This window comes from Ziziphus jujuba, chromosome 6 (genome assembly GCF_031755915.1).
Source record: "Ziziphus jujuba cultivar Dongzao chromosome 6, ASM3175591v1".
NCBI classification, from domain to species: domain Eukaryota; kingdom Viridiplantae; phylum Streptophyta; class Magnoliopsida; order Rosales; family Rhamnaceae; genus Ziziphus; species Ziziphus jujuba.
In genome coordinates this window covers 5,295,563-5,432,798 of record NC_083384.1, presented here as the reverse complement: position 1 = coordinate 5,432,798, position 137,236 = coordinate 5,295,563, and the positions used below count along the sequence as shown (strand labels likewise).

General features: G+C 34.4%; 21 protein-coding genes, 1 long non-coding RNA gene and 1 other non-coding gene across 29 annotated transcripts in view; 12 read left to right on the top strand and 11 right to left on the bottom strand.

The window, feature by feature from the left end:
• Positions 1–1,606, bottom strand: part of LOC107431106 (uncharacterized) — a 3,473-nt gene extending 1,867 nt beyond the window's left edge. The window contains exons 1-3 of one of the 2 annotated variants that reach the window (XM_016041988.4): positions 1,460–1,606; positions 344–600; positions 44–107 (exon numbers count right to left, since the gene is read on the bottom strand). In XM_016041988.4, the coding sequence (XP_015897474.1) occupies positions 44–107; positions 344–449 (170 nt within the window). In that variant the 5' untranslated portion in view covers positions 450–600; positions 1,460–1,606. The remainder of the gene's footprint in view (positions 1–43; positions 108–343; positions 601–1,459) is intronic. The other variant, XM_025079007.3, reaches the window with a different exon arrangement.
• A 172-nt stretch (positions 1,607–1,778) lies between these two features.
• Positions 1,779–7,168, top strand: LOC107431126 (uncharacterized). Of its 3 annotated transcripts, none has more exons than XR_003057824.3 (3): positions 1,779–2,647; positions 4,821–4,917; positions 5,750–7,168. It is a non-coding gene; the product is annotated as an uncharacterized LOC107431126 (long non-coding RNA). The 3 variants fall into 3 exon arrangements; XR_003057825.3 differs by having other exon boundaries at positions 4,818–4,917; XR_003057822.3 differs by having other exon boundaries at positions 1,779–4,917.
• A 5,159-nt stretch (positions 7,169–12,327) lies between these two features.
• Positions 12,328–14,158, bottom strand: LOC107431108 (dof zinc finger protein DOF5.1). Of its 2 annotated transcripts, none has more exons than XM_016041992.4 (2): positions 13,809–14,158; positions 12,328–13,597 (listed from the first exon to the last, which is right to left on the bottom strand). In XM_016041992.4, the coding sequence occupies exons 1-2, from the start codon at positions 13,857–13,859 to the stop codon at positions 12,605–12,607; spliced, it is 1,044 nt and encodes a 347-aa protein (XP_015897478.1). In that variant the 5' UTR covers positions 13,860–14,158; the 3' UTR covers positions 12,328–12,604. The 2 variants fall into 2 exon arrangements, with proteins under 2 accessions (XP_015897478.1, XP_015897477.1); XM_016041991.4 differs by having other exon boundaries at positions 12,328–13,642; positions 13,809–14,125.
• A 1,696-nt stretch (positions 14,159–15,854) lies between these two features.
• LOC107431112 (uncharacterized) lies at positions 15,855–18,619 on the top strand. Its single transcript, XM_016041996.4, has 5 exons — positions 15,855–16,532; positions 17,462–17,519; positions 17,625–17,742; positions 17,864–17,981; positions 18,294–18,619. The coding sequence occupies exons 1-5, from the start codon at positions 16,002–16,004 to the stop codon at positions 18,345–18,347; spliced, it is 879 nt and encodes a 292-aa protein (XP_015897482.2). The 5' UTR covers positions 15,855–16,001; the 3' UTR covers positions 18,348–18,619.
• A 330-nt stretch (positions 18,620–18,949) lies between these two features.
• Positions 18,950–21,922, bottom strand: LOC107431109 (uncharacterized). The gene is made up of 4 exons (XM_060818015.1): positions 21,870–21,922; positions 20,911–21,103; positions 20,163–20,342; positions 18,950–19,845 (listed from the first exon to the last, which is right to left on the bottom strand). The coding sequence occupies exons 2-4, from the start codon at positions 21,064–21,066 to the stop codon at positions 19,153–19,155; spliced, it is 1,029 nt and encodes a 342-aa protein (XP_060673998.1). The 5' UTR covers positions 21,067–21,103; positions 21,870–21,922; the 3' UTR covers positions 18,950–19,152.
• Positions 21,923–23,164: 1,242 nt separating this feature from the next.
• LOC107431113 (uncharacterized) lies at positions 23,165–24,151 on the top strand. The gene has a single exon (XM_016041997.3). It carries the CDS (start codon positions 23,484–23,486, stop codon positions 24,087–24,089), a length of 606 nt encoding a protein of 201 aa, XP_015897483.3. The 5' UTR covers positions 23,165–23,483; the 3' UTR covers positions 24,090–24,151.
• Positions 24,152–25,754: 1,603 nt separating this feature from the next.
• LOC107431102 (pentatricopeptide repeat-containing protein At1g77360, mitochondrial) lies at positions 25,755–27,734 on the bottom strand. Its single transcript, XM_016041984.4, has one exon. It carries the CDS (start codon positions 27,627–27,629, stop codon positions 26,175–26,177), a length of 1,455 nt encoding a protein of 484 aa, XP_015897470.3. The 5' UTR covers positions 27,630–27,734; the 3' UTR covers positions 25,755–26,174.
• Positions 27,735–27,897: 163 nt separating this feature from the next.
• On the top strand, positions 27,898–30,364 carry LOC107431121 (uncharacterized). The gene is made up of 5 exons (XM_048463832.2): positions 27,898–28,411; positions 28,556–28,633; positions 29,120–29,201; positions 29,515–29,657; positions 30,013–30,364. Exons 1-5 carry the CDS (start codon positions 27,905–27,907, stop codon positions 30,214–30,216), a joined length of 1,014 nt encoding a protein of 337 aa, XP_048319789.2. The 5' UTR covers positions 27,898–27,904; the 3' UTR covers positions 30,217–30,364.
• Positions 30,365–30,587: 223 nt separating this feature from the next.
• On the bottom strand, positions 30,588–36,451 carry LOC107431122 (rop guanine nucleotide exchange factor 14). Of its 2 annotated transcripts, XM_048463830.2 has the most exons (8): positions 36,213–36,451; positions 34,938–35,038; positions 32,512–32,898; positions 32,195–32,349; positions 32,000–32,074; positions 31,620–31,892; positions 31,170–31,517; positions 30,588–31,074 (listed from the first exon to the last, which is right to left on the bottom strand). In XM_048463830.2, the coding sequence occupies exons 2-8, from the start codon at positions 35,011–35,013 to the stop codon at positions 30,685–30,687; spliced, it is 1,704 nt and encodes a 567-aa protein (XP_048319787.1). In that variant the 5' UTR covers positions 35,014–35,038; positions 36,213–36,451; the 3' UTR covers positions 30,588–30,684. The 2 variants fall into 2 exon arrangements, with proteins under 2 accessions (XP_048319787.1, XP_024934768.3); XM_025079000.3 differs by lacking the exons at positions 34,938–35,038; positions 36,213–36,451 and adding an exon at positions 32,983–33,107.
• A 3,561-nt stretch (positions 36,452–40,012) lies between these two features.
• LOC107431127 (uncharacterized) lies at positions 40,013–44,096 on the top strand. The gene is made up of 7 exons (XM_016042010.4): positions 40,013–40,587; positions 41,183–41,337; positions 41,695–41,943; positions 42,066–42,200; positions 42,687–42,854; positions 43,292–43,453; positions 43,614–44,096. The coding sequence occupies exons 1-7, from the start codon at positions 40,239–40,241 to the stop codon at positions 43,953–43,955; spliced, it is 1,560 nt and encodes a 519-aa protein (XP_015897496.1). The 5' UTR covers positions 40,013–40,238; the 3' UTR covers positions 43,956–44,096.
• Positions 44,097–44,669: 573 nt separating this feature from the next.
• LOC107431116 (heat shock 70 kDa protein 1) lies at positions 44,670–47,754 on the top strand. Its single transcript, XM_016041999.4, has 2 exons — positions 44,670–45,138; positions 45,790–47,754. The coding sequence occupies exons 1-2, from the start codon at positions 44,925–44,927 to the stop codon at positions 47,514–47,516; spliced, it is 1,941 nt and encodes a 646-aa protein (XP_015897485.1). The 5' UTR covers positions 44,670–44,924; the 3' UTR covers positions 47,517–47,754.
• Positions 47,755–49,065: 1,311 nt separating this feature from the next.
• LOC107407681 (uncharacterized) lies at positions 49,066–51,645 on the top strand. Its single transcript, XM_048463774.2, has one exon. It carries the CDS (start codon positions 49,894–49,896, stop codon positions 51,403–51,405), a length of 1,512 nt encoding a protein of 503 aa, XP_048319731.1. The 5' UTR covers positions 49,066–49,893; the 3' UTR covers positions 51,406–51,645.
• A 5,953-nt stretch (positions 51,646–57,598) lies between these two features.
• Positions 57,599–58,336, top strand: LOC107431123 (RING-H2 finger protein ATL33). The gene has a single exon (XM_016042008.4). The coding sequence runs from the start codon at positions 57,724–57,726 to the stop codon at positions 58,282–58,284; it is 561 nt and encodes a 186-aa protein (XP_015897494.2). The 5' UTR covers positions 57,599–57,723; the 3' UTR covers positions 58,285–58,336.
• Positions 58,337–59,708: 1,372 nt separating this feature from the next.
• LOC107431125 (beta-glucuronosyltransferase GlcAT14C) lies at positions 59,709–62,000 on the bottom strand. Its single transcript, XM_048463775.2, has 4 exons — positions 61,207–62,000; positions 60,721–60,796; positions 60,495–60,610; positions 59,709–60,247 (listed from the first exon to the last, which is right to left on the bottom strand). Exons 1-4 carry the CDS (start codon positions 61,760–61,762, stop codon positions 59,733–59,735), a joined length of 1,263 nt encoding a protein of 420 aa, XP_048319732.1. The 5' UTR covers positions 61,763–62,000; the 3' UTR covers positions 59,709–59,732.
• A 3,930-nt stretch (positions 62,001–65,930) lies between these two features.
• LOC107431115 (AP-4 complex subunit epsilon) lies at positions 65,931–72,405 on the top strand. The gene is made up of 10 exons (XM_016041998.4): positions 65,931–67,178; positions 67,266–67,481; positions 67,570–67,680; positions 67,760–67,957; positions 68,081–68,212; positions 69,199–69,255; positions 69,355–69,471; positions 70,011–70,088; positions 70,590–70,733; positions 70,913–72,405. Exons 1-10 carry the CDS (start codon positions 66,390–66,392, stop codon positions 72,002–72,004), a joined length of 2,934 nt encoding a protein of 977 aa, XP_015897484.3. The 5' UTR covers positions 65,931–66,389; the 3' UTR covers positions 72,005–72,405.
• Positions 72,406–73,006: 601 nt separating this feature from the next.
• Positions 73,007–77,932, top strand: LOC107431101 (UNC93-like protein 3). Its single transcript, XM_016041983.4, has 10 exons — positions 73,007–73,440; positions 73,777–73,940; positions 74,876–74,939; positions 75,043–75,156; positions 75,288–75,332; positions 75,682–75,932; positions 76,090–76,180; positions 76,724–76,836; positions 76,952–77,075; positions 77,399–77,932. The coding sequence occupies exons 1-10, from the start codon at positions 73,273–73,275 to the stop codon at positions 77,588–77,590; spliced, it is 1,326 nt and encodes a 441-aa protein (XP_015897469.3). The 5' UTR covers positions 73,007–73,272; the 3' UTR covers positions 77,591–77,932.
• A 172-nt stretch (positions 77,933–78,104) lies between these two features.
• TRNAK-UUU (transfer RNA lysine (anticodon UUU)) lies at positions 78,105–78,177 on the bottom strand. The gene has a single exon. It is a non-coding gene; the product is annotated as a tRNA-Lys (tRNA).
• Positions 78,178–78,295: 118 nt separating this feature from the next.
• On the top strand, positions 78,296–79,064 carry LOC107431099 (uncharacterized). The gene has a single exon (XM_016041981.4). It carries the CDS (start codon positions 78,512–78,514, stop codon positions 78,986–78,988), a length of 477 nt encoding a protein of 158 aa, XP_015897467.3. The 5' UTR covers positions 78,296–78,511; the 3' UTR covers positions 78,989–79,064.
• A 136-nt stretch (positions 79,065–79,200) lies between these two features.
• On the bottom strand, positions 79,201–82,496 carry LOC107431100 (short-chain dehydrogenase TIC 32 B, chloroplastic). The gene is made up of 8 exons (XM_016041982.4): positions 82,109–82,496; positions 80,930–81,161; positions 80,752–80,831; positions 80,465–80,618; positions 80,289–80,367; positions 80,117–80,201; positions 79,813–79,859; positions 79,201–79,690 (listed from the first exon to the last, which is right to left on the bottom strand). The coding sequence occupies exons 1-8, from the start codon at positions 82,224–82,226 to the stop codon at positions 79,514–79,516; spliced, it is 972 nt and encodes a 323-aa protein (XP_015897468.1). The 5' UTR covers positions 82,227–82,496; the 3' UTR covers positions 79,201–79,513.
• Positions 82,497–93,184: 10,688 nt separating this feature from the next.
• LOC107431107 (vesicle transport protein GOT1) lies at positions 93,185–96,497 on the bottom strand. Its single transcript, XM_016041989.4, has 7 exons — positions 96,300–96,497; positions 95,871–95,916; positions 95,332–95,423; positions 95,091–95,171; positions 94,846–94,943; positions 94,678–94,759; positions 93,185–93,412 (listed from the first exon to the last, which is right to left on the bottom strand). Exons 2-7 carry the CDS (start codon positions 95,899–95,901, stop codon positions 93,374–93,376), a joined length of 423 nt encoding a protein of 140 aa, XP_015897475.2. The 5' UTR covers positions 95,902–95,916; positions 96,300–96,497; the 3' UTR covers positions 93,185–93,373.
• Positions 96,498–96,934: 437 nt separating this feature from the next.
• LOC107431118 (ADP-ribosylation factor GTPase-activating protein AGD7-like) lies at positions 96,935–100,893 on the top strand. 2 transcript variants are annotated; one of them, XM_016042003.4, is made up of 4 exons: positions 96,935–98,092; positions 98,205–98,294; positions 99,358–99,841; positions 100,582–100,893. In XM_016042003.4, the coding sequence occupies exons 1-3, from the start codon at positions 97,280–97,282 to the stop codon at positions 99,838–99,840; spliced, it is 1,386 nt and encodes a 461-aa protein (XP_015897489.3). In that variant the 5' UTR covers positions 96,935–97,279; the 3' UTR covers position 99,841; positions 100,582–100,893. The 2 variants fall into 2 exon arrangements, with proteins under 2 accessions (XP_015897489.3, XP_015897488.3); XM_016042002.4 differs by having other exon boundaries at positions 96,938–98,092; positions 100,578–100,893.
• LOC107431117 (cation/H(+) antiporter 20) lies at positions 100,836–105,705 on the bottom strand. The gene is made up of 4 exons (XM_016042000.4): positions 105,254–105,705; positions 103,813–104,838; positions 101,926–102,849; positions 100,836–101,792 (listed from the first exon to the last, which is right to left on the bottom strand). The coding sequence occupies exons 1-4, from the start codon at positions 105,431–105,433 to the stop codon at positions 101,394–101,396; spliced, it is 2,529 nt and encodes an 842-aa protein (XP_015897486.2). The 5' UTR covers positions 105,434–105,705; the 3' UTR covers positions 100,836–101,393.
• Positions 105,706–129,798: 24,093 nt separating this feature from the next.
• LOC107431110 (cation/H(+) antiporter 20) lies at positions 129,799–134,142 on the bottom strand. Its single transcript, XM_048463737.2, has 4 exons — positions 133,720–134,142; positions 132,355–133,380; positions 130,628–131,551; positions 129,799–130,490 (listed from the first exon to the last, which is right to left on the bottom strand). The coding sequence occupies exons 1-4, from the start codon at positions 133,897–133,899 to the stop codon at positions 130,092–130,094; spliced, it is 2,529 nt and encodes an 842-aa protein (XP_048319694.2). The 5' UTR covers positions 133,900–134,142; the 3' UTR covers positions 129,799–130,091.
• Between the last annotated feature and the right edge of the window lie 3,094 nt (positions 134,143–137,236).

Below are 137,236 nucleotides of genomic sequence, written 5' to 3'. Positions count from 1 at the left end.
TTACCCATTCATAAAATAAAATGAAGAAACACTACTAACTTACCCATGGAGTAACACTTCTGATGATGATGAATCAGAAGCATCTTCAAAATCCACAGAGACTAGGCCTACATAATCATATTTTCAGCCAATTTACATACACACTAGAGAGCACAACTTTACAGGCAGAATTCTAATCTAAGAAAAATGCGAAGCAACAAAAAAGAACAATCATTTGAATATTAAGAAACAAAAGACATAAAAAGACAATTGAAACACATATAAATTCAAAAACCAGATTAGAATCTTTGACTAACAAAGGAATAAGAAAAACAAAGAAAGAGTGAAAGGGAAAGCAGCATACGAGAGAGGAGAGTGCGCTTGCCGACGTTAGAGGATCCAATGAACAAGATGCTCGGCTTCTTCTCCAGAGATTTTTCATCATCATAAGAGGGATCCTGTCCCTGCATATTTCCTGGAAGTCTAAACCACCTAGTGAGCTTTGATGATGGATGGTAATGGCAACGATTATGAACTACCTTGCTTAGGGTTCTCAAGATTGGGAAACAACCCACCAATTATGTGGTGCCACTACCTTGTGCTCACCGCTCTTTTAATCTCCTATAAAGTCAAGACAGAAGCGTTTAGGATTGTATTTATATCCTGCCATAAAATTTGTTTATGATCCATATAACCAAAGAAGACACAAAAAGTAAAAAGATAATAATTATAACTTTGACACTTTACTATTTAAAAACAATTAGGATATTTGATGGATATGCAGAATATTCATACTGAGACAGATAAAGATCGAAGCTATTGATTCATGAACAATGAATTTAGCAGTACAATTTGCATTCACAAACAATTTTTTAAAAACTTGAAAGCATGCTCTGGTGCAAGACAGGCTAAATAGCCACAGAGTGGTGTAACAAAAACATTATTACAAGGAAGCACAAGCTTCAAAAGGAAAACAGGGTTAACTGCACTAATGCAATATATACTATATTTTTAATATTTTTATTAAGTAACAATCTTGATTTATGTTTATACAAAAACACATGAATATTTAGGATTGTTATACAGATGTTGTATATTGGTTTAATAGGGCACGTTTTTGAGGTATTAGAAACTTAATTCAAGAATCCCATGATCAAAATTCTATAACAAAGAACTCCAATCTCAATCAGAATTTCAAACATAAATAAAATCTTTCGCAAACTGTTCTTTAAATGTTGAAATAAAACTATAAAAGCTGTATACAAAATTCATAAGATAAGAGGGGCATGCTTGCAAGTTCTAAAACTAAAACTGGTAGGAATTTTAAAAAATAGTAACGAGATTTGAACTTAAAAAATAAAAAATAAAAAAGAACAATTACTACATGCACTTCAAAGGACATAATTAACAAACATACTTATTTGATAATCACCAAAAGGAAAATTAAAAATACCAAAATAAAAGAATATATGAAAAATACCTCAAAAATGAAAAAAAGATTGAATCAAAAACCGAAAAGAGAAAAGCAAGAGACTTGTCATGAGTCTCTCTGAGGGCCGGAGGAGGCTGACTCTCTTTCCCTACTGTGTTTCTGAGAGAGGAAGGGGAGGCTAGGTTAAAATACGAATATACCCCTGCCCTTTATGATGCAAGATTAGGGGTAATTGCGTCAATCAACATTTGACAGTAAATCTAAACATACAAATCAAATATCCAATGTTAGATCCCCACGGCCGCACACCTTTACCATTTATGGAACACGTTAGGGGTGTCAGGTACAAGACCACGTGCGCACACTCCACGTCATTGGATGGTACGGTTTTTTCGTAAATAAAATGGAAATCCAAGGCCGGAAGTTAAAATCCAGCAAAGGTCACCACATTTTATTTTATTTTTTATTTTTTTATTTTTTCCCTCCACCTCTCAAAAGGGATTCGATGAGGAATCGCGGAGCCCGGCCCCCAGCTTTTTCAAAACGAAGGAAATGAAGAGCCCACCTGTAGTCGTTTGTCTATCGGTCGGTCGGCTGGCCACGCGTCCGCATTTTATTGGCTAAGTGGAGTTTAAATTACCACAATGTCACTCCCGGCTGATACAAACCCACACACTCGTTTATCATTCGCAATCGTAGGGTTCGGTTTTTTCCTCTTCAAAACCAGAAAAAGAAAATAAAATTAAACCCAAAAAAAAAAAAAAAAAAATGGAAGCAAAGAAAGGAAAAAAGTAAAAACTTTTCCTTCTCTCTCTCTCTCTCTCTCTCTAGATTCTCTCTCATCGAAGAGATTGTTGTTATTAGCTTTAGTTGGATTGATTATTTGATATTGTAATCTGGTGGTGGTGGTGGCGTTTGATATGGTTTATCGGTGGTCTCTAATTCGCTTGGTGCAGGTCGGGAACTTGTTCGCCTTTTTTTTTTTTTTTTTTTGGGGGGGACTTCATTTTTTTTTTTTTTTTCCCCTTCTTCTTCTTCTTCCTCTTCCAATTAGGTAGTTTCAGTGTTATCTTGGTGATTGGTTGTTTTTTTTGGGAGAGAAGAGGAAAAAAACAAAAACAAAAAAAAAGGCGAAATGGGTCCCGCCTTGCATCAACTGAATCGGAGACCGCGGTGAAAAACGGCGTTTCTTTTATGGATCTTGCGTTTTCCTGTTTGTCGGAGCTCAGATCTCAGGTTGGAGATTTATGTATTTCTGGATTATATAGATAATATGTCTATGTATACATATATTTGTCTGTGAATTAGTGTTTTGTGTTAGCTTCTTTTTTTGTTTTTTGGCATTTTGGATCTATTTATTTTTTGTTTAATCTTTTGAAACGATGAAAGATTGATTGCAAAGGACAATTGATTTACGAATCCGAGCTATTGATTTTTGAGCTATGATGTTCAATGGGATTAATTTGTATATTTTGAGAATTAAAGTCTGCTTTTTTTTTTTTTCCTTTTTTTTGTGGATTTGCCACTGAATTCGAATTATTAGATTTCAAGGTTTTTCATTTCCGTGGAAATGATTCTTGTTTATGCGAACGAAAGCAATGAAATAATTTGATTGAATCACTTTTTTTTTTTTTTTCCAAGATCTGTATAGCTGGTTGTTTGAATTTGTGGATATAATTGGATTGACTTAGATGGATGCGAGGGTCAAAAAGTGCAAGCGAGCTATTCAGATCTGATTGATTGAGGCTCTTTATACGTATGCTCTGCTTGATTTTGCAGTAGTATGTACTTTAGTCATGCATAAAGGGACCGCAAATCTAAAGGGATTGTTATGTAAATATGTGTATATATGGAAAATTTAGATTCAAAATCTTTAGCTTTTGTTAATTTTATGATACCTCTCTTTAATTTAATCTGAATGCAATCTCTTCTTTTAGTCAACCACAAAGTTGACCAATAGAATATTCATTAGACAACCACTTTTTTTAAGTCGTCTATTACCCTTATATATGTTAAAAATTAATCATTTTAGAAGAAAAAATAAATGCCTATGTTATTTAGTCTTTTTTATTTTTTATTATTTTTAAATTAAGTAGGATAGATTGTCATTTTCAAAAAAATTGAACCCCTCAGTTAGATGGAGTCAAAAAAAGAGGTCTGCCTAATCGTTTAAATACCTAAGAAGTCTTTGTGTACTTCTCCCCATATATATATACTGATAATAAAAGAAAAAGAAGGAAAAGAAAAAAACTTGAATCTGGAAGCTATAGCTTTGCTACATTTTTATTTTTATATTTTTAACACTTTTGGTATGCTTGAAAACATGTTTTTAATCAGTAAATGTCTTGAGCATGCATAAAATCTATGTAAATAGAGTTGCTAAATACATTTTACTGTTCAAAAAGATGAACGACGAAGATCTTTATTTTCTATTTTTTTAATTTTGTTATTGGTGCATAGTATCTTACCACATTATTTTGCTCTCATAATCCAATTTTATGATTGCTTTTATTTTTAATTTTCTGTTTGGCCTAGGTATACTTTTCACTACAGTTTTGGTAGTTGTGTGGGTTTCACTTTTTCTTCCTTTACTGTCCTCTCCATCATTGTTTTTACTTTAGTTAGATCTTTTTTTCCTTTTTATTTGTCTTTGGATCCATAGTGTCCCACTAACAAAGTATGCTCTGCTTTACTTGGTTTGAGTCACTGACATCACTAATTATTCCTGTGTGGAGATAGTGGTTATTTATGGTACTGGAATTCTCCACCTAAGGGTCCATTTAGTGATGCCAATGGAACATCATGTCTTTGGAATATGTTCAGATCCCTCATCCTGGGGGCAAAAAAAGGAAAAGAAAAGAACAGAAATACTGTTTTGTCGGTATAGTAACATTATTACGGTACAATTAATTGCTCAATTATATATATATATATATATATATTTTTTTCCCGGGTGGGCGAGGTCTGAGGGGAGGGATGTTGTTGAGGGAGATGAGGATTACCAAGGGGATTAAACTTGTTGACAAGAATAAGCACCCAACAAGCTTGAAACTGGGAATCATATCTGGAAGGTTGTCCTTAGAATCTCAAACTGTAAAGAGTTTTATAGATATGAAGCAAAGGAGAGGAACATGTACGTGATGTTTCTTTTTGTATTAGAGGTGGAAGATAGAATAAATGAAGCCAATACTTTGTGTGGAAAAGAAATGAGACTTCTCTTCTTTGATTGATGATTTTGACCCTAGAAATGGATATTATGTGTTGATGATGGACAAGTGATGGCTATCTTTTATTGCAACTAAAATACATTACATCTTAGGCATGATGTATACCCAAACTTAATTATTACCAGTTTTTAATAACTGATTTCAAATTACTATTTGATCCATTGGATATGTTTTGATAGCAGCCTGGCAGATGCTGTTCACTGTGCTTTTTTAGGGGACGTAGGGGTATACAAAATGGTGCTTCTGCTTATAAGCTTCTTTTGCAAAGCAATGTAGGAGGTACTTCTCGTATCTAATATGGCTTTTGCATTTGAAATTTATTGAATTTAAGGTTTGTCCACATCGCAAACTAATATAAGTATATTTTCAAGATCCATGGTACAAATATGATAGTTTTTGAGATTGCAATACTACCAACCTTCCTAAAATCCCATATGATCAAGGGAAATGGGAATGGGCAATATGTGAAGGTGCACTCTCCATGCATAGCCACATTGAATCCAACTTATGGTTTCCATATCTAGTATTTTCTTGGCAGTGGGAAAGGGAAGTTATTAATTGTCTGTTTGAGGTTGGCTGAGTAGAAATTCTGTAGACTTGGAAGTCTTTGAATTGGTTCTATGAGTATTGAGGCTTAAAAGTGGTAATTAGAATAAAAATTTCAATTCCTGATTATATTTTCCTTCCCTTGAATGGCTTTATAATCATATATAATCTTTGCATCCCTGTGAAATAATATATATGTTTCTTGGTCGAAGTTAATGTTTTAGTTTCATAGGGGAATTTCAAAAATATTCTGAAAAGCCGTAAATAGAGTCGACAGTTTCTGACTTTTTTTAACCGAACAAAGATAACTGTTTCTGACTTTATAACCTGGCCCTTTGTTTATTTATTTATTTTATTATTATTATTATTATTATTTTTTTTTTGCAACTTTATAACCTGGCCTTTCTGGAGTATATTTGTCTTGTGATTTCCTAGCAGGGGTGGACTCGTCATTTACCTTCGGTGATGTGTCATGTATTGTGTTGTTTGCTACTCTTGCTTTCTTATGTGTAGCTTCTCTTGTCTCTTAATTGTTGCTTGTGTTTTGCCTTTTGCCGTGGCACAGGGCATCTTTTGTCTCTCATGCTTTGGATTGCATTGTCTCGGTCGCATTGTGTTGACTGCCTTTGTGGTGTGCTGAGTTTTCACCTTCAGTTTTCTTCAGCTGCTTTTACAATTGTTACATCTTCGGTGATGATCTGATGTGGAGCTTGTTATGGTTCTTTCTTTCATCTCCATCAACTTTGCTTTTTCCCTTGTCGACTGTCTGCAGGCCTTCATTTGGAGCTTTAGTCTGTCACTGGCTGTTTCTTCTTGATCTTTCCAGCTTAAACAGTGAGTCGGTCAATTTTGCTTTGGGTGCAATGCAAGGCCTGTATGCCATTCTCTGCCCAGATAATTTTGATAATTTGCTTCCTCAAAAACCAAATCTTATTCCAATGTCTTTGCCCTTTGAAAATTGGCATATATAACTTATGCTTGCCATTAGTTATTTAGCCATGTTGCTCACTTATGCTTGCCATTAGTTATTTAGCCATGTTGCTCCTTAGGAGCCGCCGCTATTGTGGTATGATTGCTTGCTGGTGTTCAGACTCCACTCTTGTGGTGGCTGGTTGCTTGTCTATCATTTAATTGACAGGCTTTTAGATGTTGCTGTATGATTGGACGAGCCTGATTTTTGTTTCTACAGCTTTGATTCCACTTCTATATTTCCTATGGATGTGTTCAGCTCTGGAGGTCAGTTCTCTGAATATCTTCCTCATCTCCTGTTTCGTTAAATGTATTGCTAGAAAGATTTGGAACATATTTTAAGCTGCTGAAGTAGTTTTTATTCGATTTCTCTTTTCCTCATTTATGGTATATGCTGATTCATTTCTATAAATTAATATAGCAAAGGCCTTTCCTTTGAGATTATGTTAATGATTGGGATCAGGTCTTGTAAAAGGTGTTCTGAAATTAATACAAGGAACACCAGCATGCTTACGAGTCTATTCCACTTTTTGTTCCGAGTAAGCCTTGTCCTTGGAAGAGCCAGTTTATGGCAAGAATGAATCCACAAGCTGCTGAGAATCTTAGGAGATAGAAAGGTGACTATGGATTTGTACTTCTATGTATAGACGATTACTTGAATGGGAAGCACAAGTTTGTATTGGGTACAAGTTCTCGATGGACTTTTTAGTGACTAAATGTCCCTAAATGAACTTTTGTCGCTAAAAAGCATCTTTTCGTTGTACATGGTCTAATTTTTAGTTGGAAACTTCTGATGCAATTGAATGGGCCCGCTCCTTCAAAATTGGGAAATGGGTAAATTATGTTTAAAGGGGCCAACCCATGGCCCAACTTGTTGATATGCCCAACTATAAATCGTGTTCGAATGGGCTAGGAATGTATTGAAGGTGCCGAATAGTTCAACAGGGATCATCATTTTTCATATCAAACTATTTATTTAAAATTCTTTCTGTTTTAATGCGAAAACAATTTGGAAGGATGTTGTTTCTATTCAGTCATTTAAAATTAGAATTATAACTCCTTTGCAGATTTAAGTTTCTTGCTTTATTTTCTTTTTCTGTTTTCCAAAAGGGAAATTTGACATATTTAAGAGCTAAATTGAATAGAAGAAATGCAATTTTGCATGAAAAGCCTGTACCAACTCTGATAAACTTTTGCTTGATAATTAATAGCATGTCTAACCCACGAGTGGCATTCAAGGAAGTAAATTAGTCCCATGAAGTTACGAAGGCGAAACTGGTTCATAGAGTTGGGCAACCTCTAAGATTAGGGGAATTCAAGTTTAATGTGGATGGAGCCTTATTAGATATTCAAAAAACTTTGGGAGTTGGGATCGTTGTTTGTGATGATAAAGGAAATTTGATGGTAGCTCAGGTGAAACCATTCTATTTTCTTTGCAGTCCATTAACTATTGAGTTGCTTGTTATTAAAGAAGTTTTACATTTTTGTTTGCAATCTGCCTTTGATGTGAGTTAAATTGTGAGTGATTAAGGTTTTTCTAGGTTTTAATTGTTCTTTTAGTTGAGGATATTAAGGATTTGTTATCCTCTTGTGAAGGGTTAGGTGTTGTTTGGCTCATAGAAAAACAAATTGAGTTGCTTGTGAATTTGCTAGACATGCGTTATCCTTATATTCTTATGAGTTTTGAATAGAGGTTGGTCTTAATTGGTTGTCAAAAATTTTATAGGACGAAGTAAACAATTATTTTGTTTCTTAATGAAAGAAAGTTTTGGCTCAATTTTTTTTTTTATTTAAAAAAAAAATTAGCTTTTTACTACTTTCTTCTTTTTTTTGTTTTTTTTGTTTTTTTGTTTTTTTTTTTTTTGTTTTGCTAGCCTGGCTGTTGCCCCCAGGCACCCCAACCCACCCCATAGACCGGAACCTGGCACTCACAGGCCAAGGTTGTGGATCTCTGCCACTGGAGCTCCACTGCGAGTCCTAAAATTAGCTTTTTACTTGTCTTCCAAGATTTCATTTGAGTTTTATACTAGTCCCTTACAAATAATGTTGAATCTAAATAATCATCTCCACAAATCGTAAGTTAAACACCTATTATTTTTATTTTTATTTTGTTTTGGCTTTCTTTTAAACACCAATTATTGAAATAAGGTTAATTGCTAGAAAGTACACAATTTTTATTCTATTTTTTTGTCACCAAGAGACTAAACAAAGTAACATTGTTTACAGAAGTGGAATTCTTTAATTGGATCTAACAAATTCAAGGTAAGGTAGTGAAAACGACCTAGTAGTAAGGGATTTCCTAAATGTCATCCGGGTGGGTCCAGTTGGCCGGGGGGGTCAACAATTATTTTTTGCAATAAATTTGACTGAAAAAAATCGAGCCGGCCATATATGCATGATGATTGAGCACATATGGGAGAACGTGAACAACAGCTTGGAATCTTTCTCTGCTTTCTTTCTCTCCATGCCTCTTCATGTAAATTAATTTCTTTATATATATATAAAATTTATTAAAAAGAAAAAAAAGAATGTGTAATATATATATAAAACAAGCAAGGACGTTCGAAAAGTGAAAGCTGCAGGTACTGGGCTTACCCGTTCCGTTGATAGAGAATAGATCTTGTGGGTACTAATCAATATCAATACCAAGGAATGGATTGGCTTGCATGGATTTCCGAGCCTCTTCTTCTTTCCTAACAAGAATTTTTGTGTGTTTTTGTGTATACAAGAGCTAGCTAGCTACCGTATAGCTCATATTCCGAAATACTATTGACTATTTTTGGGATCTAACATATAACTCCCATTCATTCTGTACTTGTAACGGCGACCGACTCATATATCCATATCTGATATTTCTCTCTTTCCAATCTCCATGACCTGTTTGTTTGAATGCTTTATTCGTTTTCTTTGGCAACCAACGTTTTCCTTGGTCCTTGCAAAAAGCAAACTCTACCATATAGATTCCTTTCTTTCAACCATGACCAATCCCATCTGGAAAACACACATACATCATTAATTTCTATTACATTATTACTATATTTCTATATATTATATATATATCATTGGTACATGTGCCTGTTACAACTACTACTTGTGTTTTAGCTAGCTAGCTTCACATACATATATAATTTGACTCGTTAATTTTCTCGTCAGCTTTTTGAAAATAATATCGCTAACTTAATTAATTATCTCGATGTGGTCATGTGTTTGTTTGGTATATTAATATATATAGTTTTCAATTAGGAAGAATATATATGTACTACTTTATCAAGAATTAAACATAATAAATTCATTGAAACTGGAATGAGTAAAGCTTTTAGTTTATTATAATATATTGTTGGTTTGGTGATTAAGTTCTAACGTCTATTATGCTAACAAGTTTACATAACTCATTTTTACCCTAATTACATGATATGTATGTGTAAGGTCATGCTTATATAACATCATTGTGCGAGTTTTACTGTCAAGATTTTATTTGTTTATTTTTTAAATCGTATTAAAGATTGAGCTGTGAAAATATATTTTTTTAATTATTGGATTTTGATAAAGTTTATTTTTTTTAAATATGATTTTAATTTATATCATTATATTCATATTTAATCACTAATTAAATTTCAAATTTTAATTTTTAATATAATACACAAATTAATAAAGAAAAATATCATGTTAAAACTATCACATCGTTTTAATTTGCATCTAACTCTTTATGTGTGTTTACACCTAGATAAGACATTTGCATTTATGTAAAATAATTTTGTGCTACTTTATATCATTATATATAAATATACATGTTTCTAAGTTTGGAATAAAATATAAAATATAAATTTCATATTTTATCGACAAAAGAACTCTTTGGTTTTTTTAAGATAACAAGTAAACTCCTTAAGCAACAGAAAACAGAAAACATAAACTAGAAAATCAGGTACATTTTACATTTAAAGGCACTACCTTTTTTTTATGTTTTTTTATTAATTATCAATTGAAAACATAAAGTCGTATATTTATATAGACTGTAGTTTTACCATATTTACACCTCCCTTTGAAGATAAAAAAATATTGATGAATTCAAACAAAACTAGAAAAAGATTTATGATTTCTATTCTATAAATTGGAACATAATAAATAAATTAAATTTTATTTAAAAAAAAAAAAAAAAAAAGGGGGTCCTCTGATCTGAAGGCTGTAGCGAAGACTCAAGTAGCAAATGAGAGGAGCGAAACTCGGCATGACATAAAAAAGTTATAACGCACTTTGAAGCGCGTGTAAAGCACAATCGAATCAAGGGGAGCGGGGACAAAGACTGGTCCCCAGAACTGACAAAATACTACTTTGTCGCCTAGCGAAACGTGATAGGGAAACGCGCTCACGCGCTTCAAAAGCGTAAAAGGGTCAGACAAATATATGATATTGTTGTGCGTTCTTGGTCTCGAAGTAGTGAAAGAAAGAATGAAAGAAAGAAAATCTCTAAGAGGTTGTGCCCTTCGCCTCTGAGAAATCGAAGTTCGAGAAGTCTCTCCTCAGACCTGACCTTACCAAAAAAGAAAACAAATATATATATATATATATTAAAAATAAAAATTATTTATATATATATGTATATATATAAAAAGAGTTTCCAAAGCAGAAGAAGACCATTCTCTGACTTTATAGAATAGAATTTGTGTGTGGGATTGAGTGGCAATATTTGGCGTCTTTTGAGACACTCGTCCTTCTCTCTTTCTCTCTCTACCTATCCATCAATATCACGAAATTAACGCTGCTCTATCTAATCAATGAGTTCTCATTTTGGTCTCACACACACAACAATAAGTACATTCACATATTATTACTAAATCATTCCTCCCTCTCTCTCTCTCTCTCTCTCTCTCTCCTAATCTTACCTAACCAATGAGTGTTTCCATCATCGCAATTATTGGGATATATTGTGTACATATATTATATCTTTCAATATAATATATGCTTTCTCTCCTGCATGATACTATGTGATGCTTATTATTCTAATTAGAAACCAAACATTTGCATAGTACTGCTCATTTGCTTATAAGCACTTCAATTTTGGTGAATTTGGAAATTACTACAAACTCTTTGGTGGATGTTCATGTTTGTGGGGAATTATGTAGATATAAATGATTTGGTTAAACGGTACATCGAAGTTAGCAATGACATGCATGAGCTAGCACAATATGAAAGGTCAATGTGTATTAACCTAGTCTTGCCAAAATTTTTGGCTTTTAATTAAAGACAAACTTCAACTTTTATCGATACCTAGCAATGAAATTGCTTACTTTGAATGAGAGAGGCCCAAAGAATGAAAGAGGGACAATATAAATCTAAGACTAGTTGAACTGAAGTATGTATTCGAATTGAATTGCAAAGAATTATCTATTAAACATTCTGGTAGTTCAAATAATTATCTAACATAAACATAGGTTAGTTAGTAAATTGCTTTATGAAGCAGTATTAATTAATTCTTAAGAGTCTAGTTAATTAAAAGGACTAAAACAGATTCCTTCCATTTGAAGTAATAGACATCCAACTACTTTTTAGATTTTATTGTTTTAACAAATTCTATTAGTGTTGGACTTTTGACAATCTAAATACATCAGAAAAATGAGACTTAATTTTCAAACTTTTAATTATACCTAAAGAAAGGCGAGATCAGACAGCATAAGATCTTCTAATTTGACCCTTTTCCCCAAATTCCCAACCGCAAAAAAATTGACTTGCACGGTATTGTTTTCAAGAGAAAAACAAATTTCACACTTTGTTGCATTTAAAGAACCAATTAAGCTAGTAAAACCAACATTATTTTAAATTAACCTTTGCCGAGATTTCACATACGAAAAGGAGAAAAAACAAAAAGGATAAAAGAGAGTATTGTAAATATGAATGTCAAAAAAAAAAAAAAAAGTACAAGCATATATATATATATATATATATTGAAAGACAAATTGGCCATTTGGCGGCTGTCAGTTTGAAAATAGACAACATGTATATTGATTTGAGAAGTTGTCAGCCAAGCAGAATTCAAATCTAGTTTACACACACAAAAAATTCAGTGTGCTTTTGGTTTTGATTCAAAACTCAAGCTCACTTTGAAGAAAACTGATCACTATTGTCAACAATCTCATAACTTGCAAAAGACAGAAAATGGGATATCAACTCCCAACTTCATAACCAAACAAAAGCAAAAACTGAAATAATAATAAAAAATAATAAAAAACATCCATTTCTAGGGTTTATAGTTGAGTACTACCAGTGTAAAGAGATTAACAAAATTAACTCAAATATCTAATTCCTCAGAATTCTTCATCATCTTCCAATTGCTCTAGGGCTAGCTGGAAGATTTTTGCAAATGTGTTGGAGCACAAGGACAATTTCTTTAAAAAGTTAATTAAGTTTTTACTAATAAGAAAAACCCCATAGCAATTCACATCAAAACCTATAACTTTTATAGTGGATTGCTAGTAGTAGAAGAAGAGCTGAACCCAGATAGATCTGTCCAAGCAGTAGTATTGCTGGTACCACCACCACTCCAGTACTGATTATCATCATTTCCAGGATTAATATTACTACTGATTCCCAACAACTGCTTTGACAAATTCATTTCTGTGCTTTGATGGTCTTCCATTTTCACAGAAGCCAGCTGACTGGCAAGCCCAGAAGTGGTTGATTTTGTTCGGAGATGATGATGATATCCCAATGCATCCACTCCGCCGCTTTCGAAAAGCCCAGCCGGTGGTGGAGGCTGCGAAGGATCTAAACCCGCAGTAGCCATGAAAGGAAACTGCGAAGCTTGCTGCAATCTCCATTGGTGATCCATCATTCCATCAGTTGGTAATCGACCTAGACTACCAGTACTACTACTTCCTATCTGAAAGTTGAAGTCTCCACCACCACCCATTGCTGCGTAATTGAGGGCGCCGTAATTGAATCCCATCTCCGCGAAATCAGTGAGATGATGATGGAGAGGAGCCATCAACCTTAAAGATGGGACTTGATTGGTGAGGCCAATTATATCGGGTGGTGCTAGAGTGTTGTTGGAGGGAAGTGATGAAGTAGAAGAACCAGAAGGAGTACTACTTCCCGTTTGGCGATCGGAGCTCACAGGAGATTTCGAGCTGCTGCTTCCTTTGCTCCGTTTGTTCCTCCGGCAACCGCCTCCCACCGGAACGTTCCTTAGAGCTCCGCCTCTTGTCCAGTACCTTCTACAGGTCTTGCAAAAGTGTCTTGGCTGTGTGAGGCTGTAGTTGTTGAAGTAGCAGAACTTTGTGTTTGTAGATTCACAGCGTGGACATTTCAGCGAGGTTTCCGGCATCGGTATGTTGGCCATTCGAGCTCGATCGGCCATCGAACCGGGCCTAATCGAGCCCGAACCGCCGACACCATGAGGCTGCGAAGGTGGTGGAAGGGTCTGAGGAGGTGGTAGTGGTGGTGGAAGAAACTGAGAATTAGTATGATGAGTTCCAGGAGTTGATTGATTTGGTTGCTATTAAAAGGAACAAAGAAAAAAAAAAAAAAAGCAAAAAAAAGAAATCAAATATCTGGTATATTCATACAAGATATATAAGATAAAAGTAAGGAGAATATTTTTGCTTTTTCTATAAATTATTTTTAATAGCTGCAAATTAAAGGAAGAAAAAAAAAACCCTTACCTGTTGCCAGTTGGAGGGATCATGATAAGCTGGAATGGAGGAAAAAACCATGGTTGTTGTTGAAGTAATCTTTCTTCTTTTGTAAAGGTTGATAGGTTTTTGGAGATAATAGTGGAGAATCACATCAACAAAGAGATAGTTGCAGAGAGAGAGAGAGAGAAAGAGAGAGAGAAAGAGAGAAGATAAAGAGAAAGAGAAAGAGAGAGAAGTTGGGGGTGAGAATGAGAAGCAAAAAATAAAGGAGGGTAAGAGGGCCTTTTATGTATTTATATACTAATAATTTAGCTTAATTGTTGTTGTATAAGACTTTCTTTTTGTTTGATTGCTTTTTAGGGTTGTGAGAAGGTGATGTTTTCTTCTTTTTTTTTCCTTCTCTCTTAGTTTCTTAACACATAAGCTTCTCTATGATGCTCTCTGTCTGTGTTGGAGCTGTGACTGAAGGAGAAAAAAGGAGATTATAGTGGCTCTCCTCTAGCATGGAAAAAGTTGGTGTGAGAAAGAGAGAGAGAGAGAGAGAGAGAGAGAGCAAATGGGCAAATTGGCCAGTTTTATTATAATTAGTATAATATAAAAACTGGGAATGCATGATAAAATTAATGAAAAGAATCAATTAAACAATTTTAAAGAATATTACTCTCCTACCTCCACTCCGCTCGTTTATTTTTATTTTGCATGGGAGGAATATTATATATTAATATATATATATATATATATATATGTATCGACCAACATGCTCTTAGTCTTAGTTCCAAATTAGCCCTTAAAGGCGCGTGGCCACGCTCCTATATGTGGATTTAGATTTTTTGTTTCAAATTTCTATTAATCAATAATGCAATGCATGTCATCTTATTTACATATTATTAATTACAAACAGAAATACTAAATCAAGTTTTTAAAGAGTAATTATTTTTTACAATTAATTGTTTGTTAATACTCTTAATTTTTAGATTTTGCAATTCAAACACTTGATTTTTGGATTCACTAATTTAGATTATTAATTTTTTAATTTGCTAAAATTTAAACATTTTAACATATAACAAACAAGGTTTATGATGCGTTTCACGTAATTAATATTAAACTATATTAAATTTTAAATATAAAATTATTAAAATATAAAATTTTAAAACTAATTCAAAAATTTTATATTTTTAATATTTTCTAATTTAAAATATGATACAATTTAAAACATATACGAACATTTTTAATAATAAAAGGTATTAAAATGAAAATTTTAAAACTAGTTTGAACATCTTATGTACTTTAGTATCTTTTAATATGAATATTGGTATATTATAATATTGATCATATAAGATACTTTTTAAATTTTGTAACTAAAATCACATAAGATTCAAATAACAACATCGAAAGTTTAAATTGTTAAGTTGAAAACTAAAAATCTATATTGCAAAATTTTAAAACTTAGAAATACTAAAATACAATCAATTCTATTATACATATATGTAAAAATGTAATTCTATCATTAAAAAACCTAGATGAGATGAGACTCTATCATTAGCCAAACATGAATAAAAACAATTAGAACGAAAATCTCCTACATATATAGAGTAAGTGTTTCCAAAAAACAAAGGAAAAATAAAAAACTAAAAATAGTTCGTCTACTATGTGCATAAAGTCGTTTCGAAAATAAATAAAGTACAAAGTTGTCAAAATCTTCCTTAAACAAGAAAACATTTTTGTGAATGTTTGAAGCTCTTAATTTCATTTAAGGATAACATTTACTAAATTACAAATAAATCAGGATAAAGTTCTTGTTGTATGTTGTCAACTTTACTCTCATTTTTTAATTTTGTTCACTTATATAAACGTAAAAAGGAAAGAAAATTAAAATTGTTAAAGCTTTTATAATATACTATTAGCTATTATTTTATGCTGTTGGGGGTGAATTTGAACAAAATTTAAATATTTAGAGGGTATAAATTATAATTTTCAGAAATAAAAAAGGTGTATTCGGAAAGTAATGAAAAATAAAAAACAAATTATTATTATTATTTTTTTTTATTTTTTAGTTTTTTCCTCTGGGTCTCTGGTCTCGAGTTGAATTTTGAAAATAGACTTTCCGCGCGCCTGCCACAAAGCTCAGCTCACCTGTGCAAACCTCCGTAATCTCCATTTTCCGTCCATGTCGAAGACCTCAGTTTCATCTCCACAGTCTTCAAAACCCTAAACCTAACAATGGCTTCTTCTTATGCCGTCGTAGACGACAAAGACCTCGACGACGCTGCTTTGTGGGCCGTAATCGATTCCGCCGCCGCGAGAGCTTCACACTCTTCGTCCAAGTTCCTGAAGCCTCTGGCCATCAAATACCCAAATTTTGAATCCCAATCCCCAATCTCAAACCCCTCTCCTCCTCCTCCACCTCCCTCGAAGCAGCTCTGCAGGACCAGTCCCGCCGATTCTCACTCCACGATCTCAACCGCAGAGGACTCTTGGCCATTTCGTCCACCTCGGAAGATCATCAGGACCTGCTCTTCGGAACTGAACGACACTAGTCCCCTTGTCGTCTTTAGGAATGTGCAGCATTCTCCTACTACCAATCCGGCCTATTTCTCACCTGAATCCTATTTGTCGCCGGAGATTAATAAGCATTTCCACGCTCCCGAGAGTTCGCCGAGGAGTGAGGACGACAAGAGCGCGAGGCATAGCTTGTCGGGGAGGTTTCCTACGGTTTCGTTGTTTAAGGAGTACCAAAATGCAGCTATGGCGGTAGTCTCTTTCTTTATTTTTATCTTCTTCTTTTTTTTTTGGGATTTACATTCGTTTTTAGCTGCAAGTTCGTTGTTTGGAAGCTTGATCTATATTGCATTTCTTGGAAATTCATCAGCTTTTTTGTATGTGTATGACTAAATTTGTCGGTGATATTTGAGTTGCATTTGTCATTTTTCTTTTGGATTTAAATTGATCCTTGCCTTTCCCTTTAAAACTTGTACATATTTGGCGTGTGTGTGTGTGTGTGTTTGCATTTTTAAACTTTGAATTGGAACCTTTTTTTTCTGAGTGGGAATAGGGAATGAAGAATAGGTGAGAGCGGATTTGTAAACCGAAATTGTTTATTTGGAAATTAAGAAAAATGTAGATATATTTCATTCCTGAATTGTTATTACCGCTTTCATTGCAATAGCCTTTCAAATTTGTTCATATTGTAATGAATAATTGTGATGCTTAGATGTCAAAATCTCATTAAAAGTCTAAAACAAAAGGGGATTTTAGATGGATATTATGATGTTAGTTTAAGGTTGCAATCTCTAGTTAGAGTCTACTTTGCAGCTTGAACTATGTTCTGGTAGCATCTTCTCCTCTCTTTCTACACTTTAATTAGGCTTTTGGGAAGTTTTGGCTTTATTTGTATCTTTACTGTGGAAACGCAATATTACTTGAATGCTTGTACGGTTAACTTGGAAACACTTCCTAATACACTTGACATGTGGCTTGTGTTTATGAAACGTGCATCTGCAGTCGTTTATATTTTGGGCTTGCACGTCATTCATTTAGGTGTTCATGTGTAAACACTGAAGAAAAACTCTGCATAATGTTTGATAAGTAACTATCTGGCTGTTCGGATTCTTCAATCCATGGAAAAGTGTCTAAGTCAATCTTAATGATTAACTATCTTTGCTTGTTCTTTGAATGAACAGATTTTGGAGAAAACTGATTACATAATGCTTTCTGGAAATCCTTTCATAAAAAAGTCAGGTAATGAATGCATGGAACATCCCACCTTAAACATGTGGTCATTTGTATCTGATTGTTTTAAGAGGTGGAGAAATGAATGTAACATGAGGCATATTTGTCCTTTAGGTTGGAGGAAGATAGCATTTTACTTTAATCTCTCTTTTGAAATAAAAGACAAGAGTATCGAATTTGATGAGAACCGTAATGTTCTGCGCGCTGAATTTGTGGTTCGAGCTTATATGCAGTATGGTTTCCCCTTCTGGAAGTTAATTGATAAGCTAGTAGTAATGCCATTCACATTTTCTATGCTTCTGTATTTACTTCCCATTGTCTATCATCTATTTCCCTCCACCCCCTGTTACTAGGGGTGGTAGGTTCTCAGATGGATGGGGCTCATGTGAGCGGCGTGAGAAGAGATTTCATAAACCAAATCATGATATTCCCAGCACAGCAGAAACTAGAGCCAAAAATAAAGCATGTCAGGTAAATTGTTCCCTCTTACCTGCTAATTAACAATCAGAATTGTGGATTTGATAATTGATGTTCATTTTGATTTGTGTCATTTTCAATTCCTATTCCTTTGTTGATCCCAATTTCTTGTCCTTAAAAGTTTGCATCTGTTCATTTGGGCACTGCTGCATTCTTAATTTAGTTTTCTTTTATAGAAAAAGCTGTAGTATGTTATTTTGCACTTCTTATTATTTACATTTTATGAAGAAAAAAAACTTAGTTTTTGTTTAAAAATTTATATCTACTTTTCTACATGAAGTTCAAGCATATATTTTGTCATTGTAGGACCTGCTAGGTATTGGGGAGTATAGGCCTGGAGCAGGTCAAGTCCACCGATAAAGATACTGTATTGCACCTGGTTTGGCTGTTATGGTCCACTAAATTCTCCGAAATTAGATATTGATAGAATTATACGCATCAAGTTCTTTCAAAATGATGCCAACTGACTGTATTTCTCTTGAAATCACCAAATGGCTGTTGCCAATTGAAACATAAAGATATACATATCAAATTCTTTCAAAATGATACGAACAGAAATATTATCTATTCGTGTTTGGATGCTCTTTTAATTCGATTTTAATTTTGATTTTGGTTTCAGAAAGCGTAATCAACTCACTTTGTTCTCAAAAATTTAGGTGAAATAGTAAAATTAAAAGATTGCTTAGGGAGATTGTCCTTGATAATGCTTAAAGAGATTGTTACACCAAGTAAAGACCTTATGCATTCATAGAATGATTCATAGCATATTTTCCTTTAATTTGTATCGTTCAGATAAAAATGCAAATTAATGGTAATTTTATTTTCACCCTAGTATGTTAAAACTTGCAACCAAAAGATTTGATTGCAACCTGTCCTCCCTATAGTTGACCATTCAGTTTGGATATACCATATTCCTAACAAATCGACTCAAGTAATTAACAATTATATGTACTTAATAAGGATCAAGGCAGCAAAATCGTAAAACCTGCATCACTAAATCAGAGGTTGGTACACAAAAACATCCTATATCTTAGACTGAAAATGACACAAAAATCCCGCTACTGTACATTTTATAAAGTTCATTCAGTACAATAAACAAACTTCAAGCTCCAAAGTCTATGATACATGGTGGTATGCAAATGCGATGACTAGAAGTTGAGGACTTCTAGAACAGGAAAGACAAGCCAAGGCAGCTTACCGCTCGGTGCAGGAAACTTACTGCCAGTGGAGTCAACATCCGAGCGACCCTTGGCAAGGTTGGGTACGTAAGCATGCCTAGTATGAACCAGTTGAAACTCAAGAGAGCTACAGCATCTGAAGCAGGTTTATTCTTTATGGTGGAGAAAAATTGGACCACACTCTTCAGTGACATGCCAACCACAGTGAAAAGAGCCACAACAAGTGGCATGCATGGATCTTCAGCTTCCCAGATAATCATTCCAACCAAAAGAGATAAAACCGCACTGAAAAGAGACTGTTTTATTGCAATTCCTCTTCGTTGGTCAAGAACTTTGTTCATATCGGAGTTTCTGGAGATGATTTCAGCAGGAACTGGATGGATAGGTGCACTGGATTTTGATCCAGATTTTAATAATTTAAGCAACTCAGCTTTAGTTGTGCTTTCATCACCCCATGTATGTGATTGCATCAGAAGGTTAAGGTCTTGGAGGACAACACCACTCCCACTATAACCAGGTTTCCATGAGGAGATCCCATAAGGAATGCCATACTTGTCAGAAAATTCTGTGTTTTGGTCATTGTCTGTGTCACCTTGACCTCTAAAGCTCCAATATTGCTTGCCCTGAACTTCTCTCAACCTAAGAGTTTCAGTTTTTAAATCCTGCAACTGCCATATGTCCTAACGAAGGTTAAGCATTGATTTGGGACTTGTTATGTCTATTCAGACATGAACATTTAAAAACCCATCTTTAAGGGAAACCAATTAATCTCAGAAACTAAACGAAACAGAAGTCAAATCAAATCCTAATAATGATTGAAATTCTCATGAAGCATAATTGTTAGTCAAACTTCCATATTACAGGTGTGATAATTACGAATTTATATTACTGAGCAACAAGAAAGTTATGATTAGAATTAGGAGGTCTCTTTGGAATTTACAGAAAACATGTACATAGATTAAATTTCTCAAGCCTGCCACTAAAAGAAGTCATTTACCTCACCCTCCAACAGTTCAATTTTGGCAATGGCCTTATCGTGTTCCTCTTCAAGTTCTGCTAATATCAACTCCATCATTTTATGTTCCTTAATGGCTGTTTGGAGATGTTCCTGTAGTTGTTTCCTATCCCATGCAAGGTTCTCCGACTCGATCTGCATATCATGCAGATGCAGTTCCAGCTGCAAAATAAAACAGCAATTCCCTAATGTCCAAGATATATCCAGAGAAGATGAGATTAGGACATCAAAGGTATAATGGAGAAAGAAATATAAAGCTATATGGCCAACAATGTGAAAAAAGCTAAATAGACAAACGATACGAGGCAAGTTTTTGCACTACTAATGTGTACCTAAATTAGGAACAAAAAATTTAATACTGAAATCCAACTAAAGTGACAGAGAATACATCAAAATATGGGAAGACCTTTCATAATGCATAACAATCTATAACACAAAAGGTTAATAACGTGCTCCTAGTTTTGCATTCAAATGATAGGAATGTAGTCATGTATGTAGGCATTAGCTTGTATGTATTTGTTTGCTGTGAAACTTTTGTAGGCACTGTTTCGTATTGTTTCTATCAAATTCGATACTAGATCAACCATTTTATTAGAAGGAACTATTTTCTTCAATCATGTTCCAATTTGGTTTCCCATATTAGATGCTTAAATAAAAATCTTTTAAGGTTCTTAGCAACATAACTTTGAACACAAGTTTAATCTTTAATCGGATCAGTCACAAATCTGACCTGTCTCTCTCTCTGTATGGCAGTCAATATTCGTAAGGGCAGAGATACAAGAGCAACTGTCCACATTATTGATCTCCATACTAAATTCAAATGGAAGTTGATTGTGGCCCTCACCAACTCTACCCAAGTGTGGATGAAAACAAAAACAGCCTTCATGCAAAACAAGCAGGCAAGCTTGAAAAGTGTGAAAGGCCTAGTTATCAAAATTATCATGGTCATCATAAACTCAGAAACCAATGCCATCAGAATTATCAATTCCAATGCCTTTTTTCTTTCTCAACTACATGTGCACAAGTTTGCAAATTATTTTGAGCACCTCATATCCTGCATAACCAATAAATTTCGTAAACATGCATACCAATTAAACCACCATTTCATAATCAGAAAATAAAAATGCAGCTATCAGACTTCCATATAGTTCAAGGAACCCAGTACACAACATAGTAGATTGCCCTATTGATTTTTCTAGTGGAGGGCAAACATTTTCTGCACAAGTACAGAGAAACTTCTGCTAGTAAATTTATCATTTTTTTTTTTTTTTTTTTTACCTGATTGGAGTCCGAATGAAGCTTGATATTAAAATTTTCGACATTGAATAGAAATTAACTAAATTATGTAAGCTTGTATAAAAAAAAGTTTTTCACTTTAATTATTGGTAAATAGTTATCATAAACTCCACACTCGAGATTGCTAAGAGGCGAAATTCTTAGTTTTATATATTGAACAATAATTTTATAAGAAGGAAAAAAAAAAAAAAAAAAAAAACCCACATTTGCTTTTCTGGTATGCAAAACCCACAAAACCAAATATTCCTAAAACCTAAATACTACAAGTTTCAATAATTAAAGTGGAAAAGAAGTTCAAACAGCTAGTAAAACCCCAAGTCAAAATGATCAAAAACCCACACCAAAAGACACAAAAAATGAAAAGGAGAAGCGAAAAAAGGAAGAAAAACTTACAAGGTGAGCAGAACCAAAGGAGGAGTGAGAAAAAGGAAAAACGAGAGAGAGAGAGAGAGAGAGAGAGAGAGAGAGAGTTTAAATGGGAGAATCAGTTTGAAGAGGTGGCAAGAAGACCATGCACAGAGTCTGACACGTTTCAAGTTAAATTTATTTATTTATTTTTATTATTATTATTTTAAGTGTTTTATTCGGACTTTGAAGATTAGCGGGAAACGAGGAAAACCGTCGCTGCTTATTTATTTCCTCTTTGATGCCACGTGTCTTACAGTGGCAGTTGCTGCTAATTCCCAAGTCTATCCCTGAAATGTCTCCTAAATTACTTTTTATATATTTTGTCTTACAAAACAAAATAGTTGAACTTATCAACTTTAAAATTTAGTAGGAAACAAAAATTATTGTCACTTCCTTACGTTAGTCGTTGAATTAGTTGAAGATATATTCTTTTCGAAATAACTTTTATTGTGTTGGGCAAAAAGAATAAATAAGCCAAAAAAAAAATAATAATAAAAGGCTATTAGCTCAAAAATATTAAATATTCAAAATCATTATAAAAGGTTTGATACAATAAAAAAAATTGATATCTTTTTTTTTAAAACATTAAACCGATTAATTTCACAAATATTTTTCATTATTTTTCTTTTTCTTTTTTTTTAAATTAGAAAGGGGCCCAGAACAAATACAGAGGAAAGATACTGGGAAGACATTCTTCCCCTACATTCATTATTTTTCTTTCAAAACTGTTATTTTATTTCCAAATATCTTATTGATTCCAAATTTTATAATACATACACTCATGTTGTCGTTTGCCCCTAAAATTTTTCTGATCAACTTCCACACACCTAAGTGAAATTCAATTAGCAAATAAACTAAAAAAAATAAACTTGACTGTTAAAGTAGTTATTTGAAGTGAAATTCAATTAGCAAAAATATAAAGTGGAAGGCAAGTGAGAAATCCATCTTATAAAATCCGTTTCATACCATGTAAGTTTGAATTTTTTAAACAAATTGAAACTTATTTTATTAATCCAAACCAACTAATGAGCGATATTATAATCGCTCTTATAACCTATAAGAGAGATTCTTAGTTGAAGACAAATAATGAAAGAAAGGAAATCCTTTATCACTTTTCCTAATTTGGTTCTTTCGTTTTTATATTTTTAAAATTATTAATCAATATATCTTACAGAAGATTCCTCGTGTAAGCTTATGAAATACTAGAAGCAACTTATAAAAATATTATTTGTAAAACTCTTAAAATCCAACCTATAATGAGAAGAAGAGACAGACAGGGCAATTGGAAAGGTTAGTTTAGAGTCCCTCTTTAGCGATGCAAGTTTGGTATATTACTTTTTTATAGACAAAGTTGATGAACAAGCAAGGTCCCTGAAATAGGAAGGTATTAAAATTGCAATGTAAACCATAGAAATGCTTTAAAACCAGGAAAGGAAGATACCAAAACCTCCCCTACCAATCAACCTCTAAGAACCCTCAACTTAAAAATTCCCTCCCTCCCTTCCTCTCTAAACTCACTCACTTTCTCTCCCTCATAAAATTCTCAAAACCCTCAAACATTCTTTCCCCCCCAATGTTCTCTTTACACCTCCTCCTCCAATGTACTTCAAAAAACCCCAACGTGGCTCCGAGAAACGCACACACCCTCTCATTTGGTTTGCTGCCATTATCTGCGCCATCATTGCCACCGCTGTCATCATCGCTGGGGTTGGTGTCTTCATTGGATACATGGTTATCCACCCGAGGGTCCCTGTTATCGCCGTGGTCGATGCCCATCTCGACAAGATTCAGAGTGACATAGCTGGTTTGCTTGAAACCCAAGTAACCATTCTGATCAAAGCACAGAATGACAACGCCAAAGCTCATGCAAGCTTCTCTGATACAAGCTTCATATTGAGCTTCCAAGGGATGATGATAGCAAAACTGGTGGCAGAACCATTTGAGGTGAAGAAGAATGATTCGGTGGAGTTCAACTACGTCGTTCCGTCATCATCTATACCCCTGACTCCGGATCAAATGGACGAAGTGGACTTGGCTTTGAAGCAGGATAAGATTACGTTTGATTTGAGAGGGAATTCAAGGGCAAGGTGGAGAATTGGTTTGTTTGGTTCGGTTAAGTTTTGGTGCCATTTGAGTTGTCGGCTTAAGTTTCATCCTTTGAATGGAACTTACATGAACGCACCTTGCAGTTCTAGGGCTAAATAATTGAAATAATAATTCGTTTCCATTTTTCTTTTCTTTTTTTTTTTTTTTTTTTGGGGGGGGGATTCGGGGCGGGAGGGGTGGGGGGCGCAAAACTAATTATGTACACAATATTTTGAGTTATTTCTCATTAGCAATTTGTGTACATAAAATCTCTTGCTGGTCCTGCTTCAAGATCCTCTTTTCTTTTCAGCTTAGGATTAGAGAATACAAATTGATCAATAATGGTATCAGAGATCACTTTTACTTTTTCAATCTTGAGGAATTTGTAGGATCAATTTCATATTTAGGGAAACTTGATCATTTATTTCTAATTGTCTTTTATCCAGAACAAAATAAAGAGATGTAAATGGGGTTGTTGATGGGGGTTTCTAAACTGGAACCATGTAAAAACTTTTGATACCAACCATATGTATCACAAGGCCAAATTTCTAACTAACTTTCCTCATTTACCAAGTCCAACATACATAAACCTCCATTTTGGACTAACCAATGTTGTGCTCTTAGCTTAAAGCGATTTTGGTTGCATCTAAACTCAAGTACAAATTCATGAAATTATCATTTACAAATTCTTGTACTTACAGGTGAAGGATGAGCAATAAGTTGGTCAATATGAATACCAATACCAGTAGAAAATGGCTTCCCAAAAGTCCAGCAATCTTATTTTTATACATACGGGCAAAAAAAGTAACAATATTGAAGATCCAAGGCCACAAATGAACATTTACAACAAATATGGAAGCAAGCAATTACCTAATTTTACATACATCTTTAGCCATACCTGAGTAATTGGTACCCGGGATACCAGAAACCAAGGCCAAAAATCCTGAACTTCATTCTTGCCGTCAGTCTAGGATCTTCCTTGTGGAAGACTCACTAATATTTACACACAAGACCAGTCGATGCCAAAATGTACTGAACAGATGTAGACAAAAGGACTTCACGACTATTTTCTAGCCATTTGAAAATCATTAATCTGGTCTATGGCTAACTCTTAATGTATGAAATTTGAGCTGCATCTCTAAATCTATGGCAAAGGAAACAAACAATAACCCACTGCAATTTTATGCTTTCAACAAAATTTTAGTTTGCAATCCCATATTGTTTAAACTTTAACCAATTTCTCTGTTTGTCTTTCGTTAAAGATATTAGCCCTCAAAGGACTCCAAATTAATACACTGAAAAATACAAATTAAACAAACCCAGCTATCATCATCACTTGGGAAACACCACCAATCCATCCCTTAAGGTCAAAGGCAAAAGCTTTTAGCAACTTTACCTCTTCCTTCAACTATTCACAATCGTCTAGCATGTATCATATATTTGAAAAGAAAATTACATGCATGCTCTTATCAATTTTGGATTCTCGCAAAAATTATATACCATGCATAAAATTAATGGAAGTAACATGAGAAAAACAAATTGGATGAAGGGGAAGGAAGCTTAACTAGGTATTTAGTGGTTACTGAAAACAGTGAACTCACAAATTTCTGCCCTAATTTTTCAAGGATGCCCGAAATTCACTAACGAACCACATAGCAGTTTTAAATGAAACATTGATGCGATTTGAAAGCAAGGCATCACAAGACAACTTGAATTTCATGGATTCCATAGGCTGAGATCAAAGATCAATGGCATAATGGCATTGATAAGGGTACAGACACAGCAAAAGCTCCAGAATAACATCCAAAAAAATAACATTTCAGAGGTTTCCGAGTTAGAAAGCTCATTACAAATATAAAATATGACAACTTGATGCTAGCCCATTTAACCATATCAATTACAATATCAACCTAATAACAGCAAAAAAAAAAAACACAAGGCCTCCATAGTCTACGATAAAAGGTTAGGGAGCTGCAGGGTAAGTAGAAATTTTAATATGAGAACATCTTGAGGTTGGGACAGAGCAATCAATAACATGATCACAAAGTAGCATTCAAGGAAAACCAAAACATACAATTATAGCCAAGGACTTCCAATGTACAGCCGCCACATATCCAAGAGATCCTAAACGTATCTAAAAGTTTTAAAGAGCAAACCCTCTATACAGATTAAGAAGAAGAAGTTTACACCGTGAACTCCAATAAACTAGCGAGCCAATGAGCTCTTCCATCTCCTTGCCAAGCTCTCATATTTATCCCTTCCACTTCTCCCCTCCTTGTAGTATGCATTTTTCAAGCTTTCCATTGTTGATTCAGATATGACAATCCTTCTATCCAGCATATCTTCGAAACTCCTTCTCAATTTTGTCAACCTACCCAACTTACTAAGCCCCAAGAGAAATGCATTGGCTCCTGCATCAAGAGGCTTGACGCCGTTTTCAATCATGAAGTTCCAAACTTGGACTGCCATTTCTGGTTCCTCTCCTCTGAAAAACATCTTAATGGCCGCAGCACAGTTCGAATAACTCGGCGGGCACTCGTTCTTTACCATCTCGAAGAAGAACTTGCCTGCTTCTCTAACTCTATCTTTCTTAACTAAACAACCAAAAATCAAATTGTAAGTCAAAGAATCAGGAAAAGCACCATTGAATACCATCTCATCCAGCAGCCTAATCGAATCGTCGTAATCGCCATTGTCACAGTGCAAGTGGATCATCGCATTGTACATAGCCAAATTGGGCAACAACCCAGTACGAAGCATCGCTTGCCACATCGAAACGGCGTGTCGTATGTCGTTTCTCTTACCCAGAATTTCAATAGCATCGGAGAAGAACTTCGGGCTCGGAGAACACCCATTCCCCTTCATCATCTTAAGGAACTTGAGCGCCTCTTCAACATCCGAACCCCTCACCAGTGTCCTCAAAACGGCGTCGTAAGAGCAGACATTCGTCGGGCTCCACCCGATTCGGCCAACCATTTTACCGAACGTCTTCTTTGCTTCACCGACATTGCCTTCCTTCTCCCAGCCTTCCAGCAAAATGGCGAACGAGTCCTCGTCGGGGACGATTCCCGTCGCCGCCTCCATGTTTTCCAAGAACTGCAAAGCTCTAGCAGTTCCGCCGCCGCCGGCGTCCTTGCGACAAATCGCGCTCAAAAGCGAGTTAGCCGCGAAGGCGTCTTGTTGGATGCCGTAGCGAGCCATGACTTCGAAGCTCTTGACGGCTTCGTCGACTCGGCCAGCGGCGCAGTAGCTGCCAAAGATGGATGTGAAGGTGACTATGGAGAGAACCCCCTCCTGCTTCATGGACCTCACGGCGTCCCACATGGCGTCGAACAGAGTGTTCTTGCCCAGCAGATCCACCATTAGATTCCAGGCCTCGGCCGAGTGTTTCTGGGCCAGCCCGGCCCACCGGAAGAATTTCAAGGCGGAGGAGGGATATTCATAGGTGAGCTTCAGCACCCGGACTACCACGTCGGAGGAGGGGATTATTCCGGTCGAGGCGAGCTCGGATTCGATGTCGTGAGGTGAGGTTCTGATGAGGATGTCTCGGATCATCCTGACCGTTGAGATGAGCGTTTCCAAGGGGTCGACATAAATGGTCGGGATTGATCGGCGGTGGAGTTGGAGTGCGTCGTGGGGGAGTGGAAGTGCTTCCTCCATGGCAGTGTCTTGCTCACTCCTCGTAGGGAAAAAAAAAATTAAAAAAATTAGGAAATATAAAACTTCTTTTTTTTAATGCCAAAATCGTAATTGTTCGCAAATTTAGACCATAATTGAAATATATATTTTTCATTTTTTACTTCTAATTTTGGTTTAAAAGTTACTGTTCATGAAATTACCCAAAAAAAAAAAAAAAAAAAAAAAAAGAGGTGTATACAGAAGAAGAAACAGAAAGCTTTAGTGTGCTGGCACTGCTTGTTCAAAAAGATATTATTATGGCCAAAAAAATCCAATTTTTCTCTGTTCCAAATGTTCAAACACTTGTCTCTATCTCTACGTGTCTTCTCCTCCTCAGAAAAAAAACCCAACTTGAACTGAAATTGAATCGTTTTCTGACTCACTCTCTAACTCAGTGTCCCAACAACAGCAACAAAAACGACAAAACTCAAAGCATTCATGCCAAAGAGGTCAAAAAACTTTACTTCCACATAACCATGAGGCTATCTCCATCTCTGCTCGCCAAACCCATCCGAAAGGCACCTCCTTTCCTTCACTTGGGTCTAAATGTGAGAAGGGTGTCTCAGTTTCAGACTCATGGTCTCCGATTTCCTGTGGCCATGGGCTCTACACCGTCTATTCCTTCTGCATCAGCTCGCTCTTCCACTCCCGCGGTATATGAGTCCAATATTGATTCCGGCTCCGGCTCCAGCTCCAGCTCCGGCTCCGGTATGTTGCCAAAGCAGGGTAGTGGAGCCGAAGCCATGGAGGAGGACATAGAGAAGGTGGAAATTTCAAACTTTGTGTGTTTTGTTAATTTTTGAATTAGGTTGGAGTTTGGGTTCGATTTTGGAATTACTTGTAAACCCCCCCCCCCCCCTTTTTTTTTTTTTTTTTTAATTCCCTTTTGGTTGGGTGTGACTATGTAGGTTATTTACCGATGCAGATTCTTGACGCTTCTGGGGGTTTTCGGGTCTTTAACTGGGTCATTTCTATGCTTCATCAAGGTATATATAATTATCATCAAAACTCTGATTTGGTATTTTCTTTTTTGTTTATCACGGAAAGGGGAGTTATGTTAGAAGTTCTGTTTTTTTCTATTATTTTTGAGGAGCTAGTAGTGTAATTTTTGTGATATGATACTGGATTATCCATTAGTCGGTTGACAAATATGTTCATCAGCTATGGGATTAAGAAAGTATAAGATCATAAGGATATTTAAACAGAATTTTACATACGTGAAATTTTCCTATCAGAGTAATGTATTTGCTTTTATGTATATATTTCTTTATTTTTTCACTATTTCTCACCACGTCCGACTTGTCTTTGTTTATTGTTCTTGGGAATGCCGGCATCATGCTTGTATACTTTTGGTTTTTTTTTTTCTTTTTTTTTTTTTTTTTTTTCCCCCTTGGCATGGTGTCTACATAAGTTCAAAACCAAGGATTTGTACTATATAGCACCGATTTACACATTTTTCCATTAAAATGCAGGGGTGCACTTGTGTGTTCCAGTCTTTCAAGGAATACTTCGTAAATCATGGCAAAGTGATTTTAACGCTGGTTGAAGCCCTAGGTACATATTTGTATATGTTGAATATTTCATTAATTAATCAAACTTCTGTGTTTCAAAAAAATAGATTAGTTTGAATTGAGAAATGCATGATGTAGATTGAAACACATTCTCTCGCTTATGAATTTCAGTTTTCATGTGATAAAATCTGTTTTTTTTAAGTATAATGTGCATGGATATGAAAGAAGCGCATGCCTTCTGGAAGTAAGGTTCTTTCTCTCTGATGTCTCTAATTTTGAAGAGGAGGGGGGAAAAAAAATAATCTCAATGTTGGTTTCAGTTGAAATGACCAAGTAGTGCCTCATTTCATGTTCAGATGTATACCTCTTGGGGACAGTGATGCTGGTTTTTGGAATGGGTCTGTATGAACTCTTTGTCAGCAATCTGGACACTTCAAAGACACTGTCAGAAAAAAAAGCCCCTTATGTATCAAATCTCTTTGGCTTATTCACTCTGAAGGTTAGTTTGACAATTTTCATGGTTTGCGCTGCCTGTAACTATATATATATATATATTTTTTTTTTTTTTTTTTTTCCTGCACGATTATTGTAGAGTTGGTTGTTCAGAAACCTGGTAAAACTTTCGTGTATTTTTTGGTTATTCTTCTTTGTATCACCGTCTTGTTCGTTTTTACTTTTCCCCGTTTCTTTCCCATATAATATTCTTTATGGTAAAAGTGGAAGGAAACAGAGAATGTGTAGTTAATTTATGCTGAGGCTGAGTGAAGTAAGAGCATGTTGAAGTGTTTTTCCAACTAAAAGTAGCAATTTATTGAGTTGGAGCTGAGTTTTTTTGGAAACATTTCCGTTTACAGGAAAGGCCGAGATGGTTGAATATAAAGACGGTGAACGAGCTGAAAACGAAAGTAGGGCATGTTATAGTAATGCTTCTTCTAATTGGACTGTTTGACAAGAGCAAGAAAGCAGCTATAAACACTCCTGTGGATTTGCTTTGCTTCTCAGCCTCTGTTCTACTTTCTTCTGGTTGCCTCTTTTTATTGTCTAGGCTTAATGAGTAATACTGACCCCCCCACCCCCAAAAAAAAAAAAAAAAGCTCGATGGCTAGTAACAAAATCAATATTTGTAATGTAGCACTGTCGTATGATATAGAGGTTGTAATCAAAATGACTGTAAATTTGATGTATATAATCAGTAATTTATTATTATTACTGTTCGAATATGTAAATCTTGGCTGCTAGGAGTTGAGTCAAATAATTTTTGGATTATTTCCTATAATTACCTATATATTGATCGGTTTTTAAGTTTTCCAATCCAATCTAAACCAATTTAAACCTGAGACAACTGATCAAGTCCTCAAAATTTGTTGGACTTTTATCTATGACAAGTTTGTAATTTGGAGAAAATATGACAAAAAAAGACTGCACAAACTAAATTAGAATAGCCAAAACAAAATTGACTTGATCAAAATAGGTATATAACATCAAAAATTTACAGCGACATAGCTTGCTTTAAACACCATTTTTAGTCAAGGGGAATTTCCAGGGGAGACACTTATACAAGCCTCTCTTCCAATACACCAAACTCGACCCCGACTTGGTGTTGCCATGACAGGGCTTGTTTTCCCAGTGCCATACGAAGATTCTAAATCAGAAGTACTACTTGAAGTGGAATCACAACGCCGGGAATTGACACTGCTCTTCGTATTAATCTGTTCATGTCTTGTGTGTACACCAGGCATTGGACTTGTCCCCAAGTTATTAGCGACATTAATCCCAGGAAACAAACATGTTGATGCAGGAGAAGTAGGATTGCTCAATGTATCTTCTTGCAAGATGTCTCCAATTCTAGATAGTATAGTGAAAGCTAAGTTCCCAAGAACCCGGGAATATGCTTCAAGAATTGAGTTCCCAACATCCTATATAGAATTTGACAAAAGGTCACCAAAATTAGTACCCTTCAATTTGTGACAGTTTTAAGAGACGGAAATAAATACCATATTGTGAAACTCACCTTGCCATATTGGACTTTTGTGACGTCAAGGAATGTTTGTGGAAGGTTTGGGAATCTGGTCTTCAGCTGCTGTAGAAGGAACTCTGCTCGGTCGGATAGTAGCTCCATCCTCTCCAACTCAGTTAATGGGTCCTTGATGAAGGACCATGATGTTCTAACTGGGGATTTACCACTAACATGTTCTGTGATTCTTTCTTTCCATGAAAATACAGCAGCTTCCAATCTGTTAATGACCTCAAGGGCATTGTGTTCGGATTTTAGTTCAAGGACACTAAGCATTTCCTCCACCGACTTCGATTCTGCAGTCAAGATTTTGTACAGTTCCTCAGTGAGATTGGCCTTTCCTGACTGTCAACAAGTTGGAAAAAAGTACAATTATCAGTTAAACAAGGATCAAAATAGTCTAGAAGGAATAAAAAAATGCTTGTAAGATAAAGGGTTTGATCAAACCTTGGGAATTGCATCCCTGATAATGGTTGGCACAGGCATTTCATGCAAAACACTTCCATTGATTGATTTGGCAGCCTTGAATACTTGATGAACTAACATACCCTGATTAAGCAACTTCTTTCTTGCTGAATCAGAAAGCCCAGATGCTGGTACCTGGGGTATGGGAAGCCACCATCTTTTGCTCTGGTTTGCACCACTTTTGCTCCTTCCTTCTGCACGGCTCCCACCTTCTGCATACCAAAACTCAGTACTCACCATAGAATCAAGCGTCTCCTGTATATCCAAAAATGAATTTGTTGAAATTCACATTAAACCACAAAAATTTTTGGTTAATAAATGGAAATCAAAAGCATTTTATGGTAGTGAAGGGATAGACCTACAATAAGCAAGGAGTCCAACTTCTGGAGTGCTGGAAGATTCATATGGATGTCTGCACGGGCTTTCGGGGTCATTATCTGCAGCAAATAAGAATCGAACAAACAAATTCTTTAATGCCTTTTCATATTTACTTGAAATAAATATGACACTGTTACATTCTACTAGTTTCCATTTGAATCAACGACGTTATAATATACCTCTAGTGTCCGACCGTTGGCACCATTTTGTTTAGCAGGAACCAACTCAACCATATAGTTAGTAGGAGACAGCAACCAGTCCATTTCTCTTCTCCATTTACTCTTCCTTTCTTCAGGCAAAGGTTCTAATTTCCATAACTCTCCAAAAACCGTCGCTGCAACCACATTTTTCTCTTTTTCAGATTATATATAGGGAAGGCGAGCAAGTAAACTCAACACACAATGTGAGAATAGTACTAATGTTTCCACTTCATGATTTTTATTTATTTATTTTTTTAAAATTTTCTCAAAGGATAAGAAAAAGAAGATCAGAAGACCTGCTAAATTTGTGATGGAATTAGACAATGCTAAAGCAGTGCTGATGCCCTTGCGGCCTCCAGTAACATCTTCACCTAATAAAAGCTTTGCAAATTTCTCTTTCATTACATCGACATCAGAGAACTGAAGAGCATAAGACGGTTTCTCTTTGACATAGTAACGCTGGGGTGAGCTATCTGACAGCTCCCACTCATCCGAACCATGTTCATCCCTCTTCATAGAAAACCATTTTGAAGAGAATGAACCAAATGCATCTTTGCTAGAAGAACAGCTAGACCCATCATCGTCATCAAATGAATCAGTTCCACACTCATCTCTTCTGCTTCTGCTTTCGTTTTCATATTGACTAATGATGCAATTTTCAAGGCCATCATATGTCATAATCCCTGAAAGTTCATTGTTAATTATTGTTTTAATTCCTTTAGAACTCAAAACAAAGTATCATTAACATAAAGGGAGCTCAAACATACTTATATTCCAGTTTGTTTTTAATCTTTCCCGTTTAGATTTCACTGAAAGGTTATAATCTCTGTCACAGCAAAGTTGTCTGAAAGAACTTTTGTAGTCCATACACATACATACAGATGAGTTTTTAACACTGACAACCAAACACAAAAATCCAACCAGAATAATCATGTACCAACTATGAAAAGGTTAACATATTTTTTGTTACTGTGCAAATACATATCCCAATAAAAAGGAAGAAAGTGTTTCTCTTTTTCTTTTTGTTTCTCTGTGTTTGTTTTAGGCATCAGAGCCATTGTGGCATAATGGGACAAAAGAATCCACATCTGATCAGAGAGTGGGAAGCTTCCTCATATTTCATTGTAGTCTGGGCCAAGGTAGTCAGAGAAAGAGAACCTTCCCAGAAACCATCCAAAAAACACTCAAATAAAGCAAAACTCTCTTTCTGCCTTAGGATTCCCCACTACACACCAGCTTAAAAAGAAAACCTATCCTCTGCTATGCTTAAAAATATAAGTGGTAGAGAAATTGGGTTGGACCCAAAAATGATAGCAAAAGCCAAATATGAAAATTGGGAAGAGACTGGCAAACATTGGATGGACCTTTTTTTGAAGTGAAAATTTTCAGAAATTAAATCAGCCATTTGGACAACAATGACTTATTTGTGTCCCTACTCAGCTATTTCACTTCGAGTTGAATATTAAATTTGATTGTACTAATTCTTTTTTTTTTTTCTTTTTTTCTTTTTTTTGTTTGGTAAATATTGATTGTACTAAATTGAGGGCCCGAATTTTCAAAACAAACAGATAATTACCGAGAGGTCCCTCTCCCTGCCCATAACCAAAGGTCATTGATATATCACAATCACTTAATTATTTCTTATGGTGTACTACCTAATATATCTAACATATATTTATGAAAAAATTTCAAATTATGAGATTTTCATCAAAAGAAAATTCAAATTGCAAGGTAGACACGCATGGCTTGCACGTATAAATATTTGGGGACCCCACTTACTAGACCCATCTAGATGGAAAATCAATTGATCACTTTTTATAAAGCAATATTATCATCTGAATCTCCTCTTCAACAAGATAATTTGACCTTAAAAAATCAATTTATAATTGGCTTTCTTATCAAAACAAACCAATAAAATAAATGTAACCCCTAATTTAGAGAAAATTTTGGAATTTCTGCTAACAGAAAGGAAAATTAATTTTTTTGGAAATTTTAGACCAATAAACTTTCCTTTAGCTGAGAAAAATAAAATGTGAAAGGAGCATTTACTCTTTCAAAGGCACAATAAATGTAACATTCAGAAAATCATAAATGGATGGACATCATAGATGCATGGCAATGGCATGCTAGGATTCCATAAACATTGATCTGTGGGTCCCCCCAATGCATCAACTACGGTCCATCTGGGTTGTTTATGGACCGCACTCATCCCCTTAATTTTCAGACCCCCTCAGCATGTCATTTCAACTACCCTACCTATTTTATGGCTCTGCAGTGCACCTATTTCTCTTTCATCTTTATTTCTATTCCTATTCAAAAATAAAAACTATTATAGTCAATATATATATAAATACCAGAATTTTAAGATAAATATCTGGTTTTTTTTTTTTTTTTACCAATAAAAAACAGCTGATTTTTTTCTCAATTCTTTTTCAGTAAAAAAAAAGGTCAATTATATTCGTTTGATTAGTCAAAGATCCCAGGGACAACCCTCACGTGTTAGGTGCGTTAGAGAAGAAAAATTTAGCAAATCAAAACTAGACGACCAAGAATACAAAATTAACATGTGAAATATAATATTTATTTTTTTAAAACAAAAAAGCACAAATAGAGTTATATTTAAAAAAAAAAAAAAAAAGAATAACCTTAAATCATGGAAATTTAAATTTTAATGAATATTAATTAATAGAATTTAACATATTAAATTAGAGGAGAAGCTCACTTTCTTGCTCATCGAAATCCAAGCTAATCCCTCTGTCACGGGTGCAACAAGCTAGTCTTCTTCTCATCATCATCATTATCCTTGCAGATTCTAAAAATGGCCTGCAATTTATAAAATCAAATTTTTTTTTTAATTTAGAATAGGAATTTTATATTTTCAATGAAAAATATCTTTATGAAAATATATATAATGTGATTTTACTTATTTTTTTCTAAGTTTAAAAAGAAAAAATTGTGAGAGGAAGGAGACTTGAAAATGTCAGGGACCCAGTGTGCTTCACATGTGCAAGGCACCAAAGGTCCGCATCAACCAAGCCAATAAATTGTTGCCAGGTAATTAAAAGTCAAACATTGCTCTAATTATTCTGTTTGATTTAAATGTGTTTCGGCGACCAAATCAAAAGTTAGTACGTTACTACTTGCTAGATTCAAAAATAATCATTAAAAATAATTATGGAGTTTCTCTTTTTCTATTACACTATCAGTGATGGAACTCAAATTCTGATTGGAGGAAAAAAAAAAAAAAATTGCCCAGAGCTGTGTTATAAATAACGCTTAATTTCCATATAACAGAATTAAAAAATTAAAAAATTGAGAAAAATAATAATAAGGCTACTTTTTAAAACTTTTGTAGCCGGGATCAGTTTAGACAAACGGATCGAGAAAAATATTTGAATGAGTAGCAAATTGCTTCATAAAAGAGAAAAATATACATTTAAAAAGAGATTTATTTTTAATCTTGATATAAAAAGCGAATCATTTTTAGTGCTTTTCAATGACTTTGATAAGTAATAAAGGGAATAATCATGTAAGTGCTTTTTGGTCTGACAGTCAAATCTTATTAACAAAGTTATAGATAAAATCTTATATATATATATATATATATATATATATATATATAAAATAAAATAGAACAAATATTATTTGTGATCTTAAATGATAAAGCTCAAGGGAAGAAAAAGATAAATTTATCCACTAAAAATATTCAAAAAGAAGTAAAATAGATATCATAACCAAAAAAAAAAAGGCAAAATAGATACTTTTTCTTAATTCTGGAGAAGAAAATTAGGACTTATAGATCTTTATTTATGACGCAGCCAACAAAAAAAATTTTTAAAAAAAAAATGGTGAAGGGCAGAGAAATCACAATGGTTAAATTAGAATCAATCTGATGACAAATTAAACATAGAACCTTTCTTTTTATGCTTGTAGGTATAAGCTTTCCCAGAAACTATTTTCCGGGAAACCAATTGGAAAGTAGATGTAAACCACATACCTTCTTATCAAATGAAGCTCTTTCCCCCAAAGCACAGTATGTGTTCTTCAACTAGCAGCATACAAATATATATATATATATAGAGAGAGAGAGAGAGAGAGAGAGAGAGAAATGCAGGTGAATGTTTAAGCAGAATGAGTTTGAAGGAGTAGATTTGGTTTTAGAAAGAGAAAGTGCATAAATGGGGTTGGAGAGAGAGAGGAGAGAGCAGAGGGCATGGCATTTAATAGAGGACGAAGGCACCGAGCTAGTAGTGAATGAGAAAGGGATGGATGTGGAAGGCTTATTATTTTATTATTTTTAGGCTCCTACGCTCCGGTTTATTGGACAGGTCGAAGTTCCATCGGAGCGGTCATTATAATTCTAATGGGACCCACTTTGGTGCGTTTGAACGGTGATGATGCAAAGGCATGCATCTCGTTGAAGTTTTGAGTGGGGAAGCAAGTAGAGAATAGTGAGGGAAGCGCCGAATTCTAATTTTTTTTAAAAAAAGACTCTCTAATCAGATCCGAAAATCTCGATTTTTGAAAAGTGTAACGTAGCTCGAGACAATGAGACATTTTCCCGTAGAGTATGTTTAGCCAATTAAAATAAATAAATAAATTGGAAAAATTAATTTGTAGCGTGATCGACAAAATTGAGACATTGATCGATAGGGAAAAGTTCCGAATTCAAAATTATGCTTACTTTTTAATATATTAACTTATAGTTTTTTTTTTAATGGTGGTACAGTTTTTATCCACTTCAAGTGCTATATTCAATTATTTAATTTAATAGAAATATCAGCTGCCTAGAATTTTTAATTTAATATTTCTTCACATGTAATATATATATATATATATATGTTTTTTTTTTTTTTTTTTTTTTTTTTTGGGTTCACCAAAAAGTAGGGATGAGTTGCTATGATATGTAGGATTTGAATCCCCACCATTTTTGCAGCTCCTAATCTTGTTTGTTATCATTTTAATTTGAAAATTTTAATATATTCTTAAGTAAAAGCAATATTCACTGCCTCATATTTTAACGTCGTCTCTGGGTTTTAAAAGGAAATTAATAAAGTTACGAAGGAAAAAATAAATAAACACCCCATGATATGGTACTATCATATCTTTTGGACCACACCAAATAATTGAACAGGTTCATCCAAAAAAAAAAAGATAATTGAAGAGGAACTTGAGATTACAAAAAATAAAAAAGTGATAGAGATTAATCATATAAAGATAGATTATAGATAGAAATAACTAAAGAATAAGCCAATTTTAATCCATCTACTAATGTCAACATCAATCGATCAGCTTAGTTACCAACTTTTATCAAAAAAACCAAAAAAGCTTAGTTACCAACTTGACAAGTTTAACAGATTAGTTTTGTTGAGGATTAGGAAATTACCCCCCCAACCAATTTTCTTTTGTCCGCCTCTATATAAGATAATAGTTACAAAACCCATTATTTAGATTCGGAAATTTCCCAAATGATTTGCACATGTACAAATAATTGAGGCTCTGTTTGGTATTTGGGAATGATGTGTGAAAAATTTTTAGAATTACGTCCACCAAACGGTGTGTTGTCTAGCTGCACAACACCAACAATATAGGCTGTCAAAATTACTAATAAGACATGAGTATTCGATGTGTGGTATACATATATACACACACACACACACACACACATAATTATACTACCTGAATCTTTCAAAAAAAAAAAAAAAAAAAACAATTTTTGTCAAGAATAAAATTTAGAAGAACCTAAGGTTTTATTATTTGACATCATCATTGCTCAAAACGTATACTATTTCCATCAAGTTGCATACCCACCAGGCCTCCACATGCATGATACTTTCTTTTTCTATTTATTTATTTGAAGGAAAAGGATACTCTCTCTCGCAAAAAAAAAACTAGTTATGTATTACATATACAGCTTATAATTTTGATTTTTAATTTGTTAGGAAATAGATAATTTTATTGAATTTAAAAAGGGTAGCATATAAAAGACTCACCAAAAAAGGACGACTTTTTCCATTGACAAAGGAAGGCAGGTGAAAATTCTAGAGATAGCAAAACCTCAATCTCAATGGTACTTGTTCTGATTAACTTTCACTGCCATAAACTGTATTCTCACAACCACATAATTAACCTACTGGGCTAGCTACATATACACATGGCTATACCTATTCACCAAAAAAAATAAAATATATATATATATATATATATATAGCTATAGCTTTGCTAACCTGAATATGGTCCAGGCATTTCCATCAAGGAGGATGATTAATGATGATGATCATCACCATCGATATCTCGGTCCAAAATGAGAGACCAAGTCCCATTATCCAACTGAACCATGTTAATGTTTTTCTTAACCCAGCATTTAGCAGCGACATTATGTATATATATATCTATATATATATATATCCTTCAAACCATGACCCCTCTCTGTTGAGAGTGCAATGTCACGCTCCACTTCAAATTCGAAGCCTCCAAGTCCCGACATGGTAACAGCCCTGTGCTTCGGTTGGACTGTCTGGGTAATTTGGATCGTGCAAGTGGCTGATTCTCTGGATGTGAAGGTCTTTAATTTTAAGTACAATTCGGCGGAACTTTTTTTATCTCCAACTGGAGAATTAGCGAAGGCAAATCCAGTGACCGGGTGGTAAATTTTGTTTGTCTGGCCAATCGTGGGCTTCTTGTATCCGTTTGTAAGCGATATCCGTAGCAATAAATAGTCACAAATGCACCTCCCATGTTGTGGCCTATGCTCACCTTCCTCCTCTCCATATACTTGTTTACCAACTCTCTTACTGTATGTATGTTATAATTCAAAGGTGATACTGCTTAAAGAAAAAGCTGATGTACAAAATTGAGACACTATCCTAATTTCATATAAATGGTTCCAGTACCCTTATTATGATTGTTGTTGTTGCATCTCAACATTCTAACAAGAAATATGAAAATCCAAACCAATCGTTAATGAAACTAATTGAGACCATATATTCATAGTTTAGATAAAACATACTCATAACTTGTATAATTCATTTTATTGTTTCATTGTAGTATTAGGGAACATATTTAAGGCAATTTAAACGTATTTTTAATGAGCTGTTTATAAATATTTTATTTATACATGTACATTATGATAAAATTCTCATATTTTATCTAGATCAATGTAGTTCGTTATAATAATATTATTAGGTACGGTGCATGTTTTATTTTTTCAAAATATATTTGATTTTATATATTGATAAATTTACTCATGAGTTAGTTGGATTATTTTGTTTGTCACAATATATTAATGGACAAAATGTACATTGGAAAATGACAACAAATATTATGAATTTAAAAAATTTTTCAAGGTATAATTGATTTTATATATTTAGGTAAAACTCGTTGGTAACTTTTGTGGACCCTTTTGTTTATTGCAATATGGTATTGTAATAAATGCTTGACAAGTGACTAAATATACTATATGATTCTTCAAACTTCCGAGATGCAATTGATTGTATATTTTTATCCAAGGTTAAATTTTTGTGAGTTATAATTTCAAGGTTAATTCTTTGTTTTTTATAAAGCCCTTGCTTTTATAAATTCTATTCAAAGTAATAGAAAAAAGAAATTGAAAGAGAAGGATGCGTAAAAAGAGAAAGATGAAAAAAGATCGGAAAAAAATGCAGTGTGTTTGTTTAGATACGGTCTCATGCAAATATTCAACGGAAAACCGATTTAATGTTTTGGGTTCAGAATAAATTAAAGATAAAAATTAATAGAAAATGAGGCAAAAACAAATTATTAGGGAGAAAACTAAAGCCTAGGCTTCAGAACTTCAAAGGATCTTAAAAATAAAAAAATAAAATTAAAGCAAGTAGCAAAAATTTGGACGAGAAACAATGGGAGCTACCAGGTGTCATATGGTGACGTGGTGTATCTAAATCTAGAATGCTATCCTTCGATTTGATCACTCCCTCAGTCGGACAGCAAGACATGTGGAATCGGAAATGCGATTGAGTGCGGTGGGCAAAAGAAGTGAGGGTTCATGGCCACTTTGCTTTCTTCACCCACATCTTTTACTTTATACCTCCCATCTCCTCCGAGAACTGTCCCATCTCTCCGCCGTAGCCCTCCCAAAACCCTAGTGGCTTTCCGCCACAGTAGAGTATCGTTCTACGGCGGTCAGAATCTGACTCTGCATTCGCCGGCGGTGGTCTCATCCGGCTACTCTGTGGCTCTTGCGAGAGAGCTTCGGCTCGCCGCTTCTGCCGTCCTCTTTCTTGGCCTAGGGTTTTTCTTTGGAGCTCGAGCTAGCTCTGCCGCTCCGTTTCAGTTTCTGCCTTCTCTAGCCGCCGAATCTTCGACGGTGCAAGAGGAGGCACAGACAGGTCAAGGTATCAACTGCGAATTACCCGAATTTCAGTTTAGTTGAATCTGTTTGGGTCTTTATTTGTTGTCATATTATTGGATTTGTGTTCGTTCACTTTGTTGGTGTGTTTGTTAGCAAAATTTGACAGCTCTAAAATTTGGTTTGGTTGCATATTTATCAGAAATGTTTGAAATATTCATATATATATATATATATAATGCATACCAAGTATGCACTATAAGGTCACGTCTAACATCAAGGGCAAAATGTTGCTCGATAAACTGTCAGACAACATGTTGCCTGATGTTTAGTGCACATGTTATGGTGCTTATCAGATATGCACCATAGAAAATATATAAAAACATATATATATATATATATGTATGTATATTTTTTGAAAGATGCTTGACTAAAAGTAATTTTACTTTGCGTGACCATGTTAAGAATGTCTAGGATAGAAACTCTAGCAGATTTATGCACAGTTATAGCCATATTACATATGCACTTGATCACATTTTTATTTGTTGGGTTTTTGAGGTTCTAGCTATTAATAGATTAGCTGAGGAAAGTTTCATTTCATGGTTGATTGGTGTAACCTAACTGTATATTCCATGACATAGATGATCATAATCAGATAAAAGGGGATAATGTGGAAAATTTAGAGGATAAAAGGTTGGAAGCAGCATTCAAAGCGTGGAAGTCTAAAACATATGCTTTGACTGTACCTTTGAAAGTTGTTGCTCTGCGTGGTTCCGTACCTCCTGCTTGGGTTAAGGTGTGTGCTGTTTTGTTGTGTGTATTTTGTTTTGTCATGTGAACTTTTGTTTGTTTTAAACTTGGTCCTTCATTTGCAAGTTTCTCAGCTTTTTACTTCTTCCTCCTCGTGTTTTTCTCTGACAAATTATAGTTTGTTTCTGGAATTTAATGTCTTAGTTTTGTTATACCATTTTCTGGAGAAAAATAATTATGGGAATAAAGTTGTTCCTTTATCTACTCAATTGAAGATGGATTAACAAACTTATGCAATTTGATAATTCATGTTGCTATTCTTCTTCTCTTTCCAACAGCATGTTTTTGAATACTTTGTATAGCTCATAGTTTTTTTTTATTTGTTTATTTTCTGTAAATGGAGGATTTTATGCAATCTCAAGGGAAGAGATTAAAGTTCCAATTGAAGTTACAAGGAAGCCTTGAGGGTATCTTCTCTGATTTATCAACATCGTTCACCAAAGGCAATGTTGGGTCTTCATCTGTTGTGGCAGCTGATATTGTCAGTGTTGGTGACTCCTGGCTCAGTTATGCCATTAAAAAGGCTATAATTGAGCCCATTGAAGGGGTAGAAGACCAAGAATGGTTTAAAGCTCTGAGTGCCAAATGGAAAGTAAGAATACAATTACTTTTTCACGTTGTTTTTTTTCCTCAAGAATATGTCTCATAAGGTGTGCCAGGCAAAATTTTTAAGATCTCTTTAAGGTGCTTTTGCTTCTACTGAAAAAGTCTCAGATATATCTACGCAGGAACAGTGAAGGGGGTATTGACTGTGATGGTAAAATATGGGCTGCTCCGTACCGATGGGGCTGCATGGTAATAGCATACAAGAAAAGTAAATTTCAAAAGCATAATTTGGCTCCTATAGAGGTAAGAAACTATGTTATCACCTCGGCATGAAAAATAATTACATTAAAGATCGTTTGAATAGCTAGAAAAATTCCTCAGGCTATGGTTTGGTCCTTGGTTACTGTATATGTAGTAACACTTGAGAACATGTTTGAATGTAGAACCATCTTCTATATTCTATGAAACAAGTTACCTGGACACGGGTAGTGTTACATATGCTTTGTTTCGAGTAGAGGAAACAGAGCAATTCAGAACAGTATATTCTATGAATGAAAATGCTGTGTTTCATGGATTGAAGGTGGGAAAAAGAAAATCAAGTGACTTGGGTAAAAGGAGTTTTGCTGATATTAATCCACTCGTGCAAAAAAAAAAAAAAATTTTGCAGTTCTTGGGCCCGTAAGCATAGTTCAATTTCCTAACCATATGTGACTTGCTAACGGGGGAATCTGTACAAATTAGACATTTATCATCTATGTGATACTCAAAAATGGTAAACTGCTAATGCAGGACTGGGCTGATTTATGGCGACCTGAACTTAAAGGGAGGATCTCAATGGTTGATTCTCCTAGAGAGGTTGTTGGTGCAGTTTTAAAATATACGGGAGCATCATACAACACAAACAATGTATTGGAAGTTGATGGTGTGCAGAAAAATCTCACTTTACTTAGAAACCAGGTATGAAGTAGATATGATATCCGAGTAATTCTTTTGTAATTGCTTATTTTATTATATTCGACCAAGTGTATGCATGATGGTCCAATAAGCAATGTTAGGCTGACTTCTTACTTTACCATGGGTGTGCCTGAGTTTGTTTATTTTCCACCCAATTCACGTAGTGGAGAGCCAAGATTATTATTTTTAAGCTAAATCAAGCTGTAATGTTTCTATACCTTTCTAAGATTATGATATATAAAATACTTATGCGTTTGTTAATTCATATAGTTTATCAGATTCGATCATGATTATTCCATCTTTTCAAGTTCATAAGCATTCGACTGCTAGAACTATCTCCAACTTTAGTATGCACAGTCTGATCAGGAAAAATGGTAGTCTTCTTGTAATGCAGAAGATTAAACTGCTTAGTTTGATTCATTGTTGTTGGCTTTATGCAGGTTCGATTATTTGACAGCATGAACTATCTGAAAGCATTTGGAGTAGGAGATGTATGGGTGGCTGTTGGGTGGAGCAGTGACGTACTTCCTGTTGCTAAACGCATGTCTAATATTGCTGTAGTTGTTCCAAAGTCAGGAACTAGCTTGTGGGCAGATCTATGGGTATGTGGCATATGCTTGATCCTCTAGTATAGAGATTTGTTGATTTCCATACCTTCAGGCTACTTCTATTAATCAGTGACCTGTAGCGAACGTTTTCATTTTAATTTTACACGTTATATTTCAATTTCATATAACATTTTTTTTTTTTGGGTTTCTTAAGGCAATCCCAGCTGCCTCTAGACTCGAAACAAATAAAATTGGTGGACGAATTAGAGGGCCATCTCCACTCATCCATCAGTGGATAGAGTTCTGTTTGCAAGCTGCAAGAGCAATTCCCTTTATACAGGAGGTAATCCCAGGTTCATCTCCCTCAGCCCTTGAAAGCGTTACCGTAGAACCACCCAAAGAGCTCGCCAAGGGCAAGCCAAGACTGGTCACAAACCTAATTGCAGGAGTACCACCGCCTGATATTTTGGCTCGTTGTGAATTTTTGGAGCCATTGTCCGATTCTACATTGTCAGACTATCAATGGCTACTTAATCAGTGCCAACTTAAGTCATAGGCTAGTAAGGCCCATGTTAGGTCCCCAGAGGCCCAAAAAAACCACATTTATATACATATATTAAATAACATATCATTTTTAATTTAGTTTAGAATAGTCGATAAATAAATAAAAATTGCAAGATTTCCATATTAATTTCAATTAATTGTTCATGCCAACAATTAAATCCTTTTTATTTTTTATTAATATATTCCACTATGGCCTAATTGTTATGGACCGACCAACAATTATCCTTGTAAGCTTGTAGAATCTTTGATTTTTTTTTTAATTTTAAAAATGTATTTTAATAAAAAAAATCTTTAATTTTCAGACCAAATTTCTATGTTTGTAAAAGTTTTTTTTTTTATTATTAAAAAAAAAAGAGCGGATTGTTCTCTCTGTTATTATGAGATCATAAATGCCAAGGAAATACCTTGTTCAAGTTTATATTTTAAACGTCCATAAAAAAGGAAAAGTATTTATTTTTTTAAAATAATAGATGAAGAGAATAATTTTAGTGATTGTACATTTCTATCAGTCGTATATGGTATAGATCAAATAAGAGGGAATAAAACTAAAAGGGTTTTGAATAGTTTATACTGATCTGTCATTTGTTTAAAAAAATATATTTTAAATACTAAAACATCGAGAGGAACTGGTCCAATAATTACAACCCTATTTTCCAAAAAATAAGGAAGACGTCATCATCTGGGAAAAGCAATAGAAAAAGGAAGGAAGGAGCTGAGTATGGAATCTAGCAATCTAGACCGTCCATTGTTATTCACAAGATCGCACGCCTCATGAGCCACAGCGATCGAACATTCTGGAAACACGAACTCCATTAACGCTATATAAAGCCAAGGAACGGGCAGTTTCTTCGTCATTACCGCAAACCCTAGTAGCCTGTAGGGTTTGTTCTCTGTTGCTTTTGTGTTTATTTCGTCGTTACAGTTTTAAAGTTTTTTTGTTTTGTTTCTGAGACCCTTAAGAATGGCCGGTAAGGGAGAGGGTCCAGCCATTGGAATAGATCTCGGAACCACATACTCTTGCGTTGGAGTATGGCAACACGATCGTGTCGAGATCATAGCCAACGATCAGGGAAACCGAACGACTCCGTCTTACGTTGCGTTCACAGATTCGGAGAGGTTGATTGGCGATGCAGCAAAGAACCAGGTCGCCATGAATCCAATCAACACCGTCTTTGGTAAGATCTGATTTTCAATAATCTGCTATTTTCTCGGATCTTGAATAATTTATGTTGCTTTTTCGAGATTGTAGATCTTTTTTATTTTTTTTATTTTTTTTATTTTTTTTATCTTTGTTTATGCGATAGTAATAATATTTGTGATAGAATGTATAATAATGTTAAGATCGTAGATTTATTTTATGTATTTTTTTTTTCTCAGTAAGTATAGTTTGTTTATCTTTGGATCTGGATATTGGATAAATTATGTTATAGATTCGAGGTTTGTACCCGAGATGAATTCTATGGCATCAAATTTACTGTATCCAATTAATTTGAAACTTAGTTTCTGCGTTTTCTGGTGGAAACGTTTTGCGGGTTGTAGAACTTTATGAATGGTTTAAGTTGAGTTTGTTGTGGATCTTGTTTTCGTATCAAACAAACTTAGGTGAGGAACTGAAGTTAATATCTGTATTTGAAAATAAGCAAATTGAGACTAGAAGATTGCTGAACGAGAACAACGAAAGATAATAATTGTTGGTAACTGGGTTGAATGGTTTACACGATTATATGTGATTGCAATACAAGTTCAGATGAATGGTGAACATGGTTATAATAACTGTTAGCTATTGCTATATCGGCTAATTTATTGTCATAATTTCTTCTTTTCAGATGCAAAGAGGTTGATTGGTAGGAGGTTCACTGATGCCTCTGTTCAGAGTGATATTAAACTCTGGCCATTCAAGGTGATTGCTGGACCAGGTGACAAGCCCATGATTGTCGTCACCTACAAGGGTGAGGAGAAGCAATTTGCTGCTGAAGAGATCTCTTCAATGGTTCTCATCAAAATGCGTGAGATTGCCGAAGCTTACCTTGGATCAACCATCAAAAATGCTGTGGTCACTGTCCCTGCATACTTCAATGACTCTCAGCGACAGGCCACCAAGGATGCCGGAGTCATTGCAGGTCTCAATGTCATGCGTATCATCAATGAGCCCACTGCTGCTGCCATTGCTTATGGTCTTGACAAGAAGGCAACCAGTGTAGGCGAGAAGAATGTCTTGATTTTTGATCTTGGTGGTGGTACCTTTGATGTCTCTCTTCTCACCATTGAAGAGGGTATTTTTGAAGTCAAGGCCACAGCTGGTGATACGCATCTTGGAGGTGAAGATTTTGATAACAGAATGGTGAACCATTTTGTTCAGGAGTTCAAGAGAAAGAACAAGAAGGATATTAGTGGCAATCCTAGAGCACTGAGAAGGTTGAGGACTGCCTGTGAGAGGGCAAAGAGAACCCTCTCATCCACTGCTCAGACCACCATTGAAATTGATTCCTTGTATGAGGGAATTGATTTCTACTCCACCATCACCCGTGCCAGATTTGAAGAACTTAACATGGATTTGTTCAGAAAATGTATGGAACCAGTTGAGAAGTGTTTGAGGGACGCCAAGATGGACAAAAGCACCGTCCATGATGTTGTCCTTGTCGGAGGCTCCACCAGAATTCCCAAGGTCCAGCAGCTGTTGCAGGACTTCTTTAATGGAAAGGAGCTGTGCAAGAGCATCAACCCAGATGAGGCTGTTGCTTATGGTGCTGCAGTCCAAGCTGCCATCTTGAGTGGTGAGGGTAATGAGAAGGTGCAAGATCTCCTCCTCTTGGATGTTACTCCTCTGTCACTTGGTTTGGAAACTGCTGGTGGTGTCATGACCGTGTTGATTCCAAGGAACACGACCATACCCACAAAGAAGGAGCAAGTTTTCTCAACATACTCCGACAACCAACCTGGTGTGCTAATCCAAGTTTATGAAGGAGAAAGAACCAGGACAAGGGACAACAACTTGCTTGGTAAATTTGAGCTATCTGGCATTCCTCCTGCTCCCAGAGGTGTTCCACAGATTACTGTGTGCTTCGACATTGATGCTAATGGTATCTTGAATGTGTCTGCCGAGGACAAAACCACTGGACAGAAGAACAAGATCACCATCACCAACGACAAAGGAAGACTTTCAAAGGAGGAAATTGAGAAGATGGTTCAAGAAGCAGAGAAGTACAAGTCCGAGGATGAAGAGCACAAGAAGAAGGTTGAGGCAAAGAATGCATTGGAAAACTATGCATACAACATGAGGAACACAGTGAAGGACGAGAAGATCGGAGCCAAGCTTTCTCCAGCTGACAAGAAAAAGATTGAAGATGCCATTGAGCAGGCAATTCAATGGCTGGACAACAATCAACTTGCAGAGGCTGATGAATTTGAGGACAAGATGAAGGAGTTGGAGAGCATTTGCAACCCGATCATTGCCAAGATGTACCAGGGTGCGGGTGCTGATGCGGGTGGAGCTGATGATGATGTACCTCCTGGTGGAAGTGGTGCTGGCCCTAAGATTGAAGAAGTTGACTAAATCATGCTATGATATCTTATGTTGCACTTTTATTTTGGTTTTTCCATTATTTAAGACATTAAACTTCAAACTTTCATGCCATTTGTTTTTTCCCCCCGCTTTTTTGTTGAGATTTTTGGTTATGATTCGGGGCTTTGGAAGTGTACAAAGCCGATTATCTGTTTTTCTGAATTCTGATTTTATAGGAACAATGGAAATTATTGCCTGGAACTCTATTATCCAGGGCTGTATTTTTAGACATCTATCGTCTTCCTTCTAGCCATACATGCTTTGATTGTTCTGTCTTGCAGAAAATGACTAAGTAAGCGTATGTGCAAATATTTTTAACATTTAGCGCCCAAGCCGTGGGCTTGAAACAGATGAGAAAAGAGCCATTTTGAAGGGTCCCCTAGGGAGCAGAAACGCTGATTACAGTTTTGGTAGTGGTTAGCAACGGCAATGCTATCTTTCGTTGTTCTCATTTGGCATTTTTCAGAGCAAAATGCCCAAGCTGTTGATGGACAGGTATTTATTTGGTAAAATCTGCTTCATACTGGAGGGGAAGGGGAAGCTTCATGCAGCGATGTACCTTCGAAATGGGCTTTAAAGCTTGAAACTTCCTATTTGATTTTAGTGCTTTTATTGCCTCTTTGGGGTTGAATTCTCATACAACTGCCGCCCCATGAAAATCTCAAAAAAATAAAAATAAAAATAAAAATAATGCATAAGCTAAATGATCCTATAAGAAGGAACCGATAATTCTGATTTTGATATCCTAACCTCCCTTTTCTAACGTGGTCTGTTTTTTGTTTTGTTTAATTGGAAATAGGAGAAATTCTATCCTTTTGTACCTTCCAATTATCAGAATTATTTGGATACCTGGTTGAAATTAAAAGGGTAATAAATAAAACTCTTACTATTTATTTATTAAGGTTATCTAAATATCATATAAATCTTACCTAATAGTGAAAGCAATAATATAACCTTTTTTTTTTTTTTGGCCAGATAATCATATATTTTTACTCTTTTAGAATACATAATCTACTAAAATTTACTATGTAAATTGAATTTAAATAAACGTACAAAATGTCAATTTCAATCCAATTTGACTGCATTTATACGAAAATATAAAACTTTACATGTTGTATTATTTTTGGTAATAATAAAAGTATATACATGTTAAATCAATAAATTACAAATCATTATCAATTTCTTCTTTTGTTCCTTGATATAGATGGAGAAAAGGATTGGTATTATTTTGTTATTTTTGGAATGAGGGTGCACAACAAGAGAGTTGTCGATGGTAATCCACTGGATTGCAGCCAGAGTGATGATGCGAAAACCTGTACCACAACTCTTATTAAAGAGTTATTGACCTCAACCCACACTTTCACACGCACACGCCACACACACATATACACACTGAGAAAAGGTGCACCGTCACACCGTCAAGAAACGGTGACGGCAAAACCAAATTGGGTGCTATCTAGGGCGGGTTTTAACCTTTTAACCCCGCGAGCTCCGTCATTATAATAAGACGGTGGCGCACGGCTCTGTTTTCTCCATTTAATCTTTCATTTTGCTTTTCACACCCACATAACATACATTTTCTCTCTCTATTTTCTTTCGCTCTTTGTATTCTATTTTTCCTCGAGAAAATAAAAATAAAAATAAAAATAAATTGGAGGGGAAAAAATATGGTAGTTGATGATATGGTGGAGATGAGAACCATGGTCGGCTCTGGAGGTCACTCTTCCTCTCGATTCCCCGATGCTTATCCTGAAAGGTATACTCTTTGAAGATCCCCTTTGTTTGTTGGAAAAAAAAAAAAAGAAAAAAAAGAATGAAGAAAATTTGACAAATTTTTATTTGGTTTTGATGGATTTGATGGTCTTGATTCAGTGTCTTCCACCTGGGTTTGGAGGATTTCAGGAGATCCTTGGACTAGGGTTAGATATAGTCTTCCTTTAGCGTTTGTTGAATATCTGTCCCTCTTTTCGTTTGTAGACAGTGAAAAATATATATTTTTAAAATTTTTTTAAATAAGAATATGCACTTTCAGTATTTTACTTTTTGTTCTTATTGATCTCCTCTACTCTGTTCTTTTGGGAAATCTTTTTTTTTTTTTCCCCTTAAAAAAAAAAAATATATATATATATATATATTTTTTTTGTATTGAAGGAATATTGAATTTTGTTTGATTTGGTTGATTTTTGATGTGGGTGTGTGAGGAACTTGTTATCTGATTGATAAATCTAGGGTTTTGATGGAGGGGAGATACAGTGGGGATTGATATGCTGTGAAGGTGTTTGAAAAGTTTTGTTTACTTTGAATTGTGTCTTTGGGATGGCAATATTCAATCTACCAGCAACAAAACCCGCGGAGGAGTTGAGTTGAAATGGGAGACTCTCTCCTCACGGCCCTGTCAATGGAGAATCATCACCCATCCACCCTCTTGTCAATGGATTCCAGTGCCTCCTCGCACGATGAATTGGATTTGGAGATGAATCGGCAAATGATACTTTCTCGTCCTCCTGATATCAATCTACCCCTGTCAGCCGAGCGCAGCCCACCTCCACCGGCATGGAATTCTGACGCTTGTGATATTCTAGAAGTCGGGCTTGGTCCGCAAATCTACGAGACTGAGAGTTTACTTACCATCCCTAAGGTTGGAAGGAAATGTGCCAAAAGGGTGGACAGTATATGGGGTGCTTGGTTTTTTTTCAGTTTTTACTTCAAGCCTGCATTGAATGAGAAGTCTAAAGCCAAAATTATCAGGGACAGCAATGAGATTAGTGGGTTTGATAAATCTGATCTGAAGCTTGATGTTTTCATGGTTCAGCATGACATGGAGAACATGTATATGTGGGTCTTTAAGGAGAGGCCTGAGAATGCATTGGGCAAGATGCAGCTTAGGAGTTACATGAACGGGCATTCTCGCCAAGGGGAGCGACCTTTTCCTTTTAGTGTCGACAAGGGCTTTGTCCGATCTCACAGGATGCAGAGGAAACACTATAGAGGTCTATCGAATCCCCAATGTGTGCATGGGATCGAAGTTGTTCCCTCGCCCAATCTTATGGGTCTTGATGAGGAAGAGCGAAAGAGGTGGATAGAACTCACTGGAAGGGAGTTGAACTTCACAATCCCTCCTGAAGCAAGTGATTTCAGTTCGTGGAGAAACCTTCCGAACACAGACTTTGAGCTTGATAGGCCACCTCCTTCATTAAAGAATGCACCACCAAATTCCCATTCAAAGAAGCTGCTTAATGGGTCTGGGCTGAATTTGTCTACACAGCCGTCCAACCATAGTAATTCTGATGGGATGGACCTGTCACCAGTGAGCAGTAAAAGAAGGAAGGAATTTTTCCCACATGGGAATGATGATGATTGCTACTTGGCTGTTAATGCTCCATCAGAGAGAATTCCAGATACAGAACTTCACCCAAATGAACCGCACTGGTTGAATGAATTTAGTGGGGTAATGAAGAATGTTTATGGACCTGTTACAGCTGCAAAAACTATCTATGAGGATCAAGAAGGTTATTTAATCATTATTAGCTTGCCCTTCGTGGATCTTCAGAGGGTGAAGGTTTCTTGGAGGAATACCATCACTCGTGGTATCATTAAGGTATCTTGTGTGAGCACATCCCGTGTGCCATTCATCAAGAGACATGATAGGACTTTCAGGCTTACAGACCCATCGTCGGAGCACTGCCCTCCGGGGGAGTTTGTTAGAGAAATCCCCCTTTCAACACGAATTCCTGAAGATGCTAACATAGAAGCTTACTATGATGGGCCAGGATCCATGCTAGAGATTATGGTGCCGAAACTCCGTGTAGGGCCAGAAGAGCATGAGGTTCGTGTTTGCCTTCGCCCTCACTTAGGAGGCAATGATCTTATGTTGACTTGAGATGGGCATATCTATAGAGATTTGTAAGGGCTGTTGCCATAGTTGGTGCTTCATTGTTTTACTAACTCTGTACCATACAATGTACTCTCTATGAAACAAAATGTGCATCTCACATTTGTAGTCTACAGTTTTTGCTCACTAATTTATGCATCATGTTAGCTTTAACTGTAACTTTTTCCTGTTCTGGAACTTACAATTGATTCTAGTCATTTATATGAAGCCACTATTATCTTTATTTAACTGGTTACTTCCATATTGTCACATATATATGTATTTTGCTGCCTTTTCTTTTTGATCGTCTCACATCCATTGTACTCTGTTGTTGTATCAATTGATATATGGGGTTGATGTTATGAGAGTGGTGTTAGTTTGGTGGTTTTTGCTTTTTGACAGATAATACTGTTGTAAATCTACTTTCTAATTGAGGAATTACAAGAACGTTGAATGATTGTATGGAGATAAGTACTGTGTAAAAGTTTCTGTTGCAGATCAGTGTACGATATCAATTGTTTGTTGACACTTGAAACCATTCAAACATGAAGAATAACTATCTGGGTTCAAAATATTAGACTATTATTTTTTAACTATTTGAAAATTTCCAATTGACCCAAGAGTTTATCAGAAAATGACTTTTTCGACGAAATCAAGAAGATGATGGCATGGATGTACCAAGTCCATTTAATTTCTGAGGTCTGTATTTTTATTTTTATTTCTTCCTGCGAAGCCTAATTGTTGAGGAAGGGAACAATATCTCTCACACTCTGAAAGAGCCAATTGTGGTGATCCATATAAGCTTGAAGGATGCACTTTCAAAGATTCCATAAATACAGGGTTGGTTGATAGGAGGGTCAAGAAATTGATAATTGTGTAGTCTGAGTCAACGGATATGTCTTTTGTGAGCAAGTGCAAGGTGGGTAATAGTGGAGGCTGAAAAGGGCCAGAGACTTGGAGTTTTAACTTTTTGATGCTTGGCTTATGGTCAAAAGTGGCGTCTCTTTGAAAGACATTTCTTATATTTGAAATTAAGAACCTAATTACATTTCAAATTATATATATATATATACACAAATATATTTTAGATTAATTTTATTTTAATATTTCAATTTTAAAGATTTTATAATTTAGATTTTTCACTTTTAAAAATAGCAAGATAGATTTTTAATTTTTTCAACTTAAACGTAAGATTAGTCCAATCTTTAATCCTTAATTTGAGAAAGGATGAGTAAAAATTCTATTTACATAGGTTTCATTAATCTCATCTCTCAACCTAAATAAGAAAAAATCACATCTCTCATCTCAATTTATGCGGGTAAAATTGTTATCAATCTATTTAAAATTGTAGATTAGATCAATTTGTAATAAGTTAAAAAATTAAAAATATAAATAATTTTTTTTTTGAAAAATTAAGAATTTAAATTGCAAAATTTTAAAAATTTAAGATCCTAGAATCCAATTACTTTGTTATTTTATTAATTTCTACGAGTTTAAAGTTTGTCCCCTGTCTGCTTGACATGTGGAGTCTGCCCGCTTTTAATTCTTGCTTGGTTGATCTCGGATGAGTTGGTTGGATATTTTGGAGTTTTATTATTTTTGGATTGGACTTGATCTTTGAAAACGGCATGTCGAAATTTTTGACACATAATCTGACCCAAAATTGTGCCGTGTCAATTATGAAATTTGAAATGATTCTTGTTTTTTGACATTCCTTAATGGGAATAGGTAACACAGGCTCATGACAGGCTAAGCACGACACAGGATAAAACATGAGTTTGCTGTATTGGAACATTAACACCTTCATTATCTACTGTACATTGACAAAATAAAAATATTATCTGTCTTATTGAATATATGAAATCTGAAAGATGCTGAGGTTATCACACACACACACACACACACACACACATATACATACATATATATATATATATGTACACATGTATTATTAAAGAAATTAATATATTCTAGTTTTATATGATCAGTGCAATTATACAATGATGGGAAAGAAAGTATTCTTGCAAGTACAATATAATGGTAAAAATCATTGTTTCCCTATTAATAATTCATATATGAATTTTCATATCTTCAATGTTAAAAAAAAAAAAAAATGAAAAGAGAAAAAGCTACATATTTTACCCTTTACCTCTCAAGTGACATTTATTATTATAAAATTCTATTAGAAAAAACAGAAGATAGTGTGATTAGTACATGTATATGTCGCTACCTTATTATATTAGATATGTGTCAAAGAAGTGTATTATGATTTTCGCACAGAGGAAACCAATGAATTCGGTTCAAGGTAGTTGAATTTGGTTTGGCTTCTCATGGGAATCCAAGTTCAAGTTCAACTCATCATCCTCCTTTTTTCTTCTTTACACAATCTCTATTACACCATTATTTTGATTAAACAAATAATATAAACCAACACTTTTTTGAAGATGGATCTATTTTCTATCCTTGATCTATCTATTAATTATGAACATTACCAAAAAAGATAGGAAAAAGAAAGGCAAAAGAAAAAAAACAAAAGATTGTTTAATTGAAAGAACTTTAAAGATTCCAATAGCATATTTTTCTTCCCCACTTAATTTTTGTGAAGAAATAATCTAAAATATGAATGACCGTCGACACGTATAGTTGAAAATACAACAGGGGTAGGAAGAGGTCCTATTTAAAGGCTTAAAGAAGAAAGTGTATGTCCACCATTCCACTCTCTCTTTAATAGTGGGTGTGGCTATCAGTCCTAGTAGTATATATATAATAGAGGGACCTCCCTATCACTCACTTGAAAACCCTAAAAAATTCTCTTCCACCAATGAAAAAGTGGGACTGCTTTTTCTTTTTTTGTTTCTTTATAGTGTTTTGTGGTGCAGACTAATATATTGGGGACTTCTGTTTGGGTTTAAGTAACAGAAAAATCTGTTTTTTACCTTTTAAATTCAGAGCATATATATAAATATTTATTAGATCGTGAAGTAGCCATGTGAAAGAAGGTCTGCTTCCATTATTATCATGTAAAATTTTCACAATCTTGCTTTTGATCTTTTAGTTCTTTTTCTCCTTTCTTTGTTTTTCTTTTGTTTCACCGCCTCAATAATGCATATACGGCCCCATTAATATAAAGGTAAATGCTGACAGCGGTAAGTGCTTATCAAATAATTATCTTTTTTATTTTTCCTCACGTTTTTTTGCCAAATTTGAATATCATATCTTATTACCACCACAATCCAAGTGTAAACAAACAATTTTTATCTGTTTTTTTGTTTTTTTATTTTTTTTTTTTGGGTTCTTTGATTTTGTGATCAGCCTATGGTCTTATTGGTATAGCTTATATATATTCTCTGGTTTTACAGGAAATGGAATGGTAAAGTGCAGTCTAATTAGGAGAAACACTTTCTTAGCACTGACTCATTTTTATAAGATCCAAATTGAGAAGTGATAATGGAATCATAATGTTTTTGTATTATTTGTGAAATGAAATGGACTATTCCAATAACTTTACCATTTATATATACACATACAATATATATATATATAAGTTATACATTGTACCTATCTGTCAATATTGGAAAACTGAGTTATTAAATAATAAACATTAGAGAATAAGGATGAAGGTACAATGAACCTTTTCTTATGTTGCCTCAATGATCAGGTTGGCTTACTTCAGATGTGACCTATATAAACACACTTTGTTCAGGTGCTTCAGCTTCTAAAAACATTATATACCCACTAGTTTCCGCTTTCATATATGTACGAGGAAATTGTGGAAGGTGGACCCACATTTCCCATTTTAATTATTTACAGGTTTGATTTCCTAATAAATATATACATTATCTCTATGCTTTTGACTAGTGCAATACTTTTACTGAGAATCTACAATGCTGAATGACAATGAGGGAGAAATTGGAAACAACCCTACTAGGTTGATCACTGTTCTGGGCTAAACGCATGGTTTGAAAAATTGAAAGATTCAGTTTTCTCTCCCAAAAAGACAATAATTAAAAATAATATACATAACATAAAATCTGTCAAATTCCTTTAATTTTTATGCATAGTTTAGTTTCCCATTAAAGTTCTATAGTTTACTATAACTTGATATAAATTAAAGAAAATAACAATATTATTGTTTCTTAATTGGTAGACATCACATATAAATGTTGGAATACGTTTGTTAAAGTAAATGCGTCAGGAGAAAAAAAGAAAAAAAGGAAAGAAGAAAAAAGAAGAAAGAAGAAAGAAAATAAATAAGAAAGCAATAGGGCATGTGTTGTAGATATGACAAGAGACAGTTAAAGAATAAGAAACAGTAAATTATATGTTTCCTAATCAGAGAAAAAAGCAAGAGTGTTTATAAAGTGAAAGTATAAATGGAATTCTTCAAATTAATGAATAAAAATAACTCAATAATTGAAACAAAGTCCTTTAGAGATATCTTGATCTTTGACAAAGATTGGTGGGATTTATGGGATCCAACTAGACTCACAGATGGGAACAAAAGTACAAGCTTTTTTTTACATGGAAAAGCAGTATCTTAAGCCCCAAATTCATCTGAGTTGGGGGGTATAATAAAAACTTGACCCACCCACATTGCTTTGGATCTCAAATTTTTTGTAGAGAAAGAGAAGAATGGCTCAGTTGGACTAATTGAAATCTTCCAAGTTTATCATTTTAATGCATCAAATAGTGCCCATAGAGAGAATAAGATAAGAAAAATACTAAATGGGTTTTAATATTATTTAATTTCATTTTCCGAGGTCCTTCCAACAAGAATTGCACGTGCATATATTATAATTGATATGAAGAATAGAAGGTAGCTTGCACTTTCAACAATGATAATTAACATATATATATATATATATATATGTATAGTTGTATACTTTCATTATGAAAGATATTTGACAAAGACAACGATATAATTTGTTAGTGCAAGAAATTAGGCAACATTGGCAGTGCCATATGGATATTCCTTTCGGTTCATTTGGTAATGTTCAATTTGATTGCCTTACTAAAATAGTAAGAATGTTGTGAAACTAACTTAATTAGTTTTAATATGGTAAGAATTTTTTAAAGATCAAGTGGAGCAAACATATTCATTTTTCATCATAAAAAATTGACAAATGAGTTAAATTCCAAACAAATTCAATTATAGAAATGTCCGAGTTAAAATACAAAATTTCTTTTTTTGGTCTTCTTGAAAATGCTTAATTCAATTTAAAATCCGATGCTAAATACAAATGATCAAATGTCTATTGCCATTTAAATTGTTTGAAAACTTTATTGTTTTAGCGCTTGCGTTACTCAACTTCTAAAAGTTTCTCATAAATTTAAAGTTAAATCATAAAAGGGAAACCAACTAGTCTAGTTGTCGGCACAATGGCTAGTTTGTTTAGAAAATTTGATCGAAATCTCATAAGAAGTAGCTTTTGCCACAAATTTATTTTACAAGTTCGATATACATATATGCCAACATCTTTAGTTAGTGATATTTTTAAACTTCCACCTGAAAACAAAAAAAATTATAGCTACATTTACATGTTTGGGTCCAAACCCAATATGTGAATCAAGATTTTAATTGGGGCAGGCTTTTTTGAAATTTTGGATTCATCTAATTTAGACAGCCCATCTCTTTTTTGTGGCCGGCCCAATATGTAAAATGAACGGTACCAGTGGTAGTATTGGCAAAAATTACTTTTTTACTAGTAGTCCAAAAACTTCAAATATTTAATTTTCTCCGAAAAGACGCACTACTTATGTAAAAAGATCATAATACGACAAAGATACGATGATGGGCTGTGGGGTTGCTGTCATTTAGTCCAGCATTTTATAGAAAAAAAAAATAATTAAAATTAATAATTATTTCAATTTTTCAAAAATACAAATAGATTTCATAACATAATATAATTAACTATTTATTTTTTGTTAATAAATTATTCTCTCTCTCTCTCTCTCTCTTTTTATTTTTTATTTTTTCCAACAGTGATTACGGATATAAGCCAATAACATTTCCAATTATCCTGGCAAAAACAAATAAATAAAAATGAAAAAGAGAAATGAAGAACATTTTAACTTGAAAGTCACTCCTGGTTCTTTTTTTTTCTTAAAAAAAAATATATATATATATATTTTACATGAAAATTGAGTTAAAAAAAACAAAAAAATTGGACACCAATTATTGGTGAGGAAAGAAAGTCCAAAAGAAAAAACTTCACCAACACCACATGGCCAACAAAACTTGCTCTCCAAACCCCACTTAGAAAATTGAAGTTCCCTTTACCATCTCTCTCTCTTTTCCTCTCTATCTCTATCTCTATCTCTCTTATAATGGAGAGCGCACCCCCCAACCTTAACAGACCTCCTCCGCCTTTTCCAGCTCCGCCGCGCACCGTCGACTTCTCCGCTCTCGAATTCATCCTCGGTCTCATCGCCGTCATCACCATCCCTGCCTTGATCTACGCCTTCTTCTTCACCATCAACTGTCCTCCCAACCCTTTCTCTCGATCTCGCCGGAGCTCCACTGACTCCTTACCTTCCTTCTCCGGCGACAACGTCTCCACCGCCACCGCCGAAGACACCAGCAAGGAGAAAGAGGCAGTTATGAGCTTTAAATTTTTGAAAGAGAAACACGCCAAGGACATCGTCGGTGGAGATTGTCCAGTGTGTTTGTCGGTGTTCGTGGACGGCGACGAAGTGAAGCTGCTGAACGCGTGCAAACACTCTTTCCATGCAACGTGTATTGATACGTGGTTTAAGACTCAGCCCAACTGTCCCGTTTGTCGGAATCCGGTCGCCTTGAAGCACCGTCCGGAAAATAGAAGTGGAAATGGTGGTGGTGGAGAAGCTGATAGGCAACAAGGTTTGCCTGATGCTGCCAATTTGGTTTAACACTATCATACATAGTATATCTTTATATAAATATATAATTATCTTTCTTTTCTTTTTTCTTTTTTTAAATTACATTCTGGGGTACTTGCCGACAGAAGATGAGAATGGCAACAGGAATTTTGCTTAAAATTCATCTGCTTTTTTTTTTTTTTTTTTTCAGTAAACTCACCACAATTTTACTAGTTTTGAGTAGCATAATTATTTGCTTTAGACAATTAAAAAAAATTAAAAAATAGAATAAATAGTTTTTTGGAGTGTACAACTTGAACTTAAATTAGGATCTATATTAATAATTAATGTAAATGTGGCATATTGTTTATGTTTTTTTGGTAATATTGGCATATTGTGTCTTGTAATTGCCGGGTAAACATCTATTATTTATAAAAAATTTTGAGATGATAGGATGGGATACCCATGTGAATGGGAATGATAGTCATAGGGTAATTAATGTGAGGCCATGGGAAAAGAAGAAAGACATATTTTCTAATATAAATAAATAAATAAATAAAAGCGAAAAATAAGACAGGAGATAAAATGAACAACAACTTAACTAAGAAGGAATTCTGAAAAAAAGAAAAAAAGAAAAAAAAGTTGGTGGTGGTGAGAATTGTATTATATTATATAATTTGATGAAGGCTAAAAAAAAGACAAAGAGGTGTAGCCTGGAACACATGACATAATGATGTTTGAGTTTGACAACTCACCAAACACTTTATAAAAATGAATATAAATATGGATTGGACAATTACGTGTCTACTTAATTTCCGATCCCTAACAATCAAAACAAATAAATAATAGCCTATCACAAATAATCAACGAACGAGGAAAGGCAGGTATCCTAATGCTAATGCGCAGTATTATTATTACATTTTTTGACCCCATGGTTTGCTTCTCCTCACTTTTTTGTCACCAAATTTCTCGGTTGTTTCCCCTCGGGACTTTCTCACGCCTGTGGGTCCCTGTTTGGTACGCCCTTGGAGGTTTTCGTTCTTTCTTTTTTTTTCTCATTTGGTCATCAGATTCACTTTCAAGATTTGAGGTTAAGTAGATTAGGTGGAACCCAATAACAAAACAAATGCTTTACCATTAGTATTGTATTTACCCAAAAAAAAAAAAAAAAAAAATCTTTACCATTAGTCCTTTCATGGCCCTAAACTAGGACCAAACTTATATGATGAGGAGGGATATGCAATTGTTTGATTGTCTTGTTTTAATTTAGAATTTTGATTCCTTTTTGTGTATATTTTTGTATTTTCTTCACGTATTTTATGATATCCTATTGTCCACATTCTTCCAGGCCAGCTGCATTGGATGCTTTTGGTGGAATATTTGGTTAGGTTCCGTCAGATACCATTCAATACTAACTATGTCACCTCATGACCAGAACTAAAGTTAAACCAAAAAAAAAAAAAAAAAATGATATGGAGAAAAAACTGAGCCTTGAAAGACTATTTACACTGCTTTAACCTGAAATTATCAGAATCAAGAAGTTTCACAATGAGTTTCTCTAGCCTTTTTGAACTTATAGTTGGTTTAACAACATTTGGATTCCCGTAAACTAAACATTTATCTTTATGTAAAACAGAAGTCTCTTGACACCAACCGCCAGGAGTAAACCGGTCACCAGACCTCCTCAACAGCTCATTGTCGATTTTGTTGAGAACAGGATCATCCTTGGCAAACCTACGGGCAAAAGGAGCTCCACTCTGAACCATTTCATCAAAATGCTCCAATGTCAGAGCAACAGGATTCTGCTTTGGGGGTTTATCCCACTTTAGATAATGCAAGTCATGATTCACGGTTGTGTTCTGGTAGTCCTTGTGGTTACAAACGACAGTGTGGAAATAGCCCTCAGGGGATGACAGAAAATTCGTATAGTACATGAGCAGAGTCCGAGGGAGGTTATCCCATCCCCAAATACAGAATTCAAGAAATGGTTTTGTCAACACCACCCATTCAGATCCTGGATGTAGATAAACACAGTTTTGAGATATGTAAGACTAGTGTCTTTCTGAAACCATCAAACATGTCTAGTGCAGCAAGAAAAGGAAACCCCATTATTTTCCTTGGACCTTTCATATTTATAATTCACCTACAGCAGTTCCCTCAAACCTAATGATCTATTTGGGTATCTGGCCTCGTCATTACAGCCCATAAACCTAGCATAAACAAATACTTTAAGTGAAGAGAGTGTAAAGTTGGAGGAGTACCCATGAATAATTTGAAGGAAGCAGGCATAGACCTTCTCTCTTTGGCCCAAAATACTCCAGATTTCTTCGTGTGATACAAGCCTGGATCTATAATGATAGGCCTTGCTCTTTGATTCCTGAAGGACACAATAGGAATCAGACGTTGATGAGCATGTAATAGAATTAGCAACAACACGTGTAAAGCATTACTACAAGACGGGTCCCACGGCATGAAATTTATGCTCACTCTTTCCAGCCAATATTACTCGTGTGCTCAAGGAAGTTCAAATCTCTTGGCAAGTATGAGAAAATATGCAAGATATCTGGGAAACCAACAACCAAAAAAAAAAAAAAAAAAAGAAAAAACCAATAAGATTTACAAGTGAATTACTGCCCTTATTTTCATCTGACAACAAATAAAAGTAGCGTAAAATTATGAATAGCTGTAAAGAGTGCATTTTTTCAGAGAGACCTAAATTAAATTGTGAGAAACAGAAAAACTTTTAATCAGTCATAAAGAGGACATTCAATTTTGCAATCATAAATCATTTATGAGCAGCTAAAAAGTTTTAAATCCATTTTGAAGCTGAAAAAGATTGAAGTTGATCAATTAAGCATGCCTTTTGTGGATTCAAGCTGCAACTATATAACCAAAAACTTACCAAATTACCAAAACAAAAACACAAACTACGGCATTTAAGCAATCAGAAAACCTTAAAAAGCACAATTTTACCATCTTGAGGCATCAGAGGGTAATCGGACGAGCTCAGATTGATAAACCAATCCCAATCCTTGGACTTTTTAAGCAAAATCGCAACCGCGTGAAGCGTAGAGGCAATCATAGTAGGACCTTTGTAAGTGACCAAATTGCCCTTGCCCACCACCATCACATTCTTAAACCTCTCAATCAAAGCCTCAGATTTGACATACTTGGCCAGCTCAAGCCTCTCAGCATCCGAAGCTTCCAGATCCAGATGCAGAACATAGTAATTCCTCGGGTGATACAGCGCCTGAAGTAGCCGCCTCAATTGCGGTCCATCCCCTTTCGTCCCCGTCAACGAATAAGCCAATCTGGGCAGTTTCGGAAGACCCAATCGATCATTCCCATCGCCGAAATCTCGGTCCAGAAATGCTAATTGCCGCTGGTCGTAGGCAAAATCGGATGGGGATGAGAACCTGGGCTGAGCGAGAGTTACAGTGAGTAGGAGCAAGAGGAAGAGTACGGAGGTTGTGAGAAGAAGAAGAAGCCATTTTCGATCGAGGTAATGGGGAAAGTGAGGTTTTTTCATTGGGAATGGTGAGAATGGGAGGGGCTAAATTAGGGTTTTGGTAGGCATTGGAATTGGGGGAAAATGGTGGAGATTATGATTTTCAGCTTTTTTTCTTTTTTTTTTTTTTTTTTTTCGGTTATAGAAATTTTGGGACTTTGGAGTTGGTTGTGGTTGTTTGGAGAGGTTGAGAGAGCGTAGCGTAAAGGGGGATCTGTCGGCTTGAAAGGTTTTTTGAAAGTTTTTTTTTTTTTTTTTTTTTTTTTTTTGGGGGGGGGAACTGTGGTTGTTCTTTGGAGAGGGAAATTCTGCCTGTTTGAATATAATTTAAATTGTCGGTCATCGTACATTAATGAGTATAAAACATAAAATTAAACGCAAAAAAAGAAAAAAGAAAACTTTGGTAAAAATTAAGTCTTTTAGTTGTGCATGCACAACAATGATAAGAAATTAGATTGAAAATTCATTAAAAAAAAAATTGGCTTGAAAATTATTGGTAAGAATTTAGATGATTAAAAGTTGTATGTGTTGATGTCGAATTCGGATGGCCTCCAGCTCAGCAAAGTGTTGACACGTGGGCTGAAGGTGTGGCAACTAACGAAAATGTATTTAACTACAAAATAGGATGCAAAGTTACCATGGCATTGGTATGGTACTGATAAAGGCATTCTAATGCTCAAATAGATGACAAATTAGAAATAATTAGCTTTTTAATTTAGACTAACCTCTTTTTTTTTGTTTTTTTCATGCCCCTAAAGCGGGATGCCTTTGAAGCTTTTATAGCTATTTGAATATGTTAGTTTGTTTGATAGCATGATCCAAGAAGAATTTTGGGGGGTTTTGTTAACCCGCTTTAATCTCCTTCCGAAGAGAATCTTTGTTATTGATTTACCGGTTTGACTCCTGTTCTTCAAGATATAGTAAAATAAAATATTGATATTTATTCGAAGATGGTTTGACTTTGTGTATTTTATCTTCATAGTCCAACATTTATGTTGGATTTTGTGGGGCTTTAAGTTATTTTTGATATGAGACTTTTATCTTGTCTAAATTTTCTTGGTTAACCATCTTTACCGAGGTTTTATCACTGTTTTAGCATGTTGATGACGTGTATCCTCAAATAATTTTGATCATTACACGTGGCGGTTCAATTACTATTTATTGGACAAGATTTCGTGACGTGTCATCAACTCATTATTTTACCCATACAATATACATGTATATAAAAGAAAGTTTTTGTACTTAAGTGCTAGTTATATTATGCTAAGAAAGTAAGCAAAATGTTAGTAGAGGGTGCTTCTTGCCTAGACTATTTGGACGTAATAAAAGTGTATCTTATGCAATCAATGATGCATTTAACATAACTTAAAGCAAGGAACTGGAGGGTTAGCTTTTATAACAACACTCGAGCAATAAACGTAATCAGTAATTTATATGAACCAGAACACAAGGCACAAGCAAGTCGCCCATTGGCTGTAAACTCCATTTTGCAAATCCTATTAGCCAGACAAGAGAAAAAGCCAAGATTTTATAGCAATTAGTGCCTTGTCTAATATAAGATCCAAAATTGAAAGTCTTAATCTTCAGCTTGGGCATCACTTTCATATTGGACCAAATTCCAATTTCCCTCTTTACCAGTTTACCCAAAACAAAACCCTCAAAGAATAAAGCACCGTGCAGTACTTTTTATAGCAAATGGACTGGTCTTGAAAAATGTCCAATTTGGAGGTTGCTTTGGTTAAATATGCTTACTAGTCAAACTGAAGTTCTTGAACTCCACAATCTGGTTAACAGAAAAAGCCCTTTTCTCCAAAGTCCAAAGATAAAATTTAGGCTTGAGCTTTGCCTCCTTTCTTTTCCTTGATCTTCACTGAATCACTGGGATAGACCATGTTTCCCCCAAATTGCCCATTTCAATTCAACAACTGCCTTTTAGCAGGAATGTTAGACCATAGATGCTAAAGAACTTGCAGAAGATCACCACCTAGTTCAAGAAATTAAATTGAGGAAGAAAACAAACCTTGTTCCATTAGGCATATGCTTATATGCCTAATATGTTTTTATTTTATTTTATTTTTATTATGGTAATATTCTTGACGAGTACCGGCACTCAAAATTCAACCACTCAATCAATAGCAAGAGTACTCATGTGGTAAATTCTCAGAAGACATAATGGCAATGTGAAATTATGAAAACATAAAATGTGTGTTAATGTCTTCAGCCAAAAAGAAAATTAATGTTATTAGTTTTAAATTATACTTAATCTTATGTCTTTTCGTTATTGCTTAATTGATTTCAATTCAAACTGACGTTTTGTTTTGATATTATTCAAATTAGAGACTTTTTTTTTTTTGGTAAATTACTCAAATAAGAGGTTAATAGTAAAACTTTGAAGTAAAGTTCATTATTTTTATTTTATAAAGCATTGAACTTTTTAAAATTATGCCTTTGGGATTGCCTACCCATTGTTTTCTCATACTAATGATGAGTTAGAATCTCTAACCAACGTAAAAAGAAGAACAAATTATTATTATTATTATTATTTTAAAAAAAATGCAATTCTATGCATATATGAGCGTAAAATGCAAAAATATCCTAATAAAGAATTAAGGAGAAAGCAATAATTTTTTCTTTTTAAAAAAAAATTGAACAAGCATTGAAAAATAATTCTTTTAGAAAAAGTAAAAATTTTCTAAAAGCACATAATAGAAAGATTTGTTTAAAATAATAAATAAAAATAAAAATACATGTAATAAATAAAAGAACATCATGTTTCAAAGTATTATTTTTGATTTTATAAATATCTAGATCACTTTTTATTTTTATATTTTTTATAGGTCTTTATATATTTTTTAATCTCTATGATATATACATATTACTGTTTTTATTTTTTAAAACCTTATAATTGTATTTCTTTAATATTTTACTAATTTTTAATAAAAGGGTTTATTGGTTTTCTGTTTGAAAATGATTGTAGAATTACACTTTAAACTTTTATTTTGATTTATAGCGTCACTCATGCAACAATTTTATCAAAATAACCCAAAAAAAAATTAAAATGCAAAGTACTAGTTATATATAATTTAAGATGCATTAACATGTTATATGTAAATGGGATAAAAATATTGACTTAACCTATACTAATTTAAAATATTGAACCAAAAAAACTATGAAATTAAGCATTTTCTGGAGATTGAACCAAACAAACTGAAACAATAAATAAATATAAATTAAATTAAAATCTTCTATAAATTGAAGAAAATTAAAGCAATAAATAAATAAATAAATTAAAATTAAATTAAAAACTTCTATAAATTGAAAAAAAATTATTAATATGTCATTGTGAAAATAAAATTAGTACTGTTTTCTTTGGCAATAATGTGAGTTTGAATTCTTCACCTTCAATATCATCATTAAAATTAATGTTAATGATACTAAAATATTAATTTTTTTTACTAGATAACACATTTTAAAATGTTATTAGTTAATATATTTAATTTTTAAATAATAAATAAATAAAAAATAAATTAATTAAATATTATCATATTATGTTTTATTGATAATTCTGGCAATATTATATCATTAAAAAATAAATATATTTATTTACTAATTAAATAATTTAGATAATACCTATAATTTCATTAAAAAAAAAGAAATTTAAACTGTTATCTTATTCCATACTAATTAAGAAGGACGTATTTAATCTAGAATTTAATGAATTTAAAATAAATTATAGATTTTAAAAAATTTGATGGATTATAATGGAATTTCATAAATTTCATAAACTATTTATAAAAATTTTATGAAATTTTTGTGATTAAATCTGAATTTTATATTGATAATTTTTTTTACACTGTTAAAATCTTTTCATATTCATTAAAATTAATAGCTTTTTGAATATCATTAGATTTTAAAAAAATTATATAAAATCCTAATTAAATATATCTAAATTTTAATAGATTTTTATAAAATCTAAATTGAATATCATTAAATTTGTATATAATTTTTTAAAATTTAAATTGAATATATCTAAAATTTTAAATATTTTTAAAATTCTTTAAATACAACTGTAAATTGAATACATTCATAAATTTATTAATATATACAAGAAATTGAATCAAGCAAAGCATGAAAAAAAGAAAAAAAGGAAAGGAGAATCCTTAACCAGATAATAGAAGTATAATTCAAAAAAGCAGGAACAATATCAATTCTAGCTGTACCATAAGGAGAAAAGGAGGAATTTTTAATCCAAACAAAAACAAAAAACGAAAACAGTTTCATTGTTTTTATTAACGCATTTTCTCAACGTGTTGCTGCCAATCTGATATCTTTCTCTCTCTTATCTTTCTTTCCCTGTGCTTCTCCGACACCCGGTAGTCCGCAGAGTACTCCTCGTTGTGCTCACACTTTCTCACTCTTTTTCTCTCTCTCTCCAAACAAGAAATATAACACCTTCAGATCTAATCGTTTTGGAAAATCAGAAAATAAAAATATAAAAGAAAAATAAATCGCTTTCTGGGTTTGGTTATTGGAGTGATTAATGCTTGAGATCCCAATTCCCAAATCCCCAATTCCGAAATCCAAACAGCAATCCCCAAAACCCTAATTCGAGGAACGAAAAGGAGAACTTTGGTGAGCAAAAACTCCAATGGAGCAGTTGAAAACGATAGGGCGAGAGCTAGCGATGGGCTCGCAGGGTGGGTTCGGGCAATCAAAGGAGTTCCTTGACCTCGTGAAGTCAATCGGAGAAGCTCGATCCAAAGCCGAAGAGGATCGAATCGTTCTCCACGAGATCGAAACCCTAAAGAAACGACTCTCCGAACCCGACATCCCAAAGCGCAAGATGAAAGAGTACCTAATCCGACTTGTCTACGTCGAGATGCTCGGGCACGACGCGTCGTTTGCTTACATCCACGCCGTCAAGATGACCCACGACGACAATCTCCTCCTTAAACGCACTGGCTATCTTGCCGTTACTCTCTTCCTCTCCGACGATCACGACCTTATTATCCTCATCGTCAATACTATTCAGAAGGATCTTCGCTCTGATAATTACCTTGTCGTTTGTGCTGCTCTCAATGCTGTTTGCAAGCTCATAAACGACGAGACTATCCCTGCCGTTCTTCCCCAGGTGGTTGAATTGCTTGGCCATTCGAAAGATGCTGTGAGAAAGAAGGCAATCATGGCCCTCCATAGATTCTACCAGAAGAGCTCCTCCGCTGTGTCTCATCTTCTCACAAACTTCAGAAAGCGGCTCTGCGACAATGATCCTGGGGTTATGGGGGCTACTCTTTGTCCTCTGTTCGATCTCATTACCATCGATGCTAATCCTTACAAGGATTTGATTGTGAGCTTCGTTAGCATTTTGAAACAGGTGGCTGAGAGGAGGTTGCCCAAGTCGTACGATTACCATTCCATGCCTGCTCCGTTTATTCAGGTTGGAGAAGTAAAGGGTAGTCTTCGTTTTCCACTTACTTTGAAAAGGTATCCATTTTTTTAGTTTTGTTTTTGATTGTGCGTGCAGATCAGGTTGCTCAAGATTCTAGCTTTGCTGGGTCGTGATGATAAGCAAGCTAGTGAGAAGATGTATACCGTGGTGGGAGATATATTCAGGAAGTGTGATTCAAGTAGTAATATAGGAAATGCTATACTTTATGAGTGTATATGCTGCGTCTCTTCCATTTTTCCCAATCCTAAGCTGTTAGAATCTGCTACTGAAGTTATTTCAAGATTCTTGAAGGTTTGCCCACCAGCTTTTTAAAATGCTTTCTGCAACTTTATGGCTCTATACACTTCTAGTAATGCAATTTAAGAAATTTTTTGTGCAGAGCGACAGCCATAATCTCAGATATATGGGTATTGATGCCCTTAGTCGATTAATAAAGATAAGCCCCGAGATTGCTGAACAACATCAACTGGCTGTGATTGATTGCTTAGAGGTCAGAGAGATGGTTGATTGCGTTTTAATTATGCTTGCCATTTTCAGTTTGTATTGAAGTTTTAATGTGCATGACCCAGGATCCAGATGATACTCTTAAGCGAAAAACATTTGAACTACTTTATAAAATGACAAAGTCCTCCAATGTTGAAGTGATTGTTGATCGGATGATTGACTACATGATTTGCATCAACGATAATCATTATAAAACCTATATAGCTTCTCGATGTGTGGAACTTGCAGAGCAGTTTGCACCGAGTAACCATTGGTTTATTCAGGTAACGCACTGTTGCTATAGGAATCTTAGGAAACAGAAGGGAAAAAAAAAAAAAAAAAACTTTTGTGCACTGGACACGTAATCTCATGCTCTCATCCCTGTTTAATATGGTGTTGGCCCACAGACTATGAATAAAGTCTTCGAGCATGCGGGGGATCTTGTTAATGTAAAAGTGGCTCATAACTTGATGAGGTTGATTGCAGAAGGATTTGGAGAGGATGATGACACTGCCGATAGTCAGCTAAGATCATCTGCTGTATGTAATTGTGACATTACACTGTATATGTACCTATTGTCGTTGACTGATATGAGAGGTGCCATAAAATTTATTGGTTTTATTTACATCTTGTATGATTTAAGTGCCTGATTAAGCAATATTAGAATCTTTGTGCATGCTGTTACATATATCATCTTTTAATATATTGATTGGTTATTTTATATGCTTTTCTTTTTATGCCTAGATCCTTCATTTAAAAATCATTCCTTCCCCGTTAGAGTTTGTAGTGACAACTATAGTGTAAGGGAAGTCAAATACTTGCGAGTTATCAGCATGTTCCAAGGAAGACAACCTAGTTTCATTCTATCTTCTTGGCTGATGTGTAAAAGAATCAGGACTTTATGCTCGACTAAGTTATAGAATGTGATTTAGTGTTCATTTGTAGTAAGCTGTTACACCAATATAAACTGTGTTGGGTGAATCCAACTCTAGACATATTTATAGTGCAGATTTATGGTTTTATGGTCATAGGTAGGGAGAATTTTGTGGAGGTGTAGAGTTGTGGTTATCTTGAGGGTGGTTTGGAATGAAAGAAATAAAAGAACTTGAAGGAAAAGGTGATGGTTTGGAATTGTATAAGAATTCCATTAGAGTATTGTGGATTGTTTTAGGCTTATATGTCATAATGTTTGAACAGTTGCGGTTACAGCGACATGGAATTTTGGATAATTGAAAGAGTTTAATATAGTTTTAAGTCATGTTAATGTTTACCAAGGAATCATTAATTGTTATGGGGTTCGTTTTTGTATCTAATTTGATTAATAGTGTTTCTCAAGGTCATTTTTTGATGTTCTTCTGTTTTTGTTTTTAATATGTTGTAAACCATTGAAAGGTAGGAGTGCTGGTCCTCCCATTTACTCTGATTTACTTTCAATTTAAGTTTTGCTTTCCTACATACAAATTAAAAAAAAAAAAAAAAATTTAAAAAAATGTTTTTGTTTTTTATAGTTATTTTTAATCTGCAGGTGGAATCATATTTGGGCATTATTGGAGAGCCCAAACTGCCATCAGTGTTTCTTCAGGTGCATTCTATTTTATGTATATCTCTCCGTTATCAATTTGCTGTGTAGACCCTGTTGAAAGAAATTCTTATATATAATATAAATTTTTTCTGATTATAGGTCATATGTTGGGTTCTTGGGGAATATGGAACTGCTGATGGGAAGTATTCTGCTTCCTATATCACTGGGAAACTATGTGATGTGGCAGAGGCATATTCCAATGATGAAACTGTTAAGGTATTGTTCAAACTCCTTGAAGCTACTGGTTGAAGGTTGCAGACTTCTAAAATTTTATTTTATTTTTGCTTAAAAGTACATGGTCCATGCTTCTTACCCTGCGGAAGGGGATGCATAAATACTTTTATACCAACTATGCATAAATACTTATATACTTTTAGTTTCTGAGGTACGTATTTAATCCATCTGGATTGAGGTAACGTTTTATACCAACTATGTTTGATTGCTTGTATGGCTAAGCTAGTTTTGATTTCCTTTACTATCTGAATTGTTTGTATTATATAAGGGAAATACTGATTTTACAGGAGGCTCAGTAATTAATCATCAAAAGAGTAAAACAGAGAAATTGATTCGTCTTTTTCTTAGTCATGCCTATTTATGGAACTTTTGTAGGTTTAGATAAAAATGTTTAATTATTTTCTCCGTTTTCATTTCTTAAGGTAAAAGGTTTCTCATTGTATGTACAATATGTATGTATTTGTGTACATCTATGTGTGTAGTTACTGATATATAATAGTCTTTCTTTTCCTCATTTGCAGGCATATGCCATTACAGCAATCATGAAAATATATGCATTTGAAATATCAGCTGGGAGGAAAGTGGATATGCTACCTGAGGTATGTATGAATACTATCATTTGATTTCTGTCATCGTGTTAAAGCAAGCATCGTATAATCAATACCGGTCTACCCTGCTTACCTCATTTAAGCTTCTTTCCATAAAAATGTGTACATTTGTAGGAGTGGTCTTAAAATATTTCCTGCTTCATTTGAGCTTCTCTCCATAAAAAATTGTACATTTGTAGGAGTGGTCTTAAAATATTTCCCTACTTTCTAGACATTAATGCGTTCCTTAAACTTTCCCTTGAACTTTGACATCTTTTTAAAATTTTCAATATCGTGATAACTATTCTAACATGTTTCATAAATTTTTAAAATTGCAATATCTGTTCCAATGTTGTTTGGCCTTACATCGTTTGAGCTTCCATGCATCTGGATGTACTCTTTGATGGTTTATTTTCTGAATAAAAATCTTTTTTGCATTTCCATGTTCACTTCCTTTATCCTTAGCAGGATTTCATTCTTTATCTTATGTTAGACTTATTGCTCTTCTTTTAGTGTCAATCCTTGGTGGAAGAATTATCAGCTGCACACTCAACAGATCTGCAGCAACGTGCATATGAATTGCAAGCTGTCATTGGTTTGGATGCTCGTGTTGTTGAGAGCATAATGCCTTCAGATGCAAGTTGTGAAGACATTGAGGTAATACGTCCATCACAGATGCTCATGCATTTTTCTTTCATATTAATTATAATTTTCAGGTTTCTGAAAGATTATAGATGTTTTTGATCGGTTTGTTTTTAAGATTGTTATTAACATTGTTTTTACACAGTTTGATGTCATTTAGTGACGGTACTAACATCTCTAAATCCTCTTTTTAGGTGGATAAAGACCTTTCATTCCTTGACAATTATGTAAGACTCGCAATAGAAAAAGGTGCTCAGCCATACATTCCTGAGAGTGAGCGCTCTGGAATGCTAAATGTCAGCACCTTTAGAGGCCAAGATCAGCATGAAGCTTCAACGCATGGTCTTAGATTTGAAGCATATGAGCTTCCGAAAGCACCTATTCCAGCAAAGGTTGTTCCAATTGCCAGTTCAACTGAACTTGTTCCGGTACCTGAGCCATCATATTCTAGGGAGATCCCCCAGGCTGCACCAGTGTCATCTGTCTCGGATGTAGGGTCATCAGGGCTTAAGCTACATCTTGATGGTGTTCAGAAAAAGTGGGGTAGGCCAACATACTCCTCTACCCCACCATCTACTTCAAACTCTACTTCTCAGAAGACGGTGAATGGTGTTTCACAAGATGGTCGGAGCACTGCAAACTCAAAAGCTCGAGACAGTTATGATTCAAAGAGGACACAGGTTGAAATTAACCCTGAAAAGCAGAAGCTTGCTGCTTCGTTGTTTGGGGGTTCATCAAAAACTGAGAGAAAACAATCATCTGCCAACCATAAGGTGGCTAAAGCAAGTAGCCAGGCAGCAGAGCCATCTCAAGTTTCCAACACAACTGTTGTAGCTTCTGTTGGGACAAATCTTCAACCTCCTCCAGATTTGCTTGACTTCAGTGAACCAACTGTTACAACTAGTGCTCCATTGTTAGATCCCTTCAAGCAGTTGGAAGGCCTTCTAGATTCAAACGCAGCAGTTGCCTCAACTGCGAATCATGGTGGAGGAAATGCTTCTAAAGAACCTGATATAATGTCATTATATGCGGATATGCCTCTAAGTGGGCATAGCAGCAGTACAGAGAACACTATTTCAACCCACGGGGATGATGCTAATCTTATGTCCGGGTTCTCAAATGCCGCCAGGATTGATCATGGTGGACCTACAGTTGAACACTCCACGCAACAACTTAGCAAGGGACCAAACCCAAAAGATTCCTTGGAAAAGGATGCACTTGTAAGGCAGATGGGTGTGAACCCATCAAGTCAGAATCCCAATTTATTTAGAGATTTGCTTGGCTGAAAGTTGTCACATGGAAAAACTTGGATTGGAAAACTGTTCGAAGTTTGATTATTTGATTGGTGCATTTTTATTATGAGACAGGATGAATAGCTGAATAGGGGAGACATTTATCATATATTCAGCAACAAGAGAAGCAGGATCATTTATCATGGTGGAGACACCGGCATGGAGCAGTTTGATCTTGCCGGTGTAATTTGATCTCGAGAAGTGATGGTAAAGAGTCTGGTACAGGTAGTCAGTGGAGACCTTTTACCCCTTGGTGCTTGTTAAGGCCGCGGAGTGGGGGGAGTTTAAATGGAGGAGGCAATATTTTTCTATAGTTGTATGAATTTACCAAATATTTATTTATCTTGTTACAATAATGCTGTGAATTAATGAGATTTTTTTTTTCCCCGTCCCAACTATTTTTTCTTTTTCTGTTCATCCTTAAAAAAAAAAAAATACTTTTTTTCTTTTCTTTTTATAGTAAGATTGTGAAACAATTTTACTGAAAAGTGGTTGCATTTTTCAATTACTACTTAATTTTTTCCAATCATTAATGTAAGAGAAAAAATAATTGCAGAGGCATCAAATAAATTTATTAAGATGCATAGAAGCTTGCAGGTATCTTGATTTTAAAAAGAAAAAAGAAAAAGAAAGAAATTTAGGATATCTTTTTTGACAACTCCTGTATTCAAATGACAACTTGTATGTGGGATACTCTTGCATGCTCAAACTTTCATCTTTCTCACTCAAATCCCTGATTTGGTAATAAAGTTTCAAAAGATTCTCTTCCACTAGCCCTCCAAATCCCAATTTATTATACTATGACAAAAAAAAAAAAACAAAATGTCTTAATATCTATTCATCAATTAATTAATCTTCGTTATGGACAATCATTAATTAGGTTTTTTTATTTATTTATTTATTTATAAATTGTAAAATTCATTTCTTTCGTAGAAGAATCAATTGGGAATTTCTATATTAGTGGTGAATTAACAATTAAAAGCCACCATAGAGATTCCCGGTAAATTTTATTCCTAAATCGTATAGAGAACAATCAGGACAAAAATAAAATTCAGAATCTTTGCAGCGGAACGTAACAAACAGAGTCTTAACCGAAATTTGACTTTCTTTCATTTGTTTTCTTCTTCTCAAAAGGTAGTAGCCGGCTCTTCTCGTCTTTTTCTTCAAGCTCTCTCTCATGGATTCTCTCTCGGTCTCATTTCGAGCTGCTTAAAAAAGATAGGTTTTCTGTGATCGCTTGGATTGAGAGAATTTGAAGAGCCATGGACTCTGTGGCTACTCATGACGAAGAGTCACCACTCATTGTCAACGATTTGGAGATCAAAAACCCCAAGAACTATGCGAGAGACATTCATATTCTCAGCTGGGCTTTCTTGTTGATCTTTCTCGCTTATGGAGCCGCCCAGAACTTGGAGAGCACTGTCAACAATGTGGGTCTTTTTCCCTTTTTGTTTTCCATTGAGTATGAAATATTGAATAGTTACTCGTTCTGGATTTAGAATGATGTCCCTGCTTGTGAAATTGAAATATTGTTTTGAGAGCTTTATCTTGTGTTTTGGGTTTAGATATTTAATCAGGAATTGGACATGGGTACCACTTATTTTGGGATTTTGTATTGCCATTTCACATTTCCCTAATAAATTGGAAATTTTGAACTGAAAATAGTGTGGGTTTTCGTTTAGGTATGAACGTCACATTCTGTTTGAATAGCTTATGTTCGTTTTTGAGCTGAAGCTGATGGTTTTAGGTTCTGAATTTTGATTCAGGAGCAGGATTTGGGGACCACTTCTCTTGGGATATTGTATGTATCTTTCACATTTTTCTCTCTGCTGGCTTCTTTGGTGGTTCGGGTACTGGGTTCAAAGAACGCTTTAATTCTTGGGACCACTGGCTACTGGTTGTTCGTAGCTGCAAATTTGAAGCCAACGTGGTATGTCAACTGACATATCTTATATTGAGTGTGTGAATCAGTTTGTAATGAAGTTATTTTCTGTTGGTTTTTGTGACTTTCTTACTACTCTTGCTTTTATCTAATATTTTGAATGGCTTAGGTAATGAAAATTTAAGAGGTGGAAAAGAACAAATTTATAATCTCTGACATTGGTTTTATCAAATAAAAAATGAACATTATTTGTAATCTCTGACATTGGTTTTATCAAATAAAAATTGAACATTGATTATTTAAATAATGATTGCCAGTCTTTGATTGAGGTTTAATCGAGTATGGAAGGCCTCAAATGTGACAATTGATAAAATTCTTTTATAATGAGCTTTGGATCTAGCTTGAGTTGAGACTCATTTAATGTAAGTCCTGCAGGGTGCATACACCTCCTTTAGCAATAAATACTTAAAAGTAAATTGGCTTTGTACTTCAGGCTCCAGGAAAGAAACCATTAATTTGAAGACTAAAACATCCAAATCAACTCTAAACTTCCACAGGGTCTAGGCTTTTGAGTCACGTGCTAGCCTATAATATGAGAAACTGAGATGGAGCTTTCGATGCATATAGGGTTTGTTAATGGTATGTGATACAACTTGAATAAAGGAAATAATTTGGATTGAATAGCTTCCTTCTCTTGTACAGCTCAAGGTGCATACATGCACTGGTCAATAGTAATCAAGTAAAATATTTCAACACCATAACTTTGGGAATTACAGCTTTATAAGTAAAAGAATTGATATGGAATATTTTTGGTTTTCTGTTGTTATGATTAAATAATTTTTACAAGTTATCTCCTTTTCTTTTCTTTATAACTTGTCAATATGTATGCCGGAATTTCTCGAATCGTGTTATATTTACCAGCTTTACACTTAATTGAGTCTTGAAACTGCTCATATTTTTATCTTGAAGCATTTTCCTTGCAGGTACACGATGGTTCCAGCTTCTTTATACCTTGGGTTTGCTGCTTCAATAATATGGGTTGGTCAGGTGCAAGTCCATGTTTTATATTTCCTTAAACTCATTTTCTTGATTTGGCAGAAGATATTATTGAAGGACAAGTTTTTTCCTGACCTTAGTATTAGCCTATCAGGGGACATATCTAACTGCTACAGCACGTGGTCATGCAAGGGATTATAAATTACATGAAGGAACAATTATTGGCAACTTCAATGGAGAGTTTTGGGGTTTGTTTGCCCTTCACCAGGTAACCTTGTTGATCTTCATAAGAAATCTGAATATTGTTGCTTTGCTGAGTATACTTTCTGTCATTGATGAATTTAGTGTCATAATGATGCTTTCATTATGTCCTAATCATTTCACTATGTAACTTTACAGTTTGTTGGAAATCTTATCTCACTGGCCCTCCTAAAAGATGGAGAGGTATGTTGCATCCTTGTAACTAAGCTTTGAACAATTAGTTTCAATCCAACTCGTTTGACTGTTTGGATTGCTTCCAGCTAGTAGCTCCTATTGAAAATGAAACAATTTGTTTATTACTCATTTATCTCCAATTAGTATAATTTATAGCATCTGATAGTAACAAAATCTAATTTTTATTAATAAATAGCTTTAGATAGAGGATAGCTAGATACAGAACATATAAGATTATGTGCACATCGACAGAAGCTCAGAGATAGATGTACTATAGATGTACTAAATGAAACTTTATTCTCTTTATTAAAGTTATTTCTGATGTTCATAGATTTCAATTTCCATCATATTACTGCAGGATGGAAGTACCAGCGGCACAACTTTATTGTTCGTTGTGTTTCTTTGCAGTATGACTTTGGGTACCATACTTATGTGCTTCTTACAAAAGAGGGACAGTAAAGAGCAGGATGACCTTCAAGATTCGTCTGTTTCCTTGTATGCTTCTTTGGCATCTCTATGGAAGTCAGCAAGCCTTCTTTTGTCTAATGTGCAGATGCTATTAGTCATTCCACTAATTGCATATTCAGGACTACAACAAGCATTTGTATGGTAAGTACTTGCTTTAACTAAGCTATATACCTTCTTATAGCTGAATGGATCATTTATTATATTTTCTTTGTTTTTTGTTCTTTTATTTTTTATTATATATATATATATATACTCATATATACTTTTCCCAAACATTGACCATGTCTTCTTGACATAGGGCTGACTTCACCAAATCTGTCGTAACTCCAGCAATGGGTGTGTCTGGTGTTGGTGGTGCAATGGCAGTTTATGGTGCTTGTGATGCAATAGTAAGTATGCAGAACTGAGCAGTTTTTTTCCACTTGAAAATTGTGACATTGGCTGATATATGTGTATCTTTTTTTGAGACAATCTTTTTGTCTTAAAGGTTGAAGTATGGGAACTTTAATATGAGAGATAAAACTTGCTCATCAGCTGAGAGATAAAACTTGCTCATCAGCTACTTTTAGCAGAGGACCAAAACTTCTGTTCTTTCTTTTATAGCCTATCTGTTGTCTCCTGCAAAAATTTGAGTTCATAGAAAATTTTTGGTTTCTTTGGATTCTCAAGAAGTTTGAATTGTATTCTCTCCCATTCTATTTCATCAGAGGACTTCTTTCCTAGAGCACAATGAAGCTCTTTTCTTTTCTTTTATTGGGAATGGAAGAAGTGCCTATATGGGCCTTGCCTGGGCTAAGGATGTTTTCTTATAAAGTGAGCTTTTGACATCCCATGCTTGCAACGCATGCAATATTTTTTTGATAAAACTTTGGTGTATGACAATTGTTATCGATTAGATTTATAGTCTCAAAATTTCTTGGAAATTTTATCAGTGTTCACTGGTTGCTGGTCGACTTACTTCTGGTCTCAAATCAATCACTCTGATAGTTTCTGGCGGTGCTCTTTTCCAAGCAATTGCATTCTTCTGGCTCCTTTTAAAATACAGGTTCTCACGATGTTTAATGTAAAATGGTTTTATATAATTTTATCAAGTAGTCACTTTAAGATCTAATTTGAAGCTATTGTTTATTTTCTATTCCTTATGATATGTCATGATGCAGCCCGACAAGCGGAGTGCTTGGCACTATATGTCCACTTCTTATGGCAGCTATATTGGGCATTGGTGATGGAGTATTTAATACACAGCTTAGTGCTTTGCTTGCATTACTCTTCAAGCATGATATGGTACTGATTCTCATGAATGTAATATACATGTGATTTAAGTGCATAGTACATAGTCCCCTAACATATGTGTGTGGAATGTTGTTTTTTGTCATTCATATATCAAAGTGGAACCTGACAAAGGATGTTATATATATGCACTCATATGTACAGACATCTATACATACCCGCACATATGCTAACATGCATACATATTATATACATATACACATATTACAGGACTAGTACATTGCATATTACAGCTCCACATTGCTTCTGTAGCAACTTACTATATTTTAACCAGTCATAGATAAATAATTGCAAAAATGTTGGATTCGGTGGGACAGGAAGGAGCATTTGCACAGCTGAAGTTGTGGCAAAGTGCTTCTATTGCGGTGGTGTTCTTTCTGAGTCCGCACATCTCATTGCAGGCAATGTTGGTAATTATGCTTGTTGGAATATTCATTTCATATGGTGGTTTTCTTTTTCTTACTCTTCGAGTCGAGAAAGCTTTCATCTCTTCTGTATCCGATGCTTAAGCATGGAAGCATGCGTTTCAAGAACATACAAGCTGATATCAATTTATGAATAGCTACCAGTAAATTTACCACATGAAAAATGTTCTGTATTTTTTTTTTCTTTCTTTTTCTGAATATGCATCTACTTGAAGTTGTAATCAGAAACGGTAGTCCAGAATGCATGAATGAAGCATTTTCGGTTGGTAAATTTTATTGTGTGCCACAAATGGATACTTGAAAATAATTTGTTTGGAAGTGAGCTTGTTATACATAATAGCTAAGTAGCAGAGAGGTAAATTTGTTCGTGTAATCAACTATGTAAAACGAAGTAGTAATAACAAAAACCTTTTTTCTGAATATGCATATGCATTTCCTTGAAGTTGTAATCAGAAACAGTTGTCCATGAATTGAGCATATTTTCTGTTGGTACATTTGATTGTGTACCACAAAATGGATACTTGAAAATAATTTGTTTGGAAGTGTGCATATCATGCATAAAAGCTAGTGGAAAACGAAATAGTAATAAGAAAAAAAACGCCGTCTGTGGGAATCGAACCCACGACCACGTGGTTAAAAGCCACGCGCTCTACCGGCTGAGCTAAGACGGCTTGGTGGACACTGTCTATTCATTTCTTAAAATAAACTTTGACAACAATTTACACGAACAACCACTCCAATTCAATTGATTGCTACAAAATCAAGCAGAGCAGTCAAATAAGATTGACGTGTCCTCCAAACCAAAACTACAACTAAAGTAAGGTTCAGTTAGGGTTGGTGTCCCACGGTAACCAAACTCCATCGTCGTCGTCCTCAACTCACGTTTCAAAACTCCAAACCCAATTCCTTATCTCCACCTAAAACTTACCAAACCCCTTTTCATTTTATTTTATTTTATTTTATTTTTTTTGTTTTTCAAAAAGTCGTTAAAAATCACTCCTATCCATGTATTTAAACCACCACCTCCTCCCACCCAACTACATTTCCCACACTATTAACCCCCCACAAAGCCCCCCAAAAAAAAAAAAAAAAAAAATGCTTCCTTCCCTCTTCGCTTCCACTCTCTCCTGCCTCCGCCTCACCACGCGCTCCCCAATCCTCATCTACGCCGCGGCGTGGACCGCTCTCCTCACTCTCACCGTCGCCGTCGCCTCCTTCTCCTCCGAGGTCGCTTTTGTTTCGGCCATTTCGTCTTCTTCGCTGTTCTCGCGCGTTTGCGACACGGACAACTACATTAGAGTTCCGATGGATGTGCCAGGAGAGATTTTCTGCTTGCCAGCCCAGCGTTTCTTCAAGTCCAACATTGATTTTATTGTTCCCCCGGTTTTTGCGGCGGTTATTGTGGCCGGCTCCGCCTTTGTGGTTCGGGCCGTGGCCTTGTGGGAGGATGATGATGATGAGCATATTCATGGGCTCCATTGACTTTGGGCCCATTGCTTCTCATAAAAGAAAGTGTTTATTATTATTTTATTTCATTTTTTGATGAGTGTTTATAATTCATTACTTGAAAGTCTTAGTCGATCATGAACAGCAGCCATGGATCTTCCAAAATGAAACGCAGAAAGTAACAAGAAAGTAGAATTGGTAGAGAGGGTGTATACATTAAATTCAATTGAAAAGGAAAAAAAAAAAAATAAATAAAAAAAGAGGAAATTAATTATTTCACTCAACAATCTCACACTACAATATATATATATATATATATATATATATATATATGAAACTGTCAAAGTTTACACCAAACAAAACAAACCCCAAAATGATCACAAAATGCTAGCTCTACCACAAATCTGAAACTTAGTTTCCAAATCACACCCATAAGTGATACAGAAAAATCACTGACAGTTTCTGTGATATATAGTAAGGCTTCTAGGCTTATAAGTAGTTATATATATATATATATATATAATCAATAATTCTGTATTATAAAAGGAGTTGATTTTTTCCTCATTGTGTTCTTGAAGCAGAATCTACTAATTTGTTGCTGAAATCCCAGAGTCTCTTGGCCAGCTTCTCATCTCTAGCATATGCACTTGGTTTCATCTCATTGCAATCCAGGAAGTATTTCCCACTTACACCTTTTAGGTTTGGATGGAGTGCAACATAGCATGTTGTGGCTGCTCCCTAAAGGGACATAAAACAAAGAAAGAAGACAAAAATGGAAATCCAGTGAAAAAAAAGAATAAATAATAATAGAAGAAGCAGAAAATGTTTTTTATATGTCACAAAAGAAGAATTTATATTACCTGAGGTACATTCTTCCATAAGAAATAGGAAAACAACTTCAAAGTTCCTGCATTTAAAAGAATAATTACCAGATTTAGTTAAGACTAAAGCTTGTGTTTATTTGTCCCCCACCTCGACACAGCCAGACCGAGTTGCTAGGCTGTCCAGGCTGATTGTGTTGGAGACTCAAGCAGGATTGCTTTGATTGTACAGTTTTTTGTTATTTATTACCAACTATGAGTTTTCAAAATCTTTGTGTATGTGTGGACCCTGAAAATTTTACAACTTTGTAGCTAAAAAATATCAACAAAGACAGGAGCATACTCATTAAGAGCTGAGAATGCCTCATGAGAGGAGTCATTATTAATCCTGGGTGGACAGAATTGACTGTAATGTTGGTACCCTCTTCCTGTAAACAAAGCTAAAGCTCAAGTGAATCTGAAAATATTCAATAGAAGAAAGTAATTATCGAGTTGGAAAAGAGCACGATGCTCACCTGCAACCGACGTGAAAGCTCGTTGGCATGCAATATGTTAGCTAATTTGGATTGACCATATGCTCTCTTGTCTGAATAGCTGAGACAAAAAAGGATTGTTTAAAGAGTTAGAATCCTCTCCTAACCCCAAGCTCTATTTGAGCTATAAACATCATCTTACAATATATTAAATATACCTAGACTTATCATTGATTTTATCAAATTGAATTCCATGTTGATAAGTGTGGAGGTGAGCAATTGATGATAAATTCACGATCCTGCCTTCAACACCTGTGGTTCTTGCTGTATCCTTCATTTTGTTGAGGAGAAGGTTGGTTAAGAGGAAATGACCTGCAGGTGTATAAGGTAACCAAAGAGCATGAACAATCTCATTAATATAGCACAAAGTAAAAGTAAAAGTAAAAGAAGGAAAAAAAAAAAAAAATTAAGGAAGAATATATTGTTACTAGATAATTATATGTACCAAGATGGTTTGTCGCAAATTGCATCTCTATTCCATCTTCTGAAATCTGGTATGGGCAAAACATGACACCAGCGTTGTTTCTGAAATATAAGGCAGTTTATTTTGATGTTAATATGGTGAAGATGAACAGATTATAGTGTAAAATTGAAAGACGATCAGAAAGAGACAGAGAGTTCACATTAAAAGGTTAAGGGGGAGATTAAGAGCAGAGAAGCTTTCAGCAAATGCTCTGACAGACTTGACTGAGGACAGATCGAGTTTGAGAACATCGACACGAGCTTTCTTGTTGTCTTTAAGAATAAGCTGTTTTGCTTCATTTGCAGCTTCCATGTTTCTTGCAGCAACGACTACATGAGCACCTCGAAGAGCCAAAACTCTAGACGTCTCCAACCCAATTCCACTTGCTCCGCCTGCATATATACTTTGACATTTCCTTCAACTTTTCTTTTGTGAATTTGTGTGCATGAAAGGGCCATATATTGCTAAGATGATGAACATGTGTAATGAAGAATTTTGGCCATCAAAAATGTTTGAGGAAAATCAATCACAAGCTCGTCAAATATATGATGACCTATGTAGAGATCCTGTTCTAAAATCTTTTAGGTCTTCAAAATTTTAGTGTTTAGCTAAAAGTTTTGAACTTTCTGTATTCTATTCATTCATCTTCTTCATTTGTTCTTCCATTCATTGAAATTGTGACCCAAATTTGATCTATTTGGACTCAGTAACGTGCATGTATAGATGAGTTGAGCATCTGTCTCTGTTCTTTGGTCTTGAATGGCCATTTTAATGTGAGAATTCGATTAAAAAAAAGAAACTTCTTGGAGGAAGTTGTGGCCCAAAAAAAATTAAAAAAAACCTTGTTGGAGGAAGTTATGCATATACAGAAACAAGAAAAATAAACCCTAAGAAGTTCGGAAAAATGGTCATGGAAGACTGGAATATATAGACCCTACAGGACTGTAAATCATAGTGAGGCAAAAAGGCTGGAAAGGGACAGAATTATAGTTGAAAATGGTCAAGAACTAGATTCAGTGTGACATTTTCCCATTATAAAAATCACAAATTTCTAATGGTTGGGAGGAAAAGACAGAAATTTTTTAGAAAATAACACCGCAACTTGTGGACAAAGACATGAGGACCGCAAAAAGTGCAGGATCAGATAATACGAGAGGGAAAAAAACGCTGAAGAAAGAAAATAATGAACACGACCAACCCAAAAATCTGCCATTGAGTGATAAAAACTGAAACTAAAATTCTACATTAATAAGAACCCAAAATCATAAACAGATCAAACAATCAAAAAACACCCAACAAAAAAGAAAACTCAGAGAACAAGAAAGTTTGAAATGCATACCAGTAACAATGGCAGTGAGGTTGGTTGCATCAATCCCTTCTGTAACCTGTTCAGCAGTTGAAGCTGATCCAAACCCACTTTGGCCTGGCCTTCCAGTAACCAATGAGATGATACCCATTTTCTAAAACTACACCAAAAAAAAAAAAAAAAAAAAGGAAAATCACAGCCTGTGCAACCTCAGAAAACTACCAAGTTTGCTGTGAAATCGAGAATGTCTTAAGAAAAAAGTACAGAGAAAAAAGAGTTTGTTTGGCCTTTTTATTAGCAAGCCAAGGAAGAGGGCAGAAAAGCAAATGGGAAAGAGTGGGAAAAAAAAAAATATGGAAGAAAGCATGGGCCAAAATGGTGTACTGGAAAGAATGCATGAACTTTTAATATAGTGGGGTATATATGGGCGGGTTGAATGTAGTTGATGAATTTGGCTATTATTTTGGAGTAATCATTAAATGCTCGTCGGTGAAAGGCTGTTAATACTCTCAACGACCACTCAACTATTTTCCCTTTCTTTCATTGACCTATTTACTATTCAGCAGTCAGCGACATACAACTCTAATCAAGTTGCTCATCAGCGAAATTTATTGATTGAAAGAGTTCCAAAAAGAGACTACTGTCCTACTGTCCTATGACGACCCACCGAATAAACTGGTCAATTTAATGAATTTATCTTTTTCCAACATCTGTTTGGTAGATTATAAAATATCCATTTTTGTGGTTTTTACTTGAATCTATATACCTTTTTGTGGTTTTTACTTGAATCTAACTTATTAATTATTTATCAAATTAGAGCACAATATTTTAAAACTTAATTTTCGCATTTATTATTAAAAAAATATAAACTTTCCAAAAATAAACCATTAAATACCATAGGAAACAAAAAATTAAGTTTTGGTTTGATAATAAATATATTTTTTATTTTAAATTGTGTATAATTTACTTAGTTTAATGGTTTATTATGCTAGCTAATGGTAGATAGAGTTTGTTACATATTAATAAACTACAAATATAACAAACTACAAATGTTAGGTGAAAAAAAAAAAAAAAAAGGAAGCTAAAAACCAATACAATTTTATGTTGTATTTTCTTTTTTATTTATATTATTTTTTTTATATTTATAACTAATAGAAATATTAAACTACAAATAGTTTTAAAAAAATAAAAATAAACTTATTCTCAAACCGGATCTAAAATTTTCATATCTTTTTTTAATAAATGAAAGAAAAAACACATAATATGTAGCTTTCGCAATAGTACTTTAGAAAGTTAGAATAGAAACCAGATATTTCCACTAAACCTCTTCGGTAAACAAAATGTGCAAGGAAAAAAAAAAGAGATCTATTGAGAAGATCAGCAAGACCATGAAACTGATAAAAATAAGAATTCTCTCAGGAAAAAAGAATAAAAAGAATAATTTCTTTCTGGATTCAAACCTGTTAAGACTAAACCCCTTTATTAGAAGCAACAAATATTTTACATTTCATTATCTAACTCTAAGCCTTATTTGCTTCCCAACAATTATGACGGAAAGTATAAGAAATTCGCGGATAAAACTCAAAAGCTATTTCTTCCTCTTCTTTTCTTCCGATAAAACATATACATATACATATACATACATATATATATATATATATATATAAAGACGGTCTTTCCCTTTGAAACCCATATTTTCATTACCACAATCGCCATCACTTTAACTATCTAACAATAGTAATTTCTTCCCACAGCTCCAGCTCTCTAGCTATCTAACACCATCATCTCAGTTATCGGGTTGATTGGAGCAAGATTATGAAACTATTGTGTATCAGGCAGTCTCTGCGTGTTGTGGCAGTGGAAAAAAGTAACTAAAATATAACTTTTATTTTTTTCTATATATGTGAAAGGGTATAATAGACATGGCATTGGCTGAAGGGTACTACAGGACTATGGGCATTAATGGCCACAGTTTTGGGGTTATGAAACCCATGTGAATTTTATCTCTCAGTATTTAAGTTTTTTGGTCCTGTAATACGCAGTTGTTGCCAGCTTCAGATAAGCTAAATCTGCTAAGAACCATGTGTATCCTAATACAATGACAATTGAACTCTGAAGACTCGTTTTCCTTATAGGTCCTATAAGCCTACATGCAAATTTTCACTTTTCCTATCAATTTGGGCAAATTGTTTTGTCTTTGTTTCTCTTTTTTGTATTTTTGTGTTTAGGTAAATGGTGACTCAAACCCAAAGCTGAGGTAAATGGTGACTCAAACCCAAAGCTGGTATAAGAGAATCGTGGACAAATTTTTGTTTACAAGATGTTGCCTAACGTTCTTCTGGAAAAAAAAAAAAAAAAAAGATTTGATGTTTAGGATTCCCTATTGAATCCATCTTGTTTATGCTGCTAACTCTGGTCCTACTTCTTATTCATTTTGTTAAAGGGAGGGGGGGAGAACCTTAGCCCTTTAAATCGAATTTTTTTTCGGCGTGGCGCTGCTGCATGCTTCTGATCAATAGAACAGGAAGAGGAGTCAGCCAAAAAGAAAGCCCTATTGAAAGAAAAATTATATATAAAGTTAAAAAAATGATTGATTATTTTGTTGACTAATCCATCAATTAATTAACTTAATTGGATTTATATCATTTTGTTCTTCTCTTAACTAATGTTCAAAAAATCGATATCGATAGAAATATCAAGAGTTTAAAATACAGAATTTTCCATAGAAATATCGAAAAATATCGAATATCGATAAAAAGTTATAAAAAATTATGGAAATTTATTTTAAAAAGTGAAAATTTTTATTGAAACTTTTGAATTAGCTTATTTAATCCATTGATTATCAAATTGATTATAAAATTTGCTAAAATATTAAATGGATGTTATATTCTTCTTAGTGAATTGATTTATAATAAGTATTGATGATTATAGATGATTCATGCCACGACGATCTATATGGAAGGGCAGTTTTGTTGATGCATTCCTGTTGAGAATGAAGAAGAAGAGAGCTCTTCTTTTGAACAGGAAAATTGGGTCACGTAGATCTTCTATTTTGCCGAAATTCGTTGATTGCTCCCCCATTCGGGCTCGTTCGTTTAGCGGATCGAATGAATAAGCAGTCGAAATTCTTTGATGTGCCGCTAGAATGTCACTCCCGAAGTAAGGCGGAGAACTGTTGTTCATTAGAGCACCGAAGTGCGGAGGTTGTTCCCATCATTGAAGTCAGAGTGTGGGACTGAGCCTTCCGAATGATAAAGACAAAAAAGTGCTTAGTTTCCAGGACATACTCATCCTGGAGCTTCTGCTCTCCTTTGGGGAGGGGTTTTATAGATAGAGAGGTGAGTCGAGGGTAGCCCCCCGCTTGACCGATTTCTCGGAATCGGAGGAAGATCTCTCATCTGATGACCCTGAACAAGAAGGAGCTGCTCTCGATGTGATGTGAGATCAGCAGCAAAAGAAAGAAGAGGAATTGGATGCCCCAGAGCTGCAGCCGCCTTAAAAACACACACACAACGGACCGGACACAAACAAAAGAAACAAGAAAAGGGCCATGATGATGATCCTATGTTCGTTTTCGCCCTGCCCCGATGATGCGGTCCTAGCTCGCGGAGCTACATACCGGGAAAAGAAAAAAAAGAATCTCTCTATTACTTTGAGAAGAGAATCGTTGGTTTGACCGATTAATAAAAATATATCAAAAAATACATATATGATAAAATTATTTATTAACTAAAATATATAAAATGATTATTACAATTACATTGTAGTTTATAAATGTCATCTTAATACCACGTAGAACTTCTGGGTGGTTGAAAATCATTGGTTTCTTCATCATTTTGATTTTGAGATGTGAAATGTGAGAAGCAGTTACGAAAATATGTATTTTCTTGATAATTTTGCATATAGTTATTAATATGCCAACCATATGGATTTTGCATTATTGGTTGACTATGTGCATAACTATTACTCTCTGATAGTTGAGTTTGAGATGGTAACTATAAGTTGCTACTTGATGATATTCCATACATATCCATTGAATAAGGATTATGAAAATGACTTCCAACCCTTATAGATCCAAAATTCATAAAAATTGAATTTTCTTCTTGTTATGACATCTCCATTATAGATTTTTCTTTACATATATAATCTTTTCCAACAGCACCGAATCCTTGACCTGCATCTCTACTCCCATGATTTTCATCTTGTGTTGTATGTGTGTAATATTGTTCACCAGTAAATGGGCTTAATCCAACTTCTTCACTTGGTGATTCCTTTTGGTCATTACCTCTTCTAACTTCTAATTCAGATAATTTATTGAAGCTATCTTCATCACCACTGGAGCTAGAGTGACTACTAAGAGTCTTAAATTGTGAATGTATGTCACCTGATGGAGTTGAAGTACTAGTAATTCTAGTTGGCTCTCTCATAAGCCTTTGAAATGAATCACACTACTAGAATTTACTTCTTTAGCAATCACTTTTCGAACATTTATTCCCTCTTTTTCAGCTTGTTGAGCAATCTTTGGATCAGGATTCCCTAAGTCTCAAATTGTGAACGTGTACCACCTGATGGAGCTGAAGCACTAGTAGTTCTCGTTGGCTATCTCATAAGCCTTTGAAATGAATCACTATTACTAGAATTTACTTCTTCAGCAATCATTTTTTGAACATTTATTATCTCTTTTTCAGCTTGTTGAGCAATCTTTGGATCAGGATTCCCTTCATGTTCATCCATTGGTACATTTGATTGCCCTCTTCATCATCATCTTCTATTATCAAATATTAAGATTTCCAAGGTTCAAAAATATAATCCACAATCTTTGTATTTTTGCTTTATCTATATTCAATAAATAAGTATAACTTATTAATGTTATTCAATTCAATTAATTCTATTTTACTTATAGCACTAAATATCTAAAAAAAAATTAAAGGGTACAAAAATTATCAATGAAGTTAATTTGATAAAGGTTTAGTAAATATCAATAATAGTTATGAATTTTTTAAAAACAATTTAAAAAATATAGGATATTTTCGAAATTTCAGTGGAAATTTCTTGGAAATTATAGAATTTTTTAACCAAATCATTAAGGATTTCATGTAGATATTTTATGAAAATTTTGCCAAAATTTCAAAAATTTCAATGGATATTATGGAAATTCTATCCATTTTCATGTCGAACTTAAATTTTATTTCGACCCCTTCAAAAAATGGAAATATCGAGGAAATATCGGATATTATAAACCTCACTCTTAACCATAACTGGTTATGTAAGATTATTAATTATTTTATTTAAATAATTTCTGAAACTGCAAGTTTGTATATATAATTGCAAAAACTGCTAAAGGAAAGAGGGTGTTAATAGCTAGTGAAAACTTTACATACATATATCACTATAGTCTCTACTATATAAAACTAGCATCCATTCCCATGCGATACATGCTATGGTATGTGTAATTATAATGCATGATTTTAAAAATAATCTATAAGCTATAATAATTAATTATATTTGAAAACTTATTTAAAAGTTTTATTGTTAATACATATATTTGGATCTTTTTTTTAATTTTTTTTTTATTTTTTTGGATCAATCTTTACTATAAGAATTTGTTAAAAACTAAAATTTTGACCTCTATATATAATACTATTTAATTATAGAATTCAAATTCAAAAATGTTTATTTATCTAAGTTTTTCCATCTATGGAATTTTACCTATCTATTTTTTTTCATTCTATGGAATTTAAATTCAAATTCAAATGTATTTATATAATTTAATTCAAATTTAAATGTATTTAAATGATATTTTTCATCTATAGAATTTAAATTCAAATTCAAATGTATTTTTTGATTTCTTGTAAATAATTAATTTATATATATTAAATACTTATAATATAATATAATTTTTTATTGTTGTTATTATTATTATTATTATTTATCCTATAAATATATTTTTACTTTATAAAGTAAATTATTTATGGAATTCAAATTAAAAAATATTTACCTATTTAATATTTTTCATCTATAAAATTCGAATTTAAATTTAAATTCAAATATATTTATATAATTTAATTCATATTCAAATGAAATTATATAATATTTTCCATATATAGAATTTAAATTAAAATTGAAATGTTTTTTTTGATTATTTGCAAATAATTAATTTACATATATTAAATCCTTATAATATAATTTAACCTAATTAACAATAATTTGAATTTTAAAAAGATATATATATATATATATATATACACGGAAATTCTATGGTGAGGACGGTCCGCATGAAGACCGTACTATTAGTGACGGTTTTTTATAGTATTAACGACGGTTTCTTAGAAAATCGTCACCAATACTATGAAAAATCGTCACCAATACTGTGGTCCACATGAGGACCGTCCATACCATAGATGGACTGTATATATACATATACATGCCATATATATACAGTTTTATTACCAAATATGTTGACTTGTACATTATAACACAGATCAGCATCAAATTATATATAACTTATAGTGTGTTGTATATATTTTATTTGAATATTATATTTAATTTGATTATGATCTACATTTAATATCCATGACAATATTCATTATAGTAAAATTATAATGTATAATATTATAAATATATATTTATTGTTATTTAAAATTTATTTCAAAATAAAAATTGATTATATATATATATATTTGGATACAACCATAAAAAGTAAAAAAATATTATACTTTTTCAATTAATTATCTAATAATATAATAATAAAAATATATAATTTTTAAATACAATAAAAAAAGATAAAAAATTCATGCTTTTAAATAGTTGTTCTATTTGGTACTGACTGATTAATATTTTGATAGTATCATAAATAGTAAAAAAAAGGCGATGATTTTTTTGTTAATGATTTTAGAGGAAATTTAAAATGATAATATGCTGACACGTGACATTCATTTTTTTTTTTTTGTATATTATATAAATATAGCATAATATTTTTACATTCTACGGTGGTTTATATTAATTGAGACTGCTCTAAAATTTCAGAAAAAAAGTTTATTCCATTAAATGTTTGACTAAGAATTAAATGTGGTCATTGTCTCTCCCTCTTACATTATTTTTTTTTTCTTTTCATAAACTTAAAAAAAGAAAAGAAAAAAGAAATGTTATAGTAAGACAGATCTATACATGTGAAACAAGTTTAATTGCCATATAGTGATAGATGCATGTATTTCTACGTTATAAGCCACACTAGTTGTAATAGTGAGATAAGGCATTTTTAATGCGATCATCTTCCTTATATGACATGGCCGGTTTTATGGCCAGATGTGAACTTTGTATATTTCTGGTTTATTGTATTCAAAGTGTTGTTGACCTTGTTAGGATAGAAAGAGAAAGGGGATATGGAGGGCTTGACGCTGATATAGTAAAGGTTTCTAAATTGAAAACAATAGGAAAATGACTTAGTTGGGTTGAGGCTATTTAAGAATGGTGTTTGTTTTTTTCAATATACATATAAATTTGATTGGGGCATTGAATTTTCTTTAATTGTTAGTTATAAATATTGCTTATATATCTTTTACATTTAAATTACAACTTTAACTAATAAATTATCCCCCTCCGCAATTTATTAGAATATTTTTCTTTTAAAAAAAAGCTTTAGCTAATTAAAATTAGCACCACTATATATATATATATATTAATATTAATATTGATCATTATAAGATCAATTATCGATGGTCATGAATAACAAATATCATATTGTATTTATATGTGTGTGGTGGATGTTAATAAAGATTATCAATGTCTCAACCACCGTGAAGAAAACATGCTATCCACCCATTGTAGGCAAATAATTAAGACAATCAATTTTTTTTTTTTTTTTTGGGTTATCATTTTTCAGATGTATGGTATACATGTTTTTCCTAAATTTGAAAAGAAAAAAAAAAACCTTTCTCTTTTGAAATCTGTAGTACAAAATTCGGCATGTCATGCTCTAGAGGTTGATAAATAAGATCTTATTTGTTAGAGGTTGATAAATCTAGGACTTCCATCAAATAGAAGGATTCCATGTCAATATTTGTGTTTACAACTCAATTTGTACATATATATATATATATATATATATAGTCAATATCGGTTATGGACATTCATAAGTTATTAATTTACGAATGCAAACTTTTTCATATAAAATAGAATTCATATATAGAGTTATATAAACCTAATTACATAAAAAAAGTGAATTTGTATGATATCTATAAATCAGTATTTATAGTGATAATTATTCTATATATATATATAAAATAATTTTTTAGTGATATTGTCGGCAACCGGACTAACATGTGATACACACATATCAAACATATCCATACTTAGCAATCATTTTCAGAAAAATAGTAAAAATAATTGTCTCTAAAGGTTCAAATTTATACAAAAAAGTAGTTAAGTTTTTGGACATAGAATTAGCTTTAAATCATAACTATTGTCTCCAATAAATGTTGTTTATGGTACGATAGTCTAATCTAACCCCCTGAAAAAATGATCTATTAGATCTTACGCAACGCAATCATATCACATCTCAACTGGGTATTTACAAGGCTAAAGAACACTTGGTCTGCAACTTAATTATATATGGCGCATTTGTTTAAATTTGGAGCAAGAAGAGTCCACGTTTCTTTTTTTTGGGTAAATAAATGTGCACGTTTCATGAAGGCTACAATATATAGTATATGTATAACCTAGAGGAGACAAAACAAATGGACATTACATTGGTAATAGTCATGAATTATAGTAATACTACTTACGTGCCAAACTTTATAGCTTATATAGATGATGAGAGTACAGGAAATAAGGTTAGATTATTAATATGTTGGGACAATGTAATTCCTACTCTGCATCTACTTGTAGGACTTTTAATTAATATTGGAGTCTACTACATGTGATAATGAAATATATTACACCTAGAGTAACTACATTAATCATCTATTTGCCAGTCAATGTATATGCATGTATATATATGTTCAGATTTCAGCCTGGATTAATGTCAGACTTAGGGTTAGAAATCTTAATTTTGACAGCTATGATGCTCTTTTTTTTTTTTTGGGTGAATACAGCTATAATGCTTTAATCGGTGACTTTCAAGCAAGTTAATATTTTGTTAGATGAAAAGAGATAAATAGTTTCTTGAGAAAGCTTAAACAGCTGGGATTTTTCATTTTGCATACAATTGCTTTTTACAGTCTTTCTATCCTGTTTTATATAGAGATTTCAGTATGGGGAAGTCCCAATTTGTGAGATTAAGAAGCCAGTATTTCCCGTTGCATTGATAAAAATAACCTAATAAAGCAACATATATTAAAAAGATAAACATTTTATTTGAAGAGTGATTATCAATATGACAAGTTTATATGGTAAATTATTTCAGTAATCAGCATTGAAGAGATCTCAGCTTTAATTCACCATTTTTTCTTTTAAATTGTATATAAGATATTATGAGTTTAGAGTTAAAATGCTTCTACCAAATTTTCTACCCTGGTACTTTGTTAGGTGTGAAACAGTTCCTAATTAGTTTTCCATATAAATGGGAAGAGTATGCTCGACTTGTTCTCTGGGTGAAGAATGAAGATTCTACAGATAGAGGTGCCTCAATTAGAATTTCAGGCAAAAATTAAAATAATAAACTATTTTGTCTGATAATTTTTACTGTCAATTATTGGGAATTCTGGTTTTAATTTGGTCACAGAAAACATTTGCAATGAGATATAAAATGAGACCTTCGGATAACAATGTCTCCAAGAGTTATGGAACATCAATCAGTTTGGATGAATGTAAAATGTTGACCATCCCTGCAATTAATTCACTTTCTGCAGAAATCCAGGCACGTAAATCTGAGCAGAAGAAGATCATGTTTGAGGCGGGAAGATCCATAATTGTCTACAGAGAAACATTTCTAGCAAAAGTCTCTGTAATTCAATATAGCCTCTCTATTCTATATGCTCCATCAATATGAGAAGAGGCTCATTGCTAGAGTCTTTAATCCCAAATTTTTTGCCAAAGTAATATACATCTCTGTTTTATTATTGCTGGATAAGTATGTGAGCAGTGAAAAGAAATTAATTTTATTGAAAAAGTGAAGATGTGGTAAAAACAGATTCGGATTCTTTTTTATTATATTCACTTTCACTTCCTTTAGGAGATCAATTACCTTTTTTCAAGGCCTAAGACAATTTTTTGCCAGATACCACTTGTATTCATGATTCTCTAAAGCGGATTTATACAAGGAGTTGGTGTAAGGAGAAGATGGTTAGTTTTCCTATCTATGACAACAAACAATTTTGAATTTAGAAGCATACAAAATAATTATTCCTAAATAAATAAGAATAGTTATTTACAAAAATAGAAAATGAAAAAAATAATAAACATTCATACTTATATGCTTGGTAAAACTATTTAAATTTAAATTAAAATTAAAATTTTATAAATATTTTTTTCAAAATTTAGAAAAAAAAATTAATTAAAAGTTAAATTATATATATTTATATATTTTTAATATTTGATAATCAATCTAAATTTAAACTTATTAAACTATGATAAGAATATTTAAAAATTAATTTAAATAAAAATAAAAATTTTAGATTTTGAAAAAGTAATTACTACTTTTTCCATTAAAAGCATATCCATTCCTCAAAAACAACTATTTCTAAATTCAAAATCTAACCAAATTTTAAAAAAATTAAATCTATAAAATATCTATTCTATTTCTATATCCCTTAGTTTTTTTCAATTTGAATCTTTTATAAATTTTATTCCTTTTTTATTGTTTATTTTTTGGCTTTGAATATTTCCAAAAGGTCTTAATGGAATCTTGATATGACTTTGTCAATATAATTGGGTTAAAAGAATTTGTCAATATAATTGGGTTAAAAGAAAATAGAACCTTTCGCTTCTAGTTCTATCTAATCTAGTTCTGCTAAAACAATTACTGGTGGCAGTGACATCGCGATATTTTAGTGTTAATTCGATCTCCTACCTGCTCTGTATTTCAAAAACAACCGTCTCAAGTCTGCTTCAAAAAACAATTTCCGATCCAGTAATGACTGGCCATGAAAGAATCAAACAATACCAGGATCCTACAATAAATTTCATCTCCCTCTTTTTTCTTTTTCATACAAGATACAAACCTCATACTGAATATTAGAAATCATTTTCTAATTTCAACAAGTGAACCAAATTAGCAAAATACTATTGTCCTCGTTTGACAGTAATTTACAAGTGCGGAATGCCCTCAATATTTTTTGGACTTCCTTCGTTTTTTGCAGATCACACAGGCACCCGTCTACTCCAGTAACGATCAAACAACTGCACAATCAGAAAGGAGATCAAAATTACACTCAAATATGCAAGTACTTGCATATATATATATATATAGGAAAATTCCATGGTGCGGACTAGAACTGCTTTACATATATATATGTGTGTGTGTGTGTGTGTGTGTGTGTGTGTGTGTGTGTATACATATAAACCTACTTTACTAGTCTATGTTAGTCCACATGTTATACAACAAGTCCTTTTTTCCTCCACTGAAACGTTAAGGTATGTGTGTGAAACTCCTCCATTTGAAATTTCCATCTAAGGACAACTAATCATCTAAAACATCCAGCATTTGTTAGTTATATATCTCTTTCATGTATATTATCACTTTTCCTTGTGAACTTAAAGACTCGTTAAACTTCATAACACCACCTGAATGATATAAACAATGCATGGATGTTAACGGTAAGACTATTATAAGCTTACAGCACAAAGCTTAGTTCCTACAGATTGTTATCTTCTGCATCTTCAGTGTATTTATTTTATTTTATTTTATTTTATTTCTTTCCTTGAAGTTTTAGATAATACTCGGTTTTCAGCATAACCAAGACATTTTGAAGGTAATTTGTCTATTTGTAAACAGGCTCTTCAACCTCATAAGATATGTACAGAACCTGCAATCTTCATTCTGCATTATACAGTTGTTGGGAAAAGATAACAAAATCATCTAGCCCATGGAATTTATTTACTGGTTGCATCTCAATACTATTAACTCTCCTTCTCTTAGATCTACATGAACCTAAAGATCAATAATTGTTCCCTTAGGCCTTAGCTAGCCCTTGATAATTAAAGAACTTCAAGCAATTGTGAAAATAGTGAATGGTCTTCTTGGCTACCTCTCCTTAAATTGGAGAGATTCTCCTGATGCAAAAATTTAAGCACTTTCCAAAGGTATAGAATGGAAAGCTTAGTATACATGCATAAGGCAACTGCCTGTACCAAGTGAGCAGGTAATCATTACTTTTTACATCATTTCTAATCAGGTCGAACCATACTAACCTTTTCCTCACCAAAGTCACTTCAACAGAACTCCCGGTTAGAGAATTAATTCAGAATCCACCATACTACAGAATCGTTTCTACTCAACTAAATCAAACTTAAATATCAATATTTGCCTTGAAAGGATGAAAGAACTCCTCACTTTTGGCTTGAAAGAACTTCTATAACTACTCAAAGTATATAAAATTAACAAATGCATGCTACTATTGGAATTAAGAGACATAGGAAGAGAGGTAAGCTCTAATGTTACCTACCGATCTAACAAATGGCTGTTGGAACAACCAACCAAGAATAGGTATCTTCTGCAGAAAAACTGCCAGTGTTGGCCAGAAGCCGCTGTACAGATATACACCATCAGCAACTTCAAAAATGTGTAATTAGTATAACACCTTGAAACTCATGAAATTGAAGATTTAATAGACCTGAAGAGCACAATGAACCCATATGCCTCCAAGATCATGCCAAAAATAGGCCATCCTATAACAACTAAGAAGAATCCAATCCCAAATGAAATTGTTCCCTGTACAGTGAAAAAAAAAAAAAGAAAAAAAAAGAAAAAGAAAAGAAAAGCACAGGTAGTAAGCAAGAAGATAAGCATACAAACAAATTAGATAGAGGGGGAGGGAGAGAGAGGGGGAGAGAGAGAGAGAGATCAAAAACTTTAAACCTTGAAATTTTGACGTTTCATAAAAAATTGCGTAGTGGATTTCAGTCCAATGGTAAGAGTCACCCCCGATAAGAAGAGGATCTTGTTAAATGCAGCAAAGAAATAAGGCAGTGTCAAAGCAGGCACCAAGTGTTATACAAGAATAACCATATAGAATAGAATAGAATACAATAGAATAGAATAAACATATGCACACAAAGAGGTAGGATAACAGAAAAAGTAAAAATATAAAGGTACTTACATTTCCCATCGCAAGTAATCCCTTATCAAAGAAAAAGATAATTCCCAGGAATGAGAAGAAAACGCCAAATCCCGTCAACCCTAGTCCAATCTCTGTTTCATTTCACAGTCGCAAGAGTTAGAGGATGCACCAAGCGGCCCAAGTGGCCAAAGTTGGCAATCATTTAAATACAATAACATGATGCAGAATTGTAGATTATAAGGACAAAGTCGTGCATTATAAGAGCAAAGTGGCCTATCAATTTTTTCAATTCAGTAATATCCATCATAATTTGTTGGAATCCATTGAACATAAATTCCAAACTAATAGAATTTGGAAAGATCTCAATCACATTGAACATCATTCATTCCCCATTTCCACATTTTACAAGTTTGAATCATCATCTTGGTTTTGGCCAGAATTGAACTGATCCAAGAGATTCACATTCTTTTCTACGTTTGAACTTTGAAATATAAAATGGGTAGCAATAATATGCTCTTAAACTATACCAACAAAAGCACAGCTACAGTAACAGCAACAAAATTTTAAATATGACTTACTTTTCCGATCATTCATCTCGAACGAAACCATTTTGCCGAAGATTTACTGCACAGAAACAGCAAAAGTTAAAACAAAACAAGGAAAGAGAGATAGAGAGAGAGAAATAGAACAATTGAATATAAGCAGACAACTAAGACAAGGAAAAGAAAAAGAAGCAAATGGAATTGGGGATTTCAATTTCGGATTAGGATCGTAGAACATGTGGATCCAACATAACAGCCTTTGATAAATTGGAGCAAAATAAGCAGCAAATTGAGAATGAAAATAGATAACCTCCGAAATCGAACAGTTCGATTGAGTCAACCAAAAGTTAAAAAAAAAGAAAAAAAGAAAAAAGAAAAAGAAGAGCAGAGCAGAGATTCAGTACAAAAAAAGTCAGATCAGTCGCAGAGACTGAAAGACAAAAACAACGGTAAAAGAAAAATTACGAGTTCTCCCTGAGTATTCTGCAAAATTTTCCAAGGGTTTTCTCAGCAACCAAACGGAAATGCTCCAAATGGAGTTGATTGAAGGGTCTCGTCGATTTCAGCGATGGAGATTGGGGCTGCTGCCACCACACGCACCGTTTCACTCTTTCTTTTTTCTGATGTTTTTCTTTTCTTTTTATTTTTGTAGATTTCTCATTTGTGTTTATTTTGGGGCGAATTATAAGATTTCTTATTTATTTATTTATTTTTTAATAGACTTCAGATTTGTCGTTTTGTTAAAGTCCTACATTTTTTTTAGCTCAAAAATAAAAGAAAACGTCTTACGTTTTCTAATTTCTATCTTGTTAAAAAAATTATTAATAATAGTCGATTTATTATATAATAAAAATAAGAAGAATAATAGCAATGATATAAAAAACATAATAAAAACAATAATAATAATAATAATACAAAAAACAAAAAACCACCTGTAAACATCCTAATCTCCAACCTTCCTCCATTATTTCCTTAAAATAACAACAAATATTGTTTTTTAAAAAATTTAAATAAATAACAATTATAGTTAAGAAAATGAGAAAAATAAAAGGAAAAAAACAAAAAAAATGGGAAACAGCGGGCACAAAAAGCATTTCAACGTAAAATTGTGTGGCACTCCATACTGCTATTTAGGGGTGTCTCTGACAAACCAACGGTGTCGGTGATTCCCCATTCCTCTCCCTCGAAGAGAGAAAAATAAACCAAAAAATAAATAAATAAAAATAAAAATAAAATTTATAGGTTTTTCTCTTTCATTTGCTTTCAAATTTTCTTCTTTCGATTTTCAATTTTTCCAATTTTATGAATTCTGATTTCTTCGATTCTATATTGTACTTTAAAATTTTTTTTTTTCCCTGTACGATCCGAGTTCATAGAATCCCATTTAGATCAATCGGATCGGAACCAAAACCCTAGAAAGAAGACGAAAAAAAGAAAAAAAAAAAATGGCGGCAGCGAGGCGGCTCAGAGACCTTCAATCGCAGCCAGGGAACAAGATCTGTGTGGATTGCTCACAGAAGAATCCGCAATGGGCTTCGGTCTCCTACGGCGTCTTCATGTGCTTAGAGTGCTCCGGAAAGCACCGTGGACTCGGTGTCCACATCTCCTTCGTCCGATCCGTGACCATGGACTCCTGGTCTGAGATCCAGATCAAGAAGATGGAATCTGGCGGCAACGAGCGTCTCAATTCGTTCCTAGCTCAATATGGGATCCCCAAAGAGACCGATATCGTCACCAAGTATAATACCAATGCGGCCAGCGTTTATAGGGATCGGATTCAAGCCTTAGCCGAGGGTCGACCATGGAGGGATCCACCGGTGGTGAAGGAGAACATTAGTGGTGGTAGTGGTGGTGGTAGTAATAGAAAGCCTCCTTTGGCTCATGGAGGTGGTGGTAGGAATGGTAATTTTGGGAATAATGGAGGGTGGGATAATTGGGATAATGATGATGGGTTTAGATCCTCTAGCGATTTGAGGAGGAACCAATCGACAGGTGATGTTAGAGGTGTTAATGGAGGTGGAGGAATGCCGGCGAGGTCGAAGTCGACGGAGGATATCTACACGAGGTCGCAGCTGGAGGCTTCGGCGGCGAATAAGGATAGCTTTTTCGCTAGGAAGTTGGCGGAGAATGATTCCCGGCCGGAGGGCATTCCACCGTCGCAGGGTGGAAAGTATGTGGGATTTGGATCGGGTCCAGCCCCTGCTCAGCAGAGGAATAATTATAATGCTCAGGGAGATATGTTCTCTGTTGTTTCTCAGGTTGAGTTTGATCCCTTTTTTTTTTTTTTTTTTTTTTTTTCTGTTTTTATAGTTTTGGTAATTTGGTAAGATTCTTGTTTATGTTTGGATTTTAATTGTTTTTATCTTTCAGGGTTTTGGGAGATTATCCGTGGCTGCAGCTTCTGCAGCTGCATCGGCTGCTAATGTGGTGCAACAGGGCACAAGAGAGATCAGTACCAAGGTATTTGGATAATTTTTGATTTTGGAGATGATTATCATTCTGCCATTATTTTTTACTTATGTATTTTCTATGCATCTTATGAAGTTTCTAGATGCTTCCTAATATTGTTCAGAGCTAAGTTGATATATCTGCATATTGAATTTTTTGCACTTGCATTACATATGAAGGAATAATTGATTGGATTCTTGGAAATATTGTTATCCCTGTTTCAATCAATATTATTCTGCCTTGGTGGTGGACAATGAAATGGAGTTTTCTTTCTTGCTATGCCATGAAACTAAGTATTTGCCTATAAAGGAGCATCCAACCCTACTACATTAGAAACTGTGTGCCAACAATTAGTTACAATTCCCTGTGTTTGAAACTGAAACAATGGAGGATATCACTTGTAGATTCTTATAAATAGAATAGGCCGATGAGACAAACTTATTAGAAAATTTCAAGATTTCCTTATCTTTTTTCTTTTGCCTTAATTTGGTTTTCATTGTCCAATTAATTTTTTTCCCCAATAAAATATCTAGCAGAGGCTCAAGCCAAGAAGGAATTAGGGGTTTTTATTATTTATTATTTATTATTTTATTATTTTATTATTTTATTATTTTTATTTTTTTCTCCTCTCAATTGTTCTTTGCAGCTATGGGCTAACTGTATTCTTTCTTCCACTTCAAATTTATTGACATGTATTAACCTTTAAAATTGATGGTTAGGAGGCTCTCTTCTTTAAATTTTTCCTGTATCATTTAAATGATTTTCTTTTCTGTTCCTCATCAAACTGTGATCTGCAGGATTGATGTGTAAAAAGTGGCCTTTTATTTGTTTATGTATTTCTCTTGTTTTTTGCTTTCTATTGCTTGCTGTTGCATACAAACGAAATTTGTATTTAAGTATTACCAAAGTACTAATTTCATTTTGATATTTCTCTTTATGCTACTCTGTGTTTATAAACATTATAGTGCTGTATGAATATTTAATGTCTGTTTAATTTTCTGTATTTGCTGATTTCAAGGTCAGGTAAAATATGAAAGTTTGATAAGCAAAGTGCCTGATTTAACTTTTGCTACAGGTGAAAGAAGGTGGCTATGATTACAAGGTTAATGAAACTGTTAATGTTGTATCTTCAAAAACTTCAGAAATTGGACAGAGGACATGGGGAATAATGAAAGGAGTCATGGCAATGGCGTCGCAGAAGGTTGAAGAGTATGCTAAAGATGGATGGAAGGCTGATAACTGGCAACGTGATGATAGCGAGAAAAATGGATATTATCAGGAGTTTAATCGGAATTCTTCTTCTGGAGGAGGGCAGTCTTCATCAAGTGGAAATGTTAATTCTTTCAGCTCAACTTCTTGGGATGATTGGGACCAGAAAGACAACCGGAACGAAGAAGTGACAAAGGGAACAGCATCAAATAATAGTGATGGTTGGGCTGGCTGGGATGATGCTAAAGATGATGGATATGATAGTTACTACCAGAGTGCAACTGATAAGAAAACTGTTGGCCATAATGGGAAATCGGATGCTACATGGACAGGGGGAGGCTTTCTCTGAGGTTAGCTTGACTAGAATATTCTTGTTATACTCAAATACAAAAATTTGTATGATTTCTGATTGAGAGCTTGCGTTTGAAAGTTTTTTTATGTGTGCACTTTTGACTTGGAAGTTCTATTCAAAGGTTTTACCTAACGGTCAGTTTAAAAAACGCTATTACAGCCTAAAATTTGAAATCATTAGATGTCCCCTTGTGTTAATGATGATTGACCAGATACATTAGAGATAGAAACACTTAGTGTCTTGAAATTTCTGATCTGTTTCATATGTCATTGCAAGGGTTTACCTAATGGATGAGTTTGAGAAACAATGTTACAGACAGCCTAATTGAAGTTGTTGTAAAGATCCTTCCTGTTTATTGAAGATTGGCCATCTACATTAGAGATAGAAACATTATTTGTGCCTTGAAATTGGTCATCTGTTTTCTATGTTACTGAAAGGGGATTACCTAATCCTTTGTTTGAGAAACACCATTTTAATATAAAAGTTGAAATGGCTGGGTTCCTTCTTGTTGAGATTAGATCTCTACGTTAGAGATGGAAACAGTATTTGTGGCTTGAAACTTCGAATCTATTTTGTACATGTTATGATACTAATAGAAAGTTACTTCAAATGCTAAACTTCTGCCTTTTTTTGGCTTCAAGTTGTAGATGTAATTTTTATAGAGGTGTTTGAGTTCAATGTTCTTGTTTTCTTGTTTGGCATGTTTGAAATTGTATTGTCTGTTTTTTGGCCAGGTAGAATTGTATATCCTGTTTCCAGTGAATTCATTGGTTTACCAACAAATATAGTCATTATGCCAAAGATGGTTATGGAAATTTCTAGCGGAGTGCTGTGGCAACAACCTATTGGTTTCAAATGGATTTTAGATCCCATGTTGATAGGGGACACTTTTGTTCAGGTTAATATATTGTTATTAACCCTTTTATGTTTCTCTTTCATATCTTTTATTTTTGAAAAGGTTTCTGTGTAAGTTATTGGGGACCTTTTGTGTGTTTGAAAGTAGTTTCAAATGTGTTCCCCCAAAAAAGAAAAAAAAAAAAAAAAAAAGAAGACTATCAAAACAAGCATAATTTCCCAATGGAAAAGACTGCTATTTGTACGCGTGAGGAATTGTTATTCTCTTTGGATTTGGTATCGACTGCTTTTCATCGTCTTTAATTGATATGGATACTCCATAACAAAATTTGTAATTTTTATTTATTTTTGATTAAATTTAGCTCTGATTCAAATGAAGATGTATTATGGTTACAATCATTTCACATTGTAACAAAATCTTGGTTTACGAAGCTACCAACCTCTATATATGGAAGAATATTCACTTGGTACTCTGGTTTATATCTGTTTTTGGTTTTCATCCGGTAATATGGGTGTTTGGAACCCCCAAAGAAACCTTGTCAAGGAGACTTGTCAGACGATTGTCAACAGCAGATATAGCGGGCCCCTAAAGGTGGGGAGTAGTTTTTACAAATAACATTGAAACATAAGGTGGACAACAAAGCTGGTGGCAAACATTTATATACACAAATTTAAATGTACCGGCCTAATTTGTATCACGCAATATCTTTTGAAATCTCTCCATCGCTGGTAGAGGATTCATTGCCTTTGAATTTCTCATATTCAGCAGTGTGCAGTATCTTTGACACTGGAGCTTCCTCTGCATGGTTTACATCGTGTTGCTGAACTACAAGCACCGAAGAAACCACACCATTGCCTGCTGAAGCCAAGATGTCTCCAATCGGCCCCAATTCGGCATGCTCGGCATGTCGGTCTGCTAGTTCTGCCACCATGCTTGATGGGAACCGACCTTTGCCTACTACCATAAGATGGTAATCTCCACTGCGCGCTATTGCCAACACTCCCTCAACGATGTTGCTTCCTATCTTCTCTGTGTACTCGGCCACTCCACCCCATTTGCTTCGAAAATCTGCTATCGCAGCCTCATCGAGTTCCTAGTTTATTCACCCCAATTCAATAAGAAGCACAAATTTTCAGTTAAAACATGACTAAACAGGTTTAATTTCGTATCACAGCATATTATATAAAAACAAAGAAGCTTGGATATTGAGTTTGGATTAGTAATACCTTTTCGTTCTCTCGGTTCATTGTGGCGGTTGAAAAGCTATAGTTTTCCTCTTTGGACTTGGTGTTTGATGGCCGCAGCACAATTCCATTACTCTCAAAACCTTCCTTCTCGGTGAACTTCAGGACGGCCACTCTGACCGCCGGATGATCGGCTATCCTACCACCTAACTCCAAGGCCTCACGGTCATCAGGACCACCAAAGAAAACAATACAAATCCGTTGAGTTATACTACCATTAGGCCCCGGAGTTTGCGACCCAACATTACCAAATCCACGGTCCACAAGCACTGCTACGGAGCATGGTGCATGATTTAGCACCCTCTGATTGACTCCTCTCCAACCATGGCCTACATTCTCCACAGTCTCCTCGCCGCCTTCGCTTCTCCATAGCTTGTGGAAAGGAAGGATGATCATAGTCACCCTTTTATCTTCAGCAACATGGCAAATATCCTCATGCATTGTGGACAATGACGAAATTGCCGTGGTGGGTCGGACTTTTACTCGGCCTAATTGGCTATAAGCTTGGAATGCGCCGGCGAGCCGGTCGTGCCATTCCCCGCGTCGTGCACGGTTGAGGAATGGAAATCCATTCTTGCGAACTCTTTGGACCATGATGATGGAAGATGAGCGCTCCGTGAGCTCCACAAGGTGCATGATAAAAAGCTTGAGTAGGGATTTCTTGGTGCTCCTAATCGCTTCAACGAGGCTGATGAGTGAGGGAACATTTCCGGGACCATGAACGCAAGCAAGGATTCGAAGCTTGTCTTGGGAATCTTCGGTGGAGGAGAGGTCTCGGAGCTTGCGGCGAGTTGGAATGGAGTGGCCGCGAGCCGGCTTGTAGATGGCCATGACTGTTGGAGTTGTGATGAAGGTGGTGAAGAGTGCCATCAGGACTAATATTGCAAATATCTCATCATTGAGCACCTATTATTATTACAAAAAGTTCATGGAAAAATTGATTAATCACAACTCTTTTTTTTTTTTTTTCAAATATATAAAATACTAGTAAAGTGATTTAAGTGTTAGTTGGTAAACCATTCATTCTGCATTATTGTAATTATAAAATGTATTGTTGTAAATAATAAAAAAATATTTACATTTTTAGAATAAATAATTAAATTTAAATCATATTGTTATCGCATTTTAATAAATTTAAAATTATTTTTATTAATAATCGGATTTCAATATATTTAAAATTATTTTTATTAATAATTAAATTTTAACAAAATTTATTTTTCTAAAATAGATTTTAGTATGTCATAAATCAATAATTTATTATTTTTAAATTTTAAATTTTAATGTAATTAAAAATTAATAAAAAATGATATTGAAACTATTATTACGTTCTAATATAAATTTCACTTTTAAAATAAATATATCAAAATCGTAACATATATATAGCGTTTTTTTTCATGAAAAAATATATACGCTAATTATATAGCAAATGATAAATATTATACTGTATATATGTTGTTTTACTATTTAAAACTAAAAGTATAATTAAAACCTATTTTGCACCAATAATAATACCATTTATTTGAGAAAAGTTGTGCATAATCCTATGTGTATATATATATAATGAAATCAAGTCAACGGTTTATATTACATCATCATCATTATTATATTATTATTATAATTAATCCATTGTCTTTTCATATACAAAAGACAAACAAATTATGCCAAATTGTCAATAACCGTGTCAAAACTAATTAATTACTAATGTAAACCCAACACTTCTGGTTGATTTTCAAGTGAAAATGAAATCCACTGATTAAAATCATCAAAAGGCAATAAAAAAATAAAAAAATAAAATTCAATATATTTTGCTTTAAAAAAAAAAAAAGACGCACTTTCAGAGCAAAGATAAAAAGAGAGAAAAATATTCACCTTCTTCTCCCTGCCAATGTTGAGAACAATGAGCTCCACTAAACCTTTGGTGTTCATCAAAAGGCCCAGCGTCAGAGACTCTCTCACCGGAATCATGAACATCACGGCCACGACGAACGTGCCGAGAATTTTTCCGGCGCATGCGGTGGATATAACCAATCCCAGAAGCCCCCAAGACTTGGCTCCAATTATCTTAGCCACATCCGTCTTTAATCCGCTCGATGCAAAGTAAAGAGGAAGCAACAAACCCGATACGAAATCTTCAATCCTCTCCATCAATCTCTCTGTAAATTCACCATCTTTCGGAATAGTTAACCCGAAAACGAAAGCTCCGAATATCGAATGGATTCCAATTACATCGGTCATGAACCCTGAAACCATCACTCCCGCTAATGTTAAGCAGATGTAGGCTTCGTCAACCGCATCATGCTCCGACGAGCATCTTCGGGCGACCCACTTCATCGCGGGTCGGATCACCACCATCATGAAGACCACGAATCCGAACCCAGATAGGAGAACCCAGACTGATACCAAAGGGCTTTTGTGTCCACCACCTTCTCCGTTTCCAGCCAAGGCAACGGCAAGAGCCAGCAGGATCCATGCAGCGACGTCGTTGAAAGCGGCCGCGGCCATGGCCGTCTCTCCGACGCGAGTTGTCAGCAGTCGGAGCTCCGCTAGGATCCGGGCGAGTACCGGGAAGGCGGTGATGGAAAGCGCTACTCCCATGAAGACAAGAAACTGACCGAAGCCTACTTTGTCGGCTCCGGTTACAGTTTTTCTGAGTAGGAAAGCTACGCCGATGCCGCAGACGAAAGGGAGGGAAATACCGGCGAGGGCTATGCCGAAAGATCTTCTGCCGCTGCGGCGAATGGAGGTCAAATCGAGCTCTAAGCCGACGAGGAAGAGGAAGAAGAGAAGTCCAATACTTGCCACGGACTCAAGTATGGGAGTGCTCCATTTAGGAAATATTCGGTGCAAATAATGTTCGTTTCGTCCAAATGCTGAAGGTCCTAGTAGAATTCCACCCTTGATTAACACCCAAAAAAAAAAAAAAAAAAAAAAAAAAAGGTACAAATATTAATTAGTAAAAATAAAATTTGTTTCTGTTTTTGTTTGTTTGTTTGTTTTGTTTTTTTTTTTTTTTCCCTCTCACAATTTGAGGAAGTTTATGTTACATGTCTATGTCAGATTAATATAGTATATGATCAGGGCGTGGCCAAAAACTATGTAGAAGGGAAAAAAACAGAAAATTGTACAAAATTAGATATGATTTATTTTATAGACATATAGAATATTAGATATGAACAGATCATATGTATCTAACAAATGGAAAATATATATCATTTTCTTGCATGTCAATGTATCAAATAGGTAGAAATCCAACAGATTGACAAACACAAATGTCATAGACATATATATATGTATGTATATATGTAATTACCACAATCTCAGCAATAACTTTGGGTTGGCGGAGGGGTTTGAGAAGAAAGGCAAGGAAGCGGCTGACAACGAGGATTAAGGTGGTTTGAACAATCAAAAGTGGGAAGGCAAAGTCAAGGGGGTTATCTCCTTGCCAAAATCCATTCGACGACGTTCTAATGGATGTTATGTTCACCGCCATAGCTACAAATTACTTGGTCTCTAAGGAACAAGGTGGTGTATTATAACTCTTTACCAGCTAACTTGGGATAGCCTAGCTACCTAGCTAGTAGTAGTGCTAGTGGAGTAGGATCATAAAGAGGAGCATTTTGCTCTGTTTATATAGAGAAAAATTAGAGAGCCAAAAAGAAAAAAAAAATGTTTGATGGCTAGAAAATACTACAATTGGGTGCTTGTCGCTGTGTGCATAGTGCCGATTCCCTTTCCACTTACAAATTCAAATGCTGATCCTCTCTTATTTACATTTGGAGATCATAAGAGAGACAGCTCTTTAAAGTAATGTAAAACGGCAACGTTTTCTTGGCGCATAGGATTAATACATAGAGTTTGCTTGTACTGCAAGGTGTCCGTGACTGAAAGCTAGCCACAACTTAGGAAAAAAGCCCACAAGTGGCTTTTATTATTTTATTTTTTCACTTTTCTATACAATTCAATATCAATCACACGGTCTAATATGGGACTATAACAATTTGGTAGTGCTTTTTCACATAAATCACTTGCTAAATTTTGCTTTTTTGCTCTACCAATTGGATCTTTGGCAATGACATGCATATGTATATGTTTTGGATGGTTTGAAAAATGAGAGAGGTTCTTAACCACAAGTAGTTGCCATTAAATTATCACACATGAATTTTGTTGAACTCACAAGCATGCTAAAAGAAGACCAGTACAACTTTGCCAAATTAATCAACCCCAGTTGGCTCTTCAATTCTTCCTGCCCTTCATCTTTTGTCACGCCTCAAATACCTTAATTTATAATAAATAAATATAAAATTTACTTATTTTAACATATTAGGAATAAAGTATATATAAATATATATATATATATATACACTCTCACTAGCTTACCATAATATAATGGTACATACGTACGTACATATCTATTAAAACTTAATACATGGGAAATTAAATCATGAATTTAAAATGAAATTGTGTTAACCACAATATTAATATTTAATACTAAAAGTTTAAGATTTCAAGTGGAACTTTCATCTTGTGATAAATTGGTATGAGATATTGGGTCCATATATATACTAAGTTTAATAATGGTTTAAGATTTGGATCTAGCTAGTACAAGTTTCATCTCATTATGTATAGATTGGTATAAGATGTTGGTCCATATAAAACCAAGTTCATTGTGTCTATTTCAAAGACATAGATTGAATGAAAAGAGAAAATGTCCTTAATCGTAAAATTCCTACAATTTAAGTTTGGGGCTTAAATCATTGTGCTTCGTTAGTGAATTGTCTTGCTCACAAGTGAGATTAGCCAATCACATTTGTATTACCCAAACCGTTTGAGATATGGCCTTTGATTTGTCTTTTAAGGATTTATTTTAGTAAGTTTTTAAGGATATAAAAGTAATCTACTAATTTAAAATTAACATTAACATGGAATGTGAAAATTAAAATGTTAAATACGTTTTAAAAAAATCTTTCCAATGATAATGTGTATATAAATATTAAATTAATGTGGTTTAGATATTTTTAAGATGAAGGCCAACTTTTGTAAATTTTTCTAGAGATTGTAAAGTATCCTAAGAGTCAAATTTTCTTTTTAATTTATTTCAAAGAAGAAAAATTTAATAAAATATATAATTAATTACAATAAATAATTTTTATAAACATTGAAATAATTTTAAAATTGACTATATATTTATACCATTTAAATTTGAATGATATTAAATTTATGCCACATAAAGTATAAATTACATTTATCACTGAATATACTCCAATAAAATTCTTACTGTATAAAATGTCTCTCTATATGTGTAATTATTTTCTTATATAAGAAATCCTGGATACTCTTATCTAAAAAAAATTGAATTACATGTAATTAGATGTTAACATACATAAAAAAGCATATGATTTACATGTAATATGAGGCCTCTAATGAAATTTATCTTGGATTTATCTAGAATTTTGTAGATAATAGAATATATATATATATATATAGATATATATACATCTCTAGCACCTTAACGACATCATGTCCGGGGAGCCTACCCAGACATAGATGTAGCTAAAAGTGGTAGAATAGTAAAATAGCAATAAAAAAATACAAATTTGTGTCAAGTCAACCAGGTAGTGAAGTGGGTTTAGGGTCCATCCTTTTGATCAAAAGTATATATTTGATATTCGTTGTTTCAGTGTCATGATCACGGTCCTTTTGCTGTATAAAAGTCTTTTTGGCTTCACAACATCATGAATTGATAGAAAATTTTCCTCACCCACCTATAATTTTTTCACTTTTGTCGAAACAGTTTCAAAACTCTTTCAATTCCCCCCCTCTAACTAGCCTTTAATTGGAGTTGAATGATCATTTTTTCCAAAAGTTAAAATCGCCAGAAGGTAAATCATCATTTCTTTTATATGTTTCTTCAATATTCTCCTTTATATATAGTTTTTTTTTAAGCTCATTTGGATTCTTACTTATAGCAGAATTATTAAATTTTAAATATAGAAGAAACTATGGCTCTAATATCTAGTTGAATTGTTATTTCTTTTAAAAATATATATAAGCCAATAGAATGGATCATCAATATCGTTTTTTATATGTTTATCTGACAATGGAAAAGTGTAAACCTGCTATTTCTGAGACAAGACTCATGTGTAGAATCCCAAATATAGTCGGCTGTGAAATAAATGATAGTAACGTTGCACATAACTATTTTTTCGTATTGCATAAAAGCTCGCTAGAATGATGTTATATGGTTAACCCACTGATTTTGTAAAGCCGACACCCTCCAACAAATGGGATTCCCCACTGAAAAATCCATCTAAAATATTCCTAGCTGCAGATTTTTTTTTAAAATTAAATTAAATAAGTGTTTGAGATTGAAACAAAGAACTTTCACACATGATTAGAAACAAGGATTGTTACCCAATTGGTGGAGAAAAGAGTATTTGAGCCTGACATTTTAGCAAAGAAACATATATGCAAGGTATTAAGTGAGAAGTAATATATAAGAAAAGGTCCCTTGCTGTGTTTTCGTTGTCCAATTATTATGAATAAGAATTCTATATCTGCCACGTGGCATCATAAGGGATATACAATTTTGGTTGTGCTGACGAGCAATTTTCTAATTAAGTACTTTTCTTTTTTTCGGATGTTAATTTATAGTGATTTCGTCTATATTAGATGACTAAAATGAGAGATTCATGGCCACAAGTAGTTGCCTCTAGCATATATCTTTATCAAATGTATTTCCTTGCAATCTTCAATTGGGGTTAGCTGAACGGACCCACATTAGATAACAAGCTGCAGATCCAATATGCACAGCACCAAAATGGGCATGTAATTTCCATGTATTACTACAAATAACTTTGAACCATTCCGACCCTTCAAGAGACAAATATAAATGTTTTTAACTTTTAGTGGAAACCCATCTTAAATCATTTGCCATATATATCTTTTGTTTTCATGGCTTTTTCATTGAATCCCATCGTGGTTTACTATTTTCTCTTGGATAATCATTGTGACAAAGACAACAAAATCAATAGTAGTTATAATTGTCCTCATACATATATTTGGTCACAACCAAATTACTTTTGTGACTTCAATGTTTGTTTACTACATATAATGTATATATTTCTACTATATATATATATATATGAATCATCATTAATGCGCTAATAATAAAATATATTTTACTAATGGAACGCCACGTTCATAACCAAGTTACTATTTCTTTATTAGAAAATTTTGTAGCTATAAATTATTTTGTGTTTGAGTGTGCATAATTAAGACAAAGTTTAATTTGTATTATTGACACATGCAGAAATAAACAAAATACCTGTTTTTATAATATTTACATGACAATTGGAATACCATATATGAAGGTTTCCACTTATATCGATGACTTGGAAAAACATGTTTTACATTAATATTTAAATTAAAATCGTTTGGAATTATATAATATGAAGTTTCAAATTGAATCAATAATTTCAATAGTGTATATCTGTTTCCAATTAATCCAGCCACCACTTGGGGTAGCTTGATGCATCGATATATAACTAAAAACTCCATTTCTTTTTTTTTTTTTTTTCCTTCTCTCTAGACACGGTGTTTTTTTATCGATAGAGAATTCCTCTATCGGCACTTAAGAATAAGAAAGCCAATAATATAAAGTTTGAAAAAAAAATTATTGTAATATTGGCATATATCCTTTCATGACCAATAATTACACTTATATAGATAAGCATGGTGATCAGGTTAATGTCAAAGTAACGTGTACAAAGGAGTAATATTTGATGTGGTAAGTTATAATTTTATAATCAATTTGAAAGATCCTTAATTAGAAAATAATGCCATGCTATGTACATGATGATATGACCTAGGGGTTATATGTCAGGACCCGTCCAAAATTCCTCACCGGAAACCTAGACAAGCCCTGATCTCAGGAAAACCCTATCGGATCTTCCAATGGAAAATCTGGCAGAACCTCCCCTAAGGGTTGGACTTATCACAAATTTTCTGCACTGAAAACACACTTCTATATACATCCCCTTATTCCTCCCACATTACTACAATTTAATTCCACAAATTTGCAGCATTCCAAATGAATAACAGAAAATCAGTGCATAATTAATAACTAAATGTCCAATACAGTATACAGAGCATTATACAAATAAATGTGGAATTAATACAATGTCAAATAAAGAAGCAATACAAGATGAAGAGGAAAAAGGAAAAAAAAAATGCTTCTTGGACTTTCGACAATGAATTGAGACGTCAGGCTCGCCCCGGACGATCAACGTCTCTCAATCCTTGTACCTAGGGGAACGGAATTTAGAAATATGAGATGCTAATCATCTCAGTAAGTGACCATATCTACTGTACCAATATAATAGTAATGATAATTATAGTACACTTGATTAATTAAGAATAAATAAGTAAATAATAAATTGAAAATATTATTTCTCTCAAAACCCTCACTATTCACTCCGTTGGAAAGATTCTCCTTTTAAAACATTTTCACAAAATCCGTTATTTGTATGCCCCGAAAACCAAGGAAAACAATTAGTCAATAATTTTCCAATAAAACACGAAAATTCAAGGATCCAAAATTTATAATGAAACAAATAGAAATAAAAATAACTAGTAACAATTACTAAATAATTACTGCAGGTCATAACAATTAATACCAAAATATTAATAAAACTCACATTGAAACAATTCATGAAATAATTAAATAATTAAAATAAATCAATTTATTGAATAATTAAGCAAAGGAAAAATTAAATCAAATTAAATCCTCCATTTGAAATAAATAATAAAAACAACATTAAATATCTTCTTAATTTAAATACAATTTCAAAATATTTATTTTGAAATCCGTGTTCTGAAAACCATTTGATGCACCCACTATATACCAGTGGCGCCAATAGTATCCAGCGTCCCAAGGTACCGCTAGACAGGAGGTTAAAGAAAGAAACCGGCATACGGTTGCGTGGCGTCCCACCGCGCCGCTGCAAACAGGCGTCCCGGCCATGGAGGGGCGGCCTACCCTCATCCGATGGCAACCATCGGACAACCCCATAAATCACCTGCGCGCTACTCACAACCACTTGCGCGCTAATTATATCCATGTGCACACTAATCACATCCATTTACACAGAACACCAGTATGTGTATGGTGCATCTAAAAATCATAAAATCCACATATTTATTTTAAATCTCAAAATCTTATAAACACCACCAGGTTTATTCCATCCAATTAAACCTGTAAATTTTCCACAATTTCTTTATAAATCATCGTCATAAATTCATTGCATAAATACCATCAATTTCAAATCCATCAACTCTTAATTCCATCAATTTAAATATCCAAATTTTCCAATGGCATAAATATTTTTGAAACATAATAAATTAAATCAATATTTCTTTCTCAAATATTCAAAAACCAATTTGAATCAAAAATATGAATACCATATAAATTCCATATATAATTAATTCATATAATTGTGCACAATAATTGAATAATAACCATAGCAATAATTAAAATAAATCAAACCACAATTTCTTTAAATTCCCAAATATATTATTTTGGCACCAAAACATATATTAAAAACATCATAAATTAGCAATACAATTTATATGGAAATTCTCTTAATATCGAATACATAAAACATATTTATCAATTATTTAATTATGAAATATTCCAACAATGAAATTTGATAAAATTTACCAAAATCTCAAATTCCTTAAAATCGAAATATTTTATAATGCACAAATATTTAATTCCATTCAATTTTGGCACCAAAATTCCAAATATAAATTTACTAAATATTCAACACATCAAACATATTTTTCAAACAACCAATTTACACAAAATATATATATTTTAACATCCCAAAATAATTTTGAAGGTGGGTCACTCACCTGGAGCATGCAATTAATCCAAGATCCTTCATGGGATCAATTCCACGACGTACATGTGCTCCTAGAACAACAATATTACACATCTCAAATAAATTAATATTTTATTCGGATAAATAATACCTGGTATCTAGGGGGTCTAACACAAACGTTAACCAAAATTTACAAGCAATATACCGAATCGAAGCTTGTGAGGCGGGGATTATAAATCCGGTCTTACTTTTCAGAAATTGGACCAGTGGTGGCCGGAATCTCGCCGGAAAGCTCTCGGCCTTTAGAGCCTCGATTCTCCCAAACCGTCGCGAATTGGAGGAAAAGGACCCCGGATATGAGTTCAGGGGGTCAGAATTAGTGGGGAGGGGCTGAAGACGTGACTGGGTACTCGCCGGAATTGGATTTTCCGGCGAGCCGCGGAGACCCACCGGAAACCGTTGCCTCAGGCGGCGCGTCCGGTGGCCGATGGCTGAGATTTTCGGGGGTTTTTTAGGTTGAAGGGAGAGGGTCTCAACGGGACCGACGGTGACAAGAATGGAGGCCGGAATGAGGAGATCTCGGTGGTTGAAGAAATCGGTGCCGCTGTCGGAAAAAGCCCCGATCTGGACGCGTCGCCAATCGGTTGGCCGTGAAATTTTGGGGTTTGGCCGAAAATGGAGAGGCGCTCCTGCCTGGCCAGCGCGTGTGGCAAGATTCGGTCAGAAAAGTTTGCAACTCCGACGGCTGGTGGTTCTCTCTCTCCCTCTTTCTCTCCTTTCTCTCTTTCTCTCTCCTCCCCCCTCTTTTCACACCGGTTTAAGGCCACCGTGGGTGGCACTGTTCACCCACGTGGACCCCTAAGATGTCGACACATGGCGTGTCAGGACCCGTCCAAAATTCCTTACCGAAATCCTAGACAAGCCCTGATCCTAGGGAAACTCTACCGGACCTTCCAATAGAAAATCTGGCAGAACCTCCCCTAAGGGTTGGACTTACCATAAATTTCCTGCACTGAAAATACACTTCTATATACATTCCCTTATTCCTCCCACATTACTACTATTTGATTCCACAAATTTGCAGCACTCCAAATGAATAACAGTAAATCAGTGCATAATTAATAATTAAATGTCCAATACAGTATACAGAGCATTATTCAAATAAATGTGAAATTAATACAATGTCAGATAAAGAAGCAATACAAGATGGAGAGGAAAAAGGAAAAAAATGCTTCTTGGACCTTCAGCAATGAACTGAGATGTCGGGCTCGTTTTGGACGAACGTCTACCAATCCTCGTACCTAGGGGAACGGAATTTAAAAATATGAGATGCTAATCATCTCAGTAAGTGACCCTATCTATTGTACAATTAAAATAGCAACGATAATTGTAGTACACTTAATTAATTAAGAATAAATAAGTAAATAAATAATAATTAATTAAAAATAATATTTTCTCTCAAAACCCTCACGATTCACTCGGTTGGAAAAGTTTCCCTTTTAAAACATTTTCGCAAAATCCGTTATTTGTATGCCCCAAAATCAAGGAATCATTAATTTAATAAATAATAATTAAATTAACCAAATATAAATAAAATATAATAAATAAATTTGGAACACTTGCATTAAAGAAATATAACATAAGGAAAGACTTTCAATATATCTAATTCATAAAATTTGATTTAATCAATTAAAATAAACAATGTCAAAAATGTAATTTAAATAATTAATTAGATGTTACGCAAATAAAATACATTAAATTTAAATACGATTTTAAAACCTTTAGGGTTTGAAATTTCTATCTGAAAATTTATACTTGATACACCACACTATATACCAGTGATGTCCTCCGATACCCAGCGTCCCGAGCACCGTTTGGTGGGAGGCTAAAGAGAGAAACTTGCATACGGTCGCTTCGGCGTCCCGACAGCGCCGCTGCTTAAACCGTCATCCCGGCCATAGAGGGGGGCGGCTTATGTGCACTATATAAAACTTGCCTACCCTCGGTCCAGTGGCAACTCACGGGAGACATTATAACTTGCGCGCTCATCCACATATACAGTACAGAACACCAATACTGTATGAGTGCGTCTAAAACAAATAACCATATTATTTAAAATATAATAATTTTTTCAAAAGTCACCGTGGGAATTATACCATTTTTCAAACTCACGTTCCCACATTTTTTCTTTTAATATCACCAGCATGAATACTGCGATAATATATATGATTTTTCTCACATCACAAAATCCATCGATACAATTATACAATTTTCAAATCCATCAACTTTCATTTCCATCAACTCAAATATACAATTTTTCCAATGGCATAAATATTTTTGAATCGTAATTCTTTAAAACAATATTTTTCTCCAATCCTCAAAATCCATTTAAATCAACAAATCCTTAAAACCACATAGATTTCATATATAATTAATTCATATAATTGTGCACAATAATTGAATAATAACCATAGCAATAAATAAAATAAATCAAACCACAATTTCTTTAAATTCCCAAATATATTCTTTTGGCACCAAAACATATATTAAAAACATTATAATTTAGCAATACAATTTATATGGAAATTCTCTTAATATCAAACACATAAAACATATTTATCAAATGTTTAATTGTGAAATATTCCAACAATGAAATTTGATAATAATTACCAAAATCTCAAATTCCTTAAAACCAAAATATTTTATAATGCACAAATATTTAATTCCATTCAATTTTGGCACCAAAATTCCAAATATAAATTTATTAAATATTCAACACATCAAACATATTTTTCAAACAACCAATTTACACAAAATATATATATTTTAACATCCCAAAATAATTTTGAAGGTGGGTCACTCACCTGGAGCATGCAATTAATCCAAGATCCTCTATGGGATCAATTCCACGACGCACTCGTGCTCCTAAAATAACAACATTACACATCTCAAATAAATTAATATTTTATTCGGATAAATAATACCCTGTACCCGGGGGGTTAAACACAAACGTTAACCAAAATTAACGAGTAATATACCGAATCGAAGCTTGAGTGACGAGGATTATGAATCTGGTCTTACTTCCCGGAGATCGGACCAGTGGTGGCCGGAATCTCGCCGGAAAGCTCTCGGCCTTTAGAGCCTCGATTCTCCCAAACCATCGCCAATTGGAGGAAAAGGACACAGGATCTGGGTTCAGGGGGTCGGAATTAGTGGGAAGGAATCGGCGGTGCAACTGGGTACTCGCCGGAACTGGATTTTCCGGTGAGCCGCTGAATCCCACCGGAAACCGTCACCGCCGGTGGCGCATCCGGTGGCTGGTGGCCAAGATTTTTGGGGGTTTTGTAGATCGAGGGGAGAGGGTTCCAACGGGATTGGCGGTGAGGCAAACGGAGGCCGGATGGCGAAGAGATCTGGGTTTGAAGATTTTCGGCCCTTCGTCGGAAAATACTCCGATCCCGGTGCGTTGGAGGTCCAGTAGCCTTGAAATTTGGTGGGCTGGCCGGAGATGAGGAGGTGGTGAGGGGTGGCTGGCGAGTGTGGCCTGAAAATGGCCGGAAATGGATCAAATGGCGGTGGCCGGTGGTGGAGGGGAAAAATGGCTGTCTCCGGAAAACGCTCCGATCCTGGCGAGTTATCGGCCGGTTGGCCGTGAGATTTAGGTGGCCGGTCGGAATTGAGGAGGCGGAGGCAGTGGGGTGGCGCGTGTGGCCCTCCGGTGGCAGGACGATGGTCGACTGGTGGTGGCTGATTTTTCTCCCCCTCTCTTTCTCTCTTCTCCTTCTCTCTCCTCTCCCACCTCACCTAAGAAAAACCATGTGGGTGCCACTGTGCACTCATAGGAACGGCTGAGATTGCGACACGTGGTGTTTCACTGTTCATCGATTCAAAAATATTAAAATATTACGATATTCGGAAAACTTCGCATGTCCATAACTTTCAAACCACATGTCCAAATTGGACGTGCCGCTAGTCTACGGACTCATATCGACGAGTACTTCACAACCATATATGAGTCAAAGCTCAACTTTGCATGAATAAAAAGTCAACTCCGACACCCCTTGGATAGTTTGGACCTCAACTTGTTTTGCTCATAACTTTCAAACCGTAGCTCCGTTTTCAACGTGCTACTAGTCTACGAACTCGTGACAACGTGTAAGTCGTAATGGTACCTTAGTCAACCTAGAATTCCATCAGGAGTAAAAAGTTAACATTTGACCCCTTCTCGGTCAACGAAGGTCAAACCCGGTCAACCTTGGTCAAATTTGAGAAAATTTCCGGTGTACTTCGGGACAAGGTGTTACATGGCATCACTGTTCATGCACTGTGCATAATTCGAATATAGAACAAAATATTGCGGTAATTGGAAAACTTCGCATGTTCATAACTTTCATACCACATGTCCAAATCGGACGTTCCGCTAGTCTACGGATTCGTATCGACCAGTACTTCACAACCATGCATAAGTCAAAGCTCAACTTTGCATGAATAAAAAGTCAACTCCGGCACCCCTTGGACAGTTTGGACCTCAACTTGTTTTGCTCATAACTTTCAAACTGTAGCTCCGTTTTCAGCGTGCTACTAGTCTACGAACTCGTGCCAACGTGTACTTCGTAACGGTACCTCATTCAACCTAGAATTCCATCCGAGTCAAAAAGTCAACTTTTGATCCTTTTAGTCAACGATCAACGATCAAAGTCAACGGTCAACGGTCAACCTCGGTCAAAGTTGAAAACTTTCCGTTGTACTTTGGGATGGGGTGTTATATGTAACACCCCGTCTCGAAGTACACTGAAAATTTCTCAAATTTGATCGAGGTTGACCTGGTTTGACTGTTGTTGGCCGAGAAAAGATCAAATGTTGACTTTTTGCTTCTCGGTGGAATTTCACGTTGACCGAAGTACTGCTGCGAAGTGCGCATTATCATGAGTTCATAGACTAGTAACACGCCTGGTTTGGACATTTCGTTAAAAAAGTTATGGATTTACAAAATTTTTCAAATAAAATATTATTTTAATATTACTTTTTTAAAAATATGAATAATTGTGCCACGTATCACCAAGTGGGATGCACCATGTGTAATATTTTAGAAGTGACACATGTCAGCAATAAAAAAATACTATATTATTTTATTTTGTCTTTATTGTATATATCATTATTTTATTATTTTAATATTTATTTATTTATTCTTTTTCTTTTTGTCTTTTTCCTTCCTTTCCTTCCCTTTCCCCACGTGGGAAAAACACTTTTCTTTTCTTTTCCTTTCTTTCCCTTCTCCTTTTTCTTCCTCGAGCCTGACAAACACCAGCAAAACACACACACTGACTTCTCTCTCTCTCTCTCTTTTGACTCTCTCCCCCTCTCTCTTTGACCGATCATTTTGGCTGGGTTTCAATGGCTGGAAGGCAACATGCGTCGGTGAGCTTAAGAGCCTATGGTCAGGCAATGTTGGCGGCCAATTTTCAGGCCATTTGGTTGGCGGACGCACCGGGATCGGCCATCCATAACCGGCGATCGGCGGTCCTCTGACTGACCCCTTTTTCGGCGGTTTCCGACCGTGAGACCTGTCCTTTCCCCTAGATTTCGACCCCCTGGTTCCGAAAATAACCTCCATTTGCCCAAATTCGGAGTCGTTTATGGGATAGAAGAAGGGGAAATTCGGTCGAAACCTTCCGTCCACTTTCAGGCCATCTCTGATCGAGTTGAGCCCAACGGAGGAGCACGTGTGAGCCGTAGAATTGATCCTATGGAGGATTTTGGTTGGATTGCGTGTTCGAGGTGAGTGACTCACCTTCAAAATTATTTTGGGATGTTAAAATATATATATTTTGTGTTAATTGGTTATTTGAAGAATATGTTTTATGTGTTGAATATTTAGTAATTTTATATTTGGAATCTTGATGCCAAAATTGAATGAATTATAATTATTTGTGCATCAAAAAATATTTTGATTTCAAGAATTTTATGGATATGGGATTTTGTTAATAATTGTTAAATTTTATTGTTGGAATATTGAGTAATTAGAAATGCTTTCATGTGAATTTTAATATATGTTTAATATTTGAAGAAATTTCCATTTAAGTTTACAATGCCGATTTATGATGGTTTTAATATATGTGTTGTCGCCAAGACTGTATTTGGGATTTTAAAGGAATTATAGTTTAAGATTTTTAATTAATTATTGTTGAGTTTGATGTTGATTTTATAATGCATAATAAAAGCATTTACATTATTTTAAGAATATATGAATTTCATGTGCTTTTAATATTATTTTTGGTATGATTTGATTTTAAAGATTTCAAGAAAAAATATTGGTTTAAGTTTGGTGCTTTCAAATTATATAATTACGCCCTTGAAATATTATTTGATTGATTTTATGATTTGGGAAAAGTTATTTGTATATTGTTATTGATGGATTTATGCTGGAGATATTAAAGAAAAAATGTGGGATTGTGAATTTGAAAAATGGTATGATTCCCACGGTGAGTTTTGGAAAAGTTGTTATTTTTAAAATAATATGGTTATTTGTTTTAGACGCACTCATACAGTACTGATGTTCTGTACTATGTATGTGGATGAGCGCGCAAGTTATAATGTCTCTCGTGAGTTGCTATCGGATCGAGAACAGGCAAGTTTGATATTGGTCATAAGCCGCCCTCCTCCATGGTCGGGTTGACGGTTTAAGTAGCGGCGCTGTTGGGACGCGAAGCGACCGTATGCAAGTTTCTCTCTTTAACCTCCCACTGGACAGTGCTCGGGACACTGGGTATCGTAGGGCATCACTGGTATATAGTGTGGTGCGTTAAGTATTATTTTTCAGATATAATTTCAAATCCTAAAGTTTTAAAATCGTATTTGAATTAAATATATTTAATTTGTTTTATCATCTATTTCCAATTAGTATTTTCTAAAATATAATTTTTCATATTTTATGTCACTTATTTTAAAATAATGTTTTTAAATGCATCTTGCCATATTTTTATTATATAGATTGATTGAATATTTCAAAATGAATTTTATAATATATTTTTACCATTTATTTTACATGATTGTTTGTAATTATTTAAATTATATTTTTTGACACTGTTTATTTTAGTTTACTAAATCAAATTTTAGGGTTTTCCTTTCCTTTCTATCTTGTATTATTTCTTTTTATCTTATATTGTATTAAATTTCATATTCAATTGTAGTTGATAACGCTCTGTATACTATTTGGATGATTATTTATTTAATTGTGCACTGGTTTCCTGTTAATTTTTGAAGTGCTGAAATTTGTGGTAATATTTTGTAGTAAAGTGGGAGGAATAAGGTGGTGCATATAGAAGTGTGTTTTCAGTGCAGGAAAATTGTGGTAAGTTCTACCCTTATGGGAGATACTGTCGGATTTTCCGTTGGGAGATTCAGTGGTGTTTTCCTAGGATCAGGACTTGTCTAAGGTTCCGATGAGGAATTTTGGATGGGTCCTGACATTATATACGTGGATAAAGATTATATTTACCAATAATTCCTAGACAAGAGAAAAAAAAAAAAAAACGAGGGATCCATTACTGATCCACAAGATTCAAAAGAGATCTTATAGTGAATCTTTATTTTTATATATAACATAGAAGGTTAACAGTATGGATAGTGAAGTGTTTCTTTTTTCCTTCCTTGACGATGATTGATGAAAAATAAATATATTACATCCTGCATCAGATGCAGAAAGAAGAAACATACTTTGGCACTTGTCAATGTTCACACATTAATATTACATTGGATTCATCAAGTTGTTTGTGATAAATATGGCAAAACGAGGTTTTTTAAGACAAAGAAAAAGAGTTGTAACTGAATTTATTTTTTTATTTTTATTATATATATATATATATATATATTAAGAGTTGTAATTTAGTTGTTCGTCTTAAAATATTGACCTCCTTTGAAGAGAGAGAGAGAGAGAGAGAGGGAAAAAAAAAAGTCAGGTAAAGAATATATATCTAAATGACAGATCCATGACCTTCCTATACCAAGTTGTAATGGGAAGATTAGTGTTGACTCTCGCAAATAGACAGATTTATAACTTAAAAATATATATATATATATACACGCACACATACTTTTGGCCCATTTGTAACATCCTGTTTTTATTGACGGTTCTGTAATTCTCTGTTGATATTATGGGCAATTTAGCCACCATACTCAGTATAAAGTTTTTTTTTTTTCTTTTGAACCAGAAGCCAACCACTCTGAAAACCAACAATTGCCGATATTGGTATGAGCTTTTTTTTGTTTAGAGCTTTTCAGAAGATCATTCATCTTAGGATTACTCTCACTGAATACTCTTAACTTTGACGTTCTTTCGAATCCCCACGGCCATTGCTAGGGGATTTTTTTTTTTTTTTTGGTTGACAGCTTTGTAGGGGGACGCTGGCACACTTCTTGCCTGATACAGGCTCTAATGCCATTTGTAACACCCCTTGTCCCTAATTGGATTTTTTTTTTTTTTCTGGTTAGAACTTCCCTAGGGATCATCCATCTTGGGATTATTCTCGCTTAAGCACACTTAACTTTAAAATTCACTCGAAGCTTGATGCCAACCACTCTAAAAAAGCATCGGTATTATGAGAGTGACTATTATTATATTTGAATCATTCCCTGATTTACACCCGGATGACGTGGGATTGGACATCAGATAACTTGCTAATGCCCCGCACCCCCCACATTGGTTGTCATAAAAAACGCCTATGAGAGTAATTACTATTACATTTGAAGATGTCCTTAGATGATATGAGATTAGATAACAGATAGCCTACTAATGCCTTTTGCATCAACTGTATAGTTCTTTTGAACCTGAAAAGAACCACTTTAAAAACCAATCTAGTTCTTTTGAACCCGAAGACAACCACTTTGAAAACCAATCGTTTTCGTTTTGAAAAGGCTTATGAGAATGATTATCATTACATTTAAACTATCCCTATTCCATACTTGGGCGATATGAGATTGGCTATAAGTAGCCTAGTAGTGCCTCTTGCACCTGTCCACATTTGTTGTCACAATTCACCCTTTTGGAGCTCATATTGATTGTCACAATCCATCCTCTTGAAGCCTAGCATATGGGTACAGATAATTTGTAACATGGGTTTTTTATGCTAGGTATAGGACATTTGTAACTTGGGTTTTTTGTTCTTGATTATTGCTATATTACGCTTAATTGTAAAGTTTTTTGAACCATGAAACCAATCATTTTGAAAAAAGTTTTGGCGATATGAGGGTGACTATCATTGTATATGAATCATTCCTCTTCCATACTTGAACGATCTGGGAATGAACACCAGATAGCCTACTAATGATTCTTGCATTCACCTAGATTGATTATCAAATTAACATAGGCTCCGGTTGATAAGGGGTATTTTTTCCCTGCACCTCTTCAAACATGCTATTCTCCCAACGACTCAAACGAACTTCTGTTACTTCATCACCATGTTTTATTATTATTATTTTTTTGCTTGAACACTTCATCACCATGTTAATTTGCTAATGACTCTACCATTTAATACTTTGTGGTCAACAGAACAGCCCTTTAATAACACACCGCCATTAATTTATTTAGACCAGTATAGACTGACTAAGCATTTATGAAACTCTCAATTTTATGGCATACATTATTCTCCAACTTTGATCTATTACGACAAAAGTATTTAGCCATCGTTTTGCATATCATGATAACCTTTAACTTTGCAGTCAGAGAAATAAAAATGTGATCGATGCCAACTTTAGTGGCTGCATCTACAGTAACCATACTTTCATTATCGTCACCACAACTACTATACTTGCTCTCAATTTTTTTCAATCTGATCTCTTTCTTTATTTCTTTTTGTTCCAGAAAGAAAATCCAAACGAAATTTATATATCCGAAATTCTCAATCCATCAATTATAATTTTAATATAACCCATTAAATAAGATAATATCATCAACATTTAACATGTCAAATACATTTCCATCTTATATTTGATATATATATATATATATATATATAAGCTTTCTCTTGTAAAGAAATCCATAATTTAATTAAAATCCAACATGCTTTATGTTGGTTGCATTACTAGTTGTTATATAAATTTAAATCTAAAAACCGAAAATGATATATGTCAATTATCAGTATTTGCCTTAAAAAATTCTAATTTAATAAAATTAGGAATTCCTCCTGACTAAATAATTTTTGTAGATGGAGGGTGTTCATTGTACAAGGGATTTGACAATCATTTTTAACAAATCATAGGAGGCCTTGATTTTTTCAATCCAATAGTGAATATATAATTATATTGAATAAAACAATTATAAAAAGTAATTAATTTTTGGAAATTAAAATCCAGTCAAAGTAAAACAATTTTCAACTCTCATCCAATAGCTAAAATGATTTGTCAAAAATGTTTTTCAAATTCCTTTATTCAGAGAACGAGCCCCTTTATATATATATATATATTTATTTATTTATTTAATTCGCCAATTTAAGTTCAATTTAACAACTTGCCACGTTAAGGCTATTTCACAAATATCCTGATTAAAGCCTCTGTCTTACTGAGTATTTCCTTCTAGAAGTATATAAATAAATGAAAGCCCATCCTCCGTGAATCTGAATTTGCTTCACTAAAAACAAAAAGAAGAAGGAAAAGCAAAAGCAAAAGCAAAAGGAAATCGATCAAAGCCTAGGTCAAAATACCCAGTTGATTTAATTATCAACTTCATTTTTGTTCCTTTTTTGCTTCATTTTTGCTAATGATGTAGAAAATCCTAGAAGGAATTACCAAGGAGTAGATCTCAGGCTCTCATTCCTGTCCAGGTCTAACTCTGGTCCAATTCCACCCCAGTCACGGAGAATGAGAGAAAACAAACACTTTCAATATATTTCAAAAATAAGAATTATGTCCTTTACATTTTTTGTAGGCTAACTTTTATATCTCTCTTTTGTCACCACGCAGGGTGAAGGATAAAAGGCATAAAGCCACCTGAGCAGATAAAGTAACAAAAACAAAGCCATATCAACAAGGAAAAGTAAAAGGAAATAAAACGCTGCGTTTAGACAGAAAACAACAAGAGTTATGCAGGAAGTATATAAGGAGCAAATATATTGCAGCTGCATCATTCGCTCACACTTGAAGAGAGCTCGACCATGAGCAAGGAGGATAAAGAGCAATCAGTAACATCAGGGGGATGGTATTCAAAAAGATCAGCAACGTTGAAGGTGTTGGAAATCTTTAGATGTGAAGGGAGCTCAAGTTGGTAGGCATTATCTCCAAGTTTCTTTATTATGCGACAAGGACCGATCTTTTTAGCATGGAGTTTGTTGTAGGCACCGACAGGAAACCTTTCTTTCCGAAGATGAACCATGACAAGATCACCAACTTCAAACGACTTATGGCGACGATGGAGATTAGCTGTAGCCTTGTAACGAGCATTACTGGCATTCAGATTGTGTTGGACCCGGGTGTGAATATCTTGAATTCTATGGGCCAAAGTGTCAGCAGTTGTGTGAGGAGGGAAAGAGGTGGAGGCAAGGTTGACAATATGGTTGGGAGGTTTGGTATAGACAATAGCAAAGGGACTAAATCCTGTGGAACGATTGACCATGCTGTTATAGGCAAATTCAGCTTGGGGCAAGTATGAGTCCCACTATTTTGGAGAGTCACCAGCAAGGCTACACAGCATGGAACCAAGAGTTCGATTCACAACCTCGATTTGACCGTCCGTTTGAGGGTGATAAGCACTGCTAAACTGAAGCACCGTATCAAACTTGCACCATAAAGTTTTCCAAAAATGGCTAAGGAACTTTACATCTCTGTCAGAGGTGATCGATTTCGGTATGCCATGAAGTCTCACAATTTCACGGAAGAACAGGTTGGCCACATACGAAGCGTCGACAGCTTTCTTGCAAGGAAGAAAATGAGCCATCTTGGAGAACCGATCAATTACAACCAAAATGGAGTCGACTTTGCGTTGTGAAAGTGGCAGACCGAGGACAAAATCAAGTGAAATGTCCTCCCAAATATGATTTGGGACAGGTAGGGGTGTGTAGAGGCCTATGTTTTGTTGTTGGCCTTTAGCGGTTTGACGAACAGCACAATGTTTGACAAATTTGGTGACATCAAGTTTGAGGTGAGGCCAAAAGTAGCGCTCTTCAAGTAAGGAAATTGTTTTGTCTCCTCCAGTATGAGCAGCCAAACCACCTCCATGAAGGTCTCTTATAAGCTGAAAACGAAGAGAAGTTCGAGGAATACATAGTTGTAGCCTTTTAAAGAGATGGCCATCATAAATATGAAAATCGCCGGCTGCCTCATGCAAACGACATTTTTGCCAAATGTGTCCTAGGTCGGGATCATCGGGGTATTGATCTTGGAGAGCATCGAATCCCACAACCTCGATTTGCAACTTATTCAAGAGGCATACCTTGCGACTGAGAGCATCTGCCACTCGATTGTGTTTCCCAGCTTTATGGTGGAATGTATACGGAAATTTTTGAAGAAATTGGGACCATCGAATGTGCATCTTGTTGATGTGTTTTTGTGAGCTGAAATGTTGCAAAGCTTGGTGGTCACAATGAAGGACAAATTCCTACTGAATCAGGTAATGTTCCTAATGCTTGAAAGCTCTCACTATAGCATATAATTCTTGTTCGTAGGCCAACCACAATTGACGGGCAGGGCACAATTTTTCACTGAAAAACTCAATAGCATGCTGTTCTTACATAAGGACAGCTCCAATGCCCGTTGAAGACGCGTTCGTTTCGACTTCGAAGATCTTGTTGAAATCAGGAAGTGCTAATACTGGAGCTTCAGTAAGATGTTTTTTCAGAATTTCGAAGCTTTGCTGCTGAGCAGGCCCCCATTGGAATTTTCCTTTCTTGAGGCAGTCTGTTAATGGACCTGCAATAGAACTGAAGCTGCGAACAAAACACCTATAGAAAGTTGCGAGTCCATGGAAGCTGCGAACTTCAGTGACTGTTGAGGGTGTTTTCCAATCACGGATTGCAGCTACCTTTGAGGGGTCGGCCTTGATTCCATGCTTGCCCATAATAAACCCGAGGAAAAGAAGTTCTGGGGTCATGAATACACATTTCTTGAGGTTAAGATAGAAATGGTTTTCCTTGAGTATCACGAAAACCCGCTACACATGCTCAATGTGGTCTTCGGTTGAGTGGCTGTACACAAGAATATCGTCGAAATATACCACCACACAGATGCCAATGAGAGGTTGTAGAACTTGGTTCATCAAACGCATGAAGGTATTCGGTGCATTGCATAACCCCAAAGGCATGACCTGCCACTCGTAGAGACCCAAAGGAGTTTTGAAGGTGGTCTTCCATTCATCTCCAGGCCTTATCCGAATTTGATGGTAGCCGTTGTGAAGATCCAACTTAGAGAACACTTGAGCCCCACTTAATTTGTCTAACATGTCTTCCAACCGGGGATTGGGAAACCGATATTTGGTAGTTATTTTGTTGATAGCACGGCTGTCAATATACATTCTCCATTCACCATTCTTTTTGGGGACTAGAAGAGCTGGTACTGCACAAGGACTTAGGCTTCCTCAGATAAGGTTCTTCTTCAGCAAGTCCTCAACCATCTGCTGTAGGATTTGAACTTCTTTTGGTGGCATTCGGTAGTGAGGAAGATTAGGAAGTTTGGTCCCGGGTAGCAAGTCAATAGCATGTTGGATATCTCTCATGGGTGGTAGAGAATCCGGAAGTTCACTTGGACAGATTTCAGCAAATTCTTGAAGAAGTTGTTGAATGGGTTGTGGAAACTGAGAATCTGTAGGGGCTTAAATTGAAGCTACAATACCGAAACAAATCTGTGAGTGTTTAGCTTGAAGTTCAAAATGTTTTCCCAAGGTTGTTAAAAGTATAGGACCCTTTCCCGAAAGTTGTTCTGGTGGTACTCCAGATGTGGGCAGTAAAGTAGGATTATTTTGGGGCTTGGAAGGGAGTAGGACAATTTTCTTCCCATTCCATTGAAACAAATGTGTGTTTTGTCGACCATCATGCGATACGGAGTTGTCGAACTGCCAAGGTCGGCCTAAGAGAATGTGACATGCGTCCATCTCCACAACATCACAAACAACCTCATCGGCATAATGTTTTCCTATACTAAAATGAACTTTACACAGCTCAGTGACCTTAGTTTCGATACCTTTTTTTATCCAACCCACCTTGTAAGGATTCGGGTGACTCATAGTAGGAAGCTTCAAGGCTTTAACCAAGGACTTGGACACTATGTTCTCGCTGCTCCCGCTGTCTATAATCACCTCACACACCTTCTTGTTGATAGTACATTTAGTTTTGAAGATTGAATGTCGTTGAGGCTCCATGGGATGTTTAGGAGAGAACAATAGCTTTTGGATGATGTAAATGACTGGTTCTCCTTGGTCTTCATCCACCAACTCGGTTTCATCCCCCATGGTGGCAAACTTTTCTCCCGAATCGTCTTGAGTTTCCACTATATTAACCTGTTTACGCAGTGGACATTCATTAGATTTGTGGCCTTGCTGGCCACACTTGAAGCACTTGAGTGGAAAGTTTCGGGCATAAGGATTTGAAGGCCTGTTGGGTTGATTTTGGGGTTTACTGATATTTTTCATGGAATTATCAGCAAGGGTGGCCTTTTGGTAAGGTGCTTGTGGTGATAGGGATTTAACTTTTGGTGGGTACAATTCACTCATGGGTTTCTATTTAGTTGGTGTCTTAGTTACATGCCTCTCAATTTGCTTTTCAATCTTGAAAGCTAAATTGATAGCTTCACTAAGATTCCACACAGGACTAAGCTCTATTCTTTCTTGAATTGGAGTAAGTAACCCAGCCACATATCTAGCAACTAGTTGGCCTTCATTTTCATTCAAGTTCACCCGAGCACTCAGTCTATAAAATTCTTCAGTATACTCACTAATAGAACGGTTACCTTGGTGGCAATGGTGATATTGCTGGTAAAGGATTTGCTCAAAATCAACGGGGAGAAATCTGGCTCGTAACATTCAGCGTAATCATGACCAAGATTGTATCGGACCTTTTCCTTGTTTTCGTCTATTACTCAGAACCTGTTCCCACCATGCCGAGGCTCCCCCACGGAATTTGTAAGCCACCAAACGAACCTGTTTATCCTCCGGTATGGACATATACTCAAAGAAAGACTCAACAGTTTCTACCCAATCAAGAAAATCCTCAATATTCAGAGACCCATCAAAATTTGGAATATCAACTTTAATTCGGTAGTCTGAAGGTTGGTGGTCTTGAGCATACCTGTTAGGAGCAGCTTGAGGGGCTCGATTCTTGGCCATTGTCTCCATCTCATCTTCTGAGTCCGAGTCGATTGAGAGTGGAATACGTTGCTGAACATCAAGAAATTGACGGTGTTGAGTTCTGGGAATTCGAGGAGGAGGCGAGTCTTGGAGGTTTGGATCTGCTGGATGTGCCAATGGAATGGGCGTCTATGGCATCTGTGTTGCTGTAGATTGGTCGCCGGAGTGCTCTGGGAGGTGAGAACCAGCAGCTCCAGATTTCAACGTAAGACCAGAATGTATTGCGGCACAAAGTTGCCGAATCTCATTAGAAAGGGTGTCGAGTTTCTGATCTAATTTAGCAACAGTAGATAAAAGCATTTTCGAGCTTGGGTCCTCACCCGGATTTCGTTGAGAGTTTTCACCGGAACTAGCCATGGAAATTTCAGAGAGGATAACCAGGCTCTGATACCAATTTGATGTAGAAAATCCTAGAAGGAATTACCAAGGAGTAGATCTCAGGCTCTCATTCCTGTCCAGGTCTAACTCTGGTCCAATTCCACCCCAGTCACGGAGAATGAGAGAAAACAAACACTTTCAATATATTTCAAAAATAAGAATTTTGTCCTTTACATTTTTTGTAGGTTAACTTTTATATCTCTCTTTTGTCACCACGCAGGGTGAAGGATAAAAGGCATAAAGCCACCTGAGCAGATAAAGTAACAAAAACAAAGCCATATCAGCAAGGAAAAGTAAAAGGAAATAAAACGCTGTGTTTAGACAGAAAACAACAAGAGTTATGCAGGAAGTATATAAGGAGCAAATATATTGCAGCTGCATCAACTGAGTATTTCCTTCTAGAAGTATATAAATAAATGAAAGCCCATCCTCCGTGAATCTGAATTTGCTTCACTAAAAACAAAAAGAAGAAGGAAAAGCAAAAGCAAAAGGAAAAGGAAATCGATCAAAGCCTAGGTCAAAATACCCAGTTGATTTAATTATCAACTTCATTTTTGTTCCATTTTTGCTTCATTTTTGCTAATGTTGTAACCGCAAAAACTTCAGAAATTGGACAGAGGACATGGGGAATAATGAAAGGAGTCATGGAAATGGCATTGGAGAAGGTTGAAGAGTATGCTAAAGTTGAATGGAAGGCTGATAACTGGTAACGCGATGATAGCGAGAAATATGGATATTATCAGGAGTTTAATTGGAATTCTTCTTCTGGAGGAGGGCAGTCTTCATCAAGTTGAAATGTTAATTCTTTTCAGCTCAACTTCTTGGGATGATTGGGACCAGAAAGGCAACTAGAAGGAAGGAGTGACAAAGGGAACATCATCAAATAACAGTGACGGTTGGGCGGGCTGGGATGATGCTAAAAATGATGGATATGAGTGATAAGAAAACTGTTGGCCATAATGGGAAATTGGATGCTACATGGACAGGGGAAGGCTTTTTCTGAGGTTAGCTTGACTAGAATCGTATTGTTATGCTCAATTACAAATTTTTGTATGATTTCTGATTAAGAGTTTGTGTTTGAAAGGTTTTTTTATGTGTGCACTTTGGACTTGAATTTCTATTCGAAGGTTTTACCTAATGGTCAGTTTAAAAAAAAACACTATTACAGCCTAAAATTTGAAATCATTATATGTTAGTGAAGATTGACCAGATACATTAGAGATATAAACACTTACTGGCTTAGAAATTTCTAATATGTTTCATATGTCATTGCAAGGGTTTACCTTATGTATGAGTTTGAGAAACAATGTTACAGACAGCCTAATTGAAGTGGTCGTAAAATTCCTTCCTGTTTATTGAAGATTGACCATCTACGTTAGAGATGGAAACACTATTGTGGCTTGAAATTGGTGATCTGTTTCCCATGTTATTGAAAGGGGATTAGCTAATGCTTTTTTTGAGAAACACCATTTTATAATAAAAATTGAAATGGCTCGGTTCCTTCTTGTTCAAGATTGAATCTCTACATTAGAGATGGGAACAATATTTGTGGCTTGAAACTTATAATCTATTTTGTACATGTTATGATACTAATAGAAAGTTACTTCAAATGCTAAGCTTCTCCTTTTTTTGGCTTCAAGTTATTAATGTAATTTTCATAGAGTTGTTTGAGATCAATGTTCTTGTTTTCTTGTGTGGCATGTTTGAAAGTGTATCATCTGTTACTTGGCCGGGTAGAATTGTATGCCCTGTTTCCAGTGAATTCATTGGCTGACCAACAAATGGTCGTTATGCTGAAGATGACTGTGGAAATTTCTAGACAAGTGCTGTTGCCACTGGTTTCAAATGGATTTTAGATCCCATGTTGATAGGGGAGACACTTATGTTCAGGCTAATATGTTGTTATTAGCCTTATTATGTTTCTCTTTCATATCTTTAATTTTTGAAAAGGTTCCTATGTAAGTTATTGGGGACCTTTTGTGTGTTTTAAAGTAGTTTCATATGTGTTTCAAAAAAAAAAAAAAGAAAAAAAAAAAAAGAAAAAAAGGAAGACTATCAAAACAAGCTTAATTTCCAATGGAAAGGACTGCTATTTGTACATGTGAGGATTTGTTATTTTCTTTGGACTTGGTATCGACTGATTTTCTTCGTCTTTAATTGATATGGATGCTCCATAACAAAATTTGTAATTTTTTTGGGGATCAAATTTAGCTTTGATTCAAATGAAGATATATTATGGTTACGGCCATTTCGCATTGTAACAAAATATCTTGGTTTACGAAGCTACCAGCCTCTATGTATGGAAAATACCTTCTTTTGGTTTAAAAAATTATTCACTTGGTTCTCTGGTCTACTTCTGGTTTTGGTTTTCATCCGGTAATATGGGTGCCCAAAAGAAACCTTGTCAAGGAGACTTAATCAGACGATTGTCAACAGCAGATATAGCGGTCCCCTAAAGGTGGGGAGTAGTTTTTACAAATAACATTGAAACAAAAGGTGGAAAATAAAACTGGTGCAAACATTTATATATACAAATTTATACGTACGTACCAGCTGAATGTGTATCACGCAATATCTTTTGAAATCTCTTCAACACTACTAGAGGATTCATCGCCTTTGAATTTCTCACAGTCAGTAGTGTGGAGTATCGTTGACACTGGTACTTCCTCTGCATGGTTTACATCGTGTTGCTGAACTACAAGCACCGAAGAAACCACACCATTGCCTGCTGAAGCCAAGATGTCTCCTATTGGCCCCAATTCGGCATGCTCGGCATGTCGTTCTGCTAGTTTTGCCACCATGCTTGATGGGAGCCGACCCTTGCCTACTACTATAAGATGGTAATCTCCACTGCGCCCTATTGCCAACACTCCCTCAATGATGTTGTTTGCTATCTTCTCTATGTACTCGGCCACTCCACCCCACTTGCTTCGAAAATCTGCAATCGCAGCCTCATCGAGTTCCTAGTTTGTTCACCCCAATTCAATAAGAAGCACAATTTTCCAGTTAAAACATGATTAAACAAGTTTAATTTCGTATCATAGCATATTATATAAAAACAGGTAAAGAAGCTTGGACATTGAGCATGGACTAGTAGTACCTTTTCTTTCTCTCGGTTCAATGTGGCGTTTGAAAAGCTATAGTTTTCCTCTTTGGACTTGGTTTTTGATGGCCGTAGCACAATGCTATTACTCTCAAAACCTTCCATCTCGGCAAACTTCACAACGGCCACTTTAATCGCAGGATGATCGGCCATCCTACCACCTAACTCCAAGGCCTCACGGTCATCAGGACCACCAAAGAAAACAATACAAACCCGATGAGTTATAGTACCATTTGGCCTCGGAGTTTGCGATCCAACATTTCCGAATCCGCGGTCCACAAGCACTGCTACAGAGCATGGTGCACCATTTAGCACCTTCTGATTGACTCCTTTCCAGCCATGGCCTACATTCTCCATAAACTCCTCGCCGCCTTCGCTTCTCCATAACTTGTGGAAAGGAAGGATGATCATTGTTACCCTTTTATCTTCAGCAACATGGCAAATATCCTCATGCATTGTGGACAACGATGAAATTGCTGTGGTGGGTCGGACTTTTACTCTGCCTAATTGGCTGCAAGCCTGAAATGCGCCGGCTAGCCGGTCGTGCCATTCCCTGCGTCGTGAGCATTTGGAGAATGGAAATCCATTCTTGCGAACTCTTTGGACCATGATGATGGAAGATGAGCGGTCCGTGAGCTCCACGAGGTGCATGATGAAAAGCTTGAGTAGGGATTTCTTGGTGCTCCTAATCGCTTCGACGAGGCTGATGAGGGAGGGAACATTTCCGGGACCATGAACGCAAGCAAGGATTCGAAGCTTGTCTTGGGAATCGTAGGTGGACGAGAGGTCTCGAAGCTTGCGGCGAATTGGAATGGAGTCGCCGCGAGCGGGATTGTAGATGGCCATGACTGTTGGAGTTGTGATGAAGGTGGTGAAGAGTGCCATCAAGACTAATATTGCAAATATCTCATCATTGAGCACCTATTATTATAACAAAGTTCATGGAAAAATTGATTAATCATACTTTTCTTTTTCTTACTTTTTTTTTTTTTTAAATGTATAAAATACTAGTGATTTGCGTTCAGTTGCTAAGTTTTTTTATATTTGTACATATTAAATGAGTAGGTGTGAATTATTATAATTATAAAGGATATTATTGTAGATTATTAAAAAATATTTACATTTTTAAAATAAATAATTAGACTCAAATAAGATGATTTATATCAAACTAGTATCAAAATTTACTTTTTCCACTTTAACTTCAATTTATATATATAAAATAAAAATACACTTTTTTTTTCTTACTTAGTTAAATTTGAATTGGTTAATCATACTTGTATTTTTTATCTTTCAAAATATAAAAAATATAAACATCTTGGTTCAATTGATAGATATCTACATCAATACACATTATAAATTATTATAATTATATAGAATATTATTATAAATAATTAAAAATATTTATATTTTCAGATTCATATAAGATCTTAAATATTAAACTAATATCAAAACTTACTTTTTTAATTTTGGAATAGTTTAAAAAATTAAAATTATAAATTATTTTTATTAATTATTGGATCTCAATAAAATTTATTTTTTCTGAAAAAAATTTAATATATTACTAAATATATATTTTGCCATTTTAAAATTTTAAATATTAATATATTCACTTATTAGAATCATCAAAAGGCCGGAAACAAAAAAATTCAATATTTTTTGCTTTAAAAAAATAAAAAAAGTGAACTTTTAGAGCATGCAAGATAAAAGGAGAGATAAATATTCACCTTCTTCTCCTTGCCAATGTTGAGAACAATGAGCTCTACTAAACCTTTGGTGTTCATCAAAAGGCCGAGCGTCAGAGACTCTCTCACAGGAATCATACACATCACGGCCATGGCGAACGTGCCGAGAATTTTTCCCGTACATGCGGTGGATATAACCAATCCCAGAAGCCCCCAAGACTTGGCTCCAATTATCTTAGCCACATCCGTCTTTAATCCGCTCGATGCAAAGTAAAGAGGAAGCAACAAACCCGATACGAAATCTTCAATCCTCTCCATCAATCTCTCTGTAAATTCACCATCTTTCGGAATCGTTAACCCGAAAACGAAAGCTCCGAAGATCGAATGGATTCCGATTAAATCGGTCATGAACCCTGAAACCATCACTCCCGCTAATGTTAAGCAGATGTAGGCTTCGGCAACCGCAACATGCTCCGAAAAGCATCTTCGGGCGACCCACTTCATCGCGGGTCGGATCACAACCATCATGAAGACCACGAAACCGAACCCGGATAGGAGAACCCAGATTGATACTAAAGGGCTTTTGTATCCACTACCTTCTCCGTTTTCCGCCAAGGCAACGGCGAGAGCCTGCAGGATCCATGCAGCAACGTCGTTGAATGCGGCGGCGGCCATGGCGGTCTCTCCGACGCTAGTTGTCATCAATCGAAGCTCCGCTAGGATCCGGGCGAGTACGGGGAAGGCGGTGATGGAAAGGGCTACTCCCATGAAGACGAGAAACTGACCGAAGCCTACTTTGTCGGCTCCGGTGACAGTTTCTCTGAGTAGGAAAGCTACACCGATGCCGCAGATGAAAGGGACGGAAATTCCGGCGATGGCAATGCCGAAAGATCTTCTACCACTGCGGCGAAGGGAGGTTAAATCCAGTTCCAAGCCGACGAGGAAGAGGAAGAACAGAAGTCCAAAACTTGCCGCGGATTCAAGAATGGGAGTGCTCCATTCCGGAAATATTCGGTGCAAATAATATTTGTTTCGTCCTAATGCTGAAGGTCCTAGTACAATTCCACCCTTAATTAAAGCCAGAAAAAAAAAAAAAAAAGAAAAAAAAAAGTTAGTAAAGACGAAATTTTTTTTTTTTTTTGTTGTTTTTGTTTGTGAAGTTTATGTTACATGTCTTTGTCAATTTAATATGGTATATGAGCGTGGCCAAAAACTATGTAAAAGGAAAAAAAAAAAAAATTGTACAAAATTATATACATATGATTAATTTTATACATATACAGAATATTAGATATGATCAGATTATATATGTCTAACAAATTGAAAATATATATCACTTTCTTGCATGTCAATGTATGAAATAGTAGAAATCCAACAGATTAAGCACACATGTCGTAGAATAGTTACCACAATCTCAGCAATAACTTTGGGTTGGCGGAGGGGTTTGAGAAGAAAGGCAAGGAAGCGGTTGACAACAAGAATTAAGATGGTTTGAACAATCAAAAGTGGGAAGGCAAAGTCAAGGGGATTATCTCCTTGCCAAGCTCCATCTGACGACGTTTTAATTGATGTTATATTCACCACCATAGCTACAAATTACTTGGTATCTAATGAACAAGGTGGCGTATTATAACTCTTTAGCAGCTTATTTGGGCTAGCTACTAGTAGTAGTAGTGGAGTATGAACATAAAGACGAGCATTTTTGATCTGTTTATATAGAGAAAATTAGAGAGCCAATAAAAAAAGAAAAAAAGAAAAAGGAAGACAAAAAGAAGTTGATAGCTAGATAATACTACAATTGGGTGCTTGTTGCCACGTGCGCAGTGCCTATTCCGTTTCCAGTTACAAATTCAAACGCTGATCCTTCTTATTTATACTTGGAGATCATAAGAGAGGCAACTCTTTAAAGAAATGTTAAACGGTACCGTTTGCTTGGTGCATAGGATTAATTAGATTTGGAAACGTATTGCATTGAACATGTTTGTGTCGTGTTGTGATATGTTCGTTTGTGATATGTTCGTATAAAATTTAATTAAGTTAAATATGATCCGTTAAGCTTTCATATAGAAATAAATTTATTTAAACTAATTTATTAAATTATCATGTATCCCGCTATTCGACTTATAAAAATACACACAAATTTGAAAATTTAAATTTGATTAAATTTTTAAATAATAAAATAATATTTTTTTTAAAAAAAATATCTTGCAAAAAAAGTTCTTTATTTTTAAATTTTTTAAAAATTAAACTAAAAAAGAACAAATTAATATATGTTTAACAATATTAAATAATTTTAATATTATAAGACATATAATTATAAAAATACTCATTTTTAATGGGTATTATATATTATCATATTTTATCCATTAAAATTTGTTATTTTATTTGATCTTATTGGATGACACTGATATGAATTTAATACGATATTGTCAATCTAAATCTTTATAGTATCGTACGGAATCGTATCATATTATCGTATCTTATAAGATTTTGTCAAATTTATAATCAATAGATAAAGTTCAAGTGGGTTTTTTTTTTTTTTTTTTTTTTTTTTACTTTTTAATAGATTTCAACATCAATCCCATGGCCTGATATGGGTCCATAGCAATTTGGTAGTGCCCTTTTTTCACATAAATCATTTGCTAAATTTTGCTTTTTTGTTCTACCAATTGGATCTTGCCATCTGACTTGCATATGTAAATGTTTTGAATGGTTAGAATTATGATAGAGGTTCTTACCCACGAGTAGTTGCCATTAAATTATTTTTTTATTTTTATTTTTTGAATTCACAAGCATATGCTAAAGGAAGACCATTACAGCTTTGCCAAATGAATCAATGCCAGTTGTCTGTTCAATTCATCCTGCGCCTTTATCTTTTATAACGTATCAAATGCCTTAATTTATAATAAATAATTATAAAATTTACTTATTTTAACAGATTAGGACATATATATATATATATATATATGCTTTCACCATCTCCTATAATATAATAGTATGTACATCAAAGTCCACTAAAAACTGAATATATGGGAATTTAAATCATGAATTTAAAATGAAATTGGGCTAACCACAATATTAATATTTAATACTAATAGTTTAAGATTTCAAATGGAACCTTCATCTCCTGATAAATTGGTATGGGATATAGGGTCCATATATATATATATATATAGACACACTAAGTTTAACAATAGTTTAAGATTTCGATCTAGCACAACTTTCATCCCATTATATATAGATTGGTATAAGATGTTGGGTCCATATATAACCAAGTTCGTTGTGTCTATTTCAAAGACAAATTAAGTGAAAAGAGATACTCGTATAATTCCGATTTAAGCTCGGAGCTTAATCATTGTGCTTCGTTAGTGCATTGTCTTGCTCACAATTGACAGTAGCCCAATCACATTTGTGTTTACCAAATCCATTTTAGATATGGCCTTTCAATTTTTTTTTTCTTTTAAAAGTAAGTTTGTAAGGACTTAAAAGTAATTTGCTAATTTAAAACTAATGTGGTATGTGAAAATTAAAATGTCATATAAGCAATACAGACATTATTTTAAAAAAATTCTCTCCAATGGCAATGTGTATATGAATATCAAGTTGATATGATTTAGATGTTTTTAATATGAATGACTATTTTTGAAATTTTTTTAGAGAATGCAAAGTATTGTAAAAAGTATTTTTTTTTTAAAAAGGTAATTTTATTTTTCAAAAAAGAAAAAATATTAATAAAATCAAGAATTAATTAATTTTAAAATTGATTGTGATTTATACCATTTAAATTTAAATAATATAAATTTTTGTGCCACATGTAACAATTTGCATTTATTATTGAAGATGCTCCAAAAAACTTTTTACCATATAAAATCACTTATATATATATATATGTAGTTATTTTCTCATATAAGAAATCCCAAACTTTTATCTAAAAAATTTTGGATGACATATAATTAGATGCTAATACATATAAAAAGGCATTTGATTACATGTAATCCAAAACTTCTAAATAAAATTTATCTTGAATTTATTTCAAAATTTAAGAATAATAGAATATATTCTATATACACACTGGATTATAACCACGTGCAAAAGCGGCTGGTCGAAATTTTGTTTAAATATATTGTAAAAATTGTAATAATGTTTTATTTTTTGGTTTAATAGTTTTATGGTTTAGTATTTTATTTTGATTTTTGTTATTTATATTTTTTGACAAAATTTTGCTTATCCTTTACATAAAATTGTTATATAAAATATGTAACAAAAAAAAATAAAAATTGACTGTTTAATTTTTATGTTTTCATTATTTAAATTTTTTTTTTTTGTAACTTATATTTTCTTTTCCCTTGTTGTGGGGTTAAATTTTTGTATTTTTACAAGGTCAAATTTATTATCTTTAACTGTTTATGGCGTATGGCTTGAATCTTGCAAAATATAGAAATAAACTTGAAGGTAAGACTGGTCCATCAATTTTATAGGTCACATATTCGGTTCACAAATTTGTGGGGTAAAAGTTTTATATTTTTATAAGGGCAAATTTATTATTTTGAACCTTTTAATGGCTTATGACTTGAATCCTTGTAAAGTATAAAAGAAACTTGAAGGTATGACTGATTCGTCAATTTATGACTGATTCATCAATTCTATATGTCACATATTCGGTTCACAAATTATATATATATATATATATATATTTCGGATTGAAATAAGAAAGATAATATAAACCATGAGATGTTTAATACAGAAGTCTTACAAATTGTATCTTAAGACCAAAACCAATTGGGAAGTTAAAAAAAAAAAGAAAAAAAGAAAAAAAAATTCTTGCAGCGTTCTTCTTCCTATTGAAAAATGTTCTTCATATTGATAAATTCCATACCACTCTTACCCTCCCCAGCTACATATTTAACAAAAAACACCAAAAGAA

What these genes read in the sequence shown, in the direction of transcription:
- LOC107431112 (XM_016041996.4), top strand. Translation starts at nt 16,002, where the DNA reads ATGGCTTCTTCTTATGCCGTCGTAGACGACAAAGACCTCGACGACGCT. An exon ending in ACCAAAATGCAGCTATGGCG is followed by an intron (nt 16,533 to 17,461) that starts GTAGTCTCTTTC and finishes TTGAATGAACAG; the next exon opens with ATTTTGGAGAAAACTGATTA. An exon ending in CCAAAAATAAAGCATGTCAG is followed by an intron (nt 17,982 to 18,293) that starts GTAAATTGTTCC and finishes TTGTCATTGTAG; the next exon opens with GACCTGCTAGGTATTGGGGA.
- LOC107431108 (XM_016041991.4), bottom strand. Translation starts at nt 13,859, where the DNA reads ATGGTTTTTTCCTCCATTCCAGCTTATCATGATCCCTCCAACTGGCAA. An exon ending in ATCCCTCCAACTGGCAACAG is followed by an intron (nt 13,643 to 13,808) that starts GTAAGGGTTTTT and finishes TCCTTTTAATAG; the next exon opens with CAACCAAATCAATCAACTCC.
- LOC107431117 (XM_016042000.4), bottom strand. Translation starts at nt 105,433, where the DNA reads ATGGCGGTGAACATAACATCCATTAGAACGTCGTCGAATGGATTTTGG. An exon ending in AAGTTATTGCTGAGATTGTG is followed by an intron (nt 104,839 to 105,253) that starts GTAATTACATAT and finishes GTGTTAATCAAG; the next exon opens with GGTGGAATTCTACTAGGACC. An exon ending in TGAACCGAGAGAACGAAAAG is followed by an intron (nt 101,793 to 101,925) that starts GTATTACTAATC and finishes TGAATAAACTAG; the next exon opens with GAACTCGATGAGGCTGCGAT.
- LOC107431118 (XM_016042003.4), top strand. Translation starts at nt 97,280, where the DNA reads ATGGCGGCAGCGAGGCGGCTCAGAGACCTTCAATCGCAGCCAGGGAAC. An exon ending in TGTTCTCTGTTGTTTCTCAG is followed by an intron (nt 98,093 to 98,204) that starts GTTGAGTTTGAT and finishes TTTATCTTTCAG; the next exon opens with GGTTTTGGGAGATTATCCGT. An exon ending in CAAGAGAGATCAGTACCAAG is followed by an intron (nt 98,295 to 99,357) that starts GTATTTGGATAA and finishes CTTTTGCTACAG; the next exon opens with GTGAAAGAAGGTGGCTATGA.
- LOC107431125 (XM_048463775.2), bottom strand. Translation starts at nt 61,762, where the DNA reads ATGAAAAAACCTCACTTTCCCCATTACCTCGATCGAAAATGGCTTCTT. An exon ending in CCCTCTGATGCCTCAAGATG is followed by an intron (nt 60,797 to 61,206) that starts GTAAAATTGTGC and finishes TTGGTTTCCCAG; the next exon opens with ATATCTTGCATATTTTCTCA. An exon ending in AGTAATATTGGCTGGAAAGA is followed by an intron (nt 60,611 to 60,720) that starts GTGAGCATAAAT and finishes TGTGTCCTTCAG; the next exon opens with GAATCAAAGAGCAAGGCCTA.
- LOC107431113 (XM_016041997.3), top strand. Translation starts at nt 23,484, where the DNA reads ATGTACTTCAAAAAACCCCAACGTGGCTCCGAGAAACGCACACACCCT.
- LOC107431116 (XM_016041999.4), top strand. Translation starts at nt 44,925, where the DNA reads ATGGCCGGTAAGGGAGAGGGTCCAGCCATTGGAATAGATCTCGGAACC. An exon ending in TCCAATCAACACCGTCTTTG is followed by an intron (nt 45,139 to 45,789) that starts GTAAGATCTGAT and finishes TCTTCTTTTCAG; the next exon opens with ATGCAAAGAGGTTGATTGGT.
- LOC107431099 (XM_016041981.4), top strand. Translation starts at nt 78,512, where the DNA reads ATGTATTTAAACCACCACCTCCTCCCACCCAACTACATTTCCCACACT.
- LOC107431102 (XM_016041984.4), bottom strand. Translation starts at nt 27,629, where the DNA reads ATGGAGGAAGCACTTCCACTCCCCCACGACGCACTCCAACTCCACCGC.
- LOC107431107 (XM_016041989.4), bottom strand. Translation starts at nt 95,901, where the DNA reads ATGGTTTCGTTCGAGATGAATGATCGGAAAA. An exon ending in CGAGATGAATGATCGGAAAA is followed by an intron (nt 95,424 to 95,870) that starts GTAAGTCATATT and finishes GAAATGAAACAG; the next exon opens with AGATTGGACTAGGGTTGACG. An exon ending in GATTACTTGCGATGGGAAAT is followed by an intron (nt 95,172 to 95,331) that starts GTAAGTACCTTT and finishes GCATTTAACAAG; the next exon opens with ATCCTCTTCTTATCGGGGGT.
- LOC107431109 (XM_060818015.1), bottom strand. Translation starts at nt 21,066, where the DNA reads ATGAAGGCTGTTTTTGTTTTCATCCACACTTGGGTAGAGTTGGTGAGG. An exon ending in CCATACAGAGAGAGAGACAG is followed by an intron (nt 20,343 to 20,910) that starts GTCAGATTTGTG and finishes TTTATTTTGCAG; the next exon opens with CTGGAACTGCATCTGCATGA. An exon ending in TTGAACTGTTGGAGGGTGAG is followed by an intron (nt 19,846 to 20,162) that starts GTAAATGACTTC and finishes AACCTTCGTTAG; the next exon opens with GACATATGGCAGTTGCAGGA.
- LOC107407681 (XM_048463774.2), top strand. Translation starts at nt 49,894, where the DNA reads ATGGGAGACTCTCTCCTCACGGCCCTGTCAATGGAGAATCATCACCCA.
- LOC107431110 (XM_048463737.2), bottom strand. Translation starts at nt 133,899, where the DNA reads ATGGTGGTGAATATAACATCAATTAAAACGTCGTCAGATGGAGCTTGG. An exon ending in AAGTTATTGCTGAGATTGTG is followed by an intron (nt 133,381 to 133,719) that starts GTAACTATTCTA and finishes GCTTTAATTAAG; the next exon opens with GGTGGAATTGTACTAGGACC. An exon ending in ACATTGGCAAGGAGAAGAAG is followed by an intron (nt 131,552 to 132,354) that starts GTGAATATTTAT and finishes TTATAATAATAG; the next exon opens with GTGCTCAATGATGAGATATT.
- LOC107431115 (XM_016041998.4), top strand. Translation starts at nt 66,390, where the DNA reads ATGGAGCAGTTGAAAACGATAGGGCGAGAGCTAGCGATGGGCTCGCAG. An exon ending in CCAATGATGAAACTGTTAAG is followed by an intron (nt 69,472 to 70,010) that starts GTATTGTTCAAA and finishes CCTCATTTGCAG; the next exon opens with GCATATGCCATTACAGCAAT. An exon ending in AAGTGGATATGCTACCTGAG is followed by an intron (nt 70,089 to 70,589) that starts GTATGTATGAAT and finishes CTCTTCTTTTAG; the next exon opens with TGTCAATCCTTGGTGGAAGA.
- LOC107431127 (XM_016042010.4), top strand. Translation starts at nt 40,239, where the DNA reads ATGGCCACTTTGCTTTCTTCACCCACATCTTTTACTTTATACCTCCCA. An exon ending in GGAGGCACAGACAGGTCAAG is followed by an intron (nt 40,588 to 41,182) that starts GTATCAACTGCG and finishes TCCATGACATAG; the next exon opens with ATGATCATAATCAGATAAAA. An exon ending in TACCTCCTGCTTGGGTTAAG is followed by an intron (nt 41,338 to 41,694) that starts GTGTGTGCTGTT and finishes CTGTAAATGGAG; the next exon opens with GATTTTATGCAATCTCAAGG.
- LOC107431101 (XM_016041983.4), top strand. Translation starts at nt 73,273, where the DNA reads ATGGACTCTGTGGCTACTCATGACGAAGAGTCACCACTCATTGTCAAC. An exon ending in CTACAACAAGCATTTGTATG is followed by an intron (nt 75,933 to 76,089) that starts GTAAGTACTTGC and finishes TTCTTGACATAG; the next exon opens with GGCTGACTTCACCAAATCTG. An exon ending in TGGCTCCTTTTAAAATACAG is followed by an intron (nt 76,837 to 76,951) that starts GTTCTCACGATG and finishes GTCATGATGCAG; the next exon opens with CCCGACAAGCGGAGTGCTTG.
- LOC107431123 (XM_016042008.4), top strand. Translation starts at nt 57,724, where the DNA reads ATGGAGAGCGCACCCCCCAACCTTAACAGACCTCCTCCGCCTTTTCCA.
- LOC107431122 (XM_025079000.3), bottom strand. Translation starts at nt 33,088, where the DNA reads ATGTGTATGGACTACAAAAGTTCTTTCAGACAACTTTGCTGTGACAGA. An exon ending in TTCCATCACAAATTTAGCAG is followed by an intron (nt 32,350 to 32,511) that starts GTCTTCTGATCT and finishes ATGTGGTTGCAG; the next exon opens with CGACGGTTTTTGGAGAGTTA. An exon ending in CCAACGGTCGGACACTAGAG is followed by an intron (nt 32,075 to 32,194) that starts GTATATTATAAC and finishes TATTTGCTGCAG; the next exon opens with ATAATGACCCCGAAAGCCCG.
- LOC107431121 (XM_048463832.2), top strand. Translation starts at nt 27,905, where the DNA reads ATGGCCAAAAAAATCCAATTTTTCTCTGTTCCAAATGTTCAAACACTT. An exon ending in TGGAGGAGGACATAGAGAAG is followed by an intron (nt 28,412 to 28,555) that starts GTGGAAATTTCA and finishes GTGACTATGTAG; the next exon opens with GTTATTTACCGATGCAGATT. An exon ending in CATTTCTATGCTTCATCAAG is followed by an intron (nt 28,634 to 29,119) that starts GTATATATAATT and finishes ATTAAAATGCAG; the next exon opens with GGGTGCACTTGTGTGTTCCA.
- LOC107431100 (XM_016041982.4), bottom strand. Translation starts at nt 82,226, where the DNA reads ATGGGTATCATCTCATTGGTTACTGGAAGGCCAGGCCAAAGTGGGTTT. An exon ending in CTCCCCCTTAACCTTTTAAT is followed by an intron (nt 80,832 to 80,929) that starts GTGAACTCTCTG and finishes CTTATATTTCAG; the next exon opens with AAACAACGCTGGTGTCATGT. An exon ending in GCATTCTCAGCTCTTAATGA is followed by an intron (nt 79,860 to 80,116) that starts GTATGCTCCTGT and finishes TTTTAAATGCAG; the next exon opens with GAACTTTGAAGTTGTTTTCC.